Here is a 144,179-nt window from a genome sequence, read left to right as displayed (position 1 = left end):
ACAGGAAGCAACAGATGAAGCTAGGCAAAATCACATCAGATACCTGTACGATTAGCACAGATAGGAGGCATATTGATACTTTTGGACTTTGATATTGCAGAAAATCTTTGAGAATTCCTTGAAACAGCACCCCCCTGCAAAAAAAACCAAACTAAACCAGGAGATAATCAAACAAATCAGCCTAGAATTCTCGTGCAGGTTTCAAATGACCAGTTTCAAATTATTCTATGTTTGACACAATATTGAAAGATTTGGTTTCAGAGTGGCTTTAATGCTGGCAAAAGTAGAAGAAAAGATCAAAAGGTGATGACCAGAAGCAAGATGTATGGATAAGTTACAGCAGCAATTAGTGCACTGTTAGAAGAACAGAAGGATCATTATTTTTATGCAGAAAAATCTATATATAAATGTAGCAACAATGACTGCAACAGTATATACTGTATTTTTCGGTGTATAAGACGCACCTTTTTACTTCCAAAAGGTGCCTCAAAAAGTGGGTGCGTTTTATGCATTGAATGCTGCATGGGGGAGTTAGGCAGCAGTCTGCAGCAGCATGGCCTTACCATGCTTCGGTGACTGTCCCCAAGGCTGCCCGGCAGCCCTTGGCTGCTTTCCTCCATGCGGGAAACTGGCAGGCAATGCCGAGGAGCCCTACCAGCAGGCGGAAAAGTGGCTCAGGTGAGCGGCTGTGACAGGGGCTGGGCAGGGCTGCCGCTCTCTGGCTGAGGCAGCTTCATTTGCAGCCCCCTTCCCCAACCGCCGCTGCCATTCGAGGCCATCCCACTCTCCCATTTCATCCTGCGCTCCAAAAGTGCTTTTCTCTCCATTTAGGACCAGTGCTCTTCTCTTGGGGTGGATGTGCTTCCAGCATTCTTTCATGGCATGGGGGAAAGCCAAGCTTTTATCCTCCATCACATGGGCGCCTCTCTCCCTTGGTAGGTGTGTCTCACGTGTAGAGATCGAGAGCACCGAAAGTGCCCAGGCAACTATAGTGCTTGGGTGGAAAGGTGACAATAAATGGATGATAAAAAATTGGTGCAAATACATGGCGGATCACATTCACTATGAAATTATGGAAATTAGACTACATAATTATAATGAAGAGAAATTAGCAGCAACAATGAGGCGGTGGGAGAAGGTTAAAAATTATATATTAACAACATCAGCAAGTGATGCAAATGTAAGAAATAAAATTCAATCACTCTATAAAGAGTGAACAATGTAACCCAGAGACAAAGCAAATGAAGGATACAAAATTGAATCTTCCCTGGTGAAGGGACTTTTTTCTGTTTGGTGATGGTACACTTTATGCTTTTTGTTTTGTTTTTTGTAAAATTTTCAAAAAAATCAATAAAATTATATTATTTAAAAAAAAAGAGATCGAGAGCGCCCACCTTTCCTTCCCCCTCCCGGCGGCCGAAGAGAGCAGCATGGTGCTTGCAATGAGAGCCATCTCGGTTGCCCTCCCCATTGGGAGCTTCATGTGCTCAGAAAAGCCGCTGTCGCTGCCACTGACCCCCACCACTTGCACAGGAGGCAGGATCCAAGGAAGCGGTGGCTGTAAGATTGGGAGCCTCGCACGCCAAACATTACCATGGAAATGAGTTGCCCCCCTCCCAGCCGCCAAAGAGAGCAGCGTGGCACTTGCAATGAGAGCCATCTCGGTTGCCCTCTCAACACACTTGCAAGACACCACCACCAGCTTGCAAAATAGGAAAGCCGCTACCGCCACTGCTGACCGCTCAGAAAAGCTGCTGCTGGCCGCCGCTGGAAGAAGCCTTTATCTGAGGAGCCGCCACCACTTCCCCTGCCTGAAGCAAGCTGCCTGACAGGTTTGAAGACCAACTTCTAAGTTTAAAGACCCCCTTATTTAGGAGTGCAAGGGTCTTTAAACCTGGCAAGTTTAAGGCTTGTGACTGAAGGAGGAATTCTGGGAGTTGAAGTCCACAAGTCTTAAAGCTGTCAAGTTTGAAAACCCCTGAGTTAGGGGTGTAAGGGTCTTCAAACCTGGCAAGTTTAAGGCTTGCGGACTTCAACTCCCATTTCTGAGGATTGAAGGAGTAATTCTAGGAGTTGAAGTCCATAAGTCTTGAAGTTTATAAAAAGTGTACATGGTTTTAAACAGCATATATGGTTGTAAAAAGTATTCTGCTGCACTGGTATTTTATTAAATAATATAAAATTGCACCATTTGGTTCAGAATACTTTTTTCCTTGTTTTCTTCCTCTAAAATCTAGGTGCGCCTTATACACCAGTGCGCCTTATACACCGAAAAATACGGTAATCATTAATTACTTTGGTTTGCATTTCTCGAAAAGTATGCACTTTGTGATTGTAATGTACATTTTTTAGAATTGAAATACAGCAAATTTTAAAGTATATCCAGTTTCAAATGTGAGTTCTCTTTTTATCTTTTTATTTATCAAATAGCTTGAAGCTACAGTATGTTGATACATGGTTTTCTAAACTTTCCAATTTTTAATTTTGAAGCTTTAATATTTCTTTATGAAGTTTTAAAAATAAGTCATTTGATTGGTCAACAATCCTTTAAGAAAAGAGAGAATTTTATGATTTCGTGTTTTAATATTTCTTTTTTCATGGTCCAGATTGTACTTTATTCTGCTTTGAAGTACATAGAATGTAGTACTGCAGGCCACTTCTGCTGACTGCTGGCTGTCAGCAGTTTGATTCTGACCGGCTCAAGGTTGATTCAACCTTCCATCCTTCAGAAGTTGTTAAAATGAGGTCTCAGATGGTTGGGTACAATATGCCGTTTCTGAAAACCACTTAGAGAGAGCTGTAAAGTACTATAAATCTAAGTGCTAGATCACTATGCTTCTTACATATTTGGTGGGAGGCAGGGGAGAAGTCCAGAATCTCTTGTTATATTGTGGAAAACAATGTCAGTATTCTTTTTGTTATTTTGTCCACGTTTTAAAAAATGTGAATTCCTGTTGAAAACTAGCTACAAATCCAGGTTGGTTTATAGAATTGTGTCATTTATTGTTAAAACTCAGGTGTAAAACATAAAACTTTTATAGCTAGAAAGACAGTATTGTACATAACAAAAAGATTTGGCAAATTTTACTGTTGTAGATACAAACTTCAGAGGGAATAGGACATCAAAACAATCTAATGAAGACTGAGCGTGCTCAAGAGGTGCACAGTAAATTATTATTATTATTATTATTATTATTATTATTATTATTATTATTCAGATTTGTATGCCGCCCCTCTCCGTGAACTCGGGGCGGCTCACAACATGGCATAAACAATCATAACAAATCCAAATAGTTTAAATATTTAAAAAGAAAAAGTTTAAAAGAACCCCAATATACTAACAGACACACATACAAACAAACATACCATACATAAATTGTACATGCCCGGGGGGAAATGTTTCAGTTCCCCCATGCCTGACGGCAAAGGTGGCTTTTAAGAGCTTTACGGAAGGCAGGGAGGGTAGGGGCAGTTCTAATCTCCGGGGGGAGTTGATTCCAGAGAGTCGGGGCCGCCACAGAGAAGGCTCTTCCCCTGGGGCCCGCCAACCAATATTGTTTAGTTGACGGGACCCGGAGAAGGCCCACTCTGTGGGACCTAATCGGTCGCTGGGATTCATGCGGCAGGAGGCGGTCTCGGAGGAATACTGAGGAATCTGCATGGGGAAAAAATGGAAAGATGTATTGGATGGACAACTGAATGAGAGCCAAGCAAGCTGGCTGTTTCTTTTCTATAGCAAACCTTGCTTTTATTTATAAATTTCTTTTTACTCAAACATTTGTTTCTCTCTTATGATATATGATAGAATGATATAAATATTTTTTACCTTTTTGATATACAGCAGGGGAAAAAACAGGTTTTATAGTTGTCTTTGCATATCTTTCAATTCCCTTTGGATCTTTTATACTGGATGACAAGTGGTTGATCTGATACCTGTCCTTTGGATATCTTGATGCTAAGGGCAACGGCAGGAACTTGACCAATTTATAAATGATTGTAGCAGCATATGGAAAGCAACTTTACCTGAAATATTTTTACAAAAAATGTGTGTGTGTGTGTGTGTGTGCGCACATGTGTGTGTGCATGCACCTAAACACATATTGCCATCTATTTAAATTCATAAATCAAAATGTGGGGGAAGGCAGAACTAGTAGGTAGGAGAGAGCCTTACTTTCCAAGAGTTGAAATTCATATTGAGATGGGTTGTCCTGACATAGTCATGTTCCAGGTTATTTTAAGTTTTAAAGATCCAACATGTTAAATTATGCCCAGAAACCCACTGGCAATCAAATGTGGCATCAAATGAAGGAGAAATAGTATCTGATTTACTTTGATATTTTGCTTAATTCTGGCTTTTCCAAGCTGGCACCTTCAGATGTGTTACTTGAATATCCTGAGAATTAAGCAACACAGCTGGAAGATTAAAGGTTGGGAAAGATTGATTTAATCTTTTGAATTGAAATATATTTTCAGTGTTTCCAGTGGAAGTTTTTCCATAGATGAGCTGAGAATTAACATAACATTTCCCTTAAGCATTTACATTGTTACACATAAATTCTATAAATAACCCTTAGGGTAGTATTATTATTCATATGTCACATTTTGGGACTAGGGGTAGGAGACAGTGGCTCATTTTAGGCCACCCAATGAGTTCAGAGTTGATATTTAAACTAGGGATTTTTATTTCATAATTACCTTTAACTACATTTAACCTAACCAACAATTGTTCGTAATGGCTCCACTGCGGTAACATATCTAATAATCAGATATTAAGCTTAATATGTAATAAAAAGGTTATCAACATTTTAAAGAATTGGTAGCCGAATTGGTAGCAACCCACAACTGATTAAACAGAATCAAACTTTATTTTAAAAATAGATTATAAATTTTACATTGATAAATTACAACTTATAAAAAATAAATTTTTATAAGTTGAATTTTCAAATGAAACATTTTAATTAAAATTTATTTGTTTGTTTACTTGTTTGTTCGTCTTCACAACCCAAAGTTCTATTAATGCATATGTTTTCAGACTTCTACACTATAACTTCATAAAATAAAATGTATATAATGCCATACAAAACATTTTGAGATCAAACCCTAAATAGGTGTTGGATAACTTCTTGCTGTCAATTATAATATTTTCATTACTCAGATTCTTTCAGTGAAAAGAGACAAACCTTTCCACAGTTCAAACTGTTCAACAATCTAATTGGAAATGATCATATATCTCTAAGTTGCTCCAGGCCTTGTTTCATAAAAAAAAATCTTGGTATGAAGAATTATATGATTATATTTTAACAGAAGTCTTTTTACCATCTGAAAAATACAGTACTTATTACTGCAAATGAAAAACCTCATTTTAGAAGAGCTATTTCCAAAATGATATCAAAACTATAAAATTACTAGTATATATTATAGGAAATCTACTCCATGTATGTAACTTTATTCTGGAACAATTACTTTTATTTTATGAATGCACCCAAACCATGTAATTTTTACACTGAGAAATTAATCTTTATTTAGAAATAACTCTTAATATAACCAATAAGAGTGAACAGAATTGCCACTAAAGTTTCTTTCATTGGAAGTTTGCTTTAAAAAGAGAGTAATACCCTACCTTTAGGTGAATAATATAAAACAACCCATTTAGCTTATAAATCTTTATTTGAAAGAAGGTATGGTACTTCTTTGTAGCTCTGTAAACACTTAGCTGAAAATAATTGCCATGGAAATTTTTTGTTTCTGAGTTGATATACTAGGTAAAAAGCAGTCCATCAACTTGAGCATAATTCATGTGACTCTATGGACATGTCCAGGGGTGGGCTGCTGCCCGGATGAGGGGGAACGCAGTGGGGTAGCAAAAATTGAGCTCCACCTCAGAGCACTCAATTTGCACTGAAAGATGTTGAAAGAAAATTCAGGGCATCCTGCATAAGCCACGCCTACAGTGTGGTAGTAAAAGTTTTGGTAGCCCTTCACCGGACATGTCCATATGGTTTTCTAGTTAGCATTAAGGATGTTGTTTGCCAATGCCTTCTTCCTGGTTTTATTTTTATTTTTTTACTTCCCAATCTAGTCTAGAGTCCTGGGATTTTCAGATGATCCTCTATGCAAATGCTAACCATTCCTAATTTTGCTTAATTTCTAAAACCAACCAAGATCATATGCTGTTGCTTGTTGAGTCAGCCTGATGCACTCATGTAGTCTATAGGGCAACTTTTAATTAGGAACGCCATTCTAATTTTAGTAAGTTCTAAATTATTATTTAATCAGAATAAATATACTTCAAATTATATATTTGTAAGGTATAATTTTACTTGAACTTTTAGATAAAAATCTACCTTAGTTTTGAAAAATAAGTATAACCCAAAGTACATGTTTAATAAACCTAAAAATGATTCCAGTTTCTTTCATTGAGAAGTTATTTCAGCACAGACTGTTATGCTCTCATCTATCTGGAACACTATAGCAAAATCAGTTGTAAATAACAAGTCAGTTAGATTCAATGGGATTTATTTCTAAGTAAATAAGGTTGATTGTTAGCTTAATAGAACACCTGCATTCATAACCTCAAGATTTTGCACTAAAGTTTAATCCTTTAATATTCTGATTATTCCAGCACAAAAGATTATAAGAAAACTTGTGAACAATCAGTAAATGGGGAAGGCATGTATTAGCAGTCTATTATGTGGAATATAAAATTTATATATTGCTGTTCATCAGCAGCTGTCAGGATAGCTAATGAACTGTGAAATAATAGTAAAACCAAACTTTGTGCTTGGCTATTGTAACAAATAACTAAAAGCATTCTAGTTATTAAAAACACATTAATAGTCAATGAAAACAGCAAGAACAGAGACTTAAAACCAATCCAGTTTACTTGTTGAAAAGCTGAAGCAATTGTAAAACATAGGAGTCCTGCCAAGGAAAATTGTTTTCCACTCTCACTTCTTCCTATACAGACCTGCCAAAACAATAGTAGAACCTGAATATATCAGTATCATCTCATTCACTTGCCAGAACAAGGAGCATCCATATAAATTACTATGATCCTTCAGCAGATTTGATGATTACTTTTGTCCTTGGATGTGTGGGAAAGGAACAGTGCTGAAGCTGCACTGTGCTGCATTCCAACACTGATATTTAGATATCTAGATCCCAAACAGGTAACTAAACATACTGGTGATGAAAGAAAGGGAAGGAACTGGAACGATTCACCAAATTGTGCATGAATACAGCTTTGTTTCCGAAAGAAAAAAACAAACAATAGACAATTTTCAGTTGCACTCTGGAGACAAGACCAAAGAATTAAGAAATATACAACTAACAAATAACTAGAATTCTACTAGTTATTACACAGAGGACATTCAATTCCATGCACCATTGATGTTGACCATTACAGAAAATATTGAAGCTCATTTTCTCCCAAAGAAGCAGTGTATCTTCAGTGCAAGAAAGCTTTATTGTGTGATGTGCCATTTAAAGTCAAAATAGATTTCATCACATCTGGTGTGTGTGTGTGTGTGTGTGTGTGTGTAAAACTGGAAATGTTTTAAAACAGAACTGATAGTCTGGCTGTGGCTAGACGCAAGACAGCCAAATACTGATCAAGCCTTTCTACACAAAAGCAAGCTAATGCATCTCTGTTCCACCCTGTAACATTCTTGCTATTCCAGCAAAGGGTGTGGCCAGCTATAAGGCAGGCAGGTATGAGCTTCCTCTATTTATTGACTTACAAGATTTCTAGCTTTTGCTTTTTCCAATGCTCCTGTTATCCCTCTCTCTCTCAAACCCTCTTCATCCAGGCAACATTTTGCTCTTACTTGTATGTGATGTGATTGTCAGAAATACAAACACTATAGCAGTGATTTTCAACCTTTTTTGAGCCGCGGCACATTTTTTACATTTACAAAACCATGGGGCACATTGAGGGGGGGGGGGCGCTAAAAAAAGTTTGGACAAAAAAATTATCTCTTCCTGTCGCTCTATTTCTCTCTCCCTCTTTCTCTGCCTTCCTCTTTTCTCTCTCTCTCTCTCTCCATCCCTCTTTCTTTCTCTCTTCATTCTATCCTCTTTTTTGCTCTATTTCTCTCTCCCTCCCTACCTCCCTCTATGTCTTTCTCTCTCCCACCTTCCCTCCCTCCCTCCCTCTCTTTCTCTTTCTCTCTCTTGCTTTTTTCTTTCTCTCTTTCTCTCTTATTCTCTTTCTCTCTCTCTTGCTTTCTCTCTCTCTTGCTTTCTTTCTCTGTCTTTCTTTCTCTCGTTTTCTTTCTCTCTCTCTCTTGCTTGCTTTCTCTGTCTTGCTTTCTCTCGTTTTCTTTCTCTCTCTCTCTCTTGCTTGCTTTCTCTTTCTCTCTCTTTCTCTTTCTTTCTTTCTCTCTTGTTTTCTTTCTCTCTCTGAGCTTCGCGGCACACCTGACCATGTCTCGCGGCACACTAGTGTGCCACGGCACACTGGTTGAAAAACACTGCACTATAGGACAACTAAAATACTAATGGTGCATTGAAGGTAATTATAACATAAAGCACTTAAGGTGAAAGTAGGTCAATGAAATGCAGCTGGAGCCCTGCAGGTATGAGGCCAGCCTTTCTTAAATGTGCCCTCCAGATATGTAGGACTTCAATTCTCATAAACTCGCCAAATGAATGTTGCTAAGTCTGTGTGGATGTTTCCAACCTTGACTCTACTTGTGAAGGTAAGATACTGTAGTTCTTTCCCCCATTCTATGGTCTTAATTCAGACTAAGCTAACAATGTCTTAGAACATAAGAGCTCTGAAGGATTAAATCAAAGGTCTATTGTGTCTAATGTTCTATTTAGGAAAGCTCAAACTTTATCATCTAAGTTAACCACAATTTGGCTATATCTCCTCAATGTCCTCAGCAGGTAGTATTGACATTCCATATTGAAATTAATATACTGGTATAATGTCATACATACACCAACTGACAATATTTGTTTCCCTGCAATCCACTTGTTATTGGTACACAGAAAAATGAATTTCTCTGATGGTGTATAAACAAAATGTGGGAAAGGTGTTTAAAACTCAATTTAATATGCCAGAGTTCTAATCCACAATTGACCAACTATATCTCTTTTATAAGATACTGACATGTGACCATAATAAAAATTGATTGATTTATTAATCAATATATTTTTATATTTTTATATAATTGCTACCATTGTCTTGAATCCCATCAATCCAACTAGATATGTAAAAGTCAGGAAAAGAGTTCTTGTGGGAACTTTTTTGGAACTTTTAACATTCTGATAATACTGACAACATATTTATTTGAAATAATTCTTGAAATAATCTTTTAAAACTAATGTTATTGTCTTGAATTAAACTGGTCCTTCAAATGTGATTTATATTTTAAATTATATCCTTTCATGTGTGATTTGTGGCACTTTATCTATATTGCTTTCCCCATAAAAATAGTTGCAATTTCATATTTTAGAATAGAATTAGGAACCTCCTGTGCTTTAAATATTTATTCCCTCTGCATTGTTTTATTATCATATTGAAAATTTCATATATAACTGGAGTTTTTTGCATACAAACTGGGAACATGAATGCCACATTTTTGGAACCTTAAAGAGGCTATAGCACTGTTTTCCCAAGCTAAGGTAAAGAATTATTTCTAATCCTCTAGGGAAGACCATTTAATTAGACATAGTGATTGGAACAGAGATTCCTTTGTGCTCTACACTTAGCTATGGGATAAACAACCTAATGCCCTTCAGATCTTTTGAACTATGATTTTTATAAAATCAAGCCATCATGATTCAATAGTTAAGTCCAATATAAAAGAAGGAGAAGACAAAAGAAAGGAATCTGGTGAGGATTATCTTGTCTAGGTCTTAATATCATATGTTATAAACAGGTGGCTTGGTGGATAGAATGCAGTATTGCAGTTTGGATTTAACATAGATTCAACCTTCCCCACTTCTGAGGTTGGTAAAATGAGGACCCATGCTGCTGGGTTAATACACTAATGCTGTAAACTGTTCAGAAAAACACAATTGAATGGTATATAAGTCTAGGTGCTATTGCTATTTAACTTTAGTATCAGAATACTAAAGTATCACTATACAGAATGACTTTAGTATCAGGATACAGAATGACTTAGTAGCTATGAATTGTGATAATAACTTACAGCCTTTAAAAGAGAACTCATAATTTTGATGCAAATACAATAAAGCAGGCAAACCATTCCAGAGTGGGGAACAATTTGATAGCAAGGGCATTGACATTTTTGCTGTTCAAACTGAGTAAACAAGAAAAAATTAAAAAGCAAAGCAAAACAAAACACTGTTCCTTGAATACAATGGTGATGACTCCACTATTGGAAGACCTAAAGGACCAGATTGAGGACTGATCAGCATGAAGAAATATATCAAAAATCAGCTTTCTCCTTTGGCAGATTACCGACATTGAAGAAACTGCATATATGACATTTGCTGTGGGTATTATTTATTTATTTATTTATTTATTTATTGGATTTGTATGCCGCCCCTCTCCAGAGACTCGGGGCGGCTAACAGCGACAATAAAACAGTGTACAATAGTAATTTGGTATTGATGATTAAAAATCAATTAATATAAAAACCAAACATACATACATACATACATACCATGCATAGAATTGTAAAGGCCTAGGGGGAAAGAGGATCTCAATTCCCCCATGCCTGGCGGCAGAGGTGGGTTTTAAGTTGTTTACGAAAGGCAAAGAGGGTGGGGGCAGTTCTAATCTCTGGGGGGAGTTGGTTCCAGAGGGCTGGGGCCGCCACAGAGAAGGCTCTTCCCCTGGGTCCTGCCAGGCGACATTGCTTAGTTGACGGGACCCGGAGAAGATCCACTCTGTGGGACCTAACTGGTCGCTGGGATTCATGCAGCAGAAGGCGGTCCCTGAGGTAATCTGGTCCGGTGCCATGAAGGGCTTTATAGGTCATAACCAACACTTTGAATTGTGACCGGAAACTGATCGGCAACCAATGCAGACTGCGGAGTGTTGGTGTAACATGGGCATATTTGGGAAAGCCCATGATTGCTCTCGCAGCTGCATTCTGCACGATCTGAAGTTTCCGAACATTTTTCAAAGGTAGCCCCATGTAGAGAGGGTTACAGTAGTCAAGCCTCGAGGTGATGAGGGCATGAGTGACTGTGAGCAGTGACTCCCGGTCCAAGTAGGGTCGCAACTGGTGCACAAGGCGAACCTGGGCAAACGTCCCCCTCGCCACAGCTGAAAGATGTTTCTCTAATGTCAGCTGTGGATCGAGGAGGACGCCCAAGTTGCGAACCTTCTCTGAGGGGGCCAGTGATTCTCCCCCCAGGGTAATGGATGGACAGATGGAGTTGTCCTTGGGAGGTAAGATCCACAGCCACTCCGTCTTGTCTGGGTTGAGTTTGAGCTTGTTGACACTCATCCAGGCCCTAACATCCTCCAGGCACCGGCCCATCACTTCCACTGCTTCGTTGTGTAAGACAGCCTCTGCAAAACATGTTAAGAAGTTGTTGTCATGCAAGAACTTATTAGAAAGAGTTGGTACCCTATAATTGTCATCAACAAAATTGTCTAAAATTCTGTTGATGAATCTCATTAATGCGTGAAAGTTTTCTGTCCTTAATTCTCATTGTGCATTTGAAATGTACATTAAAATGTGCTGGTTCAAACATTAGTTCGGGTTGCCTTTCTGCAAAGAGTTATAGTTGCAAGTTGGGGCCCCACATTAGGGTATCTGCAAATCTGCACATTTGCTTTAAAGATATTCCATTTTGACATCTGAAATGACAACTGTAATAAAGACTTGCCTGCAAAGTACTGTGGGAAAGTTAGCCAAGAATCTTTCCTTAAGTCAATAATAAATATCATTACCAATATGTACTGGATCTTGTTTGGAAAAAATGAGGAAAAGAATTTGTGGAGCTATACAGTAGTCATAATATAGACATATTCTCTGTCAATATATGGAATGTTTAACAGGGGATGTGCCAGAAACTTCATTTCTGGAATTATACAAATACAAAATTACATTGCTATTGTGGTGAAATTCACTGATAGCCAAGAAAATGATTCTGATATTAATACTACAACTCCGCTAGCTAAAATAATTGTAATTCCACTAGCTAAAATAATTTATCTTCCTTTGTTAAACAGCTTATGACTTCTAACTCATTATTGAATGATATGTTGATATATTGAAATACTCTTCATATCTGCAAATGATTCACATTTTAGGGCAAGAAGTCAGTTAACAACTACCTTAAATATTACACTTTATTTCAGAGAAAGTTTCTTAGAGTGCCAAAGTTGCAGAATGGAGGCACACTCAGCAGGGGAAGCACACAGATATTCTGCATCTTAACAGATGATTCCCAACACAAATATTGATGACAGAATGATGTGCAGCATTATTAGCACCTTTCTCAAGACAGAGAAAGCAAGCTGTAAATTTCTCCAGTTCTCCCTATGTGCAGAGGAAAAAGCCCAGAAGAAATAAAAGGGGGGGGGGGATATGGAATTAGCAGTAAGAAATGAGGCTAAAAAGAAGACCTGGAGGAAGATATTTCCCTTTTGGGGGGGTAATAATTCTATAGTACAGCGCTGCCTAAATATTCCCACGTAACTTTCCATCCTCTTTGCCTGTAAATGTATTAACAAGAGATGGAGTAGAGCAGATCGATATCAGAGGAGTTCCAATCAGACAACGTATTGCCTCCTCGTTCCAAGGCAAAGCCGGGCAGGCATTGCTGATGCCCAGGGCAAAGAGAAGCCGTCGCCGCTTTTACTTCCAGCCAAGGTTTCCGCGGGAGGTCGCGGCTGGCTTGCTCGTTCCTCCTCCTCCTCTTCCACCCCCCCGGCTTCTATTGGTAAAGCGGACCCCACTGCCGTTCCAGGGGATCCCACCCTCAACACCGCCTGAGCGGTGCTGTCATCTGGAACTTCACATCTGAACGAGCGCCAAACCCCTGGGACTATATAAAGGCGTTCCGCAGGCACTAGGCAGCACTTGAAGTGGCCGCAGAAGCAGAGAAACACCCACATTCCAAGAGGTCTCCGCGATTGCTCTGGCCATGCTTGCTGCCTCTCTGCACCTCCCCAGTTTTCTGCTGGTCTGCGCGCTCCTGAAGAGTTGCGTGGCATTCAAAAACGATGCAACCGAGATCCTTTATACCCACGTTGTCAAAACTGTCCCGGCCGGCAGCCACAACAACACCATGAATCAAGCGAGGCACGGAGGCAGACATGCAGGATTCGATCGGAGCAGTAAGTATTATATGTGTGTATTCAGATGTAGTATCTTTCCTTTTTAAAAGCAGGGGTGTTACATACCAATATGCTCACTAAGATTCTGTAGTGAAGAATAAACACGACCTTTTCTGATCAGCTTAGCGACTAGTAAAAACGTTTAGCTTTGATTCACTCTTCCAGTGAGCTCCAAGTCCGAATTCGAATTGCGAATGCCACCCTGAGAAAAGAGTAGCTTTATTTAAGGCTAACTTTGTGTTCTCCAAAACCTAAGCATTAGGGACAACTTGAAGCTAGTGTACATCCCTGTCTTTAGTTTAGAAATACAAGTGCTGGGCGCTTTTTGAGGAAAGTATGTCTCGAGCTACTTCATAAAGCTAACATTTAACTTCAGGCCACAGAGCTTTGGTTTTGTTCCATTGTCCCCCTTTATTATTATTTTTAAATCCTGATTTAGCACTTGCATTAACGAGACCTCTATGTTAGTCCTTGTCAACCTAAGCGAGTTCAAGAAATTCAACTCCCAGAATCTCCAGCCCACTTAAACTTGCTAAAGTTGAGAACAGTTCTAGATGTGTAAACAAGCAGGTGTGCAAACATCTTGGCCCCAACCTTCCTTTAAAAATGTATATAGGATGTTTGTTTGTCTGTCTTTATTGATTGAAAGCTTTTATATACCCTTCCATTGACAACCAACTTTGGGAATCTGAAAGTACTTTCTCCTCATCCATCAAGGCCCAGCACCTTGCTTGGTTCTTGCTCAGAGAGAAGTATAAACAATCAGAAATTCTTGTCTGTCTTGAGTCTCATCCTAGTTCCTAAAAGGAACTTGCTATGAACACCCTGATCTTTAAAGGAAATAGTTTCATTTTTCAGTGAGAGAAAGGCTTAACTAGGAAAGGTGATTGGAAGATACAGGAACCATCATGTCAATACAAGATTACTGAAATAGCTCAGTAATTATTCACTGTCAGTGAACTGTCCCAGGCATGGGGTGAAAAAAATATTAGGAAAGGTTATCATGCAGGAAGATATTGAAAAGGACATAGTGGTGGAGCAGAATTCTTCAGGAAGGAGTCTGAAGTCCTCTGAAAATGTCAAGATACCTTCTTGAAAACTACTTACTGTATTTGATGCCTCATTTTGTCCAGTATGGTCCATGCTGCTCTGGCTCAAGAGAAAAATGTTAAATCCATTCAAGCCATGTTGGCATTTTATGTAAGATAATTGCAAAACACTGTTTCCATGATAACATTTACTTTAAGAATATGTAAGACTGAAAGATGTGTGATGAAATTCATGGTGTGAGTTCCTTTCAAAGGGATAATTATGAAAATAAGGACTGGGCTTGTTTCAATGAGGATATATACAAAGCAAAGCAGGCAGAAACATGTCTGCATTTGCTGCTATTTCAGCACCTTAGTAAAAATGTCAGTTGTCATTAAAAAACGAAATAACATTGCCTCAGGTTGTGCAGGGGTACTCAATTCTTAAGAGAAACACTTGCAAGCAGTGGTGTAATTCTATAACACTACTCTCTAAAAAAAGCACTATACTGTATATTAACTAAGAACATGTACAAAGAATATTGAAATATAAGAATTGTCCTCAAAAATAGAATCACATTTATAGATGACATGCAAGCTTTTAATTATTATGATTAAGTTCATTTAAACTAAATCAACATTCAGGATAAGCTCACAGAAAAATTAAAACTAATACGTTGGAAGAAAATCCAGCTTAAGCTAAAATCCAAGACTATTTTGACTATTTTCAATGAAAATCGAAAAGAACATGAAGTTATTTCTGACAGCATCAGTAGCTAAGGCAGTACTAACACTAACATCCTTACCTTGAGAGAAAACTACATATATTTATATATTGTTTCTATGGGATGGCTTTCTCCAGTCTCAGAAATTCAGATTAGGACTTGAGTGCAAGTAGTACTCCAATTTTTCAAAACTGAGTTTTACTGTGTTATTAAAATATATCCTACCCTAGTATGCTCCTTAATGATAAGATATGGTTCAGATTTCAAGTATTTGATAAATGCATACCCAGAAGACACCAAAATGTAATACAGGTTTAACACGTATAAGGAAAACATGATTATGCACATTCATCCATGACATTCAGAAATACCTATTGTTTGTACTAAGATTGGAATTAGCATCCTTACCCACTATGCATAGCTGTCCAATATGTGATATGTGATGTGAGAAATCATAGATTACACTCGGGAACAGCAATATCGTTGTCTTAAATCTGTGACTTGTTTTCAGATAACTTTTGGCCTCTGGATCCAAAAATAACCACAGTTTTTGTCTATCACATCAACCTTTTAAGCTACAGGATACCCTCAAAAGTCATAGAAATTGTGCATGTAACGGAAAGTAAAGTAAAAACTTACCAAATATATTGTTAACAAAGAATAATTTTATTCATACAAAGGCTATAGTAGTTACTGCTAGTTAAACTGTGTTCATACAGATGGTTGTTTTTTATTGAATGGTAATTATACATATTAAGGTAAAAAAAATTGCTTATAGCTTTTTCTGGAGCATTTAATCTGTGGACATTCTCACTTGATGCTGCAACAATAGTCAGCCATCATATGTACATCCCATCTACCTTGATACCTTGCCTCCATGATCTTCAAATCTTGGTAGAATCATTCACCCTGCCCATCATTGACTACACCAAGATTTTCTGGAAAGTTAGCAAGATGCAATTAGATGTTTTTGTTGCCTAATTAACTATATTATATGTATAAGGTGTAGACATGATAGAAAAAAACTAACGAAAGTTTTGAAACCAGCATGCCTAATTAACTAAAAAAAACCTAAAAAATCAAACTCAACAGTAATTGTATTACAAATTGTTCCCTAGTGTTATGCTCTAAGTTCTTTTGTAACTGAAGTATTTTGCAATAAGAATTATTAAGAAGAAAACAGCATAAAGACATTGAAAGTGGAATTAATATGAACCTTTTGAGATCTACACAGTAATCTAGGATGGAGATAACTGTGATACCGTATGAACGATATTCAATAAACATTGATGTTATGTCTGATGCTATCTCTGATATAAAACTTTAAATATGGCTTTATCTTGTATTTTACAGGTCGAGTTCAAGTTGGCTGTCGGGAACTGAGATCAACAAAATATATTTCAGATGGTCAATGTACGAGCATAAACCCTTTGAAAGAGTTAGTATGTGCTGGCGAATGCCTTCCTTTGCCAGTGCTACCTAACTGGATTGGGGGAGGTTATGGATCAAAATACTGGAGCAGAAGAAGTTCACAGGAATGGAGATGTGTCAATGACAAAACTCGCACCCAAAGGATTCAACTGCAGTGTCAAGATGGAAGCACAAGAACCTACAAAGTAACTGTGGTTACAGCTTGTAAGTGTAAACGATACACCAGACAACACAATGAATCAAGTCATAACTTTGAAGGACCAACTCAAGCCAAGCCAAACCAACATCATAAAGATAGAAAAAAGAACAGTAAAACCACGAAGCAGTCTCCAAGTTAAGAACTTAATGTGGAATGTGCATTTGTGTATGTGTATGTGTGCCATACGTATACACATATGCACAGACACATACACATAAATCCCCTTATTAACGACTCTGTTTTACAGATGTCACTGCCTAACAAAACCCATCTTATGTTGTGGTTGCTTCTTCAATAGGTATATATACATTTGTGGCTTTGACCAAACTCAGAAGGGCATTCTTTTCTGAAGGATTTTTTTAGAAGTGACCCTTCTTATTTTAAAACTGCCCTATAGCCTACAGTTTATTGGTTTATATATGCATATCTAAATAAAAAAAATGAATATTTTTCCATGGGAAGTCAAACATTTTATACTGCAGACAGCAACTACTCTGAATTTTTCAAAGATACTTTCCAGATCACATATTTTATTGGCAGCAAAGACATTTTATTTAAAATAAATGTTTTAGTTAGATTAATTAGAGTGAAATGAAAACATTTATTTTAAATGTCAGTTGGCTAGAATTATTTTTCCTCATAATATGGTATAACTATATGAAAAAATTGTTCAACAACAAAAAAATATAAAGGGGGGGGGAGATGAAATTTGAACAAAACCTATTTATTTGACTTTATAATTATTTAATGAATTTCAATGTGTTTTCTATTTTTTAAGATGGCTGTCTGATATCTTTTCCATTCTTTAAAGCATAAAAATATTTTCCTATGATTTGTTACCAAATTAGAATATAAATATTTGTAGATAATGTATATATTTTAACCTTTATACTTTTTCTTTAAAAAGACATACAGTTCAAGTAAGACAATTTAAAATGTTTTGTAAATATTTCATAAAATACATTTTTTGCAGTCCAGAGATTGATTTGTCAATTTCATCAATTTTAATTAAAAAAATCCAATAACAAAGCCTTTCATTTTCTCTGATGTAGTAAAATAAGTAGTATCATAGTATGGTATATAGCCGTGATGGCAAACCTATGGCACGCATGCCCCAAGTGGCACCTGGAACCATATCGGTGGGCATGACTGCTCAGTTCTGGCATGCATTTGAATGCCGGCCAGCTGATTTTCGGGCCTTCTGGGAGTCAGGAAACAGTCTGTAGGGGGTGGGAGGCCCTTTTTTTTCTCTTCCCAAGCTCCAGAGCCTTTCTATGAATCTGAGGAAGGAGAAAATGGCCTCCCCCTTAGAGGCCCTCCAGAGACCAGAAATAGCCATTTCCCAACTTGAAATGTAGGAATTCCGGAGGGAGTGGGAGAAGGCAACCATTTTAGTCCTCCCCATGCTTCCAGAAAGTTCTAAAGCAGTGGGGGTTGGGACCTCTTTGGGGGTCGAACGACCGTTTCACAGGGGGTCGCCTAAGACAAGGGAAAAAGACAAATTTCGCATGGTGTTAGGAACTAAAGCTTCTATTCTGGCACCTTGGAACATATTTTTACACTCCGACCAACCAGGCGTTTACAGTGGGGGTGTCCCTCTGACCTTCCTGCCAATCAGCTTCAAGCTCTGTTGGGAGAATTGGTGCTAGACGTATGGTTGGGGGTCACCACAACTTGAGAAACTATATTAAGGGGTCGCGGCATTAGAAAGGTTGAGAAACACTGTTCTAAAGCCTGGGGAGAGCAAAAAAAAAAAAAAAATCAAAACAAAAACCAGAAGCTCCGGAAGTCAGCAAACTGAGTGTTTCTGGTCTGCAGAGGACATCCGAGGAAGGGGAGAAGGTATCTGGAATTTGTGAATAGCAAAAAAAAAAAAAAGAGCCTTCTGGGTCAATTAGAAGTTTGCAAATGGGCCATTTTCTGCCTCCAGAGGTGGGTGGAGAAGGCTTTTCGCCCTCCCCAGGCTGCTAGAAACATTGTGAAGCCTGGGGAAAGAGAAAAAAATTGGTGTGCCATTGCATGCTGGGGGGGTGTCACACACATATGCTCGGGGGAGCAGCATGTAATTATGGATGTGGACATGCATGCATGCAACCTCCCAGTGCTCTCCCCCTTTTGGCACATGAACCAAAAAAGGATCAGCATCACTGGTATATACTGTTGCAACACAGCACATGCAAAATTCATTTTCTGGTCATGCAATGCCAAGGTACTGAGCTACGCAACTAAGAACTTAATCATACAATGATCTGGCAATAAATGTTCTTGCATCCATCCTACATCAGGAGACTTAGGTAGTATGAAAATTGTGCATTACCCAACAGAGAAAACTATCTTGAAACTTCATAGCTTTTTATTGAGATGATATCATTAGTAATAAGGAAATTACATTAAGAGAGCTACTTCACTGGCCTTCCAGTTCATATGCCTGAACATTTATAGAAGACAATTGTTCTGGCAAATGAACAGCAAATGAATTTAAATAATTCATGGAATGACTGCATAGCTGCCTTAAATCTGACATTCACTAATTGTAACTCATGGGAACTGAACTCAAGCACTCCTAATAAAACTATTTTGTGTTGCTATCAAATTTAAAGACAGAGAGTCAAGAGAAAGACTGATTTTGAATAATAATTCAGTAATCACTAATTGCTGGTTAATTAAGGATTGCTATACCATTTGGAATTTTCAACCTTTGACAATACAAACATGCCATTTTCTTGTACTCTTTGTTCAAATTCTTGGGAATGGCCAACATAGTTTATTTATTTATTTATTTTATTTATTGGATTTGTATGCCGCCCCTCTCCGCAGACTCGGGGCGGCTAACAACAATGGTAAAAGACAATATGTAACAATCCAATTTAATAAAACAACTAAAAACCCTAATTATAAAAAACCAAACATACACACAAGCATACCATGCATAACTTGTAATGGCCTAGGGGAAGAAATATCTTAACTCCCCCATGCCTGGCGACAAAGGTGGGTCTTGAGTAGTTTGCGAAAGACAAGGAGGGTGGGGGCCGTTCTAATCTCTGGGGGGAGTTGATTCCAGAGGGCCGGGGCCGCCACAGAGAAGGCTCTTCCCCTGGGCCTCGCCAAACGACATTGTTTGGTCGACGGGACCTGGAGAAGGCCAACTCTGTGTGACCTTATCGTCCGCTGGGATTTGTGCAGTAGAAGGCGGTTCCGGATGTATTCTGGCCCAATGCCATGTAGGGCTTTAAAGGTCATTACCTTTAAAGCCCTATATAGTTATTTTTATTCCCTTCAGCCTCATTACAAAAAACCAGTAATGTAGTCCTGTTTATCCCAATACATTTTGCACCATTCATGCATGCACTAATTTTTTAAAAAGGAGCACTGCCATTTCCACAGCTGCAAAACTGTTGTGCATCTTATATATGATTACAAAAATGACTTGTATCTTAAGCAATTATTCTCTGTAAGATAGTCCACACCTTACAACCATTTAGTGACAATTGAAGATAAAGATACAATTGAAAAAGAAATTCACACTATGACTGTTGAAGCATCTCCATGGTCACTTAATCAAAATTCAGATGCTTGGCAACTGGCATATACAGTACTTTGATATTTGCAGTGTCCCAAGGGCATGTGATCATCTTATGTGATCTTCCGACAAGCAAAATCAGTGAGGAAGCTAGATTCACTTAAAAGTCGTATTATTAAATTAAGAATTGCAGTTATTTAAGAACTGGGGCAAGAAAGGTTGTAAAATGGGGGCACTTAACAAATGGAAATTTTGGGCACAATTATGGCCATGGGTTGTGGACTACTTGTAATCCTATTTTTAATAGATTATAAAATAGGATATTTTTATTCAATTAACTGGACCATTCTTAAAATGTATACACAGTCTAGAAAGGCTGTTTTCAAAAAACCTGTAATTTAACAATGTTTGTGTTTTACCTTAATTTTCCAAATATTTTTTTTTCAAAAAAGGAATTGGCTAAAATATCTCTTTGAACTAGAAATTTGGCAATAATGTTTAGTATACAAATATCCAGACAATTGCTTTGACTTCAAAAAAGCCATGTAATTCTTAACAGGTAATTGTTTAATTATTAGTTCAAGCCATTCATTATTATTTCTTTTTGTTACTGAGCCTTTCCTTTAGTAAATAAAGTAATAACTACAATTTCTTGTAGAGAGAGAATATGGTGGATAATCTCTATTGCTCAGAGGCTGACCATAATCAGCTCTTTGTGGTAATCCATACAACAAATCAAATCCATGAATATTGTAAGGCTGCAATAATGGAACCCTGGAACTCTGAAAATATTTTTCTCCTCTATTGCCTCTATTTTCAGAGAACTGGGTAGGTTTCTAGACCCCCTTTTTTCTGAGGTCAGATATCTTTTGTCTAATTATAGTCTAATTTAAGGCTTATCCTAGTTCCCAAGATTATTCTCACAGTCCCTTGTAACTGTACTATTGGTAGTGGTGTTGTAATTTCCTTCTTCATAGTACTAGAAAAAAAGCAGCAAAAATGACAACCTTCAATCAACCTTTGAATAGATGGCAGGTAATCATATTACCTGCCATCAAGTCATGTGCTATTATGTATACCTACTGATATATAAACAGTATTTGGATAACAACACCTGGCCAATCACTGTTTGAACATAGACACTATGTCACATGAAAGAGCCCCATATTGTCTAATATGGTCCAATAGCAAATGATCCAATAGCAAAAAAGAAAAGTGAATAAGTTGTGATTAAACATCTGAAAGGGCATCACTTACTCAGTTGTAGTCTAGATGCAACATAGCATTTCTGTTCTTGATTTAATCTTGTGCTTGACAATTAAGTTTGGCATAGTACAGTAATTATTTATGTCAAGAATAAGTGACTTTACCTTCAGAATCTCACCTATGTTCTGATTGAAGTATAACGAGCATTTAAAAAGACATTTTGACATATTAACTATATTACCTACTGTAAAATAATAGCTTTCATCTGATACGCTTTTCATTTGCTGAATGGCTGGTTTCATGATGTTAACAGCAATTATCTATTAATAGCAATGATTAAGTTGCTGTGCAGTTTTATAATAGAAAGTGCATATTGAAAAGTATTAGTTGCATATAAGGACAGTAACTATTACTCTTAATAAAATCCAGTACTAAAATGAAATTAGAAACTAAAGCTGAAAGAATAATGTTATTCGTTATTAGTAAACTATTACCAAACTGTTGTTTGCTGATAAAAATGTCCTGTTAAATATTGAAAAAAAATATGTATTTGATATTGTTTGATAGCACCATGAAATAGAAATATACAGTGATTTGAACTCATACCTAAGAAGGCATGAACGTAGTCTTCATTTAAAACATGATCTTCATAGTATTTTGTGGCAATGAAAAATAGGAGGTTTTTTTTCTTCTGTTCTGCTTTGTCTCTTTAAAATAATAATTCTACTGACAAAAATCACAGTGTGATCTGGTAATCCTGAAATGTCAAACCAAGTTCAGTACAGGTAGTAGAATAATGCTGACTTTTTAAATAATGCCCTTGGAAATACCTAAAACGTTTCTGCTTCATAAATAAAGATCATCTCTCTAAACTTGATCTTTGAATCCTTCCTTAAAGAGTGCCATATCAATCATGTATGAGTTCAACACATTCCACTCTGAAATTTTTGTGGCTAATGTGCTAACTTTGAGGGTTTAGAGAACTCAGAAAAATTGGTGAATGCTGAGAAATATTTTCTTTTCATGATGCAGGCCAGGCAAGAAAGCTTTGATTTTAATTTTACTGACATACTTATAAATGTAGCTTCAGGTTAAAACTTAAATTTGTCTGCAGATTTATGAGCCAGGCAGACATTCTGTCACAGGGCTTCTTCCTTTTGCTTCAGCATTTATCCGTGCAACTAAACTTGCCTGAGTGTTTTCTTGAAAGACAGCCAACTTTTCAAATATTTTTATATTTCTACTTTGCTTTGTTGCTCAACCATCTTCATTACATCAGAAAGCAGCCACGATTCTATGAAGACGTACCAGGGAGTGAATCATTCATTCATTCATTCGTTCGTTCATTCATTCATTCAAATTTATTTGCCATCCAATTCTGTGTATAATAAACTCCATGAAACACAGGGGGTCTTAACTTTGAGAAAAAAGTACAATAGGAATGCATTTCCCATTTCTTCTTCCTTCCTAAATTCAAATGTATTTCCCATTTAACATATATAAATGCACTAAAAATATCTGTCAAAGGTCATAAGCTGAATCCTGTCTTATGTGTGGTGTATTCTGAGACACTAGCAGATGCTACTGCAAATGTTTACTTCAAAAAGCACTGTTTCAATATCACTAGTACTTGATATAATTAGGACCAATGTAAACATCAAATTTTAGAACAGGATTAAGCTTTAAGGAAAGATTTAGCCCAAGAATGCTTTAAGGTTTAAAATTTAGACCGAATTCATGTACAAATCATGTGTATCATTTGCAGTAAGTCATTGCATTAAAATGTTATCAGAAAGGTCCATTATTATTCAGTGTAATAATAATCTAACAATCCTTGCTTGTATTTATTTATTTTATTTATTTATTTATTACTTAGATTTGTATGCCGCCCCTCTCCGAAGACTCGGGGCGGCTCACAACATGTAAAAACAAATCATAAGCAATCAGACAAATTTAAAATATTTAAATATTTAAAAAACCCCATATGCTAACAGTCACACACACAGACATACCATGCATAAATTAAACGTGCCCAGGGGGAGATGTTTCAGTTCCCCCATGCCTGACGGCAAAGGTGGGTTTTAAGGAGTTTACGGAAGGCAGGAAGAGTAGGGGCAGTTCTAATCTCCGGGGGGAGTTGGTTCCAGAGGGCCGGGGCCGCCACAGAGAAGGCTCTTCCCCTGGGGCCCGCCAACCGACATTGTTTAGTTGACGGGACCCGGAGAAGGCCCACTCTGTGGGACCTAATCGGTCGCTGGGATTCGTGCGGCAGGAGGCGGTCTCGGAGATATTCTGGTCCGATGCCATGAAGGGCTTTAAAGGTCATAACCAACACTTTGAATTGTGACCGGAAATTGATCGGCAACCAATGCAGACTGCGGAGTGATGGTGAAACATGGGCATACCTAGGTAGGCCCATGACTGCTCTCGCAGCTGCATTTTGCACGATCTGAAGTTTCCGAACACTTTTCAAAGGTAGCCCCATGTAGAGAGCATTACAGTAGTCGAACCTCGAGGTGATGAGGGCATGAGTGACTGTGAGCAATGAGTCCCGGTCCAGATAGGGCCGCAACTGGTGCACCAGGCGAACCTGGGCAAACGCCCCCCTCGCCACAGCTGAAAGATGTTGTTCTAATGTGAGCTGTGGATCGAGGAGGACGCCCAAGTTGCGGACCCTCTCTGAGGGGGTCAATAATTCCCCCCCCCAGGGTGATGGACGGACAGATGGGATTGTCCTTGGGAGGCAGAACCCACAGCCACTCCGTCTTATCCGGGTTGAGCTTGAGTCTGTTGACACCCATCCAGGCCCCAACAGCCTCCAGGCACCGGCACATCACTTCCACCGCTTCGTTGACTGGGCATGGGGTGGAGATGTAAAGCTGGGTATCATCCGCATATTGATGATACCTCACCCCATGTCCTTGGATGATCTCGCCCAGCGGTTTCATGTAGATGTTGAATAGCAGGGGGGAGAGGACCGACCCCTGAGGCACCCCACAAGGGAGAAACCTAGGAGTCGACCTCTGGCCCCCCACTAACACCGACTGCGACCGGCCAGAGAGGTAGGAGGAGAACCACTGAAGGACAGTGCCTCCCACTCCCAACCCCTCCAGCCGGTGCAGAAGGATACCATGGTCGATGGTATCGAAAGCCGCTGAGAGGTCAAGGAGCACCAGGACAGAGGATAAACCCCTGTCCCGGGCCCGCCAGAGATCATCCATCAACGCGACCAAAGCGGTTTCCGTGCTGTAACCGGCCCTGAAACCCGACTGCTGGGGACCTAGATAATCGGCTTCTTCCAAGGACCGCTGGAGCTGGAGTGCCACCACCTTCTCGACAACCTTCCCCATAAAGGGAAGGTTGGAGACTGGACGATAGTTGTTAAGTACGGCTGGGTCCAGGGAAGGCTTCTTGAGGAGGGGGCGCACAAGCGCTTCTTTATAGAGTGATGAAAAAACTCCCCTCCCCAAGGAAGCGTTGGTAATCTCCTGGGCCCAGCTCCGTGTCACCTCCCTGCTGGCCGAAACCAACCAGGAGGGACACGGATCCAGTAAACAGGTGGCGGAACTCACAGCTCCAATGGCCTTGTCCACTTCATCAGGTGTCACCAGATCAAACTCTTCCCAGACAGGTGGACAAGTACGTGCCCCAGTCACCTCGACTGACTCGTTGTCAGTCGACTCTGTTTTACAATTGGAGTCGAGGTCGTCCCGAATCCGAGCGACTTTATCAGTGAAAAACGTGTTAAAGTCCTCGGCACTACTCTGCAAGGGCTCCCCAACTCCCCCCTGATTAAGAAGGGAGCGGGTCACCCTAAACAGAGCAGCCGGGCGGGATTCCGCTGATGCAATCAAGGCGGCATGGTACGCGCATCTTGCCGCCTTGAGCGCCACTTTGTAAGTCTTAATAAAAGCTCTTACAAGTGTTCGATCAGATTCAGACCTACTCTTCCTCCATCGCTTCTCTAGACGTCTCTTCTGGCGTTTCAACTCCCGGAGCTCCTCGTTGAACCATGGAGCTCTACGGGGTCTAGCGCCACGGAGAGGTCGCAAAGGCGCAATCCGGTCAAGAGCCTCTGCTGCAGCCTCGTTCCAGGCTTTCGCAAGAGACTCTGCCGAACTGTGGACAAGTGCCTCTGGAATAACCCCAAGCGCCGTCTGAAAGCCCTCTGGGTCCATCAGGCGTCTGGGGCGGAACATCTTAATTGGTTCCGCCTCCCTGCGGGGAAGGATTGGAGCCAGGAAGTCAAGCCATAGTAGAAAATGGTCTGACCATGACAAAGGCACTGCTTCTAAGCCCCTTAGTCTCAGACCATTACTCAATTGCTCGGAAAGGAATACCATGTCGGGTGCGTGCCCCCCTTCATGAGTCGGACCCTGTACTACTTGAGTCAGGTCCATGGCTGTCATGGTGGCCATGAACTCCTGTGCCAGCCCAGAGGTTTCGCCGAGTGACGGCAGGTTGAAGTCCCCCAAGACAATAAGTCTTGGGAACTCCACCGCCAACCCGGCTACCTCCTCGAGTAGCACAGGCAGGGCTTTTGACACGCAGCTGGGAGGCAGGTACGTGAGAAATAAGCCCACCTGAACCCCTAAGTCCAACTTCATCAAGAGTGACTCGCAACCCGCAATTTCCGGAGCAATGAGTCCACGTAGGCAAAGGCTCTCCCTGGCTATAATAGCCACTCCTCCCCCCCTTCCCTGGGGTCGAGGTTGATGCCATATCTGAAACCCAGCTGGGCAGATTTCAGAGAGAGGAACACCTCCCTCTGGGCCCAGCCAGGTTTCAGTAATACATGCCAGGTCGGCCTCCTCATCCAGGATCAGATCCCGGATGAGGAGAGCTTTATTTACCACCGACCTGGCATTAAGCAGCAGCAACCTGAGCCCAGGGCCAGAGTTACACTCATCACCAGTACCCAAGATTGGGCTCACGGAGCCAGAACAAGGGATCGTTATTAAGCAACGGTCCCTCGTTCCCCTGGAACGGCTAACTCCGCGGCCCCCGCCATATCTGCCTCTCCCCAGCAACACAGGAATATTCTGACCCTCTGTCTCCCCAGAGATTAGTGCCCCCTCCCCTCCCGCCTCTCCGGCGTCAGGTGGGCAAAGTCTATCATTCATACTGCTTCCATTTATCACATTCATACCATAATCCCACCCGCCCCAACCATTGCATTCATACCAATCATTCGTCCCATATTTACCCCAATCATCCATTAATTACAAAACCCCCTAGTGATATTAAAATGAATTAAATTAGTAATAATTAAAATACTAATAATATATATCACAATATAAAATAGGAATAAAAAGTTCATAGATTAATAGTTAATAATATAAAATCAGAGCTTAGCTATTAATTAAAGTTGGTAAAGTGCAAAGTTCTAAAGTGCTAAAAATATAGGAATAATTAAAAATCAACTATCCATCAAGCCAGCAATACTGACACCAGTTCTTAAAGGTGAGTTCTGGGGGGGAAAAGAATTGATCAGGGGAAAAATGTTGTTGAGGGAGAAATCTTGGCATATTGTTGTTAAGTTTTTGGTGCCAGCCACTGCCACTGGCTGGCACTCTCAGGTCTTTCTCTGGGTTCTCAGTCACTTCCTCTCCTCTGCTCTTACAATGCTTCCAGGTCTCCAGACCCTCTGCAGTCTTATGAGGTCTTAATAGAAACTCCATGTGGGCTCAGTGGGGCGAGCTTCAGGCACAGCCTCAGTCTCAGTTCCTCTTTCCTCCTTCCTCTTTCTTTCCTCTTTCTTTCCTCTCCTTCCTCCCACTAGTTCATTCCTCCATAGTCCCTCCGGCGCCGGGTGCTCCCACCATACAGCTCCTTGGCGTCTCGGGTCTATGCAGTGGGGGGAGGGCAATTTCAGACGTCGCCCCTCTTTCTCCCCTCTCTCCTTTCCTCTCGGTGCACGCTCTCTCCTCCCGTCAGCTGTCCTTCCTTGCACACTCGAGACCCCTCCAGGGGACCATCAGCTTCAGGAGACCTCCTCCAAAAAAGACTTCCCCCGGAGTCTGGGTCGTCCAAGCCAGTTGTTTCTTGGTTTGCTCCCTCTCCCTCTCCCTGGCCGTCACGGTCCTCCACTCTTCCCTTCTCCGACTCACCCGACTCACTCTCGGCAGCGCGGCTCAGTTGTAAATAGTTGTAAATAGTTGTAAATAGCGGCCGCCATTCCTCCGTGTCTCCGCCAACCCGACTCCAGGCGTGTTCGTGGCCAAACTGCTCGCCACCGCCACGAACACCGCCGAATCTAGGATTTCTGGAAACGGGGACACTTCGCCTCCCCAGAACTTCAAAGCAGTTGCTGACTCAACGGGGGGGGGGGGGGTTTCCTATATTTTCTTTGATGTTTAGCCGTAGTCCGGTGGAGCTATATTCCACCCTCCTCCTCCCACCGGAACCGGATATACCTCTTCTCTAAATATTACTATATTTTTGTAGATAATTGTTTATATTTGGGCAGCAACTATTTATGTTCTGATACTCCCATAAAACTAGAGATGTCTGCATTGGATAGGAATGAACAAAAATCAAGATGGCAACTATAATAGTACGCCAAAGGGAAAGGCATGATGGAATGTGAGTTTCATTACAGGGATAAAGCTTTGATTTCAGCAAATGTCTTGAAGTCCCAATGAAGTTACTATTTTTTCCTTTTAATAGAAATGTTATCTGATAATAAATATATTAAAGTGACAGAAACACAGAAAATTGACAAATTAAAGCATAGTCATTTGGATGTCCCAAAATTAAGAAAGCATAATTGAATGCTAAAAACTTATATCTAAAACCACTTCTTTTCTTTTAAATATGTTATATTCATTTTGGGTCTTTGAGTCTCTTATCAGTCATAACACTTCAACAGTATTTTCCTAGATAAAAGATCTCCTGAATACAATGCAGAGTGTGGGAAAACACATAGCAAACTCATTACTACAAATAAAAGGATTACCCTCCAACACAAACAAAGATGTCAGTGCAAATATTTCTGCAGTTTACAATCTCCCTTTTCCACACTCCTTTGCTCTGTCTGGAGAAAGGTTGCTATGGAAAAAAGGTACAATCTACTAATGATGGTAATGTACATGATATAAGGTACAATGAACACTTGTTTCAGATCATTAATTTTTTAAAAAACTTCACATACAGTTATGTGGTGATAAATGAGCTGAATCTATATAAATATCCATCCACTATGGTGGTTGCTTGATCACAAATCTAGCTATTACTCTGAATTAAAACATCTTATTTACTGTACTTATTAAATTTCTACACCACTCATCTTGCCTAAGTGATTCTTAGGAAATCAGAGACTGATTTGGTAAATTAGTATCGAACATACCTACATTTGTTAATATTACTTATAATAAACTGTATCATAGCAATAGCTAACGTTTGGACTCTCTCTGTGGAGAAAAATACTAGGAAGAAAAAAATTAAAAAGAAGAAATGAAATAAAAAGAGAATTAAAAAACTTCAGTAACAAAAATCATTAAAATGCTCCCTTAAAACAGTTTTTGTGGAAACTGGGTTCTGTACGTGTCTATTGAGCTCTGCAGTGATTTTAGGAGCTGTGGTTTTGTGATCTGCTCTAATAATTCTCTTTAGAGTCCGACGGTTTCTCTCAGACAACTTCGACTTTCGACCAGACCTGTGCTTGGCTGAGGACGTTTTCCCTTCTCTTTCAAAAGCAGTCATTACTTTTGAGACATTACCTCTTTGAAACGCCAAGCATTCGGGCACTTTCTGTTACACTAGCGCCTGCCATTTGAGCACCAACAATTTGGCCTCTTTGAAAGTCTAAGAGGTATGCCATTTCTAGAAGTTTGTAACCAATTTCCTTAAATTTCTGTAAAAAAAGAGGTAGTTTAAAAAAACGTATCAAATAACAGATTAAAAACAACAACATTAAAATATGTCAAGTTTTGATTGATTTGAACATGTTCAAACATTGGTGCCAAAAAGTCAAGTGTTTCCATTTGTTTGTCCACCCCTGTATATACCACTTCACAGTGCTCTACAGCTTTCTTTAGAGTGGACTTATTGCCCCCAACAATCTAAATCAGTGATGGAGAACTGTTTTTTCCTTGGGTGCCGAAAAAGCATGTGCGTACACTATCGTGCATGCATGTGCCCCCACCTATAATTCACTGCACGGGGAGGCTGAAAACAGCTTTCCCTGCCCCCATGGAGGCCATCTGAAGGCTGGAATTGACCTATTTCCCAATTTCTGCTGGGCCCAGTAGGCTCGTGTTTGGCCCTCCCTAGGCTCCAAAGCTCAGGAAGGGTAAAAACGCCCTCCCCATCCCCCTGGAAGCTCCCTGGAAGCCAAAACGCCCTCCCAGAGCCTCCATGTGAGACAAAAATCAGCTGGCTGGCACACACATGCACGTTGGAGCTAAGCTAGGCCAGCAGTTATGGCTCCATGTGCCACCCGTGCCATAGGTTTGCCATCATTGAAACTAGATCATCATTTTACTGACCTCGGAAGGATGGAAGGCTGAGTCAAACTTGAACTGGTGAGAATTGAACTGCAAACTGCTAGCAGCCCGCAGTCAGCAGAAGTAGCCAATAGTAAGTTTAAATATGAAGCTTGAGGAAAAAAGCTTTAATATTTATTTTGATATTTTATCTTTGGAAAGTTAATGGTATTTTGCTCATTGGATAAAAGCTACCACATTTTGTACCAGTTACTGGTAAGGAGATCTGATTCTACTTACAATCAGAAGAATCAGTAAAATTCATGCTTTTCTAACTGGATGCTATTTTAAATTTATGATAAATCAGAAATTCACAAACACAACCAACATTAATTACCTAATTTTGTGATGTTATAAGAATTGTAGCAATTTATTTTTTATTTTTCTTTAAACCTTTCACTTTTGTTGTCATACATTTTGACAGATTCTAATGCTGTTGAATTTTTGGTCAGTATATAAACAATATTTTTTTCATTTGCTAAAATAAATTATGTTTAATAAACAAAGTAAAAATATATTGCAACTGGCTTCTTCCATACATGTCTCTTTCAACATCTAAATATATTTAAATATGTATTTTAAACTATCACCAAGAAATTATGTAGTTACATTCACTAAGGCTTGTTCATGGTTGTCACTGAAAGTTTTTAAAAAATGCATCTTTTTTTCTTCTTCATTATCCTTTGCTCTATCTCTTTTAATTCATCCTTCATATTTAATTTTTCCCCCCTAGCTTTTTTTTTCTCTAGGTGCAAGGTCCAGATGTTGATCCATTAATTATGGAAAAAATTTACCAACATATTGATGCTAGTGACTGGACTAAAATCACCCAACCAGCTTTCATACCTAAGATGGGACTTGAACTCTCTCTTCTGGTTTCGAGCCTTGTGCCTTAACCCCAAAGTTGTTTTCTTCCCCCTCCCCCCCGCCTCTTTTTTTTTTTAAATTAAATCTGTTGCTGAACACATCACAAGTTACGGTTATTTTAGGATCTATTTACACAAATTTTGTAAACATTTCTTGTTTTTCAAAATAAAAGAAAGAAGTCTATTGTATCTATAGGATTCTGGCCACAACAGCAAAACTGTGCTAATATAACAAATGCAAACAGTGAATACAACATAAAATTTCTACCTTGTTTCTAAAATCTAAAGGTGTACATGTAAGTATGCCTTTTTATAAATAAATATTGTCTTTCCAGAGGAACAACTGCAAAGCTTGGAAGTGGGCATGTGGAGTGCTTTAGAGTATTAGAGTCTACGGAGAGGGGCAGCATTCAAATCTAATTAATAAATAAATAAATAAATAAATAAATAAATAAATAAATAAATAAATGAATAAATAAAATAAATAAATAAATTACCTGTGCTTTAAAAAATGTTCCCCAAGTTCTGAGGAAATACTAAGTTCAGTTACAAGCAATATGAAATCAGAGGCACCAATCTATCAGCAGACACCTTTCAAGATGCTCATCAGAATCGTCCTTTTTTAATTTCTCAAAACTTTTTAATTAAGAAAAATAAGAAAGCATAAAAATCACTATATTCTAAAGTCGGAGTCAGCTTTCAAGAGGATATCAAGTATTCTCAGAAGAATAAATACTAAACATATTCCCTGCAGTATACTTACATCTACGATAGTCTATATTTATAATAAACATATTTCATGGCAGATAATACAACACTTAATATTTAACATAATATTCTGTAACAAAAGGCGAGAATGGGAATTGCTCAGAACCTGTTCGGTTACTAACAGCCTTTTTCTAGTCAACACACCATGAACAAAAGCATTTGAAAGTTACATCAATCCAATCAGATAAAATGCGGACACTCTGAACCCAGCAGCCAGCTGAAAGCTTTTCCTTCTCCAATCAGTGGTCTGCCATCTGGCTAGGAAGCGTAACGCGTGCGCAGTAGGTAAAACAGCTGTTTTCACCCCTTCTCTTCCGCCCGTTCTTAGGCTTCCCTTCCACTTCCGAAAGGTCCTTTAAAGGGCCAGCAAAGCTTTAAATAAACGATTTAAAAAATGGAGACTAAAATCAATTGTCCCATGAAAATGTGGAGTGATTAAAACGGGGGACTCTTGCGACTCACAGAAAGGCCTGGTTTCAAATCGAAGGCAAAGTAATTGAGCGTAGCCTAGCGCAAGTCGTTCTTGAGAGACAAGCACGTAATGGAGCCGTCGGGGGCTGGAGTCGGAAAAGCCGGTGTCTTAGAAGAGGCAGGTGAGACTGGACCCTGCAGGCGATCACCGCCAGTGTCGGTAGCAGCGATTTTACCTGCCGGAGGAAGCGGGGAACGGCTGGGTGGCAGCACCCCGAAGCAGTTTTGTCCCCTGCTGGGGAGGCCGCTCATTAGCTATACCGTGCGGGCGATAGAAAGGTAAAACTGTACTGTTGCTGAATTCTTCCGTCCCAAACACACTTGTATCATTCTAAATCCTATTCCCATGTGCCTACGAAGGGAAAAGATGCGTGACGAGCCAGGCGCTTCCAAGGGCAGTTCCGTTCTACGCATGCGCGCAAAGAATTGCTGTGCTTAGCGACTTTTGCAAAGCTGATGGCAGCATTAAGAGCAGTTTGGGCCAGGCGTGGAGGGTTTGGGAGGCTGCTGCTTAGCACAGTGGGAAGCATGGCTAAGGAAAAGGTCAAGGATGGAATTCGTATGTGCAGCTCCGAACTTTTCATGATGTACCTAAAGCGATGGTGTGCTTTTTGTGTAACAAGATTCATTGGATATATTCTACATGCTCATTCTCTCCCTCCCCCATTTCAAAAAGTTCATTTATTCCATTAAACAACAATAGCAATAAGAAAACATTTGGCACTTTTCTATAAACAAGAAGGAATTTGTGTAGAATTAAGAACAATATATATGCTGAGCAGTATACATATAACTAATTTTCACAAAATTAATAAATAATGATCTGCCAAAGATACGTCATAGACTCTCTACACTAATAATCATTTCATATGGAGCAGGTAAGAATGGGTTTTGATTAGAAGTTAAGGGGACCATTCCAAGTTATTAGGATATTATTTATTTATTTTACATATTTTGCTTCCAGACTTGTTATTTGTGTATTTTGCTTTTAATTAATATTTCTCTATAAGAGCCTTTTAATATTAATCAATATTTAATGTTGATTAATTATGTTGTATTTAGCTTTACAATATATTCCTTGTATGTTTCTTGTATTTTCCCTCTGGTTTCTGAATATAGAGCTACAGTATTAAAATTTTTTATTTTATTATATACTACAGTATTAGGAGTTTCAAATTCCTTCAGTAAAAATGTGGCATTTTATCATCTGTTCCTTGCAGGTCTTTAATTGAGGCTTCAGGTTTGTTGTGTATTTTGACTTTGACAATTTGTCCTAGCTGTATGTTTAAGTTTTCTGTAAAACTATCTGGGTTAAATATAATCCAAACTAATAGATAATTTGAAAGTTGGGGGAGGATAAATTTGGAACTTCACATTTAATGACTCATGCCTGGTGAGGAAAAATGGAAGAAGTTCTAAATGAAATGTCTTGTGCACCTTGAACGAAAAAACAACCCTAAAATCTTTGATATATTTTATGTGATAGAATTGTGGGAAACAAAATGGATTTGTATTTGATCCAAGTATATAATTGAAAGAACAAGCATGAAATAATATTGGCTTGGGACAAATAATTTATTTTTCTGCAGTGCATCAGTGTGAATCATTATGTTAGTACTGCATCCAGCACTGCATTCATTGAACTAAATCTTGCTCAATTTCATTTAATTTAGATAAAAATCTACAGATTTTTAAGTTAATAAGTTATTACGGAACTATAAGAATATGTTTCCCCACATACTCAAAATGAGTTTTCTCATATTGCTTTTGATCTTTCCCCCAGCTAACTTCAGATTGTGTCCCCTTGTTCTTCTGTTCACTTTCCTATTAAAAACACTTCCCTCCTGAACCTTATTTAACGCTTTAACATATTTAAATGTTTCGATCATGTCCCCCCTTTTCCTTCTGTCCTCCAGACTATTCTGATTGAGTTCATTAAGTCTTTCCTGATACGTTTTATGCTTAAGACCTTCCACCACTCTTGTAGCCCGTCTTTGGACCCGTTCAATTTTGTCTATCTTTTTGTAGGTGAGGTCTCCAGAACTGAACATAGTATTCCAAATGTGGTCTCACCAGCGCTCTTTATAGCGGGATCACAATCTCCCTCTTCCTGCTTGTTATACCTCTAGCTATGCAGTCAAGCATCCTACTTGCTTTTCCTACCACCCAACCACACTGCTCATCCATTTTGAGACTGCAAGAAATCACTACCCCTAAATCCTCTTCTGAAGTTTTTGCTAACACAGAACTGCCAATATAATACTCAGATTGAGGATTTATTTTACATTTGGAAACATTAAACTGCAGTTTCCCTTACTTTGACCATTTATCTAGTAAAGCTAAATCATTTACCATATTACAGACGCCTCCAGGAATATCCAGCCTATTGCACACTTTAGAGTCATCGGCAAATAGGCAAACCTTCCCCTATGTCACTCACAAACATTAAAAAGAATAGGACCCATAGCAGACCCTTGTGGCACACTGCTTGTAACCGGTCTCTGCTCAGAATACTCGCCATTAACAATAACTCTCTGATGTCTACGCTTCAGCCAGCTGCAAATCCACTGAACTATCCAGGTATTAAGTCCAATCTTCACTAATTTATCTATCAGCTCTTTATGTGGAACCGTATCAAAGGCTTTGCTGAAGTCCAGATAGGTAATATCCACGGCACCACCTTCATCCAACACCTTTGTGACATAGTCGAAGAAATCAATGAAATTAGTCTGACATGATTTGCCCTCAGTAAAGCCATGCTGATTTGGGTCCAATAAGTTATTGTTTTTTAGGAGCTGATTTATCCTCTTTTTGAGTAGAGTCTCCATCATTTTAACTATAACTGATGTCAAGCTAACTGGCCTGTAGTTACCAGCTTCAAAATCAGTTTGCGTGATTTTGCTGCGCTCGCATATTAAGTTTTAAACAATTTCAACTTTCTCATTGCTGTTTGGATTGTCAGTGGATTTTTGTATCTTCACTTTCATGGCATTAGTTTGTAGCGCTTGTTCTTGAGCAGTGACTATTAAACTTTCCTCTTCTTTCTTGATGGTTCCCATCTTAAGCCATTACCATGTAAGGTTGTCATCACATTTTCCTTCAATGTTTTTCAAGTATTGTCCATGCAAAGCTTTGGTTTTCCATGTATTTAATCTGTCATCTAGCTGTTGTTTTTGCTGTTGTTGTTATATCATCATCCTTCTCACTTTTTCGACTACCCTCTTATTAGTACAATAGTATCATTATTATTAATCTGTTGCTTTGCATATACATTGAGAGCTTTTACACTGGAGTCAAATTCCTTGTGTCTAATCACATTTGGCCAAATAAAGTACTGTACTATTCTGTTTAGATAGCATCAATTTATGAAGTTGGATATAATGTTTGTCAGCTTTAGCCTTAGGTCAGTTTCAATATTATTAGTTCCACACAAAAAACAGAATGATGCTTTCAGCTCATCTATTGACCCTGTCAATAGAATTGACAAGAACAACCCAATTTATGCAGTGCAGTACTTGTATTAGTAGGGAAACATACATACCACATTACAGACACAGTGTTTGTGAAAGAATGGAGTAGACTGTCTTTGAATTTCCTTTTTGAATTCCAATTAACAAGTTTTAATAATTTTTAAAAAGCACAGTTCTTCCTTTGCTTCAGTTGTGATCTGAAAATATGTATAGTTGCATGATAAAATATTAGTTTTAACGTGTATTTTATGCTAGTAGAATATTTATCTTCATATTTAAAAAATCCTTTTGTATTTAAATATATAAATCCTGAACACTCTTTTAATATAAAAATATTGCTCTAGGTCTAAGATGTAAAACAGGAGATAAAAATATTTAAAAGTATTGCATTAGGAAATTTTGTCGTGGAATTATCAACTTAAGTTTTCTATCAATTATGTTATATAATCACAAATAAATTATAATTATATTTACTCATAAAATTCAGCAGGAACATTGTTATAATCCCTAATAAAATTCAACAACAAGTATATTTATTACGTATATTTCTTTATTGGATTTATATTCTGATTCTTATTTAGGAGCTCAGTTCAGGTTACTTAGGTAATAGGTATACGGTACTTGGAATTAGATTGTCCAGTTAACTAGACAAGTCACCTAGTTTACTAGTTAGATTCATAATCCAACACCTTAATCAACATAGGATTTATCTTTTCTTTGCAACTTCTTCAGCTAACAACCTCATAGAAAACTCTCAAGATGAATCCAAAGTCATAAACCTGTGATTGGAAAATGGAGGTTATATTTCCATCAAAATTAGCAAAACTTAAGTTAATCATGACTACAAGAGGTTTTCCTATTTTATTCATGGTCTTATTATTAAGACTGCAATTTCACACTCATTGAATATATATTATAAATTATACAGTAAACATTTGTGCTGTGAATTTATCACATATTATGGTGAAAAATAGTCTATGTACATTTTAAAGTATAGCCAACATTTTGGAAGCTATTTATACTCCATGTTTATTTCCAAATAGAATAAAATGTAAACATTAAGTTCCAGATAGTTTTAGACATTGTATTTTTTTCCAATGTCTTACAGAATCAACTGGATTACTGATGTTGTTGTTGTGGTCTCTCCAGAGAATATTGAAATTATGAAATCTATTATTAGAAAATATGGCCACGAGAGGACAACGGTAGTGGAAGGAGGACTAACCCGTCACAGATCTATTTTCAATGGTTTGAAAGTATTTGTAAAAGGCAATTCATTCTTTGCTCCACTCCAGAAACCAGAAATAATAGTAATTCATGATGCTGTCAGACCATTTGTTGAAGAGGATATTCTTTTTAAAGTGGTTATGGCTGCCAAAGAGCATGGGGTAAGTATTATAAAATATCTGTAATGTTGCACTTATGGCAATATGCAGTTTAGTCTTTAGTCTGGGTATGTTTAGACAGATTAGACAGATTCATGGATGCCAAGCATATAGATGGTTATTGAAACGGATGTCCAAGTGCTGCCTCTATGTTGGTTGAGGCAGGCAGGATTCCCTTGAGTACCACTTGTTGGGAAAGGGAGGGTCTTGCCTTCTCTTTCTGCTCAAGATCCCCATGGACAATTGGTGGGCCACTGTGTGACACAGAATGCGGGACTCAATGGGCTTTGGCCTGATTCAGCATGGCTCTTCTTATGTTCTGATGCTCTTATGTTCCTATGGCAGTAAATGAGGTTGAATGTGTATAATTTTAGAAGAGCTGTGTGTGCAGGTGTGTGTGTGTACATACACATACTGTTTATATGGTAGATAATGTATATATGTAATATGTAGGTACATATAGAATTAAATAGTATATTTTGAATGCTCAGTAATAGTAAATAGATAGGGAAATTGTATCTCTTGGAGGCAAGGAGAGGCCAGGCACCCTAACCCAAACCCTTGAGTTGGCCACTTTTAAGCCACCCCAGTCACATGATCGTCAAGCCACTCCCACCTGGTAACATGGCCGGCAAGCCACACCCATAAAATAAGCCATGTCTACAGTGTGGTAGTAAAAAAAATTGTAGCCCTTCATTGTGCATAACTAAAAATTATTGATAAAGATTTTTAAAAAAATACAAGGTCCAAGTCTTATGTAGCCATGGCAACTTTTAATTTATTTTTCTTGAATGAATAAGAGTTCCAAGTGCAAAATGGGCATACATAATTGAAACAGTTATTACAATTACTATATTATCCTGAGTGTAAGACACACCTTCATTTTGAGGGATAAAAATGGGGGGGATTTATCTACCAGCATTCATCTGGCTAGCATCCTTAGTCTGGTCAGTTTCAGCACATTATTTTATCGCATGGTTAGGACTGAAAAAATCATCTTCAGAGGGAGTAGCAATGAAAACAAGCCTGCAAAGATTTAGGGCTGGAAAAAAGCTTCAGAGTAACAATGAAAAAATCCTGCAAGCCGGGAAGTTCATTAGTATCTTGTTAGGGTTGGGGGTAAAAAGCTTTGAAAAAGCTACATTCATAGTATAAGAGCCACGGTGGCACAGTGGTTAGAGTGTAGTATTGCAGGCTATTTCTGCTGATCACCAGCTGCCAGCAGTTTGTCAGATCGAATCACACCAGGCTCAAGGTTGACTCAGCATTCCATCCTTCTGAGGTAGGTAAAATGAGGACCCTGATTGCTGGTTACTTTTGAGTTAAGTAAGTGGCTCGCACAGCGGCTCTGGGAGGGTGTTTCTGGCTCCAGAGGGCCTCGGGTGGTGGTGAGGGAGGCCTATTTTACCTTCCCTATACTCCAGGAAAGTCTCTGGAGGTTGGGGAGGGCAAAAATCTGGCTCTACCAGAAGTTTGAAAGTGAAACATTTCTGACTTTCAGAGGGCCTCCAGGGCCAGTGGGGGAAGCCATTTTCGCCCTCCCTAGGGTCCTAGAAAGCCTCTGGAGCCTGGAAGGAAAAAAACAAGCCTTCTGGTCCACCCGAAGCCAGGAAACAGGTGGTTTGGGGCTTCTGGGGAGGGGAGACTGTTTTCGCATATCCTAGTCTCTTAGAAAGCCTCTGGAGGCTGGGGTTGGCGAAAATCAGGGCCACAAGAAGTTCAGAAATAGAATGTTTCCGATTTCTGGAGGGCCTCCATGGGGAGGGGAGGGCCACTTTTGCCCTTTCTAGGCTCTAGAAACCCTTGAGCCTGGGCCCACCATGACAGGATAATGCGGGCTGGGTGGGTTGAGCACGCCTATATGGGCACGGTGCATTGAATTATGGATGTTGGCATGCCCACAGACAGTGGGTGGGCCGGATGCGGCCCATGGGCTGCCTCCTGCCCAGGTTTGTTCTAGAGTCTCAAAATCTGTTTTATATCATAATAACGAAATTTGACACAGTATTCCAAGAGTGGGTTTACTACTACAGCATAAAGTGGTACTAATATGTCACATAATGTTGATTCTATCCTGCTGATGCATCCTTAGACGGCATTAACCTTTGTGGCAGCTGCAGTGAACTGCTTGCTCAGACTAGGAGTCCTAGATCCGTCTCACAGTCACTCCTGTTGAGCTAGGTATCACGTATTCTATAACTGTGTTTAATTTTTTTTGCCTAAACGTAAAATCTTAGTTTTTTGCCACCAAATTGCATTTTGTTGGATAGGACCCAGTCTGTTATATTTTACAAATATGTCTCATATTCCTGTTTGCTTCTGTGCAGAATATATGCATAGCTAATGTCTGCATCCATAGAAAAACAATATAAATATCCTCTTTTTTGGCACAGTAAACTGGAGTGTCATCCTAAATCCTTCCTTATTGATGGCCACTTAGGAAAAATATATATACAAAGCCTACTCTAAAATATGAAGTGGGATGAATGAGAAATCTACATAAATATTGCTTTGTTAAACATTTTTTATGAAGAGTAATTATTTCCTTTTTAAATTATGTACTTAGACTTCCTAGTTTTTTTTTTTTTTAAAAATCTTGGCTGAAACTAGCATTAAATCATTCATGCAACAATGATACTGTAAATTCAGATTCTGCATACCATATGAATAGCATAATTGTATGAAGACTTAATGGTCTTGAAATGGCAATTGATCAAGTGGGATATTGCACTTTTTAATTCCACTTGTCAGTAGAATAAATTGCCTTATTACATTTACTAATCAGTTTGTTATTTGCCTGCAGGATCAAAATGTGCAGCTTATGAGAACTACTAAATTATGCCCTAGTAAATTAATTGTATGAAACAATCTCCTGATTATGTTAGAATATAGCTTTGTAACCAATTAAATTCCATTTATGTTTTGAAGCAATTCATAATTAAACCTATACATTTATAGAAACCCATTTTTTGTTGCCAATACAAGTTGTGAAAGGTAGTGAATACAGAAGAAGGCAGCATTCCAAAGCCCCTAGCAATTTTCTGTTGCCAACAGTTTTAACAGTACCACAAGGAAAAATGTTTTCAGCACTTTTTTTAAAAGAAACTTGTCAATCCTGAAAGATAGGAATAGGAGTCTTCTTAACTCTAATTTTCTTGTGAAATCTTACAACTTAAACTTCAGTTTATTCTGTTATAACTTCAGGAATAAGTTAATACCATGCTTGTGCCTTTTCTTTAAAACTTGGATTTTTATTTCATCAATGGCAAAAAAAGTTAAAATGGGAATGTTTTGACATTCAGATTAAGTGGTAGCGTATGATTAAATCAAATACATATAGATAGATTTTTATATGAATGTTGATTATAATAATATATGTTGGCAGATTCAAAAAAATACATTACCCCTGTCTCTTAATTTTAGCCATTGTTTATGCATCAATAATACTTGGTCTACTGTCAGTCTGATTCTTTGAGCATTTATTAATCTTCAGATTAAACTACAGCCTCTAAATTCAAATGTTTTATATGATTTAAATTACATATATTTTAAGATGGAATGTCACCCATCCACACACCCACTTGAATTCCCCACCCTAATTCTAGAAATTCTGAACCATTTGACTTTGAAGGGGTATATGCATGTGTTAAATAAATCTGCTTTCTTTTAAAATAAACTGGCATTAGTCAGCAAACCTGGAAAACAGAGAAATCAGGGAATTATCAGGGAAATCAGCAGTTCGGGAAATATCAGGGAATTATCGGAATTCATGAAAAAAATGGAATAAATCGGGAGGGGGGGGACCAAACTCTATTAAAATGTTTAAAAGTCAGGGGAAAATCATGTAATCACTCTGCCTGGCAGAATCGAGCAAAAATGAGCATAACTGTGACAACAACTTGCTTTCTCAGCTACCAATATTTCTCTATGGCTTAGCCATTTGGTATGATGTCATCTACAACCGTGTCTTAGCTAGATTGTAAGTTACAGGGAAATGTCAGGGAATTTCAAAATGTTTTCCCCCTGGACACCCTGTTAGTGTTAATCATAGTGTAAATTAGACATGTCACACTATCATCAATATGGGACATTAGCCCAGAGACCAAAATTGATGGAATTGAAGACTAGGTTAATGCTGTCTTCTTGCTCACCAATCTTTCCAAAGACTGTTGATTCACATTTACTCTTGGTGAATGGGCAAATGTTACCAACTTGCATCCTTTAAACTTGTAACATCCTGGCTGTGACCCACTAATGGATCTTGAGCCATTTGAAACTGGGCCACAGAAGTGGCGAGTGAGCATGTGACTTGCGTGAGCAGCAGGAAACTAAGTGTGCACATGCTCTATTTGCATGAGTAGCATACTTGCCCCTCACAATACTATCCCCACCCCACCCCCCCGACGATCTGCAAAGCTGCAAAGAATGGGAAATACAGTGGTACCTCATGATACGAACTTAATTGGTTCCAGAAGGAGGTTCGTAAGGTGAAAAGTTCGTAAGACGAAACAATGTTTCCCATATGAATCAATGGAAAAGCGATTAATGCGTGCAAGCCCAGAACTTAGAAACCCGGAAGCCGGGCCACCATCGCCAAAGGAGTCTTGAACCTCCCGTTCTCCCCCCCGCCCCTTCGCCGTCCCTGTCTTCCTGGCCGAAGCGCTGGGGAGGGAGGCAAGCCGGCCCTTCTGCTCCTCCCCAGCACTAAAAAGAAAAGTTGACAGCCAGCGCTGCCCCTGACGGAGTGCTGAGCCTCCTGTTCTCTCCCCCCTGTCCCTTCGTCGTCCCTGTGTTCCTAGGAGAAGCGCTGGGGAGGGAGGCAAGCCGGCCGTTCTGCTTCTCCCCAGCGCTAAAAAGAAAAGTTGACAGCCAGCGATGCCCTTGACGGAGTGCTGAGCCTCCCGTTCTCTCCCCCCGCCCCTTCGCCATCCCTGTGTTCCTGGGAGAAGCGCTGGGGAGGAGCAGAAGGGCCGGCTTGCCTCAATTCCCAGCACTTCTCCCAGGAACACAGGGACGGCGAAGGGGCGGCGGGGGGAGAGAACGGGAGGCTCAGGACTCCGTCAATCGCAGCGCTGGCTGTCAACTTTTCTTTTTAGCGCTTTTGAAACAGCCGGGGGGCTTCTCGGCGGCCTCCCGAACGCTGAACCCGGAAGTTCGGGTTTGGCATTTGGGTTCAGGAGAATGCTTGGAAGCCCCCCTGCTGTTTCAAAAAGCGACAGCCGGGCGGCGGGGCTTCTTGGCGGCGGCGGAGGGTTCGTTAGAAGAAAAAAATTCGTAAGAAGAGGCAAAAATTTTCTGAACCCCGGGTTTGTATCTCGGGTTGTTCGTAAGACAAGGGGTTCGTATCATGAGGTACCACTGTACTGCCTTAAAGGCATGCAGTCTAGTAATTGTATGTTGTGGTTATAGAAATAGCAATAATATTTAGACTTATATACTGCTTCACAGTGGTTTACAGCCCTCTCTAAGTGGTTTACAAATTCAGCATATTGCCCCCAACAATCTGGGTCCTCATTTTATCCACCTTGGAAGCAGAGGTGGGCTACTGCCCAGATGGGGGTGAACGCAGTGGGGTAGCAAAAATGGAGCTCCATCTCAGAGCACACAATCTGCACTGAAAGATGTTGAAACAAAATGCATAAGCCATGCCCATAGTGTGATAGTAAAAGTTTTGATAGCCCATTATTGCTTGGAAGGCTGAGTCAACCTTGAGTCTGATGAGATTCGAACTGCCAAATTGCAGGCAGCCAGCAGGCAGCAGAAGTAGCTTGTAGTAGTGCATTCTAACCACTTAGCCACCTGAAATATTTACCATGGTCTTTTTAGGTTTCAGATTGGAGATAGATACTGGTATATTTCATAGGGTTCCAGAACATTTTATTTTTCTTACTTCAGGTTGAAATTTTTTATTTATTTATTTATTTTATCCAATACACAATAATACACAATGAAGGTTATAGAGGATATAGTAGAGAAGAAATGCAAGATATAGGAGAGACTATAGGACAGGGGACGGAAGGTACTCTAGTGCGCTTATGTACGCCCCTTACTGACCTCTTAGGAATCTGGAGAGGTCAACTGTGGATCGTCTAAGGGTAAAATGTTGGGGGTTAAGGGATGATACTACGAGTCTGGTAATGAGTTCCATGCTTCAGCAACCCGATTACTAAAGTCATATTTCTTACAGTCTAGTTTGGAGCGGTTAATGTTAAGCTCTGTTGTGTCTGTTGTTGTGGTTGAAGCTGAAGTAGTCTTTGACAGGCAGGACATTGCAACATATGATCTTGTGGGCAATACTTAGATCATGTTTAAGGCGTCATAGTTCTAAGCTTTCAAGGCCCAGGATTGTAAGTCTACTTTCGTAGGGTATTCTGTTTCGAGTGGAGGAGTGAAGGGCTCTTCTGGTGAAGTATCTTTGAACATTTTCTAGGGTGTTAATGTCTGAGATGCAATATGGGTTCCAAACAGATGAGCGGTATTCGAGGATGGGTCTGGCGAAAGTTTTGTAAGCTCTAATTAGGAAAACATTTTTTTGTTGTTGCTTATAATTCCAAACCACGTGTCAGCCCTTTCTTTGCCACACTTAGTGCTATGGGAAAACAGGAAGGGGTTGCATGGAGGTATATAGCCATTACAACATTCCTTTCTCTGGAAGTCAAGGACGTTCAGCCTGCACTTAGAGAGGTGTGACTGGAGCAGGGCAGATTCCCATTCCCGCTGCTACCAGTGTACTGTGTATACAGCTTCACTTTGCCTGTGTGCACATGTCTGTCCCAACGTGTTTTTGCTTCTGCGCATGCGCAGAAGCAAAATCTCATGCAGGGATGCAGGGATGCAGGCATGCGTATAATTTTTTTTTTGCTTCTGCACATGCCCAGACTTTCACCGGATAAGGACAATGCACTGCTAGCAAAAGTGCGCTGCACACACAGAGGAGAAGTGAAGCTGCGTGTACAATGCAACTTTCACTACTGGTGCACCATCCTTATCCGTACCGAAGCAACCCACTACTGGACTGGGGGATCATCTCCAGTTGGGATGGTGGATTGATTGAACCATGTGATGGACATGTGGGTGCATGGGCTTTAGGTGGGGAAAACCTGGGAAGGTTTCAGATTTGGGTTTTCCCAGGTGTGCCAATATGACATCTCTAATAAAATGGAACTTTGAGGAACTGGTGGCCTTGGAGCCTACATTGGTTGTGGGTGCTACTTGGAACCCTGACATTTTTAATAGTTTTACTTGCTTTTATTGATGTCTAAATATAATTCAGTTTTTAATGCTAATAAGTTTAATATAGCCACATTTCCATCAAAAAAATATTTGAAGCCTAATAGTTAGCATTTTACATTATTACAAAAAGAATATTCAAGCTTTGAGAAAAAAAACTGAAATATCTTACCTATACAACCAGAGCTCTAGTTTATTTATAAGTTTAGAGTGATTTATGAACTGAATTAGTTGTTACTTGAATTAAATTTACAGATTTATTGAAATATTTTCATTTTCAGCTGTTTATCAAATATATCATTTAAAATATTGGGGTGGGGGTTGTTCAAAACTGTTGGATTCATTTTGGAATGAAAATTAAGATTCAAATACATAAAGTGTAATGTAAGTACTGTATATACTCAAGCCTGCTTTTCATGGATATCCTAACTTTCTCTCATCTGTACCAGACTTCAGGGATAAAGCATTTCCAACACAATTAGCGTATGTCATTTTATTGAAAAGTGCAAGACCATAAATGATCAACAGCCTTAAGCTAATCATCTTTTTTTCTGATTTCCAATTTGCCTCAGTGTAATTGCAAAACAAGCTACTGTTGTTACAGAAACCTGCACTAACTTGTACCTAACAATAACTCAGCAGCTTTTCGTATGCGGCTCTATAGTAGCAAAAATATTTTTTTTATATATTAGCTACAGGAAAATAAATCTTTTTCACATGTAATAATAACCAGATTTCTAATTCGGGCTGATTATGATCATACTGAAATTATAGTTGAAGCTGCTCCATTACTCCTGCTTTGTTTTCCTGACAGTGGGACTGTCTAAATCAGGGGTTTGCAACCATAAACATTCAAACAGCCATTTGGACATGTTTCCACAGAAAGAAAAACAACAATTGGGAGCCACAAAACCTGGGTGGGCATGGCCAATTCGATGCCACTCATTCCCACCCAGGCACATGGCCCCCTAGCCAAACTTACCCAGCCACAAAACCATTCTCTCTTTTTCTCTTTATGTCTCTCTCTCCCCGTCTCTGTATTTCTCTGCCCCTCTCTCTGTATTTATCTTTCTGTATATCTCTCCTCTTCCCACTCTTTCTGTATCTATGTATCCCTCTCTCCCCCATTCTTTCTTGTCCTCTCCCTATCTCCTCCTCTCCTTCCCTCTCCTTCCCTCTCCTTCTCTCTTTGTATCTCTCTTTCTCCCTCCTCTTTTTGTATCTCTCTCTCTCTCTCTGTCTGTCCCTCTTCCTTTCTTTCCTCTTCCCCTCTTTTCTCTTCTCTCCACTGTCTCTCTCTGTCTCTCCCTCTTCCTATCTCCCTACCTTCTCCCTTTCTCCCCTTTCTCTAGGTATCATTCTGTGTGTGTGTGTCTCTCTCTGTCTCTCTCCCGCCTCTTTCTGTATTTCTCTCTCTCTCTCTCTCTCTCTCTCTCTCTCTCTCTCTCTCTCTCTCTGTGTCACACCTCTCTTTTTCTGTGTATGTGTATCTGAAAGCCGCGGCTGGGCCAAACCAGCAAGCTCTCCCCGGCTAGAAAAAACAGGGAGGCTGCATTAATTTTACATTTAAATCGGTTTCTGAAAGAAAATCTGTAAATCTACTTATACTGCTCTTTCGTTGCACTCTGTCTTGAATTCATCTCAAAAGGTTCATTCATTGGATAAATCTCTGTTCTTGTTTAATGAGTGATGCGCCGTTGTTCAAATCCAAAGAAGAAAAACTGTCCTGGATCTGATAAGGACATGGTACACATCAATGGCATTTTAAATATAATGACATTTTAAGTATTATGACCTGAAACAGAGGCAAACTTATTTAAGGTAATTCATCCTTGGATTTACAACCTTTGACATGGCAGATGATGAGATTTGCTTTCAGACTTTCAATTATCTTTCATGTCATTTTCACTATTGTGCAGTGTGCAAGTTTACCTCTACTGCGTCCTGAACAATATGGATAGATTATCTGGACTCCATTGTATCCCATTCAACTATACTTTCCATTAACCAAAATATGCCTGCTAATTTGTCAAGGGGAAAGGTCCATATTGATAAATTAAAAATCCTTATTGGTCAAAAATATTGAAAATGCTAATCAACTGTTAACTAGAAGAGCTGCAGAATTATTTAACTTCTCGTAGTCAGCAGCTGTAAATTTATTTCTTTTTAAAACTTTTGGTAGGGGTGCATGTGGTTCAGATCTGACTGAAAGTTCTGTACTTACTTAGAAGCCAAGCTAAGGTTCCTTCCAACTTCCATGCAAAGAAGTTAATTGTTTTGTTGATTCCTATTTGGAGAAAAACTGGATCTTTAATAACAACAACACAACAGAGTTGGAAGGAACCTTAGTGGTCTTCTAGTCCAACCCCCTGCTTAGGCAGGAAAGCTTACACTACTTCAGACAGGTGGTTATACAACATTTTGTTTCAGATCATTTATAATCTGAAACTTGTTCTGCTAAATTGATATATACAAAAATAATATATATCAATATATATACCAAAACAGTATATATCAGTATATATATACAGTATATATCAATATTCTGTCTGTCTCACTGTATCATCTGTCTATCATCCATCCATCCATCCATCCATCCATCCATCCATCCATCCATCCAGCCAGCCAGCCAGCCAGCCAGCCAGCCAGCCAGCCAGCCAGCCAGCCAGCCAGCCAGCCAGCCAGCCAGCCAGCCAGCCAGCCAGCCAGCCAGCCAGCCAGCCAGCCAGCCAGCAACACACTATATATACAAAAAGCACATCTTACCAAGATAACTAAATCCATCCTACCTTGATGCCTGGAGAATAGCTAGGATTTCAAGGAGTTCTGGAATGTCATTAAGGTGGAAGCCTAATTCTGCCTATGTACTAAATCTTAGTCTGAAATTGGTTCAAATAATACCTTTTTTCAGGTGCTCTGTAATTGTAATATTAAAAATATTAAAGATAGGATGATAATTGTTCAAAATTGTTGAGTCCAGGAATGGTCTCTTGAGGAGAGAGACTTTACACTTCATATGCCAAAGTGACCAACAGAACAATTTGGATGCAACTGCAAGCCACCTGGAATGCCAGAGCGCATAACTTCCCTCATTCTCAGATAATAGTATCCTGGGTTGTATTTGCTCATACTATATTTGTGTTTTGACTCTTACAGAAATGAAAATCATAATTTTTTCATAGTTATCTATTTTTAATAAATACTATATTTAGTTGATATTATAACTCATCGTGTAATTCAGCCACACTATGTAGATGCTTTTTATCTGAAGAGCATCATTATTTTTGCAATGGAAACTTTTTAAAAAGTTCATGAATTGTAACTAGCAGTTTATAGCGCAATGTATTTCATTGTTTTTAAGAATTTCCTGTTTTTAAGAACTATACTAAGATCACTAAGGTGGATATTATTATGTGTGTTTGCAATTTTCATTATCTGAAGTATGAAACTGAATCTTTCAAGAAAATGATTTAGATGCAGATCTAGTTATGTCTAAAATAAATCCAACAGATCACCTAGAAAAATGTAAACAGGTTAAATAGATTTGCATAGCTCTAGCTAAAGTACAAGAATATCTGAATCTAAGCCAAATTCCAGTTTAATGTTTCCTGCTAATTTATTTCTGTCTCATCTTTCACCCATATTTCCTTATGAGAAAATATATATAGAAAATTGGGAGTCTTTAGGGAAAAGGCAATGGGAGATGTCAGTGGTGGGTTGCTAACAGTTCACCCCGGACCAGGTGAACTGGTATTGCTGACGGTGGGAGGTTCGGCCCACCCAGCCAGATGTCATCAAAAAATGCTTTGTGCATGCACAGAAGCATTGTGCGCACATGGTCCCATTCCCAAACTGGTAGCAAAGATAAGTGAAACCCACTATTGGGAGATGTTTATATATAAAATAATGTAAACATAATTTCCCTCTCTCAAATTACCACTATGTCTAATTATTAACAATTATTAACAATATAATATTCACATAATTGTTCATGGTTTTTTTTTAATTGCATTGAGAGACTTAGACAATGTTCACTGAAAATATGTCCACAGTAATACTAGAACTTAAAATAAGTGACTGTATAAAAAGTGTCCAGAATAAAGATGGGTGTTATATCAAAGAAATAACTGGATTTACTGATAAGTAATATGGCAACAAATAAATGTTGATTCTCTAATTACTACAAATTAATTTTCAGTTTTGTTAGTAATTAAAATAATTACACTATCAATTTAATGCCAAAGAAGTGATATAAATCCAGTGTCAATTTAATGTTCATTGTACAAAATATGCGCTTTCTCAAAAATAACTGAAATACTTAAGTCACATAATTGTGGTTGCTTTTTCTTTGAAGGTGGCATTTTTAAAAATGTAAAAGAGGTAATTCTTTAAGACAATTCTGTTAGCAGAAGTGGTAATTACAGTTATAGGTAAAGCATGTTGATTATTAGATATATAATTGGTGAGAGTATGGATGTCTGAACAGAAGTTCGTGTTCCCACTTGTTGCAAAAATAAATGCACAGTTAATTCTGCTTGAATGTAGAATTTATAACATGTGGTTAAAAGTTGTTTTAAGTGTGTAAATTAAAGTTGCATAAAGTTTAAATTAAATTAATGTTTAATTGCATAAATTCTAGTTCCAGTTGGCAGTATTCTATCAATAAGAGGGATAAATAGTGGGCAGAATTGGAGAAATAAATATTGGTAAATCTAAAATCTTTCCAACAAAGTCAGTGATTTCAGACACACCCATTTGCTTTTGATTTTTTTTTTGCTATGGTTGAAAACTATATTAATATGAATATTTAGAACTGTTAATGTATGCATAGCTATAATTTAAAAACAAGTATTGAAAGTGTATACCATATTTTCCTCTCTAAAATAGGTTGATAATTAGGGTGCATCTTATACACTGAATGTAGCTTGTTCCCAGCCCTAACTAGCTGCTAACGATCTTCCCAGCTCTTACCTTGCAGGCTCTTTCATTGTTTCTTTCTGTGAAGAATGTTTTCCAAGCCCTAAGTCTTTGCAAGGTTTATTTCATTACTCTAACTTGCTCTGAATAAGTTTCTTTCTAGCCCTAACCAGGTGCTAACAATGTTCCCACCTCTTACCACTTGCAAGCTCTTTCCTTGTTAATCTCTGCCAAGAATGTATTCCAAACCCTGCCTTTTATTTTTTTTCATTCTCTTTGCTCCAAATATTTCTTTCTAGCCCTAACCAGGTGCTAATGATGTTCCCAGTTTTTACAGCTTGCAAGCTCTTTCATTGTTAATCTCTGCCAAGAATCTATTCCAAAACCTGTCTTTGTAGGGGTTTTTTCATTGCTTTACTTGCTCCAGAAATTTCTTTCCAGTCCTAACCAGGTGCTATTAATGTACCCAAGCTCTTTCATTGTTACTCTCTGTGAAGAATGTTTTCAAGCCCAAAGTCTTTGCAGGGTTTGTTTCATTACTCCAACTTACTCTGAGTAAGCTTCTTTCAGCTCTTTCACTGTTACCCTCTGCAAAGAATTATGTTTTCCAAGCCCTAAGTCTTTGCAGGGGTTTTTCCATTGCTCTACTTGCAATGTAAGGAAAGTCTGAGGAAAGTTACGCACCTGGGATCAGCTGGAGTGTGCGTTCAGATGGAGGCAGCTAGCTTTCCACCAGGTTCTTTTCTTTTAGAGAGAGAGAGAGAGAAAAGGGGGTGGGCGAATAACAAGCTTCTCCAGAGAAAGAAATGTGTATCCCATCAATTGCAATGTAAAGACAGAAAGAAAGACAGAATTACACTGCAATTGATGGGAGATACACGCCCGCCCCCTTTTCTTTCTCTCCCTCTTTAAAAGAAAAGTACCTGGTGGAAAGTTAGCTGTCCCCAGCCGAACTCACACTCCAGATGATCCCAGGTGTGTAGTCTTCATCAGATTTTCCTCAGCTGGGCTTGGCTTCCCACTCCTGGAGTTGTCATGCAGTTGCAGAGGGATTCTGGGAGTTGAAGTGCACAGTCTTAAAGCTGCCAAGTTTAAAGACACCTGAGTTAGAGGTTAGGAGTGCAAAGGTCTTCAAACCTGGCAAGTTTAAGGCTTGTAGACTTCAACTCCCATTTCTGAGCTAGCATGACTGGTGGAGGAATTCTGGGAATTGAAGTCCACAAGTCTTGAAGCTGACAAGTTTAAAGTTTGTAAAGGTGTACATGGTTTCAAAAAGTATACCTGGTTTTAAAAAGTATACATGGTTGTAAAAAGTATTCTGCTACACTGGAATTTTATTAAACAATATAATACTACACCATTTGGTTCAGAATGCTTTTTTCCTTATTTTCCCCCTCTAAAATCTAGGTGCATCTTATAAACCGAAGGTGCGTCTTATACACCGAAAAATACGGTAAATGTGTCAAACACTATCCCTTGACTAAATTAAGCTAATTTAATGTTACAGTACTCCTTTACAAAACTATTAAATGAAATTTAATAGGCAAATAAATGTTTTATAGTTATTTTATCAATGAATCAGAAATGAAATCTGTTTCATAATGATCACTGTAATAAGTTATTTTTGATAATGGCTGATTCACATTTGATCATGCAATCATTTCCTTTGAAAGCATTGCCATCAATATTTTTCAGTATTGTTCAGAAAACCTTTGATACACAATTTCAAAGAAACTTTGCCATACATTCATAACAGCATTCAATTAATATTAAGAGCTATCTTAATAAAGTCTGTCAATTTGATGATCAGCTTTATTATCAAGTAATGATAATGAATTTTCCATTTAGAAAACAGAAAATATGAATATGAGTTTAGATTAATTAACATTAACATTGGCAACCTTCAGTCTTGAAAGACTACGATATCATGCTCTGGAAAGAGTTCAAAGAACAGTATCTAGTGTGGCTAAAAAGACTATATGAGAATGGCAGTCCCTTCCACACTGAGTGTAGATCCATTCTTTCCCCTGCCTGCCCCCGGATTTTGCTGGTTCCGGGATTGCCTCTTTGCCTCAGCCTGCTGAACAAGTGGCTCCTTGAAATGGAGAAGGCAACTTTAGCTTCCAAGCTGAACAGTCAGAGGTTAATGTTTCCCATCTGTTAATGTCCATTCCCTTTACCTTTAAATCCCTCTTACAGATATCTTTTAAATTTATTTGTGTATAATTGAATAATTTTGTTATCTCATTCAATTAGTTGATCATGCATGAACCTCATTTATCTATCTATCTATCTATCTATCTATCTATCTATCTATCTATCTATCTATCTATCTATCTATCTATCTATCTACCTACCTACCTACCTACCTACCTACCTACCTAATCTATCTATCTATCTATTGGATTTGTATGCCGCCCCTCTCCGTGGAATCGGGGTGGCTAACAACAGTGATAAAAACAGCATGTAGCAATCCAATACTAAAACAACTAAAAACCCTTACAGTAGAACCCCGACTTACGAGACTAATTGGTTCCGGAAGGAGGCTCGTAAGTCAGAACGCTCGTATGACGAAACATTGTTTCCCATAGGAAACAATGTAAAGTCAATTAATCCGTGCAACAACAAAAAACCCCGCTGCCGCCGAACGCGGAAGTTAGCGTTCAGAGACAGCTGCGAAGCGGTGCGCGTGTTTTAAAATGTCAGAGCCGGCCTGGGGGGCTCGGGGGGAAGCCCCCGAGTTCCCCAGGCCGGCTCTGACGTTTTAAAACACGCGCGCTGCTTCGCAGCTCTGCTGAATCCGGAACGCTAACTTCCGCGTTCGGATTCAGCAGACAGCTGCGAAGCGGTGCGCGTGTTTTAAAATGTCAGAGCCGGCCTGGGGGGCTCGGGGGGAAGCCCCCGAGTTCCCCAGGCCGGCTCTGACGTTTTAAAACACGCGCGCTGCTTCGCAGCTCTCTGCTGAATCCGGAACGCTAACTTCCGCGTTCGGATTCAGCAGACAGCTGCGAAGCGGTGCGCGTGTTTTAAAATGTCAGAGCCGGCCTGGGGGGCTCGGGGGGAAGCCCCCGAGTTCCCCAGGCCGGCTCTGACGTTTTAAAACACGCGCGCTGCTTCGCAGCTCTCTGCTGAATCCGGAACGCTAACTTCCGCGTTCGGATTCAGCAGACAGCTGCGAAGCGGTGCGCGTGTTTTAAAATGTCAGAGCCGGCCTGGGGGGCTCGGGGGGAAGCCCCCGAGTTCCCCAGGCCGGCTCTGACGTTTTAAAACACGCGCGCTGCTTTGCAGCTCTCTGCTGAATCCGGAACGCTAACTTCCGCGTTCGGATTCATCAGACAGCTGCGAAGCGGTGCGCGTGTTTTAAAACGTCAGAGCCGGCCTGGGGAACTCGGGGGCTTCCCCCCAGCCCCCCAGCCCGGCACTGACGTTTTAAAACACGCGCACCGCTTTGCAGCTGTCTGCTGAATCCGAACGCGGAAGTTAGCGTTCCGGATTCAGCAGAGAGCTGCGAAGCGGCGCGCGTGTTTTAAAAGGTTGCAGCCGGCCTGGGGGGCTTGCCAGCACCCCTCCGAGCCCCCCAGGCCGGCTGCAACCTTTTAAAACACGCGGGATACGAGCGCCAAGGAGCTGTCTCCTGAAGCCGAAAGCGGAAGTTAGTGTTCGGCTTCAGGAGACAGCTCCTTGGCGCTCGTATCCCGAATGTGAGCTCGGGAGGCGAACAAAAATGTCGCTCCCCTCCCAGCTCTTATCTCGAGTAGCTCGTAAGTAGAGCTGCTCGTATGTCGAGGTTCCACTGTATTATAAAACCAGACATACATACAGACATACTATGCATAAATTGTAGAGGCCTAGGGGGGAAGAATATCTCAGTTCCCCCATGCCTGATGGCAGAGGTGGGTTTTAAGGAGCTTACAAAAGGCGAGGGTGGGGGCAATTTTGATCTCCGGGGGGAGTTGGTTCCAGAGGGCCGGGGCCGCCACAGAGAAGGCGTGTAATTTATTGTGTAATTTATTCTGGTGTGCCGCTAATTCAGATGGAATTCATCTGTATCTATATTCAGTTAATGTATGTGAAAATTAAACTTTTTAATTTGATTTGACTTACTTTAAAGGTGACATTTTTTGTACCCTAGGCTGCAGGAGCAATCCGTCCTCTTGTCTCTACCGTTATTGCTTCCACTCCAGAGGGGTGTTTAGACCATTCACTAGATCGTGCCAAGTACAGAGCAAGTGAAATGCCTCAGGCTTTCTCATTTGATAAAATCCATCAAGCATATCTTCAGGTAAGTATTTTGGGTTTTGTCCTCAGTATAACAGTAAGAACAACTGAATTAGTTGTTTCGTATTAAATGCTGAAAGCTTCAAGTGAGTTATTCTTTTAAATAAGAAGTTGTAGTGTTTCTTTTCCTTGGCTAGGGATTTGGCTTGTGTTTGAATATAGGTAGATTTATTTATTTATCTATCTATCTATCTATCTATCTATCTATCTATCTATCTATCTATCTATCTATCTATCTATCTATCTATCTATTGGATTTGTATGCCGCCCCTCTCCGTGGAGTCGGGGCGGCTAACAACAATGATAAAAAACAACATGTAACACTTTTCAAAGGTAGCCCCATGTAGAGAGCGTTGCAGTAATCGAACCTCGAGGTGATGCCGGCATGAGTGACTGTGAGCAATGACTCCCTGTCCAAATAGGGCCGCAACTGGTGCACCAGGCGAACCTGGGCAAACGCCCTCCTCGCCACAGCTGAAAGATCATGTTCCAATGTCAGCTGTGGATCAAGGAGGACGCCCAAGTTGCGAACCCTCTCTGTTGGGGTCAGTAGTTCCCCCCCCAGGGTAATGGATGGACAGATGGAATTGTCCTTGGGAGGCAAGACCCACAGCTACTCCGTCTTGTCTGGGTTGAGTTTGAGTTTGTTGACACCATCCAGGCCCCAACAGGATAGGTAGTCTTCTCTACTATTTCCCAAGGATATGTCTACCTGTTACCACACAATTCTTCTTAACTCCTGATGGTATACTGTTCTGATGGTGTATTGTCCTCTAGTGAACAGCATTTCATACCCGTGACTATCTACCCTGGAAACATTCAACACATTATAATCTAATTCAGGTACATATAAGACATTGAATAATGTTTCTCCTATCTCAGGTACATAGACTTTATCTTCTTCTTTAACAATAGATCGTTACCATTAGCCAAACTAACAAATGTTTGCTTAGCTAGTCTCAAACCAGAAAATGTTTGTGGATTATTAGCAATATGCTGACTCGCCCTACTATCCAACATCCAAATGTTCCTGGTGTTTTCAAATGCTGTTGCTGCCAGGGGAAACAACAATGAAGAGCCACTCCTCATGTGTTGTGTAGCCCTATGCTCTTGTGTCTTGCTGTTCCCGTTTCTCCTCTCAAGGCTGTGTCTCTGGAGATGCTCTATAGAACCATACCTGTAGCACTGCTTCACTGTGTAAACATTCTCAGCTGCTCTGCAGGCATCCTGGGATGTTACAGATGTTGGCTTGTGCTGACCATTATCTTCTCCCTTTCCTAATTGCCTCTACAACTGTTTCTGTTCTTCCTACAATGCTCAGTCAAATACGCCATGGTTAAGTCCCTTTCTTGCAAATTAGTTGCAAGAATGTCTCGAAGTGTCAAATGAATTGAGCACCACATATACTTTGTGTACCTCAGTAAAAGTCATTCCTTTTTCCTCTAATGCCAGGAATATTTTTCTCATAGCTGCAGATATGTAGACATGCTCTTTCTGAGCATCAGCTGTGCTTTATAGTCTCCTTGTCAGCAACACTTTACTGCCTGCAGTCTCTCTAACATCCATCTTTACACTCCAGGAGAGGTAGTTTATCTCATTCATCCGAGACATCAAGAAACCTCCTCCCATTACATCAATGGAAACCATGTTGTTTTTTTCTATTAGAAGTACTAACCACTAACAATGCACAACTCCTTTGATTCCAGAACAAGTTCTTACAGGGTTTCTTTTCTTTCTGGTTTCTCTAGTTACTACGGCCTTCTCTCTGGACTGGGCCCATAACCTGTCAGATGTACTGTATACGGTGACTATTTTAAGACAACCCAGGAGCAAAATAGTTTGTCTTTCAAATTGTGATTTATCTACAAAGAATATACATACATCTACTAGACAAAGTCAGGCAATCAATCATCATCTATAGCACACAAGCACATACTGAGAAAGAGAGAGAGGGGGGGGGGAGAGACTCACAGTTTCTCTCTTATATAGACAGCTTCTTAAAGTGATAATCCTGCTGATTCATTCTCATTGCATCACATTTTAGTTTACAGCCGTACAGCAGCTGGTCAGCTATTAAATCATCATTACTCTGACAGTGTAAATTGCTCATGGTGAATAATTTGTTCCAGAACTTTAAAATTTTTTAGTGAAGATAATATTATTCTAACAATATGCCTCAAAAATCAAACATGTCTTACTCATTCCCTTCCAAACAAGAGCTCAATAGCAAAAACTGGAAAGAAAAACTGGGTGGACTTGTACACAGTGTGTTTATATGTCTTAGAGCAGCGGTTCTCAACCTGTAGGTCCTGACTCCTTTGGGGGTCGAACGACCCTTTCATAGGGTTGCCTAAGACCATTGGAAAACACATATTTCCGATGGTCTTAGGAACTAAGACACTTCTTCTCTATCTGTCTCCAGGGAGGTTCACCCACATGCAAAGAGACTAATGCAAAATAATAATAATAGTCTGTACCATGGGAACGTCTGAGCATGTACAGAAGCCAAATTTTGGGCACTGCACATGTGTTGCCATCTTGTTTTTGGCTTTTTTGCAATTTCTTTTAAAATTAATCACTGCGCATGTATGAGTATGCAAAGAGGATGCGCGCCTATGAGGTGTTGCCATGCAGTGCAGGAGGAAGCAAATTGGTAGTGAGGGTAAGCTGGAACTCAACCCGGAGTTTCCTAATAATTTTATTATTTTATGGTTGGAGAGGATCGCCACAACAGGAGGAACTGTATTAAAAGGTCTCAGCATTAGGAAGGTTGGGAACCACTGCTTTAGAAAGAAAAAGGAACTGATGGCTCCTTCTGTAATGTACTGAACAGAACTGTATTAATTCCAGATATATATTACTATCACAAATGGAAAAGATAACAGACTTTGAATTATTAGTGAAATTCCAACCCATTTCTACCCAAATTGATATTAAGTTTACAAGTTTGGTAATTGGCATATCGGAGATCCATAGAGATCTTAAATCATGGAAATGTTGAAGAGAATTATTGCTATTTGTCTAGAATTAAGACCTGAGACAAAATGATCAATTCCATGATAAAAAAGTAATTACAATCAAAACTACTTAAAGTAGTTAAATTCAGCAGAAATAATTAAAAAATAATTAACTTATCATTGGATGATATGTAGCGGAAACCTTTTTAAAAAAGGTTGCCTTCAGGAATGCTTCTCATTGCCAATTGATTTTAAAGTAAGATAATGTATACTCACAGATTAAGAGCAAGATGGAATTCCTCAGAGACTTTCCCCTATAATTTTTAATTTATAAAATCTAATATAAGAGATCATCTTTAAAGCTTTCACTTTTATTTAACTGAAACACAATGGATAAATTATAATTTATCCATATCTTTCTTTATAAGTACTCCAATTATGGAAATGCTTTCATTTAGTACATACACTTGCAAAAACTAAGTCATTAACATTATTTATTTTATTTTATTTTAACATTACATTTATGTATATATTTTAAGGGAGATTTTAATGGTTGTTAAGCAATTAGTCATTAAGTTGCATTTGTATCCTGATACGTTGAGACATTATATTATTAAATATTTGACTTAAGCAAAGTTATAGTTGTGAAGCAAAAAGAGGAGGTTGGATTTCAAAATGATAGCTCAGCAATTAAAATTGTTACCATTATAATAGGGAACATTTAAGTGTACATACACAGAGTTAAAAACTGCTGTATGATTCTAAAAAATATTTGAAAAACTACAGAATTTACCTTTTTTTCCAAGAAGGGTGAAGATATTGTGTTTGTAGCAACATTCTTAAAAGATTAACGAAACATTTACATACAATCTATTCTGTATATCCGTTGAAGATCCCATGCCATATTTTAAATGATATATTTTATTTTAAAAATATTCTATAATTTGGTTGGTTTTTTTTTCTCCAGTGCAGTGACTATGATCTGGATTATGGAACAGAATGTTTACATCTAGCTCTAAAATATAGTAAAATAAATGCTAAACTCATTGAAGGACCCCCTGATCTATGGAAAGTAAGGACATTGCTGTTGCTGCTTATTAATAGTGAAACATTTTCTCATGATACTGACTTTTTTTACAGGGTGTTAATGTCTAGGTGTTAATAGCATTAATTATAATAAAAACATTTTGCCATCTTACTAAATTTAATACATTGATTATGTTGTTTAATAAATAATGCTTATATTTAATAAAATATTTCAGTAGAAGACCATCAGTAGTAACATTTAAACATCTTGAAAGAGAAAGCATAGAGAAGAGTGGAAAATATTCTGGAAATATCAAACATGGCAGGTAGAAAAGATAATAGATCAAAAATATCACACAGCGGATGGGTTGGATCTTTATCCTTCTGGTTTGAGGGATAACAACAAGAAAAATTTCTTTATATTTTAATCTATGCAATATCAACTTTGCAATATCAACTTTGGAGTTCATATAAAAATGCACATTATAAGAAATTATAATTTTCTGGAGCAGTTATCAGACAATATTTCATAGATTATAAACTACACATAAATTCATGGCCTGCGAGGTTAGCTTTCATGTTTCTTTTAATTATATATCTGATTTGGAAGAAGAAAGGAAATGAATTACAGTTCCGTGACCAGGTTCTTAAGTAAAAAAGTTCTTAAGTAGAAGCAATTTTTCCCATAGGAATCAATGTAAAAGCAGATAATGCGTGCAAATCCATTAGGAAAGAAACAAAAGCTCGGAATTTGGGTGGGAGGAGGAGGAAGAAGAAGAGGAGAACAGGCGCTGATGAAGGAAGAAGGTGAGGTGAGGGGAATCAAAAAGGTCAAAAACATTAAGACTTTAAAAAAAGAAAGAGGGATGGAGAGGAGGAGTACGCGCCTCCAATACACCTGGCACGAGGCTGCCTACCATACACTGCGCCAGAGAGAGAAACCCAGGCCGGCGAGATGGAGGAACCTCCCGCTCCTTTGACCGAAAGGCTGCTGCTGCTGCTGCTACCTGCTGCCTCTTCCTTCCCATGTTGAAGGGCTCCCCTCTCGCTCACTCGCTTTGTAACCAGTGCCTTTCCTTCACTGTGGTGACTCCTTGGTTTGGCTGAAGCCGAGTTGATCTGGCCGGGGCGAAGCGCTCCCTTTTGCCTTTTCATGCTCAAACGCTCCATGAGGCAACCTTCCGCCAGGTGTGAGAGGCAGCGCGAGGGAGTCACCACAGCAAAGTGGTTTATTCCCTCTACAAGCGCCCAGAGACAAGGAAAATGCTTTGTTCGCTCTGGACTGCCAAAGCCTCCTTAAGGCTCTTCTGGCAGTCCAGAAAAGCCCAAGATGGTCGGGATTAAAGGGGGAATGGCAGGAAACTGGCCAGGCCTTTGTGCCACTCTCAAATTTCCTGGGAAATTTTTCTGGGCTCGGGTTCTTAAGTAGATAATCGTTCTTAAGTAGAGGCAAAAAAATCTTGAACATCCGGTTCTTATCTAGAAATGTTCTTAAGTAGAGGCATTATTAAGTAGAGGTTTCACTGTATAGTCTTTAGGAGTTCCATTAGAGAAAGGGGATAGTTTCCTAGTCTCACTACTCGAATATTGCTGCTATAGCTGCAAATAAGAAAAGTAATTACACTTTTTCCCCCCCCTCTGCTGATGATTGGACAGTTCAACTAAACATGTAGTATTGGCATTTGATTGGCAAAAATAGGAAAATAGGAAAATAATCGTTATCATGCATTGTGCATCCAGTTTGGCAGGAGAAAAAAAGCAAGATTGGTAGAATGGCCTTTTCATTCTTGTTAAGCTATTTGGTTAAATATTATAGTTGAAAGAATTACTAACATGAACTTTCAAATCCACTGGTCTACAGCGAGTACTACTGTATATTAATTGTCCCATTTTATAAATTTATATTGAATTGGTTTTATTGGCCTTTCTATTAAAGGAAAAAAATGTTGAAAACCTAAACACTTGTAGATGATATTACCGGCAAAGCAAATTATGCCACTTCAGCTCCCCAAAAGAACACACAATTAATAACTAAATTCCATAGGCAAATTACATTACAGACGCAATAGAACTGGGGTTATGTGGGGTACATCTTGGCTCATATATAAACCTTAAATTAAGGTTATGAAGCTTCAGTTGAATTTCCTAGAATTTTGTTCAGTAGCCCTGAATGCAGCACCCAATAAGGCAGTCTTCAGGCTTGAATTTAATGTGTCAAGTATTAAGACCTAAGTTTGCTCCTTAGTTCTAATCTGAGGACTTAAGAGTAATATTTAACAGTACTGGATGGCTGCCTCTGCTGTGGTCAGATAGCAATCAAATCTCATTGGCGCACATCTATATAGGGCATTCTTTCCACCTTTTAGATTGCATTTTTAACTCTGTTTTTATTATGTCCTTTTACTTTTTACTCTGTTTTAATTTTGCTTTTATTTATGTCTCTTTTATAGTGTCCTTTTTGTGATGTCCTAAGACATGTTATGATCCTCCCATTGTCATTAAATTTGAAATAATACTAATTAAGTATAAATTTCAGATATATATCTGTTACTGAATGAATTATAATTACTTTATTAATTGTAAATTATAACAAATAGTATTATTAAATGAAATACGTACTTCTTTACAAGGTATTAAAATTAATATTCAATAGATTTTAAATGCTGCAAAATCTTAAATCTTTTAGAAATATAAGATTAATAAATTCTTGGAGGTGTTTACTTATACTATAAACAGTTGCTTTTGGACACTTTTCTGTTGCAGTTATAAATTAATATATTGATTGCTACAGAAAATCTTATTTATCCTTTAGGTAACTTACAAGTGGGATCTTTTTGCAGCTGATTGTTTAATCAAAGGTATGTGCTTTTCCTTGTTTCTGCAATTTACATATTTTCTTCTAGGCATTGGACACAGTCACCAATTCTTTTTTGTAATCTTATCATTCTTTCTACCCAAGACTGCTTTATAAATAAGGAGAGACATTCCTGCCTATAAAAAGAACACTAGTTAGGAATAAAATATTTCTATAATTATATTTGGTAAGTCTAAAAATATACTAATCACTGAGGGTTGTTGTAGAATGTAAGTTTTGCTTAATATGTTACATCAGTGGGAAATGGTCAGTGAGCGTGAATAGCTGTTGAATGATAGTTATTCATTCATTCATTCATTCATTCATTCATTCATTCATTCATTCACAGAAATACCTGAAACATGAATTGTTCAATATCAGAATATTGAAAGCGCTTGGTAGTTTTAGGATGCTGAACTCTTGCAGGCAGAGCAGGTGGGATTTGTGTGTATGTGTATGTGTGTGAGTGAGTGAGGAATTGATGTATTAACTACAGTACTCCCTCCTGCCTTGGAGACTTCTTGTAGTCAGTTAATTTGTTTTTCAACATTTCCATTGTGTAGGCAAGCAGCCTTTCCAGTTCCAGAGTCATAATAGCTCATTCTTAAGCAGTCAAAAAGACAGCCCTAGGAACAATGTGGGCATTAATGTCCCTTGCTTGTGAACCCCATTGGTCTATCTTCAAGACTTGTCTTAAAGCTGTCTAGTTTGAAGACCCCTGAGTTAGAGGTTAGGAATGCAAGGGTCTTCAAATCTGGCAAGTTTAAGGTTTGTGGACTTCAATTTCCATTTCTGAGCTAGCATGACTGGTGGAGGAATTCTGGGAATTGAAGCTCACAAATCTTGAAGCTGTCAAGTTTGAAGTTTGTAAAAAGTGTACATGGTTTTAAAAAGTATACATGCTTGTAAAAAGTATTCTGCTACACTGATGATATTTTATTAAACAATATAATACTACACCATTTGGTTCAAAATACTTTTTTCCTTGTTTTCCTCCTCTAAAATCTAGGTGCATCTTATACATGGGTGTGTCTTATACAGCGAAAAATACGGTAATTCTACATTAACTTGAACTATATTATATATTATATGTAGTTCTATATTGTGTATATAGAACTATATATCAACTATATTATTGAAAAGCATATATTAATTATTCATATGAAAGATACATATGGTAATTAGTTTCCTTTAAGATTAGTCAATGTAGTAAATGCTATGTGTTTCTGGGATCAAATTATCTATCTAGTTTTGAATTTGCTAGATAATTACATGTGCTTTATGGTCATCATTCAACAATGAAATTTTTAGTCACTAAAGAAGTCTATTGATTGAATCATATTAAATCTGGATCCAAACTGAATATTCATTGATAACGATGGATCTCACATATTAATGATAATGTTTTATATTATAGACAAATTAAAATGAGAATATGTATCAAATCTTTTGCATAAGCAAAAATAATTGGCTGTTGTAATAAGTATGAAAAATAATAAGGTTGCAATCTACTGTATTTTTTGGAGTATGAGATGCACCGGAATATAAGATGCACCTTAATTTGAGGGAAGGAAAACAAGAAAAAAAAGAATTCTGCCTACCAGCATCAGGATTAGGGGGTCTTCTCTTCCACTCGGAGTTTGATAACGAGCAGACAGATCTTTTTATCTGTTCTAACAATAAAAATAAATTTTGCTTTCTAAAATTACAGAAATGTGAAGTGAATAAGAAATTACAAGTAGTCATATATGATTGTATAATCTTCTGTGTTTTTGTATTATTAATAAAACATATTAATAGCAGCTGTTTTCCAGAATCCACAATCTCAGGTTTCTGCTATGGAAGTGGTCAATTTTCTTGTATAAGGTGACTAACTGAATTTCCCAATAAAAGCTTCCTTTCCTTAAAGCGCATATTCTTCAAATCTTTAATCAGACTTTCTGTTTTATTATGAATCTGTTCACATTTTTCCCCCTGCAAAAATTGGGATGGAATTTAATTGGAGTGGGTGGGATGGGGTATGATTTTCATGGAGGAAGAATACAGACTTGGCTCCACTCCCTAAATGTCCCAATCTTCTTATCTATAGTCGTAGACATTGAAAGCTGAGCTTTCATTTTCCCATAAAAGAACCACAGTGGTGCAGTGGTTAGAGTGTAGAACTGCAGGCTACTTCTGCTGACTTCTGGCTGCCTGCAATTTGACAGCTCGAATCTCACCAGGCTCAAGGTTGATTCAGCCTTCTATCCTTCCTATCTAGCCGCCCCGAGTCTGCGGAGAGGGGCGGCATACAAATCTGATTAAACTTAAACTTAAACTTAAACTTCCGAGGTCAGTAAAATGAGGACCTGGATTGTTGGGGGTAACATGCTGACTCTGTAAACCGCTTAGAGAGGGCTCTAAAGCACCACGAAATGGTACATAAGTCTAAGTGCTATTGCCATTTCTTGCAGCAAGGCTCAATAGGCAGCATGTCAATCCTCCTGGACCTGCCATTTCATAAACATACTATCATCCTTTCCAGCAAGCCCCTGCGCCTTTGCTGCCTTGGTCGGAGCCTGCTCCCAGAGGCAGCCCAGGGAATTGCATTGAAAGCCTTTAAAACAAAAGAGTTTCAAGATGGCAGATCCCCCTCTCCAATTGCAGAAAGGGTGCCTAAAACATGAATATCATAGAGGAAAGAGATTCCAGCTAGTAGATTCCCCTCTGTTTTTGGAGAGGGGGAATCTTCCAGCTGGAAACGGTTTCCTCTGTGATCCTAGCATTTCAGGCACCTTTTTTGCAACCGGAGAGGGGGAATCTGGTGCCTGAAACATGAGACACATAGAGGAAAGAGTTTCCAGCTACCAGATTTTCCTCCATTTTTGGAGAGGGGGAATCTGTCAACTGGAAACACTTCTCTCTACAATCCTTACATTTCAGGCACCATTTTTGCAATTGGAGAGGGGGATCTGCCATCTGAAAATGCTTTCATTTAAAAGGCTTTCAATGCCATTCCCTGGGCTGCTTTAGGAATCAGACTCTAACCAAGGCAGCAAAGGTGCAGGGGCTTGCTGCAAAGTCCGGTAGCATGTTTACGAAATGGCAGGTCCAGGAGGACTGGTGTGCTGTCTCTCTATTGGGCCTTTTTGAGAGGAATCTCGGCTTTCAACGCACTGGGATGCTTCGAGAATCAGACTCCGTGTGGAAGTGAGGATTCCCGTCACCTGGAACCACCTGTAGATGCAACGCACGAAGTGTGTGAATGGGGCTACATTTGGAGTATAAGATGCATCCAGATTTTCACCCTTTTTTGGGGGGGGAAAGTGCATCCTAAACTATGATAGATATGGTATTTTGAAACTTCAGCTGGAACATAACAAGGAAAAGTGAAGAATATGTTGATATTTGCTTTAGCACTCACTTGTCTTAATTATAAATCGCTCGTAAATGGCATAATGGGGTGGATGGATGCATGCAAGTGCTTTTTGGGAATGGTTGTTTGCTTATTTCAAATGGTTTTTTGTGTGTGTTTTCAATTGTTCCTTAAGATTTCTACTGTTATATGGATGCCTATATATTTGTTAAATGAATATTACAACTAAATATTAAACAGAACGCTTGCATAGATATTTTTACAGGAATTTAAAATAATAGCTTATAATTTATCCTATTAATCTTTAAAGTAATTGATCAAGTCAACTGGAGATAGATGACCTAAAATAATTTAGAACAGATTAATGTATCACTTATTTTTAATTATTTGAGTTCTATTTAATACTTTTGATTACAAATGTAATCCTATCTATGCAAATATAAAATAAGTTTCAAATGCTTCAGGAAAAAAAAAAATCAAGTTTTTTTCCTGTAGGCAGAATAAACAGTTGATAATACATTCCATTCTATTAAACTGAACACTGATGTAGGTAAGAAAAACAAACAGTTTTATATATGACGATTTGGAGAGTTGGATAATGAAACATTTGCAAGCAAACAACCAAGTTCAGAGAACGCTAAGGACACCACACGCATACACAATAATAATCATGCATTTTTTAGATTTTGTATTTCTTTTAAAATGTTGATTGTAAAATAATAGAATACTTATTTAATAAAAATAAGTCTTAATGCACTTAAAATAAAGCAGGTAGCAACTTGCTGGATGTGTAGACAATGTGGCGCATGTCTCTCCTTTTCTTATATTATTAGTCTGCAAATAGGGAAACCTCATCCTGCAGTTAGAATGACTCATTTATAAAAGTAGTTAGAACCTGGATAGCATAAAAACATCCTGAAAGAATCTGTTTAAGGATTTCTTGCCTCAGGCTAACTATATCTTTGAAGCTCTAGTTGAAACATGTAAGCTTAAAGATTTCAGTCTGCCTTTAAGGTAGTCCCTAAAATGCATATTTAAAATTAGGCGAATAATTAATATTTTTGGAACTCTGATCAAATTCTTATGATGATATGACTTCCTGAATTCCAGTTTCAGCTTACCTTTTTTAAAATCAAGCACTAAGTCTTATGTTCACAAGGGAATTGCCAGCAGGCACTACATAACTTTGTATGTCCTGCTTGGACTTGTCACTTCGTCAGCATTTTTCTATGTAGCAAAATGATGATGCTTAAAATAAACATGCTCCTTTTACATTAATGTTATCTGTAGTTGTTCCTAGTCCCAATTACTGTGTTTTAACTTAATAATTTAGAAGATGATTATCCAGAGGTTCAGATAGCACCTTAATTAATAAATTACTTATCAAAGGAAGATTTATGCATTTATTTTGATTCTAAAACTTTTGGGTGGTAGGAAGACTTTATTAATAGTTATTATTCACACATAGCATAATTCAGGATAATCATTGGACAGCTAGTAGAATTTCTGTTTACAAAAACTTAAAAATGAGTGGTATTTGAATGATTGAATAAGTATAATATTGTGTGTTAAATAAAGCAACTGAATTCCTTATTTTTATCTGCAACTGGATGCACACAAAAGAAAAACCAACAACTTTATTGTACTCTTTTAACTCATTTATATCTTACTATATAAAAATAGGTTTTTTTTAAAAAAAATGTCCACTACAAAATAAGGTTATAGAATCTCTTTAATGTGGAAGTGAATAACCAATTGAACTTAGCGAAATACAAAGCTGTCTTGTGAATATCCAGGAGTAGCAGCCAGTTTTATGAATGAAAGACAAATAGTCATACCCAGAACAGATATTATTTTGACTCCTGGAACTGTTTTGTACAATTTATCATGAACAATCTGTAATATATTTCCATTATAAAAATTCAGAAGATTAGCCAAGATTTTAAGCCTGGAAATGTCATTAATATTAATGGTTGTCATAAACAACATTCTGTTTTCTATATATACTGTAATTTTATAGACTAAACGAAACTGGAAATGAGTAAAGAAAATTAATCTTCCCCATCTTTTTGTTCTTCTTTGTTTTTTAAAAATTGTCTTTGCCAGACACTATATCACAGGAAGTTTGCATTATTACTGACATAAAGGAAGATGCAGTACAAGTGGGATTTCTCCTTAATGAAAAAATGAAGAATCATGTGAAAGTGAGTATTCTCAGCAACATGTAAAGACATATAAAAGTTGCTGTTGGCCAATAACTTTCTGTGTTCAACATGTTTATCACCTCCTCTATTAGGTTTTATCATGGTTAAAATTTCACAGGTTTTCTGTAATATTTCTTACATTCCTTTTGGGTGGTTATATACATTTGTTTAATAAAGAATTAAATATTGGTCAGAAAACAGTCTGTAAAATGATGATATTATAGTGATAGTGATATTTTATTTTTCCTAACTAATACTCTGGATTCTTCATTAAACAATTTGCATGTCAGTTGAGGCATGCAGTTTTAGCAATTCATTACTAACAAGTTTTAATAGGGAATTTATTAAACAATTTCTATTTCTTTTTTCAGCATGTTAAAAATGTAGCAGTCACCCTTCATAAAAATGATAATCTACAAAATATTTTGCTAGGACAGTACTACAACTTTATTTGCATAAAAGTAAGTATTACAGAAAGTAAATAATAGTTTATGGAGAAGACCACTTACATAATTTTAAAAATAATATTTTAGCCACATAGTATTAGTTAAATGTTTCTTCTACTTTTATACCACCATATATGTGGTAAAAATCAGCTGTATTGATCATTTTGGAAATATTTTGAGCTGAATTTTTCTCAAACTAGAAACAAGGCAATTATGCACTTAAAACGCTTTTTAAATGATTGGAAAAACTGTTTTTGCACTAGTTACAGTCATTGTGCACTGGAAATATATATTCTGAATTAATTAAGAATGTTTGGCACAACAGTAGCAGCTAGATGTTAAGTTTTCAAAATACATGCTTTCAGAACTAATTCACCACATATGAGAAGATCACAAATTTATTAGCAATTTTAGCGCTTTAAAAAAACCCACAAGTTTGCACTTTGCTTACCTGGGAAAATTTATTATCCAAATTATTTGAAGCTTAAAAAAAACTTTTTGAACAAATTGCTCTTAAAAACAATGTTATATCCTATGTAAGTAGTATGTTAATGATGCTGAAGAGCCATGTTTTTAATATGAATGCTTAATTTTTTTGACTATACCAATGATATTAAGAAGATTGCATTTTATGTTTCTTTCCAGCTGTTCTGATCTGTGGCTCTGAATGGCACAGAGAATGGGAAAACAGGGGCATAATATTTTATAAACAGGATAATAATTTATAATATAGTGATATATGGAGGGCTAGAAAAGAGTACCAAACTTGCTTGGAAAAAAAGAAATTTAAATCTTAACAGTATCTTACATTTAATATACTGTAGGTATGTACTGTATGTACATGATCTGATTTAGCATATGGAAATTCCGATATTGCTAATAGAAAAAGAACATGATATATCTCAGATTTCTAAAATGAATCTTATTTCTTTTTTGTTAGAATAAACTGCCTAGCTTTGAGGAACTCTCATTGCTGGTAGACAAACTTGAAAACACAGGTGCTTCGGTTTTCTACCCTGTTGTTCTCATTTTGGTAGGTTAAAATGTTTCTTTCGTCAACTTATAAAATATTTGATCAGTCTGGTGCAATACATCAGTATTCTATTTTTCTGAATTATTGTGACTTTGATAACAAGTAAAAGATCTTGCAAAAGGAAACCAAAATTATTCAACTAATTACAGTGGTCCCTCGAGTTTCGCGATCTCGATCTTCGCTAAACGCTATATCGCGAGTTTTCAACCCGGAAGTAAACTCCACCATCTGCGCATGCGTGCCCTTCCATGCATGCGTAGATGGTGGAGTTTCCCCGCCGGGCAGAGGCTTCCCTGGGTCTTCCCCCTCTTGCCCCGGTAAGGCGCGAGCAACGGCGTGGGCGGGTGGGCGGCACACGCGCGGGGAAACCCCAGGGCCGCTTCTCAGCTGAGAAGCGGCCCCAGCAACAGCGCGGGGGGGCGGGCGGCGCGCGCGCGCGCGCGGGGGAAACCCCAGGGCCGCTTCTCAGCTGAGAAGCGGCCCCAGCAACAGCGCGGGGGGGGTGGGCGGCGCGCGCGTGCGCGGGGAAACCCCAGGGCCGCTTCTCAGCTGAGAAGCGGCCCCAGCAACAGCGCGGGGGGGGCGGGCGGCGCGCGCGCGCGCGCGGGGAAACCCCAGGGCCGCTTCTCAGCTGAGAAGCGGCCCCAGCAACAGCGCGGGGGGGGCGGGCGGCGCGCACGCGCGCGGGGAAACCCCAGGGCCGCTTCTCAGCTGAGAAGCGGCCCCAGCAACAGCGCGGGGGGGGCGGGCGGCGCGCCAGCGCGGGGGGGGCGGGCGGCGCGCGCGCGCGCGCGGGGGAAACCCCAGGGCCGCTTCTCAGCTGAGAAGCGGCCCCAGCAACAGCGCGGGGGGGGCGGGCGGCGCGCGCGCGCGCGGGGAAACCCCAGGGCCGCTTCTCAGCTGAGAAGCGGCCCCAGCAACAGCGCGGGGGGGGCGGGCGGCGCGCGCGGCGCGCGCGGGGAAACCCCAGGGCTGCTTCTCAGCTGAGAAGCGGCCCCAGCAACAGCGCGGGGGGGGCGGGCGGCGCGCGCTGCGCGCGCGGGAAACCCCAGGGCTGCTTCTCAGCTGAGAAGCAGCCCCAGCAACAGCGCGGGGGGGCGGGCGGCGCGCGTGCGCGCGGGGAAACCCCAGGGCCGCTTCTCAGCTGAGAAGCGGCCCCAGCAACAGCGCGGGGGGGGCGGGCGGCGCGCGCGCGCGCGCGGGGAAACCCCAGGGCCGCTTCTCAGCTGAGAAGCGGCCCCAGCAACAGCGCGGGGGGGGGCGGGCGGCGCGCGCGCGCGCGCGGGGGAAACCCCAGGGCCGCTTCTCAGCTGAGAAGCGGCCCCAGCAACAGCGCGGGGGGGGCGGGCGGCGCGCGCGCGCGCGCGGGGAAACCCCAGGGCTGCTTCTCAGCTGAGAAGCGGCCCCAGCAACAGCGCGGGGGGGGCGGGCGGCGCGCGCGCGGGGGAAACCCCAGGGCTGCTTCTCAGCTGAGAAGCGGCCCCAGCAACAGCGTGGGGGGGCGGGCGGCGCGCGCGCGGGGGGGAAACCCCAGGGCTGCTTCTCAGCTGAGAAGCGGCCCCAGCAACAGCGCGGGGGGGGCGGGCGGCGCGCGCGCGCGCGGGGGGAAACCCCAGGGCTGCTTCTCAGCTGAGAAGCGGCCCCAGCAACAGCGCGGGGGGGGGGCGGGCGGCACGCGCGCGGACAAGCAGCAGCAGCGAGGCGGCGGGGAAACCCAATCTTCGGCTCCTCGCTGCTGCGGTGGAAATAAAAATACCATCTGCGCATGCGCAGATGGTGTTTTTACTTCCGCACCGCTACTTCGCGACAAATCGATCATCGCGAGGGGTCCTGGAACGGAACCCTCGCGATGATCGAGGGACCACTGTACTTGGTTTTTAAATTTATAGATTTTCTAGTACAGGTTTTTTTCATTTTGTTGGATATTTTATTTTATTTCTTGTTCTATACAAAATTTATTTCTTATTCTATACAAAAAGCAATGGACAAAATATAAAAGAACTGATAAGATATGGGATTCAGTCATGCATGTTTGTTTAGAAATAGACTAATCTTTGTATTTATTCCCTGGTTAGCATGCTAACAATTGCAAACAAATTGCAATAAGAGTTCAGAGAAAAATATTTAATCAATTATTAAATAGCAATCATCATCTTTCCCTTTGTATCTATAAAAATGTAAACTTTTCCGATAATTAATAATTTGTGTTTCTTTTGCAGGTAAACATGGGTACTTTAGAAAATATACCTTTTAACAGTGAAATTGAAAGTTTAACTATACTTGCAAAAGAAGTCAAAAAGAAAAATATTTTACTTTATGGTCTTTTTATTCAGTATAAAAAGGTATGTGTTACAATGAGTGGGAGAAAAAAAAATCTATCAGTTTTTTGTAACATAAAAGTCATCCTCGGGTTATGACAGCAATTGCAACTGGGATTTCCATTGCTAAACAATGCAATTGTAAATCAAGTCATCACATGACCACATCATTTAGCAACAGCAATCCTGGCACTGTAACCATCACAAACTCCAGTCATTAAGTGGGCATCACATAAAGGAGTGGGAGAGAGAACAGAAAATTTTCAGCCATACTTCCTACAAGCTTAAGCTTTTCTGCCTGTGATTGAGATGGCAAGTAGCCATTAATATAAATAAAAAAGGGAAAAAAAGAATAAGAAATACTAAAGTCCTAGAGTTATTATAGGAGAGAAGCAGGCAATGGAGAAATAGAATAAGCAGGAGGTGAAAGTCTAATGTGTGATGGTGAAAAAAATTAATAAGTAGAGATCTTGGAAAGCCTAGTAGTAGAGGTCTCAGGAGACCAGGAAATTTGGCTTTACTAGCAATCATATTAGCCACCACAATATTTTCATTGATGCATCAGGAAACCAGTTAGTGTGACAGGAGAATTAGGTGGCTAGCAACTTATCATAACTCAGAGAGAGTAAGACATCTTTCAGTTCCAAAGCCCTGAATTCTGACATGTACCTTCATGTACCCACAGAAGATCCCAGGAACATGTCTTTCTTGACAAGTGACCCCTAGCAAAAAGTCAGTGACTTCAATTCACATCCAAATCTGGCCATACAAGTAACTTTTGTACAATGGGACATTAAGACATTAAACACAGAGTAAAAACAAAATGTAGCATGGGGGGGGGGGGGAGCTATAATATGTATAACTATAGACAGTGATTTCTATAGAGTTATAATGGTGAACCTATGTCTTTTCATACATTTGTTACTGATGCTATTGGTAGGCATGTGGGCAAGCTTGTGTGTGCCATTAGGGCTGATTTTTGGGCCTTCTGGGTTCACTGGGAGTCTGGAAACAGCCTGTTTCCAGCTTTTGGAGAGGGTGGGAAAGGCCCATTTTTTTGCTCTCCCAAGCTCCAGAGCCTTTCTAAGAACCTGGGGAGGGTGAAAATGGCCTTCCCTGGGAGGTTCTCCGGAGGCTGGAAACGTTCCATTTCCCAGCTTCTTGGGAAATGGGTCATGTTTGGCCTCCGAAGGGCCTCTGCAGGGGTGAGGAAGGCCATTTTTGCCTCCCTGGGCTCCTAGAAAGGCTCTGAAGCCTGGGATGAGCAAAAAAAGTAGAACTTCCAGTTGAACCAGAACGGAACGTTTCCGGCCTCCAGTAGCAAACCTTTTTTGGATTGCGTGCCAAATTGGGGGAGTGGTCACATGCAGGGCCCTCCACATGGAATTATGGGTGTGGTCATGCACCATCCATTTGGTACGCAAATCAAAAGAGGTTTGCCATTACTACTATAGAGTATAGACCTTTACAAAAGGACTTCCAAACTTCAGATACATGGATATAGATTTAAAAAGAAAAAAAATCTTGGATGATATAGTGTAATATATAGTACACAGATTAGAACACTATATGTACGTTTAATAAGTTAAATAAGCAAATTGAGATCCAACAATTTCAAAAGTATTAAGAAATGTTTTATAGTTTTCATAATAAAAAGTGAGTCTGGTACCATCTCACAGGCAAACCTGTGATATACAAATTTATCGCCCCATATTGCAGTTAGAAGATGGATTACTCTAACCATACAGCATAGAATAATTCAAAAATAAGAATCCTTGTGTTAATAAAATTTTACAAGTATAGTGTACATATAAAATAAATGTGATTGGTGTGGTATGTCAGGGACCATCAGTCTTTGGAAAAATAAACCTGTATAGTTTATAGGTCTGTCTGTGTTTTGTGGTTATTGAGAAATAAAATATCCAGCTTACTGTAATTAGTTTGATTTAACTTAAATGAAAAATTGTTAACCTGCATTGAACTATATAAAATGCATACTACTTCATACTATCTTTGATAAAATATAATTATGAGCAAGTAAGTCAGATGACAGTGCATTGCTGAGTCATGTATATTAAGTGGAATTTGGAGGGGGGGGAATTAAACTGTCTTTCTGGTAAAAATCTCATCCAAAATGCAATTGCTCAAAAATTTTGACCGTCAGTTTTCCTTTACATACCCTCAAGCATGTCTTCATCAGTCAACAGTGATTTTATTAATATAATTACAGTAACAGATAATAGATCTTCATTTTGTCCTAATTTATAATTATAAATTGATTGCCCAAGTTCTAAAACTTTATACTGACATAAGACATTCATTTACCTGCTCATGCATGCATCCTGACATTGCAGACGTTGAAAGCATTTTTCAGTGAACAAGAATAAAGTAAAATACTGTATATTTAAGTATATATACTACATATATAAATAGTAGCCACCTTCTTTTCCAGAAATGACAAATTTCAAATAGAAGTTTAAAGTTAATATAAATTCTAAGCAACCTTCTCAAAAAATAAAACCCAATGAATCTCTATTTTTGTGACTACTTATACCTGTGTACAAGAACGATCTTTATTTTATATTCTCCAAATAGAATATGTTATTCTATAGGAGAATATAACACTAATATAACACTAATAATACATAATCACAGAAGTGAGTACATGCCCTCACGTTTTGTAAATATTTAAGTATATCTTTTCATGTGACAACTTTAAAGAAATAACATTTAGGTACAATGTAAAGTATTGAATTTCCTGCTTGTACAAGAGTGTAAATTTGCTGTCTCCTCAAAATAATGCAACACACAGCCATTAATGTCTAAACTGCTGCCAACAAAAGTGAGTATACCCCTAAGTGATAATGTCAAATGGTGCCTGCCAAATATATCAAAAACAACTACCTGTAGAAAACACTGGTCAGTGATTTGTCTAAAATGGTATAGATATCCTGCTTGAACACTATAAAAGTCATCTTAAAATTCTGGTTACAGCATATACACAGTTGAAATGGGAAAAGTCAGTTTACAGTATTAACAAATTTAATATCTTCTTTCATGAAATTCTTCTGGTATAACTTATTAGCGGAACTTGTGTTTAGTGGGGAAAAAATATGGAGCTGTATATCAGTTTTTTGTTTTAATTTATAAGGCAAGTTATTGTTTTTAGCTAAATGATAAAGCTTGGTTAATTTTAATGATGAAATCTTAATATAAATCAACATTCCTTCACAAAGTAATTTTGAAAATTCTTCATTAATTTTTACCAAGCAAGCAACGTATAATAGCCTATGGCATAAAAAATGTTGCGCTTACATTGTTCCATATTTTTCAGTATCTGATGCAGCATTTACATGAATGGAAATAAATTGCATTTTAGTGCAGTTGTATATATTTCCTCTTACTTTCAGAGATATAAGCATAAATTTTCAACTTTAGAAATTTAGTTTATTACTTAGATTGCTTATAACTTTAAGATCATGAATATTTTTATTGGATTTTTACTAAGAAATTAAATTAGTTTAATTGTAATTAAAGTAAATCTTTTGAAATAAATAGAACTTAAATTAGTAGTATAATTTAATTTCCAGAGATGCCTGTGGTTCTATTTTAAGTATTGTTAAATTAAATCCAAATAAATTTTGCCTTTCTATTGAAATTAAAAATGCACTTTATCGGACACCATATTCAATTACTTTGGTTTAAAGTTATAAATTTAATAGATATTTATTTGGGCTTTGGTTTGCTCAAATCTACAAAGAGAAATAGCTGGGTTTCATAAATATAATAAAAACTTGATAATCTTATAATTATTATTTGTGATTTAATAAAATAAATCCCGATGTTCTCCTTTTGAAAATTAATTTGAATCGGCTAAAAGGTAGGTCTGTAATTTAGTTAAAAAGCCATGGTACATAGATTATGGATTAGTAGTTCTAGTAAAATGACTTCATTACTAAAACTAGTAGTTCTAGTAAGATGATTTCATTCAAGTAGAAATGTACACATTAATCAGTGTATGTTTCTACTTAGAATTTATATTGTTCCTAAAGACAGATGAATGAATGTTCTGTGATAACATAAGTTTATATTTAAACTATGAAATTTAAATATATTCAGCTTGAAGAATCATGGGCGTGTACATAAGAAATATTAGATATATTTAAATATATTTTGCTATATTTTAATTTAAAAACCACCAGTGTAGTTCCCAATGAAATCTAAATATAACAATGGATGGTGAAAATGATATGATTTTAATAAAATGTTTAGTTCCTATATATTGCTAAATAATCCAGGTCCCATTGAGTCATTATTTCAGAAATGTTTGCTTATCTAAACAGACATAGAATGACTATGGATGGGCAAAAAATAGCAGTGGGAGCTATCCACTGGTTTCCCCATTGAGATTCCTTGTTGGAGTACCAGAGAACATGAGAAAAATTCCTTCCTTCCTTCCTTCCTTCCTTCCTTCCTTCCTTCCTTCCTTCCTTCCTTCCTTCCTTCCTCACTCCTTTCTCAAATTCCTGCTGACTTTTCAATTTATTTTACTTATGAGAAGCCAGAGAGAAAACCAGAAAGCCAACAGTAGTGCAAATTCAAGGCCAGCAGGTAAGTAAGGGGCTGCTGCTGGCAGGGTGAGGAAGCAAAGGAGTGTTTGGGTCATGAATACTATGGGTATATGTGCCAGATAGCCTGTAGGCTGGATATGGATGGATGGATAGTAATTTCTGCAAATTCAAACTTTATGAATTTATACTAATGGTATTGGCAGGATTCCAATTCTTTTTTCAGATTTCACCTGCAGTTTATAATAGATGTTATAGTATTTGGCATATACAGTACATGTAATAAAACATTAATTTAAATAATAATTATTACCGGTGCTCACTATAGAAATATTTAATTAATTTCTGAACTGTATTAATAGTTTTATAAATATCAACAATTGATGAATAGTTCAATAATACCCAATTATTGAACATAGAAAGAGAGTTTGTAATTACTAGATCCTTCCTTCCTTGTTCAGGTTTTGGTAATGACTAACAATATTTCATATCATTTAGAAGCTGGAATATAAAATGCCAGCAATAACTGCAGAAAGAAACAGCTGGTGGTTAATTTTGTGAAATATTTAACATGTTAAGAACAAATTATTTATGGCGTTACTTCGTATTATGATATCTGATGATAAATTGTACATAGGTCTATTCACTGCAAATGAGAAAATCTAAACTAGAATAATTAGAAAAAAAGTAGTCATAGGTTGCAAACCTGTGGATTTTAGAAGCAGTTCTCTCTGAATCTAATACAGTGTTCCCTCGATTTCCGCAGGGGATGCGTTCCGAGACCGCCCGCGAAAGTCGAATTTCCGCGAAGTAGAGATGCGGAAGTAAATACACAATTTTTGGCTATGGACAGTATCACAAGCCTTCCCTTAACACTTTAAACCCCTAAATTACCATTTCCCATTCCCTTAACAACCATTTACTCACCATTATTACTGGTACTCACCATTGAATAAGACACTTAGTGATCCTGATATTTATAAACATAATTATTTATTAACAATAATTATTTTTTTTGTTATTTATTTGCAAAAATCATTAGTTTGGCGATGACATATGATGTCATCGGGCGGGAAAAACCGTGGTATAGAAAAAAACCCGCAAAGTTTTTTTTTATTAATATTTTTTGAAAAACCGTGGTATAGGCTATTCGCGAAGTTCGAACCCGCGAAAATCGGGGTTCGAACTTCGCGAATAGCCTATACCACGGTTTTTCAAAAAATATTAATAAAAAAATCTGTATTAAAAATGCAGATTAGGGACTTACTTTCAGAATTTGCTGTTATTAGAAATTTTATATTTAAACTCTAGAAATGTATCTCCTTCTTCAATAATTCTTTCTTTTCTTTCAGGAGAGTCTAAAGCTTCAAGAGACCATGGATTCAGCAGCTTCACTTATTATTGTATTAATAAGAGAACGAAATCCTGCATTTGTTGGTCAGCTTCTGATAGCATGAAAAGATAATATTTTTAGCTATTCATGTTTGAAAGTACATATGTTTTTAACAATTAAAATCTTGGATTTGTCAATAATATATTTAGCATGAAATGCAATTATTTTAAACAAAATATATTTATAATAAATACAGAAGATTCAGGTGCACATTGCCTCAAGTGCCTAGAGCAGAGAGGAGAATATGAAATAGGCTAAATAAAATACTAAAATAAAATAAGAAGATATAAGTGAAAAGAAAACGTTTCAAATTTATATGACAATGAGCTGGTAATCTGAAAAATGTTTTAAGTGTGGTTCTGTTGAACTCTAAATTAAGGAATCTATCAGAAGTTATTTATTGAAATGTGTATGGCTGTTATTTTAGAGAAATATTATATAATTGTATGCTCATAGTTTTGCTGTTTTATGTAGGTAGGAAAAACAGAAAAAGTCCATGTGAAAAAATATAAGTGTTGTTACAACCTTTTTGTTTGTTTGTTTTAGGTAGCCCCTACAGTTGATTTTATCTTAACATATAATGGGGATAGATCAGCTTTCCCAAAATGTTTTTCCTCAGATGTCCTCTATTTCAGTTTCCATAATATCTAAACACCGCTGTAAATTTTAGAAATTGGATAAGACTGAATTGAATTTGGTGAAACACAATAGTAAAACCAATTGTATGGGCAAAATAAAATAAACCAACAAAGTATTTCAAATTACACTTATGAAACAAGTTATTATTTCCTAATAACTACAGGATAGGATTAAATACAATTCCATCATCTCCAAAATGAAATTCTACTTCTTTTAGGAAAAATAGAAGTTTTATTACTACTTCTACGGGTTTCCTCATTTCATGAGGAGCTATAAATCTCCTGAGCTGAAAATAAAAGATTAATAAAATACTAATTCAATTCAAGTAAACAAACTTTACACATTCCACTACACTAAGTTTTTTGTTTGATTTTGACCTAACAAATTGCCTCAGCCCAGCTGTTAAGGTTTGTTGTTCATGGTTGTGGGCTTGACATTGCACATGGATGCATCATCTGTCAGTAATGCAACCAGCACTTTGCATTGTCAAATATTATGAACAGATACTTTATATCTGTACTGGTATGTGAGGAAGACCTCAGGAAATAGGATGAAAAAAATGCTCCCTAGGAAATAGTAAAATAAGTTCCACAGCCAACAGCTGCATAATGGGCAGAGAAAGAGATGAACCTTGGTCTTCACCTGGTACGCCTCTTCTGGTAGGTGGTGCCAACATCAAGTATGGGATGATGCCAATCTGCCAGCCAATAAGGACTGAGACTGTTATAGTTTTTATCTCTGTTTGTGCCTTCATTGATCCTTTTTGGCAAAGACCAAGAACAGACTCAACGTATGTGCCCCCCAATGCTGGTAAGGTAACCAAATGTGCAACAGAAGAAGAACATGGCGACAACGCCTCTGGTTAAGGATGACGACTTTAGGCAGGATTGGATTTTGGCTCTACCCTATGAGAAGAAGTGTATCAGGTGAAGACCAATGCCCCTTCTCCATTGTGGATGGAGCCAACATCCAAGCATGGGATATATCAAAGCCGTCTTCCATGGAGAGGACTAAATCTGGTCAGAGAACCCTGATGAACTGCCCCCCTGCAGTACAAATTGGCCAAAGGCCTCCTCCTCCAAGGCATAAATGTTAAATATCTATTGCCTGATGAAAGGCATAGGAGATGACTAAGTGGCGGTCCTGCAGACCACACTGCCATCATGGCCGTACAGCGGGTGGAATGTGCTGTGATCCTACAAGGCCCGGGAATCTGTTGGAGATCAAAGGCCTGAGTGATGATACTACTTATCCACATGTCAATCATAGACAGGGATATCTTGTGACTAAATGGATTGGGTTGAAATAATATGAATAATGTGTCCATCCTGTGCAGCGAAGCCATGCAGTCGAGATAGTCTTTCAGGGCTCGCCATACATCCAGAGTATGCCAGCATCTGAGGAACTATAAGCATTGCAGTGAAAGGTAGGGAGCACCAGCTCCTGCACTCTGTGAAATATGGAGTTCACCTTAGGTATGAAGGTGAGGTCTAGGTGGAGGATGACACAATCAGAGTGAATGATACATAGATACTGACTGACATGAAATCATCCTGGTGGAAATGATCGCCACCAGGAATGTGACCTTCAGGGATAGGTAATACAAGGAGGAAGTACAAGGGGCTCATAGGGAGCTCCCATTAAAGACTTGAGGACCAGGGACAGGTCCCAGGTGGATAACTATGCAAGACCAGTGGGGAAAGGTTTGCTGTTCCTCTAAGGAATATGTGGATAGTTTGGTGATGTGACATGGTCTGAGGAGCCTGCCTCAAGGACTGATCACAAGGCCATGACCTGCCATCTGAGCATATTGGGTGACAATCCCTTGCTGAGATCCAACTGTAGAAAACTGAGGACCTGAGCCATGAATAGCTTGACCGGGGAGAGACCCTCCCGGGAGCACCAGGTATAGAAAGCCTTCCAGGTGGCTGTGTAAATTTTCACTGTGGTGGGTCTCCTGGAGGTCATGAGTGTTGTGATGACCTCCTCTGAGATGGCATGACATCTTAACATGCCCCGCTCAACCACCAGGTAGTAAGTTGGTAGCAAGCTGGATTGGGGTATACTAACAACCTCTGGCTTAAGGAAGACTCAGTCACCAGGATCAGCCAGGGTCAGTGGACTGAGAGTGAGAGAAGGTCACAAACCAAGCCCCACGAATAGGGGCGGCATGGGAGAGAGCTCAGCCTCTGCTGTGGTCTCCTCAAAAAGAGGATTAATGGCACCCATGTCTTTCTCACTGGGAGCCAACACCCTAGATTAGGTGTGACCCTGGCCTTGAATAATAGGAAGTGAAAGAGACCCAGGTCAAAGAGAAGCAATGTGACCACAGAGTCCAGAGCAAGCCCCTCATCCTCTGAAAGATCAAGATCACCTTGGTCATTTCTTTGCGAGCCAGCACAAGTGAGATCCCACCAAGAGGATGGAGGAGTATCATTCCTTCTGCCACTCTTGGTTGTCTCATAGGCTCATGCGCACTCGGGATCCTGAGACAGGGAAAGGGTTGAGTGGTATGACCCCGTTTGCCTAAGATGGCATATGCCAGTGTCCATCGCCTGCTTGATGGCCTGGCTGATAATGACCTGCATGTTGGGGTCAAGAGAAGGGTCCAGGGAGATATCTCTGAAGCCAGCTGCAGTTGGTGTAAAAGTGGTGGAAGGCAACAACCTGCCAAGAAATCAGCTCATTTTGACCCCAGGGATCCAAATCCCTGATGTGGAGTCCTGAGCTGTCCAAGGATAGGGCAGACTCCCAAGCCTGAAAACCTGGAGTAGCGCAGTCTGACTCCATTAAACCAGTGGACCTGCTGGGGGTGATTTAGACTGGCGTCTGTTTACCTTGAAGACTCTTTGTCAACTGATTTATCCCTGTGTGAATCCTCATGGTCTGAAGGCCAGGCAGTCTTGGGGTGGGACTGCTCCTCATTGGAGGACCTGGAGTAGTCCCTATTCTTAGAGGACCTAGGGGCATCTAAGTCCAACTCAGTCCAGGGTCCCTGGACTTACTGGATATCTTGGAAGCCTTGGCCTTCGATGCCTTATCCTATGCTCTGTCTGCCATCTTCTCCTGGTGGCCTAGAGATTAGCTTTTATTAATACTTAGCAGATTGCACATCAAACAGAAACAGGCAAACAAAATGGCCTCCACTGCTAAGGCTCTAAAATGGATGTTGTTTGTGGGCAGAATACCCTGAGCCCAATATTAATGGCCCTGCCCCAGTTGATCAGTGTGCAAGGCTCTCCTGGCTTCCCCTTATGAGCAGCAAGCTCCTGTAGATCAGAAACACTGATAGAGCTGTCAGCAATCTTCTGCTGACAGGTAAAGCAAAGAAAGCCTCGCAGCCAGGTCAGACAACTCCCAAAGCCTTTTGGGAAGTGGGCAGGGGAAAGGGATGGATCCACAGCTAAGTGGGAGGAGTAAAGCCTTCCCCAGAAACAGCAGGTCATCTCAACTGGGGCTGGCACAAAACTAGGGGCATGCTGATGATCTTAAGGAATCTGAACTCTCAATCCTTGACCAATAATAGATGAAGCAACATCCAAAGTGTGGATAGGGGCCATAAACATCCTGTCCTGCCCAAGGACTGTGTCAAAGAAGGATAATGGAGACACAGACAGAGATAAAACTATAACAGACTCAGTCCTCATTGGCTGGCAGGACTGTGTCATCCCATACTCGGATGTTGATTCCACCCACTATAGAGAATCAGAAGGATCTCTTTCTTTCCTTAACAGGCTGTTAAAGAGACAGTGGGATATTTATACTTTCAAATTTGAAACTGTCCGTTAAAGTAACCTACAGTAAAATAGAATTGGCTCATATCAATATTTTTCCTGTCTGGTTTACTTGGGAAGGATGACAGTATCTTAGGTAATCTTTTTTTTATGCAGAGACAGTTTATTTACTATCATATTTTTATCCAGCCTTTATTGTGGAACGAGTTGAGGGAATATATAATATTCCTACCTACTATAATATCCACAACAATTCTGTAAAGTGGGTAGGACGGAGAGGATGATTGGCCCAAAGCTACCAGCATGACATTTATGTCTGAAGGAAAATCAGTAGTTCTCAACCTGGGGTTGGGGACCTCTTTGAGGTCACCTAAGACCATTGGAAAAGATAAAGTGGGAGGAGTAAAGGAACTAAATCTTCTATTGTGGCGCCTTGGAGCATATTTTTACAATCCAACCAATCAGGCATTTACAGTGGGGGGTGTCCTGTCCTTCCTGCCAATAAATTTAAAGCTTTGTTGGGAGAATTGGCACTAGACTTATAGTTGGGGGTTACCACAACATGAGGAACTGTATTAAGGAGTTGCGGCATTAGAAAGTTTGAGAACCACTCATTTTTAAGCTAATATCTTGACCACTATATCACTTGTGTTCATCAATAAATGCTAATGCATTCATATAATTCTATGGTCTTGGTAGTAAGGACTGAAAGAGCTTAAATGTCTTTTAAAATGTTAATACATTGTTTATTTTCTATATGTTATTTTTGTAAAATATAATTTTAATACTAATTTAAATTATGGTGCTATCTTAAGAAATCATGTAATGCTTACTTTAGTAGTTAGATGAGTGTTAAGCAATTTTATATTTTTCTGTGTATATTCATGCACAAAATCTTTCAGATTGAATAGATAACTAATAATATCTCCGAGACCGCCTCCTGCCGCACGAATCCCAGCGACCGATTAGGTCCCACAGAGGGGGCCTTCTCCGGGTCCCGTCAACTAAACAATGTCGGTTGGCGGGCCCCAGGGGAAGAGCCTTCTCTGTGGCGGCCCCGGCCCTCTGGAACCAACTCCCCCCGGAGATTAGAACTGCCCCTACTCTTCCTGCCTTCCGTAAACTCCTTAAAACCCACCTTTGCCGTCAGGCATGGGGGAACTGAAACATCTCCCCCTGGGCACGTTTAATTTATGCATGGTATGTCTGTGTGTGTGACTGTTAGCATATGGGTTTTTTTAAATATTTAAATATTTTAAATTTGTCTGATTGCTTATGATTTGTTTTTACATGTTGTGAGCCGCCCCGAGTCTTCGGAGAGGGGCGGCATACAAATCTAAGTAATAAATAAAATAAATAAATAAATTTCTTACATCATTTCATATATACCTGTGGTAAATAAAAAATGCTTATGAACTGACACCTTGACTATCCTTGACTATCTTCTGAAGTGCTGTTTGGTTCATGAATTTAAAGTTTACCATTTACAATAGAGCTAGTAGATCAGCTAGAGCAATTTTGTGCAGAACCCCTCCGCCTTGGGAGTCCTCTAGGCAGAGGGGTTTCCCGGGCATGCCACAGGATGCACCGTTCAGTCAGCGCACAGGTGGGGGGAGAGGAGCAGGGGGGGGAGAAGGGGAGGCCTCCGTTGACCGTCACCATAGAGCAGGAAGCACAATCATAGATCAGCTGCTGCCCTGGCTGGGGGTTTGGAAGCCACAGAGCTGGATTTTTTTTTGGGGGGGGGGGTAGAAAGAAAGAAAAGTTTCTGTTGGTTTCTTTGCGTGCAGCCAAAAGTCTTTCTGTCTTCCTTTCTCTATCTCTCCCCCACCACCCTAAACTCCAACCCTGCATTTTCCAAACCCCAGATGGATGGCAATTGAGCTGGACTCTTCCTGGGGAGGGGAGCATTGCAGGGACCCTTGCCTGGACTCCCTCCCTCCCAGGCTCCGCTTACTCTTCCCTGCAACGAGGCATCAGGCAACCATGCTGAGAGCAGCCCTGACAGACACAGCTCTGCCCGCAGCTGAGCTTGGTCTGCAGGGGGAACGGTAGAGGCTTCCATAGGCGCTGGCAGCAGCAAGGGCAGCAGCAATACCCACAGCGCCTCAGCCATCCCCGTCGAACAGAAATCTCTCGGGCGGAGGGACGGAAAGACACAGGACCAAGACAATGGACCTTTTGGCTGCACACTGCATTGTAAGAAATTTTTCTCCACTTTCACTCCGGGACGACTGAGCAGGCACGAAGACTCATTTCTGACGGAGTTTGGGAGAAAGATTTCTTGTCTGCAGCCGAAAGGTTTCCTTGTTCTGGGGCTATATCTCCCCCACCACCAGAGTACGAGAGAAAGAAGAAGGGAGAAAAGGCAGGTGCTTTACCTCAGGCAGCCTGGACGCAGCTTCCTGGAGGATTTCTTCCTGCTGGTGGTTCCCAGGTGGGATTGGCCGCCGCCGCCAGCTGCAGCAGCACAGGCGCCCTGTCAATCACGCCCGAAAGCCACCAGCAGGAAGAAATCCTCCAGGAAGGTGGGCCCAGAGAGCGCGCACTTTCTGGGCCCACCTAATGGGGGATGCTGTTGCTGGCTGGGCCAGCGAGATTTGGCTTCTGCACATGCGCAGAAACCAAATCTCACATGCACATGTGTGCACGGCCGGCGATGATGGAGATGCGTGCGCAGCTTCATTTTTGCTGGCGGAATGGCATTCCATGCTGTGGTACCTACTGCCCACCTCTGCCTCCCCCATATTTCTTTTAGCGCTCTCATTTCTGTCTTTAACTTCCTTTTTTAATTAAAATCTCTTATCTTACTCTTCTCTTGTTTTCCTTTTATGTTGTCTAATATTATTTCCCTCTTTTCTAGCCTTGTCTTTCTTTCCCCTTTTAGCTTTCTTTTCTTTCTCGTCTTTCTCTTATCAAAGATAGTCCCCTTCTGCTTTACTACTTTTTTCTCCTGTTTTTCAATAGTGCCTCTGTTGCATTTTCTTTCTTGTTTCTTGATTCCTCTGTTTCTTTTGGTCTTCCAAAGTTTTTCATATTTTCCTCCTTTGTCTGAATATTATTTGTTATTTTTTCCAGTTTTACAATCGATAATTTGAAGTATTCTTTTCATTCCCGTATGCTGTTTTCAAAGGTCTTAATATCCTGATGTGTCCTTTCCATTTCTTTGTTTCCAAATAATTTCATTTTATCAATAGTTCAATCCACATTATATGTCCAACAAAAGGAATATGTTAACAAGACGCTCTCTACATGGGGCTACCTTGGAAAAATGTTCGGAAACTTCAGATCGTGCAGAACGCAGCCGCGAGAGCCGTCATGGGGCTTCCAAAATTCGCCCACGTTTCTTCAACACTCCGTGGCTTGCATTGGCTGCCAATCAGTTTCAGGTCACAATTCAAAGTGTTGGTCATGACCTTTAAAACCCTACATGGCAGGGGACCAGATTACCTCCGGAACCGCCTGCTACCGCACGAATCCCAGCGACCGATAAGGTCCTACAGAGTTGGCCTTCTCCGGGTCCCATCGACTAAACAATGTCATTTGGCAGGCCCCAGGGGAAGAGCCTTCTCTGTGGCGGCCCCGTCCCTGTGGAACCAACTACTCAAGACTCATTTATGCCAACAGGCATGGGGGAGTTAAGATATTCCTTCCCCCTAGGCCATTACAAGTTATGCATGGTATGTTTGTGTGTATGTTTGGTTTTATTATAAGGGTTTTTGGTTGTTTTATTAATTGGATTTTTACATGCTGTTTTTATCATTGTTGTTAGCCGCCCCGAGTCTGCGGAGAGGGGCGGCATACAAATCCAATAAATAAATAAAGAGTTACACCCTCTCCTTTCCCCAAAGAGTACTTGGGCTTCAAAACAGAAATTTATCTTGGTTATTCTTGTTCAACTCATCCTTTTAAGCTTATCAATCCAATGAATTTAACATTGGATAAGACGGAGTGGCTGTGGGTTCTGCCTCCCAAGGACAATTCCATCTGTCCGTCCATCACCCTGGGGGGGAACTATTGACCCCCTCAGAGAGGGTCCGCAACTTGGGCGTCCTCCTCGATCCACAGCTCACATTAGAAAACCATCTCTCAGCTGTGGCGAGGGGGGCGTTTGCCCAGGTTCGCCTGGTGCACCAGTTGCGGCCCTATCTGGACCGGGACTCATTGCTCACAGTCACTCATGCCCTCATCACCTCGAGGTTCGACTACTGTAATGCTCTCTACATGGGGCTACCTTTGAAAAGTGTTCGGAAACTTCAGATCGTGCAGAATGCAGCTGCGAGAGCAGTCATGGGCTTACCTAGGTATGCCCATGTTTCACCATCACTCCGCAGTCTGCATTGGCTGCCGATCAATTTCCGGTCACAATTCAAAGTGTTGGTTATGACCTTTAAAGCCCTTCATGGCATCGGACCAGAATATCTCCGAGACCACCTCCTGCCGCACGAATCCCAGCGACCGATTAGGTCCCACAGAGTGGACCTTCTCCGGGTCCCGTCAACTAAACAATGCCGGTTGGCGGGTCCCAGGGGAAGAGCCTTCTCTGTGGCGGCACCGGCTCTCTGGAACCAACTCCCCCCGGAGATTAGAACTGCCCCTACTCTTCCTGCCTTCCGAAAACTCCTTAAGACCCACCTTTGCCGTCAGGCATGGGGAAACTAAACATCTCCCCTGGGCATGTTAATTTATATATGGTATGCTTGTGTGTGTGTTTGCTATTACATGGGGTTTTTCTTAAATCGTTAAATATTTTAATTAATTGGATTGTTGTGACTGTTTTGCTTGTTGTGAGCCGCCCCGAGTCTTCGGAGAGGGGCGGCATACAAGTCCAACTAATAAAATAAAAATAATAAAAATAACAGTCAATTAATAGTAAGGCAGAGGTGATTTCCAGTTCAAATATCAAGGTTTTTCCTTCTTTAAAATTATATGTCAGTGTTTCAATTAGCATCCAAGAAATAAATCAGAATCCAAACCTTGGCCTTCTTCCAAGTTTCAATTTATTAACATAGCTATGTTGGTTACCAACCTTAGTCAACCCAACTTTTCCTACAGTTCTTCACGCAGGTTAAGGTTCATCCCTCGTGCCCACATACACAAGTTCGTCACACGGACCACTCTAGTTCTCTCAACGTCCATGATCCTCCCCTGTACTTTCAGCTAGTGCTCAAAAAAGGATGACCTTTAATTTGTTGTGGGTATTATTTTCCCCCCTTATGCAACCACCCCTATCCAATTCCCAAAGGTCAAAGTCTCTAACTCAAAACGATGGCTTTGGCCTGACATAATATTGTTCCAAAGCCACTTTTCCTGGAAAAACTTTTATTTTCTCCTAATTAGGAATTTTCTTTTATTGTTTTAGTATGCTTAATCTGCTGCTATTCTTCAGCTTCCTTATCCTTCCTCTTGTATTTTTGGGGATATTCAAGAAAATAAAACAGAACAGATCTTTTTGCAAATACAGTGGTACCACTACCTAAGAATGCCTCTACAGTGGAACCCCGACATAAGAGCTGCTCTACTTAAGAGCAATTCGAGATAAGAGCTGGGAGGGGAGAGATATTTTTGTTCTACTTACAAGCCCAAATTCGAGATACAAGCGCCAAGGAGCTGTCTCCTGAAGCCAAACGCTAACTTCCGCGTTCGGCTTCAGGAGACAGCTGCGAAGCGGCGCGCGTGTTTTAAAAGGTTGCAGCCGGCCTGGGGGGCTCGGGGGGGGGGTGCTTGCAGCTTTCTTTCTTGCTCTTTTTCTTTCTCTCTTTTACCTTCCCTTCCTCTATTTCTTCTTTTCTTTCTCCTTCCCACCTTCTTCCCTCCCTCCCTCCCTTCACTCATTCCTCTCTTACTCTCCCCTTTCATAAGTTTCCTTGCTTCCTTCCTCTGTTCCTGTCCCTTCCCCCTTTCTTTCTTTCTTTCTTTCTTTCTTTCTTTCTTTCTTTCTTTCTTTCTTGCTCTTTTTCTTTCTCTCTTTTACCTTCCCTTCCTCTATTTCTTCTTTTCTTTCTCCTTCCCACCTTCTTCCCTCCCTCCCTCCCTTCACTCATTCCTCTCTTACTCTCCCCTTTCATAAGTTTCCTTGCTTCCTTCCTCTGTTCCTGTCCCTTCCCTCTTTCCTTCCTTCCTTCCCACCCTCCGTCCATTCATTCACCCATTCCTCTCTTGATCGCTTAAAGCCGGTCCCTGGTGCAAAAAGGGTTGGGGACCTCTGTCCTACAGGATTGGGTGGCAGAGAAGTTGAACATATGTAAATTTAAAAGTTTAAGAAAGTTTACAAGTTAAGTGAAAGAAACTTCATTATTCATTTATATGTACATGTACATTTCTTCATTAAAAACATGTCTTTCTGCATAATTTAGACTAACTTTGTGAGTTTTTTGAGGGCTGGAACCAATTAAAATTATTTACATTAATTCCTATGGGGAAAAGTCGTTCGAGATAAGAGCTGCTCGACTTAAGAGCCCAGGTCCGGAACGAATTAAACTCGTATCTCGAGGTACCACTGTACTTTAGAACTTTTCTAGAAAAGAACTGAGTGTTCAGGATTTTTTTGTCTCTTCTTAACAACCATTTTCTACTTAAGAACCCAAGTCCAGAAAAAATTCCCAGGAAATTTCAGAGTGGCACGAAGGCCTGGCCAGTTTCCTGCCATTCCCCCTTTAATCCCGGCCATCTCGGGCTTTTCTGGGCTGCCAGAGGAGCCTTTCGGTGGCGCTTAAGGAAGCTTTGGCAGTCCAGAGTGAACGAAGCATTTTCCTTATTGTGACTCTGGGCAGCTCACAATAATTATGACAACTAAAAAGCAGTATAAAATATAACAATAAAATAATAATATAGCAAATAATATAAACTACATAAATAACCCTAAATAAACCCTTGCATACCCTCAATCATTCCTAGTCCCAGGCCTGCTGGAAAAAAACAGATCTTAATGGCTTTCTGGAAAACCGGTAAGGTGGAGATAGTACAGAGCTCTGTAGGCCGTTAATTCCAAAGGGTTGGAGCCGCCACTGAACCATGTAGGGCTTTAAAGATGACAACCAACACCTTGAATTGCTTCCAGAGTCTGACTGGTAACCAATACAGCTCGCATAGGGTTGGAGTACCTTGGTACACCCGCTATCACTCGTGCAGCTGCATTTTGAACCTTATCTGAGGGGGTAATTTCTCTCCACCTCTAGTACCAAAGATGGACAGGTGGAAAAGTCCTTGGGAGGAAGGACCCACAGCCACTCAGTCTTGTTGGGGTTGAGCTTGAGCCTATTGACTCCCATCTAGACCCTCACAGCTTCAGACATCAGTACATCACTTCCACTGCTTCGCTGAACTGACATGGAATGGAAATGTACAGCTGAGTGTCATCATCATACTGCTGGTAACTCACCCCATGCCATCAGATGATCTCACCCAGTAGTTTCTTGTAGATGTTGAATAGGGAAGGAGAGAGGACTGAACCCTGGAGCACCACAAAGGTGCTCTGTCCTCCCAATCAGTTATTGGGAGGACAGAGGTCGACCCCCTAGGCCCCTGCCTAGGGGGTCGACCTCTGTCCTCCCAATAACTGATTGGTCCAAAAGTTAGGAAGCGAACCACCATAAAATAATGCCTCCCACTGCCAACTCTTCCTGCCAATTAATTTCTGAAATTAATCAAAATGCTTGGCCTTGAAAACAGTTATATAGTTAAAAATAATTAATACTGATTGTCATATAAAATAAATAATGATTGTGGGAATTTTATGGAGAATTTCAACTCTGGAATATTTGCAAAACAATAAAGAACAGTTTATTAAAAATGTGTCAGGCATGAAAGACATTGTTGCTTTTTGAGGGTGGTTGGGGTTTTTTTGCACTATAAAAACTAATTAGTACACTGTTGACCTAAGGCAATACAATGTTAAATAAGTTATTTGCTTCAGCTTTCTGTAAATATTAATTTACATGGCGTCAAGGAAGTCCAACGCTATGGCTTGTGGATTAATATTAAGCAGAATCTATTACGATTCTAAAATAATATTGAATTAAGTTTTTGTAAGACTTGATTTACATTAGAAAGCTTTCTACTTAAGGGATTTGAATTTTTTTGCCACAAAAAGTCAGACACTATGCTTTTCACATTAATCAACTACTTTTAATTCTTGTTCATTGTAATTTGTTCCCCCATCTGTTCCTTTGAAATAGAAAGAAAATCTATTCCTTTAGGCTCAGCGCTTCCTGTCTTAATACTCTGTTGACACTTTTGTTGCCGCAGGCAGAAATAAGCACTCTGGTGTCCTCCAGATTTTTTTTTAAACTCCCACAAATTTTTGCCATCTGTTGTGTTGCTTAAGTTCTTGGAAACTATTGTTCAAAATAATCTAAAGTACACTGGATTACCAAAGCTGTTAGCCATCAGTCTTAGTTTAAGTGGCTCTATTTCACTGAGATCAGAGGTCTTCAAACTTGGCAACTTTAAGACTTGTGGACTTCAATGTCCAGAATTCATAGGTGGCTGGAGAATTCTGGGAGTTGAAGTCCATAAGTCTTAAGGTTGCTATGTTTGGGGATCCTTGATTCAGATGCTTGAATGTAAAGAAGGAGACAACTATAACATATATAAACTGAATAAACAAAATCTCACAGCCAACCCACACTCAGTAAAAGACCTTGGAATACTAATATCAAATGACCTAAGTGCCAAAGCCCACTGCAACAATATCGCCAAAAAAAGGTTAACCTGATCCTACGTAACTTGTGCTCCGGGAATCTCTACACTACTCACCAGAGCCTACAAAACCTTTGCCATACCCATCCTTGAATATAGCTCATCTGTCTAGAACCCATACCACATCTCGGACATCAACACCCTCGAAAATGTCCAAAGATACTTCACCAGAAGAGCCCTTCACTCCTCCACTCGAAATAGAATACCATGCAAAAGTAGACTAGCAATCCTGGGTCTAGAAAGCTTAGAACGATGACGCCTAAAACACGATCTAAATATTGCCCACAAGATCATATGCTGCAGCGTCCTGCCTGTCAATGACTACTTCAGTCGCAACAACACAAGAGCACACAACAGATTCAAACTTAATATTAACCGCTCCAACTATAAAAAATATGACTTTAGCGATCGAGTTGTTGGAACTCATTACCGGACTCAGTAGTGTCAACCCCTAACCCCCAACATTTTTCTCTTAGACTATCCACGATTGACCTCTCCAGGTTCCTAAGAGGTCAGTAACGGGCGTACATAAGTGCACTAGAGTGCCTCCCGTTTCCCTGTCCAATTGTCTCTCCTTTATCTCATATACCTTTTCTTCCTTTCATATATCTTCTCACCTATTTTTATATCTTTTCTTCTATCCTTTTCTTTATATATATTACTACTTGCCTCTTCAATTTGTATTGGAATAAACAAACAAACAAACAAACATACATACATACATACATAGTTTCCTCCACTCACATTAAATTCTTTCCCACAGGACTTGCATTCTGATAGGTATTCATATTTTGATCAAGTTTGTCAATTATAAATGGTTCAGAAAGAAAAACAATAAACCTGGTTGTCTCAGCAGTTGGATCTATTTCTAATTTTTTGTTATTTACTTTTTTAAGGAAGTATTGAAAATTATCCAAAGCCATCTTTTTTGGGGGAAAGATAAAAATGTTCTAGGAAAAGCCCCCAAAAGCTCAACATTTCCAGAAATTAAAGTTGTGAATATATATCAGACTGCTTTCAAAAGTTAGCTTTCTGCAATGTGACTGAGGAAAAGAGGAAAGCAATTAAATAAATTAGAAGTGTCCTAATCCTATCCAATTGGAGTCAAGAGAGCAAGTTAACACAGAACAATCATGGATTTGTAAGATAATGAGTCAGAGTTGGGTGTGTTTATTTCCATTGTTGCTACAGGATGTGAAGTGAATCCAAGGATTGTTTAATCTGCATAACTGGAAAGGAATATTAATCCCACATGACACATGTTTATTATAATCAAAAAGAAAAATAAGTATAGCAGGTAGTCCTTGGTTTGTGAACTTTCCATCGGATAATAAGCAGAGTAGTTATTGATACCAAAATACTTGTGAAAATGTCCTTTGATTAATCTTTTCGACTTACGATTTTATTTCAAAGGTTAAAAATAATTATAATAAATTAATTACAAAGCCAAATGTTAATGAAGTATATATATATAATGTGTTCATTTTTATAAAGAATAAGCATTCTTTAAACATTGAAATGTTGTTTGAAAACTTGTTCAACTGCACTGAAAAAACAAAACTGAATTGGAACATAGGAATGTCATCCATTTGCCTTCTAATTAAATGGAAGAGGTTTTTTTTAATCCTTACCCACTATGGCAGCTAGTTTGTTAATAGACAACACATTTTGTGATAATTTTTATCAACTCAAAATATTGCTTATTTTTGAATCACATTTTTTCAGGCACTAATTCTTATACTTGCTATGATTGCACTTAGAAATATTATTTATCTAGATATTTAGCATGTTTATTTAGCTCTATTGATATACTAAGAAATCTGGACAGCTCACCCACTATTAGATATTTTTTCTTAGTGATTTTGCCATAGTAATATTTTTCTACCAGAGAAGCTTGTACCTATTTTCACAAAAGTTAAACCCTGATGGTGCAGATTTTTCTGTAGCAAATAAAATAGTATATGACATAAGAGTGATATTAATATGGTGGCTACAGTGGGGCTTTAGGAGAAAAGAGACAGAGCTTGCTTTCCTTTAACAATAAGGAAATACTGTCTAATAGTGGAAATGTCTTTTGATCTGAAACTTTGACTCAATCTCGCCTCCCAAATTAAAAGAGCTAGTTCAAATAACCTAAAGTCTAAATGAGGTAATTACAGCGGTACCTCTACCCAGTGAAGGGCTACCAAAATTTTTACTACCACACTGTAGGCGTGGCTTATGCAGGATGCCCTGTATTTTCTTTCAACATCTTTCATTGCAAATTGGGTGCTCTGGGATGCAGCTCCATTTTCGCTACCCCACTGTGTCCCCCCCCATCTGGGCAGCAGCCCATCCCTGCCTCTATCTAAGAACGCTGTTGGAACCATTGACTGGTGTGTGTGTGGAACCGCGCCAGTGGCTATAGTACGTACACGGAAGTTGGGCAACATTACCCCATGTGATGCAATCGGGGGCGCCCAGTCTTGCCTTATCATGCAACGCAAGCTAGGTGCGGCTAAGCACCTCCTTGCCTCCTCCCTTTTCCTTACGTATAATCTTAAGGACATGCTGTAACTTTGGATTCGTTGTTGTATGATCCCTGCCATATTGTAACTTTGTATTGGACTTGGTCAATCATGTGATATATAACGTCACCTAAACCTGCCTTCTATTGTCTATGCTCAATAAAAGAGGTCCCCTGAGCCTCAATCAGGGCCCTCATCCCAATGAAGAAATTGTCGGGCGTCTTCCTTCTCATTCGGCCAAGAGTCATGAGCAGCCCGACAGCATCACAGTGCCACTTAAGAACTTTTTTAGATAAGAATCGGGTGTTCAAGATTTTTTTGCCGCTTCTTAAATTTCCCAGGAAATTTTAGAGCAGCACGAAGGCCCAGCCAGTTTCCTGACATTCCCCCTTTAATCCTGGCCATCTCAGGCTTTTCTGGACCGTCGGAAGAGCCTTTTGGTGGAGCTTAAGGAGGCTTTGGCAACCCAGAGCGAACAAAGCATTTTCCTTTCTCTGGGTACTTAGAGAAGGAATAAACCTCTGCCAGTGCCCAGAGAAAAGAAACACTCCCTTCGCTCTGGGCAGCTCAGAGCAAACAAGAGCGTTTTCCTTTCTCTGGGCTCTTGTAGAGGGAATAAACCACTTCACTGTGGTGACTCCCTTGCACTGCCTTCCATACACCCAGTGCGGGGTTGGTTTATTTATTTATTTGTTTATTTATTTGTTTGTTTGTTTGTTTGTTTGATTTTTATGCCGCCCTTCTCCTTAGACTCAGGGCGGCTTACAATATGTTAGCAATAGCACTTTTTAACAGAGTTAGGCTATTGCCCCCACAATCCGGGTCCTCATTTTACCCACCTCGGAAGGATGGAAGGCTGAGTCAACCTTGAGCTGGTGATGAGATTTGAACCGCTGACCTTCAGAGCTACAGTCAACTTCAGTGGCCTGCAGTACAGCACTCTACCTGCTGCGCCACCCCGGTTGCCTCCTGGAGCATCTGAGTGTGGAAAGGCAAAAGGGGGCGTTTCGCCCCAGCTGGATCAACTCGACTTCAGCCAAATCGAGGAGTCACCACAGTGAAGGAAAGGCGCCGGCTATAAAGTGAGTGAGTGAGAGGAGAGGGTAGCCCTTCAGCATGGGAAGGAAGAGGAAGCATGTACCAGCAGCAGCAGCCTTTTGGTCAAAGGAGTGGGAGGTTCCCCCCTCTCGCCCGCCTGCGTTTCTCTCTCTGGCGCAGTGTATGGGAGGCAGCTTCGCACCAGGTGTATGGGAGGCGCGTTCTCCTCCTTGCCACCTCAGAGTCCCTCTTTTTTTTTAAGTCTTAAAAGTTTTGGATTTTTTGGATTCCCCTCACCTCATCTTCCTTCGGCAGCGACTGTCCTCCTCTTCTTCCTCCTCCTCCTCTTACCCAAATTGCGAGCTTTCATTTCTTTCCTAATGGGTTTGCATGCATTATTTGCTTTTACATTGATTCCTATGGGAAAAATTGCTTTCACTTACAAACTTTTCTACCTAAGAACCTGGTCACGGAACGAATTAAGTTATTAAGTAGAGGTACCACTGTATTTACAGTGATCCCCCGTTTATTGCGTCCCCAACCATTGCGAATAGGGTACTTCGCTATTTTTCAACCCGGAAGTCAAAAATACCATCTACGCATGCGTGCCGGGCACGCATGCGTAGATGGCAGCGGCTTCCCTGGGTCTTCCCCCTCTTGCTGGCGTCAGCGAGGAGTTTCCCCACCGCCCACGCAAACTCCTCGCTGCCGCCCGCCCTTCGCCCGCCCACGCCGTTCATTCTCGCCGCACGGGCCTGTCCACGCTGTCTCTCGGCGCTTTCCAGCTGAGTCCGGGAGCGAACTCGCTCCCCGACTCAGCTGGAAAGCGCCGAGAGACAGCGTGGACAGGCCCGTTCCTTGGCGCTGTCACTCGGGGCTTTCGTGCTGAGTCCGGGAGCGAACTCGCTCCCCGACTCAGCTGGGTGGTAGGAAGCTCCCATTGTTGGCGGAGACCTTTTAAAACACTCGCGCGGCTTCCAGGACTCGGTTTGGAAGCCGCGCGAGTGTTTTAAAAGGTCTCCGCCAACAATGGGAGCTTCGTAGCACCCCCCCCGAGCCCCCAACCCGGGTTTGGGGGGTGGTAGGAAGCTCCCATTGTTGGCGGAGACCTTTTAAAACACTCGCGCGGCTTCCAGGACTCGGTTTGGAAGCCGCGCGAGTGTTTTAAAAGGTCTCCGCCAACAATGGGAGCTTCGTAGCACCCCCCCCCGAGCCCCCAACCCGGGTTTGGGGGGTGGTAGGAAGCTCCCATTGTTGGCGGAGACCTTTTAAAACACTCGCGCGGCTTCCAGGACTCGGTTTGGAAGCCGCGCGAGTGTTTTAAAAGGTCTCCGCCAACAATGGGAGCTTCGTAGCACCCCCCCCGAGCCCCCAACCCGGGTTTGGGGGGTGGTAGGAAGCTCCCATTGTTGGCGGAGACCTTTTAAAACACTCGCGCGGCTTCCAGGACTCGGTTTGGAAGCCGCGCGAGTGTTTTAAAAGGTCTCCGCCAACAATGGGAGCTTCGTAGCACCCCCCCCGAGCCCCCAACCCGGGTTTGGGGGGTGGTAGGAAGCTCCCATTGTTGGCGGAGACCTTTTAAAACACTCGCGCGGCTTCCAGGACTCGGTTTGGAAGCCGTGCGAGTGTTTTAAAAGGTCTCCGCCAACAATGGGAGCTTCGTAGCACCCCCCCCGAGCCCCCAACCCGGGTTTGGGGGGTGGTAGGAAGCTCCCATTGTTGGCGGAGACCTTTTAAAACACTCGCGCGGCTTCCAGGACTCGGTTTGGAAGCCGCGCGAGTGTTTTAAAAGGTCTCCGCCAACAATGGGAGCTTCCTACCACCCCCCAAACCCGGGTTGGGGGCTCGGGGGTGTGCTAGCGAGCCTCCCATGTCGGCGGGGATGTTTTAAAACACCCGCGCGACTTTCCAATGAGTCCCGAAGACAACGCGTTTGTCTTCGGGACTCATTGGAAAGTCGCGCGGGTGTTTTAAAACATCCCCGCCGACATGGGAGGCTCGCTAGCACACCCCCGAACCCCCAACCCGGGTTTGGGGGTGTGCTAGCGAGCCCCTCATGTCGGCGGGGATGTTTTAAAACACCCGCGCGACTTTCCAATGAGTCCCGAAGACAACGCGTTTGTCTTCGGGACTCATTGGAAAGTCGCGCGGGTGTTTTAAAACATCCCCGCCGACATGGGAGGCTCGCTAGCACACCCCCGAACCCCCAACCCGGGTTTGGGGGTGTGCTAGCGAGCCCCTCATGTCGGCGGGGATGTTTTAAAACACCCGCGCGACTTTCCAATGAGTCCCGAAGACAACGCGTTTGTCTTCGGGACTCATTGGAAAGTCGCGCGGGTGTTTTAAAACATCCCCGCCGACATGGGAGGCTCGCTAGCACACCCCCGAACCCCCAACCCGGGTTTGGGGGTGTGCTAGCGAGCCCCTCATGTCGGCGGGGATGTTTTAAAACACCCGCGCCGCCCCCAATCTTAGGCTCCTCGCTAGCGCTGCGGAAGTAAAAACACCCTCTGCACATGCGCAGAGGGTGTTTTTACTTCCGCAGCGCTACTTCGCGAAAACCCGCTCTTTGCGGGGGGTCCTGGAACGGAACCCTCGCAAAGAGCGGGGGATCACTGTATTTCTATTTTCCCTGATGACAGAGGTTGAACTGACATTTGTTAAGACCAAGAATTGCATCTTTATACACATGACTTCAGGTTCTTGCCTGTGAACCTTCATTACTGCTATAGCAGAAGTTGGTTCAAACTGGTTCTTTAGAATTGGTAGTGGGAATTTTCCCAAGCTCACCGAGCCAGGAGTGATGGCTGGCTGGCCATGCCCACAAACTAGCTCATAGGTGCCACCATATTGTTTTTCACTTCTGCGCATGCCGTGGGTTTTTTTTGCTTCTGCACATATGCAGAAGCCAAACTTTTGACTCTGCGCAAGCACATGCACTCAGTACTCAACGTATGTGCAGCGATGCAGTGTGCGGGAAAGCTAACCGGGAGCGAGATCCATCCAATCCTGTGCTGTAGATATTTTCTAGCATGAATATACTTGTGATCATTTCACTGTCTATTCCTCCTGACTGTTTAGGCTATACTGGAAACAGAGGAGTATGCACAACATCATTCATTCTTGATAATTTTTTCCAGAATGTTTTTAGAATGTTTCAGAGCATTTTGTCCTCAAATGGTCTTTGACCAATCCAACTTTCATGGTTTTTGTGCTTCTCTTGGCCAACTTTCCTTGTTGTAAGCCCACCCTGCTTGATTTTAAATAGTCCTTCTCCATGGTCTGGCACAACAATTCTTCCTTTGCCTCTTTGGATCAGGAACTGAGGCTGTTAGTCTTTGGCATCTTTTTGGTGGGGCTCAGAGAGCAGATGGCATTTCTGTAGCCAACAAACTACAGATGAAGAGCAGCTGGTGGAAAAGAAAACCTACCACAACAACAGTTTGTTTGTTTGTTTGTTTGTTTGTTGTGCTTCATGCATACCAGTTCAAGTCAATCCATTCCTTGCTTGTATTGTTCAAAACCATTTCTATGAAAATAAATGAACAGACCAATTTCAATGCACTCCAGATTTCCACTAATTTTTTTTAAAATTTGCTATGAAAATAATATTTAAAAAGATTTCAAGGTTTAAATGTGGGTTTTGTTATTTTTTTTTCATATAGGAAAAGAAAAGAGAGGAAGGAAACTTAACTGTCTGCAAAGGAGCTGGGAGTGGCAGCTTAACACCCGCTCAAGGAAATCATACTAAGCTTGAAAAAACAAACTTTTCCTAATGCCTTGAATCAACAATGCAAAAGCTACCTTTTCCCTGTTGTTTGGAATCATAACAATCCCTCATTAATCCAGTGTGTATTTTGTATAGCTTTATGCAAGCTGCCACCCAGAGACTCTAGCAACATTTCTTTTCTACCCAGAAAGGGTAGAACAAAGAGAAGAAAAATAGCATCTACTGCTCTTAATAAATAAAAGCGATTGGCAGTCAGTAATTATCAGGCATATGAATTTCTTAGAATAATTTCTTAAAGAAAAAAATTACATCAGAATAGAATTAAAGCAATAAATTAAGTCAATTTTTTTTCTAAAAATATTGTGAATTATTTCATTTTATGAGGAGTTAGTGTCTTACATGGTTAACTTGAGTCAGATTCCTCAGGGGTATTGAAGAAAAGCAAGCCTGACACAGTAACAATTGCCTCTTCTAAGTTAACAAACTTCCAAATTAATGGTTTGAAATTCTTACTGGCCTAGGACCAGCCAATCAATTAGTAATGATTAGGTAAAAAAGTAGTAATAACTTGTAACATCACTGAAATTAGTTAGATCTGGAGAGTTATTAGACTTGGAAAGTGTAGACTAATTTATATTAAACATCAAATTTTCTCCCCAAGCTAGCCCAGATTCTACTTAACCATTCATTGTAATAACTTTTCCCTTCAAATTATGCCTAATGCATAGTGACTTCAGAAAAATGTCCCCTCTAGGTGCCTAAAAAAAACCCATAATAGGTTTGCTATTGCTTCTTCCTTGAACATTCTTTCTGCTTTACCATGTAGTCTATAGCCGTGATGGTGAACCTATTGCACGTGTGCCACAAGTGGCATCTCGAGCCATATCGGAGCGTACGCAAGACATTTCCTTATGTCAACTCCAGAGCACATATGTGCAATGGCCAGCTGATTTTCAGCCTTGGAGCAGGACATTTTGCCCTCCAGAGGTTTCAGGGAAGCTTCCCTGAAGCCCTGGAGTGCAAAAACCCAACCCAGTGGACAAACTATTCCTATCTAACAGACAACAAGTGGTCAAAATAGGAAGTGCCACTTCTCTTCCTGCTCCTGTTAACAGTGGTGTCCCTCAAGGGAGTGTTTTAGGACCCACACTATTCATACTATACATAAACAATCTTTGCGATTGCATCACTAGCAATTGTGTTCTCTTTGCCGATGATGTCAAACTATTTAATACCACCGACAATGCTGCTACCCTTCAAAAAGACCTCGACCACGTAGCAGAATGGTCTAAAATCTGGCAACTTCAAATCTCCACCACTAAATGCTCTGTTTTACATATTGGTAAAAAGAATCAGAATACTAAATATAAACTTGGAGGAATTGAACTTATTGATAACCTCAATCTGTCAAAGACCTTGGAGTACTCATATCCAATGACCTAAGTCCTAGAGCCCACTGCAACAACATTGCCAAAAAGGCTTTAAGAGTTGCTAATCTAATCTTTTGCAGCTTCTTCTCTGGTAATTTTGAACTGCTGACAAGAGCTGGTTTAGACAACTTACAACTCCATCGTCTCCGTTCCGACTTAATTATAGTTCATAAAATCATATACCAAAATGTCCTACCTGTTAACGACTATTTCACCTTCAACTGCAACAACACACGAGCACGAAATCGATTTAAACTAAATGTCAACCGCTCCAAACTTGACTGCAAAAAATACGACTTCAGCAATAGAGTAATCAACGCCTGGAATGCACTACCTGACTGTGGTTTCTACTCCTACTAACCCCAAAACCTTTAACCTTAGACTATCTACAATTGACCTCTCCCCCTTTCTAAGAGGTCTGTAAGGGGCGTGCATAAGCACACCACTGTGCCTACTGTCCCTGTCCTATTGTCTTTGTTTGTTACTTTTGATCATTACTTATCTAACGTTTAATTTGTACAAATTATTACCCTATAATTGTTTGACAAAATAAATAATAATAAAAAACAACAACTAGAAAATGCACTTCCAGTTTGCCTGTGTGTGCGGTTTTTCACACTGTAGTTCCAGTTTGCCTGTTGTGCACCCCAGCACAACAGGCACACCAGAAGTCCATTTTTCAAAACTTCAGGTTTGCCCATTTGATCATTTTTTCACTGTCACAGGATTAAGTGAACCCTGTGTGCATGCATAGGGATGGGAGGATTGTGCGCCTGCGCAACGGCAGGTGGAAAGTGCACATGCGTGGAGAGGGAATGAATATGGATGCATGCATGCATGCTAGCACACACACACACTTTTTTTGTCATGCCAACCAAAAAGGGTTCACCATCACTGGTATATAGTAAAGCCCTTGGATTTTTTGGAGATAATTCCACCCATGCTGACCGGACTCTCTTCGTAGATTTTTAGGATCAGACAGAGTGAGATATAGGCCATTATACGCTAAAACCAAGGTAAAAATTCCTTGATGTAAGTCATTTCTTTAAGTCCAAGGGTTGAAATGTCTTCCAGGATATTCTTAACTACCATTTTAAACTGCATCCCTGGCATTGTCTAATAATTCCCCATCAAATAGTAGCTTCATCTCACCAAATTTTTATAATCAGTGAAGTGCTGCCACCTACTGTAGACTATATTTTTGGTTTTAGTATATCTTAATTCAATAAAAAATAGTAATAACTTGTAACATGACTGAAATTATACACAGAGAGCTATCATACTTGGAGAGTTCTCTTATCTCTTTTATCATCATGTCGTGTATGGGACTTTCCCCCCCTTTGCTAAACTGGACCTGGGCGTGACCAGTGCATCTAGCCCAAAGTCTGGGAGCCCTGATCTAGGTACTGTTAGTGATTATCTATCTATCTATCTATCTATCTATCTATCTATCTATCTATCTATCTATCTATCTATCTATCTATCTATCTATCTATTTGACTGTAGTTTCTTTTAGGTTTCGTGACTATCCTGGAAAAAAATGCTATAGGTGCTTGCAACCAATTTGGCATTTTGTGGCTGAGCACCACTCCCTAGGGCAAACTTGATAACTTTAAGACTTGTGGACTTCAACTCCCAGAATTCTGCAGCCAATTATGCTGGCTGGAGAATTCTGGGAGTTGAAGTCCACAAGTCTTAAAGTTGCCAAGTTTGGGGACCCCTGCCCTAGGGGGATGCATTGCAGGCCATTTTGGGGGCATTCAAGCCAGTGGATCATAGCGCCTGCCATCTTCGCCTCATGACTGCCTCAAACTAAGCTGCCCAGAGTGTCAATATGTCTCCCTTGATATCCGATGAGCTCTCATGTATGGATTCTTGACATCCAACGAGATGAGTCCCATCGGGACAAAGTGCTTAATAAGATCTGTCCCAAGGCCTCTGGTGGCTTGCCTGACATCCATGAGGGAAAGGCTTTTCCCAGGGAATATAGCCATAGCATATTAATTGGCAGATGTGGCATTTCTAGATTCTCACAACCTTCCCCTGGCAGATTCTGATGTTTGGGAACACCCCTCCACCTCAGATTGCCAGGAAAATTTGGCCCAGGCCTGTCACTCTACTGAGTCCCCGGCCGTTCTGGCACCTGTCACAGGCTGTCAGGTTTCCACTTCTGAGACACCACAGGGTTCTTCCTTGGCCTCATGTCTCCAAGATCCAACTTGATTCCAGGCTATAATTTCAGCAGCAGTAAAGCAAAGTGTGACTGAATGCCGTTAAAGAGACCAGAGCCTAATTCCAGAGAGCAGCCCCTCTTCCTTGACCCTGATTTTACCATCTGGGGGAGGGGGTTACCAAGAGCAGGAATGGGACCTTCAGGCTCTGACTTACTATATAGGGAAGGCCAGGGACCTCATGTCTGAGGGAGAGGCTGCTCTAGATCTTGACCTGTCAAACAATGAGAGGATCTCTCCTGATCCCCCTCCCTCATCTGATCTATTCCATCCTGGTCTGTTCCGGTCATTACTTTTTAAAGTCCACAGTGCGGCCATCCTTGGGGCTCTCAAAGCCTCTTGCTTCTGAGTGCTCTACCTCCAATATTGACCTGCTGTTCACTCAACTTACCCCAGAGGCTCAAGTAGTGCCCTTTCTGCAGTTGTTTGTGGGTGCCATGCATAGCCAATGGCAGTCACCCGCCTGAGGGCCAATTCCTTCCTCTAATGATTGACGATTCTTCAACATCGATCCGTGGTCGGTCCTTTTCTCTTACCACCTGCTGTCAATGCTCCAGTGTCTGCCTTGTTGTCTCCCACTACTCTTCCAGGGGAACCTATTGAACTCTTATTGCCAGAAGGTCATCATTTCCATGTTGTTCTTCATGACTGCAACTCTGATATGGCTGAGAGCAGATTCTACAAGAATGCTTGTCTGCCTCCAAAACTAGGTTTCAGCAGAACATTAGCAAAATGCTGGCAGCGGCCTATTACATGGTGGATGCCACTCTCCAAGTGGCGAGGTTTGCCTCCCAGGCAATAGGCTCCTTGGTTGCTCGCTGGGTCCATTGGCTTCATCCCTGGTAGACTGATGTCTGCCATAAATGGCATCAGACTTTGGCACCCTTTGATGGTCAGCACCTGTTCAGGGCCTCTCTGGATCCCATCTTAGTGGAGACCAGGGACAAGCAGAAAATCCCTCTGCTTCTCACCAGGGCATCTTCTGTTCCAGCCCCTTTTATTTATTAGATTTGTATGCCGCCCCTCTCCGTAGACTCTTCCCCAAATGATCCTTCTGCCCTCTAGACCAGAGGTCCTTGTTTACTATGGTCCAAAGGATCAGTATGGGGGGAGGCAGCAGTTCTTACATGACAGGTCATTCTGGGATAGATCAGCCAAGTGGCCCTTTTGAAGAGGAGGAGATTGCTCCTTCTGTCACACAAAGTTAGTCCTTGGAAGTCCCTTCCATTGGTGGGTGTTTGTCACTCTTTGCTGACCATTGGGAGGATATTATACCCGATGCATGTGTCAGGGAGATACTAAAATTTGGCCTCTCCTTAGAATTCTTCTCCGCTCCTCCGAGTTTCTTTATCCACTGTCCAATGTCTAATAAGTTAGCTAAATGAGTCCTCATGAGAGATGCCATCAATCACCTTCTGGAAATTTTCTCTTACTAGTCCAGAAGGAATGCCTGTTTCATGAGCCTCCCAGACTGGTTCTCATGTCCTATGCCAGCTTGTTGGGTTGGGGTCCCACACCGATACAGCAATGGTCCAGGGCCTTTGGTCAGCATAGGAGGCCTGCCTTTCCATCAACCAGCTGGAACTGTGTGCCATCCTAAGAGCTCTCCAGGGATTGCACCTGCTAATGGTGGGAAGACACATTTTGGTCCTTACCGACAACACCATGACCAAGGTGCATATATACAGACAGGTGGGCACCAGATCTCATGCCCTCATGGATTAGACAAGGGCTCTGGGCAGTTAAATGGAAGGGCATCTGCTCTCCATTGCAGCAGATCACATATCAAGGGAGGCCAATGTCCAGGCAGACTAGCCGAACCATTCCACAATGCACCAGACAGAATGGTGGCTCCATTCAGACCTATTTCTACAACTGTCCAATAGGTGGTGAGAAACTGATGTGTCATCATTGCAATGCAAACTTGAATAAAACATTTGGTCCCATATTGTGCTATTAGATTGGGTGGACTTTCAACATTTCGGTTTATCTTCTTTTGAGAGCAGGCAAAAGAATATTTGACAATAAAGGTCATCTCATATCTCACCTCACCTCACCTCACTTAGAACACTGAATGTCACTTTTGATTTTATTATGTACATTTGGATTTTTCATAGGATTGTACCAAATCTATTAGTAATCTATTATTTAACTTTCGGATACTATGCTTAGATTTTTTTTGCCTTTCTACTTATATCGATATATGTGAATAATATTTGCTATCTAACAACAAATTTCAGCACATAATGATGATAGTAACATGATAAGCCATGTTACTATCTGTCGCCCCCCTCCCCATTTTTGGAGCAAATTTACTTCAGCTAACTGCTAGCTATAGTTCAGCAGTTTAAATCTCACCCCCGGCTCAAGGTTTATTCAGCTTTCCATCCTTCCGAGGTGGGTAAAGTGAGGAGCCAGATTGTTGGGGCAATACGCTGACTCTATAAATTGTAAACTGTTTAGAGCGGGCTATAAAAGTACCATGAATCGGTATATAAGTCTAAATGCTATTGCTAAATTCTTTGTTCCCTGGGTACAACCATTATCTCCTGTCTCATTCAAATTAGTTTCAGGAGCCAGAACAGTGAGGACTTTATACACAAGAATCCTGACATTCACATTACTTGTGGATGCAATTTTAAATGCTATATTTTGCTTGTTTACTTACTTTGTGACTTCATTTTACAAACTAATGCAAAGCAAAGCAAATACACAAGTAAAAAAGTTGGTTGCTCAATATCTTCATTTTGGGCAAAAGTCCTGATAAAAAATAATATTCTTAAACTCCAATCAGAATGGCAGTATGATTGAGCCATCTCTATTCCAGGGTAAAGCAGAATTGTTAATTGATACTTTTGGAAAATCAGAATTAACATAAAGAGATACCATTTATTGTCAGGCCGAAGCCTTCATGTGGAGTTAGAGAGTTCAGCCTGTCACAACACAAGGGGGGATGGGAAGGGCAGTGAGTAAGTCAGAGGGGAAAATTACTAGACACAACCAAAGATTCCTTTCTCTGAGCCAAGGTCACTGGTTGTTCTGCCTCAACTGAAGAGAAGAGGAAGTTGATAAGCCCCTGCACACGGACTGGCTCTCGTGATGAACTTGTGGGTGTGGGCAGTGTTCCCTCTAATTTTTTGGCGGGGTGGGCAGAAAAGTATAGTGTCTGAGCGGCAGTCCCTTCGGGACTGGGCGGCACAGAAATAATAAAGAAAGAAAGAAAGAAAGAAAGAAAGAAAGAAAGAAAGAAAGAAAGAAAGAAACAAACAAACAAACAAATAAAAAACCCACCCTGTTTTGCCTCAGAGAATTTCAAAATAAAATACTGTACTGTGTGTCTATAACAGTGAGCTCATAACAGGGCAACTCTATCAATATCAAAATGCCACTTAAATAGTTGAGATAGTTTCAAACTAGATTTTGATTTTCTTTCTCTCTTCCTTACTCCCATTCTTTCTCTTTCTCTTTTCCTTCCTCTCTTTTTTCTATCTGTTTCTCTCTCTTCCTCTCTCTCTCCCTCTCACTCTTTCCCTCTCGGCTTCTGGGCAGGTTTGGAAAACTGAGTTGATGATGATTTTTAAGTGAGCGATTGCTCACTGCTCAGCTTAGAGGGAACTATGGGTGTGGGGGATGTAAGATGAACCCTAACCTAGGTGGGATTCTGGGAACTTTTCAGAATTGGAATGACAATGACGTAGCCAACATGGTTCTGTTAATAAATCGAGCTCTGATTGAGACAATTGGACTGGGACTTGATTTATTTCTCAGGTGCTATTTGGAACACTGACATTTATTTTGATAAAAAATTGAAACTTAGAACTCTGGAAAACATTTCCATGAATAAAACAAATTTAATTCAGCAATAATAGTTTCATTCCAGGGGTGGCTTCTGATGTGGCCCATCCACATCCTGTGCAGCTGGTCACGGAAACCGAAGATCGAGAGATGGTTGTAACCTGGCACCCTAGGCCCTTATACCTGACACCCAAGTCTGATAGCTAGGCGGTTGGAGAGGCTGGTGTCAGAAGCTGAAAGCCAACCAGGGCCTTCTGCGCCTCCCATGAGTGATTCAGGAGAAGAGGAGGAGCCTCTTCTTGATGTTAGGGTACACAGAGTTGCTAGAAGGCATGAGTGGCTAAGCAAGAGGAGGTGTAAATAGATCTCTAGAACAATTGGCCATGCCCTTAGGCTATTTAAGATTGATCATGTGGTGCTTTAGTCAGGAGTCAATTTACATTATGTTCCAGATGTCTGCTCGGATTTCTCTCTTGAGATATTATTATTTCAATGATGAATTACTAACTGGGCTCATTACAAGTTGGGCTCGTTAAGTCTGGGCTTCCTGCCAACTCAAAGTAAGTTAGTTAATGAGAGTTCTGTGATCAAAGAAAATAGATGTGAGTTTTGGTTTCTGTTTTGGACTCTAATTAGCAGTTGGCACCAAACAGACTGATTCCTTGCTCTGTTGCTCCTAAAATATTAGAATTACATGCTTAAATCTTGTGAAATCAGTGTGTGTAGATCTATTTATTGGGGGGAGCTCATCACTGGGACAGAACTGGCTCTATCTTACCTCGCTGCTGGTTCATTTCTTCCCATGCTGCAGGAGTGGCAAAAAAAATATAAATTAAAAATTTATGCGCAGTGCCAAAAAATAAAAATAAAAACCTCCTCCAAAAGCCAAAAACAAGATGGCGATGCAGGCTCGGAAGAAGAAGGAAAAAAAAAACATTTTAAAACGATGATGGTGTCCACAGACTTGCACCAACCGAATTGGTTCTATAATGTCATTATGACATCACTACTGGGTTGCTACTGGTTCAGGTGAACTGATCCAAACAGGGAGGAATCCACCTCTGTTTCATTCCCCCTACCATTGAATTTTATTAGGAGTACATTTAAATGTCCAAATCAGTCACACGTCAAGGTAAGTAACTTATAGTTTTTGTCACCCTCATTGCAGGCAAGTAGTAAATTTAGCAAATTAAATTGTTAAAGGGGGTTGAGATTGAAGGAGAGATGTGTAGAGTTTAATTTCAGTACTTAATTGGGGAGTAGATTTTGTGTGTGTTGTGAGGTAGAAGCTGTTAATTACCCTGATTTAAGAGATGTGGGAGAATGCATGCAGAGTCATGTTTCTTCTGATAACGGGAATATGGAAGAGAGCCCTTGGTTAGATCCAAAGTTTGGAAGGTTGCAGAAAAGAAAGGATGAAATTGGGGGGGAAGAAGTTTTAATATGCTATCCAGAATGTGTTAATTAATTAATTAATTAATTAATTAATTAATTAATTAATTACATCACTTCCGGAATTCAATGGAGTGCTAGAAAACAAAGATGGTGGTTTATGTCATCTCTCCGAATAAGTGAGTGTTTATATTGCATGATAAACTGCTTTTTAACAGGGTGAACCTGACACAGAGATGTTTTGAAGTAGACAGCCTGTTATTTTAGAAAAAAATATAACTTCATAATTTAGTCTATAAGATTTGAATGCATTTTTCCATGCCAGAGCTATAATGACAAAATCCAATGTGAAAGAAAAAATAAAAGAAATGTTGTTTTGAAATTTAGCAGCCTGTAAAGCTCATATTATTGTAGCAGCCAGCCTGATCCCAGTCAGGTTCAGCACGGTAAGGAGGGAGAAAGTTCAAGAAGTTCATGCACTATTTTTTTTAATAAATGTGGATTTTGGGAGAGAGAAAGGATTTGGGAAAGTTTATCCTAAAGCTGTCATTTTTTAATGGAGATGGCTAGTTTCCACAAAACCTAGAAGATGTTTGCAGTTTACTGAAGGCCAGTTGATCAAAAGCTCCAAAAATAGTTGCCATTTCCACATTCCTGACCCAAAAACATATTTTTAGTTGTTGTGGTATATAATCTCTGATATATATTAGTTATCAACAAATACATGTATAGCAACTGTGGCATTATTTTATTTTATTTCTGAAGTCAATTAATGGCAATCATTTCATTTAGTGGCAATTAATTGTTTGTTTACCTTTATTTGTTTATTTCTTGTGCTGGCTATTATGTTAATGAAGTAGAGTTACTATAACCATAATCTATCTATTTTGTGGTTGAATTGCTTGAAATTGTGCCTGAAATTCAGTTTGTGTTTTTATTTAAAAACACATATATAGTGATACCTCATCTTACAAACACCTCGTCATACAAACTTTTCGAGATACAAACCCGGGGTTTAAGATTTTTTTGCCTCTTCTTACAAACCATTTTCACCTTACAAACCCACCACCGCCGCTGGGATGCCCCGCCTCTGGACTTCCGTTGCCAGCGAAGCACCCGTTTTTGCGCTGCTGTGAATCCCCTGAGGCTCCCCTCCATGGGAAACCCTACCTCTGGACTTCTGTGTTTTTGTGATGCTGCAGGGGAATCCCAGCAGGGGAATCCCAGCAGTGCAAAAATGGACGCTTTGCTGGCAACGGAAGTCCAGAGGTGGGGTTTCCCATGGAGGGGAGCCTCAGGGGAATCCCAGCAGCACAAAAACGGGTGCTTTGGATGGCAAAAGGGATGAATTTTGGGCTTGCACGCATTAATTGCTTTTCCATTGATTCCTATGAGAAACATTGTTTTGTCTTACAAACTTTTCACCTTAAGAACCTCATCCTGGAACCAATTAAGTTTGTAAGACAAGGTATCACTGTAATGTGTATTTTTTAACTAGAAAGTCCTAAATGGCTTGGTGTTTATTTCCTGGTCCAACACTAAGCTATACTTCCCCTCATTATCTGCTGGTAATTCCCAGGCCAGGAGATGAAATAGGCGATATTTTTCAGCTGCTCTACCAAACTTTGCAGTGGCCTTTTACTATCTCTAGATTAGGCTTCCTAACTGTTTACCTGACAGAAACTCCTGCGGTGGGCAACTAGCAAAATGAGGTTCTCACTACTCCTTTTAATTGCATCTATTGGCTTTTATATTAGATTAGTTATTTTCTTATATCTAGGTTGATATATTTTGATGTTTTGATTGCATGAAGGATTGGGATTTGTTAAGAATATATAATACAATAAGTCAGTTAAATATATTATGGGATAGAGATCATGCAACTAATTTGTATCAGGAGCCACAGTAAAATTAACTTTATTTTAGGCAATTTTTTTATTCCTGGTACCTTTGCTTTGTTACAAAGCAAGTATGTTTAACTGTAAACTTTATAGGTGACAGCTCAATATTGTAAGAACAGATCATATAATCAGAGGCATGTTGAATAATTTGCAAAATGAAAAGTAATTTAGAGAAGGAACTGTTGGACATGTTTGCATAAATTATTTGCCTTCATCCCCTGATTTTTCTTATTACTAAAAACATTGAAAAATTACATTGCTTAGATATTTTTGGACCAGAATTCGTATCATTCCTCACTATGGATTCACTTGCTTGGTTTAATGACAGTTAAGTACCAGAATACTTTTTACAAACATGTACACTTTTTACAAACATGTACATTTTTTCAAACATATACGCTTTTTACAAACATCAATCTTGACAGTTTTAAGACTTGTGGACTTCAACTCCCAGACTTCCTCTTCCAGTCATGCTAAATGGGATAATTAGAGGGCAAAACCAGCTCTCTTTTTGTGAAAAAATTGTTGATTTTTGCCCATTTGTTTACAAAAATTGGGTGGACAAAGGATCTGGGAAGCCTGCACAGAGCTCCTGGGTGCTGAGGGATGGCAAAAACAGCCCCATTTTTGCAAAATAAAACGGGCCATTTTTCACCCATTTCCCCCCAAAACTTGCACGGACAAGGGGTCTGTGGGCCCTGCAGGGAGCTCCTGGATCCTGGGTGATGGCAAAATGCCCCAATTTTTGTGAAAAATGGGCCATTTGGGGGACATATTTTTTTTGCAAAAATTGGGTGGGCAAAAGGTATGGGGAGCCTGCAGAGACCTCCTAGAGACTGGGAAAAGGCAAAAATGTCTATTTTTTGTGTGTGTGTAGGGGAAATGAGTGAAAAATGGCCCATTTTCCACAAAAACTGGATCATTTTTGCCATCCCCTAGCACCCAGGAGCGGTCTGCAGACTTCCCAGACTCTATTCAGACTCTAAAACACGATTTGAGTATTGCCCACAAGATCATATGCTGCAACGTCCTACCGGTCAATGACTACTTCAGCTTCAACCGCAACAACACAAGAGCATGCAACATATTCAAACTTAATATGAACCGCTCCAAACTTGACTGTAAAAAAATATGATTTCAACAATCGAGTTATTGAAATGTGGAATTCATTGCCGGACTCAATTGTGTCAACCCCTAACCCCCAACATTTCTCCCTTAGACTCTCCACGATTGACCTCTCCAGGTTCCTAAGAGGCCAGTAAGAGGTGTACATAAGTGCACTGGTGTGCCTTTCGTCCCCTGTCCAATTGTCTTTCCTTTCTCTCACTTATCATATATATTTTATTTCTTTCATATATCCTCTCCTCTAAGTTCACTTTACCCTTATATATATTACTACATGTCTATTTTTCTTCCTATGTATTTGTGTATTGGACAAATAAATAAATAAATAAAAATAAATAAAAATGGGGTGGAGTGGGAGGCCTTGGGACAGCAAAAATGGCTGTATTCATTGTATAAGATGCACCAACATTTCCACCCTCTTGGGGTGGGGGGAAGGTACATCTTATACTCTGAAAAATAGAAGTATGCTATCTTCAAATAATTTTTATTTATTTTTATTTGTTCATTTACTATTTTATATCAATTCAACAATGATTCATTTATTCGTTTCAAACTATAAATTAATAACTTTGTAAGATTACATGTATCCACTCACTTTCTTCCGGTCTGTATAAAAAGGTAAACAATTGTTGTTGATTGTATTTTGTTAGTTTATATTATGTAGTTGTTACAGCTTTTGGTATTTTTTTGGTTAAGCCAATTATACCACCTGTCCCAGATTTTATAGAATTCCGTTTCATCTTTGTCCTGTAGTTCCAATGACTTCTTAGTCAATTCTGCACATTTTAATACTTTGTTGATGAGGTTTAGCATAGATGGGATTGATTCCATTTCCCAGTTTTGCATGTAAATGATTCTGGCCGCTGCTAAGATGTGTAAAATTATATATCTGTCTTGTTTTGTGGTCTTTACTAGATGCCTAGTAAAAAAAAAGTTCCCCCTTTAAGGGATTATTTTAGATGTGATTTGTTCCAGACAGTTTTTTACACTTTTATTTTCTTCGTTAATTTATCCAATCTCAACATATTGCAATATTTTTCTAATTTCCACATATTTTGGTATACTCTTATTTTTCCAAAATTGTGCAAAAATTATTTAAATATTTTGCACTGAAGAGTAAACTATTGTTTTCTACAAATGTGTCTTCATCATTTATCTGGTTCCTTAATTGCCACATTATATTCTGGTATCTTATCTAGTCCTCCTGCATAGCTCTGCATATATCTGGACAGTTTTATCACTTTGCTAAAATATTTATTTTAATTGAAGATATTTTCTCTATCAGTGTTAAATGCAGATTTTTCCAATTTTCTATATCTTTTTTAATTTGCATTACTATTCTGTTATAATTTTCTTCTTTTATTGATAAGTACTTTGCCATTAGTCAAATTCCTAAGTATGTTTGTTTGTTTGTTTGTTTGTTTGTTTATTTATTTATTTATTCATTCATTCATTCATTCATTCATTCATTCATTCATTCATTCATTCATTAGATTTGTATGCCGCCCCTCTCCATAGACTCGGGGCGGTTCACAGCAACAATAAAACAATGTACAAGAAATCTAATAATTTAAAAAAACACTAAAAACTCCATTATTAAAAGCAGATATACACACAAACATACTGTGAAAAAACTGTATGTCTCAATTCCCCCATGCCTGATGGCAGAGGTGGGTTTTAAGGAGTTTGTGAAAGGCAAGGAGGGTGGGGGTAGTTCTAATCTCTGGGGGGAGCTGGTTCCAGAGGGCTGGGGCCATCACAGAGAAGGCTCTTCTCCTGGGTCCCGCCAAACGATATTGTTTAGTTGATGGGACCTGGAGAAGGCCAACTCTGTGGGACCTAACCGGTTGCTGGGATTCATGCGGCAGAAGGCGGTCCCGGAGATATTCTGGTCCAATGTCATGAAGGGCTCTATAGGTCATAACCAACACTTTGAATTGTGACCGGAAACTGATCAGCAACCAATGCAGACTGCGGAGTGTTGGTGTAACATGGGCATGGGGTGAAGGATCATCAGTATGCTGATGATACCCAGCTGTACATCTCCACCCCATGTCCAGTCAACGAAGCAGTGGATGTGATGTGCCAGTGCCTGGAGACTGTTAGGGTCTGGATGGGTGTCAACAGACTCAAACTCAACCTGGATAAAAAGAAAAGAAAGAAAAGAAAAAGCCTTCTGGTGATAAAGGAAAACCAGTGCTATCTTTTTTTTCATGATGTTTTTCATAATACTCAAGCGTATTGTTCACATATTGTTCTTAATCTGATGTTTAGGTAGGAAACAGTTTTGCTTTTGGTGTATACTTTCATTAATAATTTTATAAAACTTTTTTTGCCATTATTAATATGAATAATTTGTAATTCAAATTTAAAAGTGATATGGGTCTATAGTTTTGGATTAGTTGGTGATCCAGATGTTTTTTAGGTATTAATGTTATTAAAGCCTTTGACCAGCTTAGCAATGGTCTTCCTTTTTGAAGTACCTACCTCATTGAATAATTCTAGCAAAATAGATTTGTAGATTTTTATATAATTCGACCGGTATGCCATCTGGATCAGGTGTTTTGTTATTTTTCTGTTCTTTTTACAACTAATTCCATCTCAAATTCTATGGTTGTAATTGACCCTTCCTTTTTCATCCTGTAAATGTTCTATCATTTTTCCCTTTCTTCGTTTTTTCAATTTATATGCCAATCAATGGCAACCTTGATCAAGGAAAATCCATCGATGCAATTTATATTGACTTCTGCAAAGCCTTTGACTCAGTGGTTCACAACAAACTTCTCCTAAAACTCAAATCCTATGGCATCTCAGGACTCCTACACAACTGGATTACTGCATTCCTGTCAAACAGGCAACAAGTCATCAAAATTGGAAGCGCCATTTCCACCCCCGTCCCTGTCAAAAGTGGCGTTCCCCAAGGCAGCGTACTAGGTCCTACCCTTTTCATCCTATACATCAATGACCTCTGTGATAATATCACAAGCAACTCTGTGCTTTTTGCCGACGACGTGAAACTTTTCAACACCACTGACAACACACTCACTCTCCAAAAAGACCTTGACTTTGTTTCAGATTGGTCTAAAACCTGGCAACTTCAAATATCAACCAACAAATGCTCTACCCTCCACATCAGCAAAAAGAATCTAAACCTCATATATGAACTGAATAAACAAACCCTCACAGCCAACCCACATTCAGTAAAAGACCTTGGAATACTAATATCGAATGACCTAAGTGCTAAAGCCCACTGCAACAATATCGCCAAAAAGGCTTCCAGAATTGTTAACCTGATCCTACGTAGCTTCTGTTCTGGCAATCTCACACTACTGACTAGAGCCTACAAAACTTATGCCAGACCCATCCTCGAATACAGCTCATCTGTCTGGAACCCACACCACATTTCAGACATCAACACTATCGAAAACGTCCAAAGATATTTCTCCAGAAGAGCCCTTCATTCCTCCACTCGAAACAGAATACCTTACAAAAACAGACTAACTATCCTAGGTCTTGAAAGCTTAGAATTGTGGCGCCTAAAACACGATTTAAGTATTTCCCACAAGATCATATGCTGCAATGTCCTTCTGGTCAACGACTACTTCACCTTCAACCGCAACAACACAAGAGCATGCAACAGATTCAAACTTAATATTAACCGCTCCAAACTTGACTGTAAAAAATATGACTTTAACAATCAAGTCGTCGACGCATGGAACTCATTACCGGACTCTATAGTGTCTACTCCCAACCCCCAACATTTCTCCCTTAGACTCTCCACGATTGACCTCTCCAGGTTCCTAAGAGGCCAGTAAGGGGCGTACATAAGTGCACTGATGTGCGTAACGTCCCCTGTCCAATTACCTTTCCTTTTCTCATATATCCTATATATTCTCTCCCTCTCATCCACTCCTCTTCTTTTTTACTTACTATCCCTATATATACTACTTAATGTCTATTTCATTCCATATATATTGTATATTGGACAAAGAATAAATAAATAAATTTAAAAAATGCATTTTCAAAATAATTTCATTTAGCCATCCTAATTTTTTGTGCCAACTCTTTCTCAGTATTCAGTCTAATTTTATGCCTTATTATATCTCCTTGCCCTTTTACACTTTTATTTTGGGAATCTTTCTGCAATTCAGCTTCCATTTTTAAAAAATTCTTTCAGTAAGATTGTTGTAAACTTTTTCTTTTATTTTATCTTGCCAAGAAAGCTATTGTTAGCCCGTGCATGTAAGCTTTTATAGCGTCCCATAGATTTTGCACTGATGTATCTTCTTTTATATTTATTTAAAAATATATATTCCAAACTCCCTTTTCAACATTTTCCCATATTCCTTATCTTTCACTAGAGATTGGTCCATCTGATTTTCCTTTTCTATCCTTTCTAGATTATTCTTAAAGGGCTATGATCTGTCCACGTATTCTATTTTGATCTCTTGTACATCATTGCTAAATCCTATTGCTCAAACCATGTCAATCTTAGACTAGGATTGGTGCGGGTTTGAAAAAAAATGTATATTGCTCTTTTGTCCTATGCACTTCTCTCCGTACATCCTTAAAACCAAATTCTGTCGTCATTTCCCAAAATGATTTTGGTAGTATATTTTTTCTTTTTCTTTTGTTTTTTGCTCTTATAATACACTGTGCAATCTACTGTTTCATTAAAATCCCCAATTATGCAAATATTTTTTATATTCTAGCTCTATTATTTTTAATGCATTTTTGTAGAATTACAATTGGTTATTATTGGGAGCATATATTATTATTAATACTATTTATTTTTGTCCTGTTTCCAATTTAATTCTTACTCTGCTACTGTTGGAGATGGAAGGGAATTTTTTCATGTACTGGAATAATTTTATTGGTTCACCAATCATTGTGATACTATGCATTGACAGAACTGTAAGTCATACACTGAATTGCAAAGGAAATGTCAAGTGTCTGTTATTTTTACTTGGTCCAGTAGAGGGACTAGAGCATAATAAATGATAGATAAGAAAATATATCTTTCCCTTCCCTGTCTTTACAGAAATAGCAGTTCAACATTCTCCAATTATGTTGAGGGGTATCCTTCAGACTTCTTCTATTAAAATACAGATAATTATTGAGAAGGAGAAATTTATTTATTTATTTGTAAAATTTATATGCTGCCCGACTTCAATTGGACTCTGGTCCAAATAAGAATAAATCGAAGAATAAACGTGAATAAATAATTGTTTTGAAGTTGGAAATCTGTAAGAGATAAATTAGTTATAGTTGTATCTTAGACCCAGCTCTCAAAGAATTACCACTCCAATATACACTACATAATCATGACAAACAAACAAACAAACAAACAAACAAGTACAAAACTATGCATATACTCATATATATTATATGACACAGAGAAACAAACATTGAACTTATAAAGTCCAATGGACTATCCTAAATATTATTGGCTAATGTAAGCACCTGGAACAGTCTGCTATTGGTGACAGATCGTATAAAAATATTTTTACAAAGTAGTCATAATTGTGGAGATATGTAGCCAATCTGCATTGGTCATGTAAGTGAGCTGCATAGGAAACAGTACACTTCTGCAGCTTTGATAAAGATTCATAGAAAAACAACCAATTTTATTTTTATTCTATGGATTTTTTTAACCATGTTTGCTTAGCTGTATATGCATGCATGCACACATGCATGCAATTTGTCTTTAAAACTTTATTTTAATTTGCCAAAATCTATTGGGCTTACATAAATTTAAAATTACGGTATATTATTATAATGCCTGTCACAGTCCACTTTTTCTCCAAAATCTCAGGAAGGTACCTGATTCTTTACACAACCTTTTTTTGAAGTTCCAACAAAAAGGGAAATGACAAGACTCAGACTCAGCCAGGAAATTCACCTTATTGTGAATTTGCCAGAACTTAAAGCAACTTAACCACTATGCACATTAGTTAATGTCACTCAAGAATGATGGATGCCAGATTTATATATTTGGTGATGAGCAGATTTTAAGGTTCTGATTCTATTTAAAAACTAACATGCTTTTTAATAAAAATTATTATTGTATAGACAGAATTTCAAGAACCATTTTATTTATTTGATTTATTCAATTGATGTAGCTGTCAATTTTCTTTTAAATTTATCAAAATGGAAAAATAGGATCTCTCTTCGTTATGTCTTCAGCCTCTTAAGTTTTAATTTATTTATTTTTCTGAGCAGAACATTTCAAAACAAAATAATATGCTACAAGCACCTATCATTTTATTTTCTAAGAATGCCTCTATGGCAATGATGCAAAAAGTGCATGATACCCTGAAAATTTGTAGCTTTCAATGAGGTAAGACAATTCCTTTCCTTTTTTCAGATCAGGACTCTGCTTTATGAACAGAGTCCTGATCTTATCAGCAGCTATTGCCATAAGAAGGTTTAAGATTGAATGATATCCAGGGAAGTCCTTTTATGCTTTAGCTTAATTTTATTTTTATCTATTTTGTTCTGCTTTACTTTGTTATTATTTGTGTACTTCTTATAGATGTACATTTTAACTCTCCTATCCTCACTATTATAATTGTAATAAATCAGCAGCTCACCTGTTACAAGGGGAAACATGTGGAGTACAGTGGTACCTCGACATATGAGTTTAATTCGTGCCAGAGCCGACCTTGTATGTCGATCATCTTGTATCTCGAACAAGTGCATTTAGATTTGTCTTTTCGCGCAGAGATAACTGGGAAAAATGGAATTCTTGTGCCACCTAGTGGACGCTCGGCTTTTATCCCGAATTTGAGCTCGGGTGTCAAACAGAAATTTTGCTCGCATCGCAGCTCGTATCTAGAGGTACTACTGTATCTCTTATTTGTTATTTTTCATTTGCTAACAAGTCTATTGTGGATATAACGAAGAATCTCTATTTCAGAAGATATATTTTTTCTGTTATGTAATGTGACTCTGTAATGCAATGAGACATATTTTTGGTTTCTATAAATGTGGAGGCTGGCAATAGTATTGACTACCTTAATTTATATAATATTTATACTAAATATTAAATATTTAGTAATACAATTACCAAATATTTTTATTTAATATTAGTTGATTATGTACAGTAATCCCTCACTACTTCACGGTTCCTCTTTTGCGGATTCGCTACTTCACATGTTTTCAAAGGGGGCTTAAATCCATTAAATGCATTGAAAATTTTAAATCCATTAAAAATTCATAAAATTCTTCTACAGTACTACGGTACTCTATTAAAGAAACTGGTAGGATATCACATGTAGTTCCAGCTGAAAAATATTATAGAATGACCGTTTAATGCAAAGGGTGGGTTTTAAAAGTCCAAATACCCGTTAAATACATAAAAAAATATCTTTCCTCTACTTCACGGAAATTCGTTTTTCACGGGTGGTCTTGGAACGCATCCCCCGCGAAAAATGAGAGATCACTGTAGTTATTTTTTAATTTATTATAGTTGTTTTCTGCCCTGCCAATCGATTAAATCAGTCTTTAATTCATTGCTGTGATGACTAGTTCTAAACACAGTTTTAATATTATTTCAGAAAGAAGCCAGATTAGGAAAGCTGCCCTGTATATTTCCTGGGTTTAATGTAATTTAATTGGGTTGGAGATGAGTTCATATACTATTTTATGTAAGATTTAAATGAAAATATAAGTGAAGTAAAAGAGAGCATACTGAAATATTCATGTTATTTTTTTCAGTATAGGTAGGTTCAATTTGTATTTTAGTCACTGTTACTTTAATAGTATTGAAAAGAGGCTGACCATTGATTAAACAAAAGAGGATTGCAGTATGTTAAAAGATAGCTTGTCATTTGCCTTAGATCCTTCAAAGACAAGTCAAATGCTCTCTGTGGACCTACTAAATCAAAGTCTTGCTTTTGTTTTGGGAATTGGATATAGTTTGTGAACACATATGAAGATTGCATATTTATGCCGCAATATTTAAACTTCAGTTTTTAATTGTATGTTAATTAATGTGATTTAATTTGTGCTTCCTGAAAGCAAGAAGAGTGTGTGTGTGTGTGGGGAGACTTTCCCATCTTCTACCTACAATGGTTAATGATCCAGAAATTCAAACTCCATAAAGACACAGATGGTCATCAAATGGAATTGACCAAAGGTACATGTTATGATGACAAAGTAGATGTCATTTTTGGTAGGGACTCAATTCATTTCAGATCATTTTTCGTCTTTATTCTGCATTTTGCAATAATCTACCTTCTTTCCTCTCAAAGGAATCATTCTTTCCTCTCAAGGGAATTATCTGCCACTCTGTCCATTTAAACAGGCCATTCCACTTGAAAATCTAGCTACCAATTACACATGTTAAGCAGATGTATGAGTATGTAAAGCTTTTTTTTTTTAATCTGCCATCTATGGGGAAAAATATAGTGTTACTGCTGGGAAACTATCACAAAATAATGAATATTAAGGAAGATTTACCTTCTGTTGTTTTTTGAGGGGTTAAGATAATGGTAATATATTTTAGAGAAATTTTGCTTGTTGAGAAATAATGGGATTTTTCTGCCCAGTAATCTATATTCACTGTAATGAATAACAGTAATCTTGAAAAATAAAACTTTTGTCTCTCTTTGAATCCAGGCTTCTCCAGAAATTAGTGCTGGAAAACATGGTCTCTCTCACACACTCCTTTAAAAAAGGCTATTAGCCACACATATAGTCTTTATTTCTGTCCACATATTTTTGCATTAATAGAGAGAACCAGTTGTTTTTCTCATAGTGAATCAGAATTACTTGGGGAAAAACAGCTTCCTGTTTTTACATGGCTAGCTACAGCATATTCTTGCAATGTTAATTTGTTTCATTAGTGAAACTTTTATTTCCATTCAAAATATATGTTGTCAGCAATATAATTAAAACATAAGAGAAGCTGCATTTAAATAACCTATGAAACATTAATATATGCTTTTTAAAAGGCCATACAGACTCCTCGCTCTTTCTGAATTCATCCAGTATAGAATTATGGAAAACAGAATTCAGCATACAGTAATCTTAGATGTCAGTACAAAATCACCTTACTCTAACATTCCAATAACTTCCTTTGGAGCCCTATAAATTTATGTACTATAACATTATAAGTCACATAGGGTCATAAATTTGACACAGATTAAAAAAACCCATTATCAAATTTTAGTTTTAGATTCTTAGTATGGCTTCTAAATTAGTTATGGGCATGTGAATGTGCACACCCGTTTGGCACTCGAGCAAAAAAAAGTTAGCTATCACTGGCCTAGAAGTACCCAATAACATGAAACAAAAGCTGGCATTATTTTAACTTTACAAACCATGTTTCTTGGTTTACATAGCTTAATGGACTGTAATATGATTGGTTTTGACTTAATCTCTTGATACAGTTCAGACAAAATGTTATATAGTTTATATAGTTTAATGTAATATATAAAAGTAGTAATAATTGATTATTCAACAGATTGTGATTGTTGCAGTGATTTTAATACCAAATGACCCTAATTTCACATAAAGGAAACCCAAAGTAATAGATAGTATATTCAGGGATATACTGCTATGCCAAAAAAGTAATTAGTACATTTTAAAATGAGACCAAAAAACAAAGCAAGTTATAGTTTAGAAACTTTTTTTCAAGTCATTCAGAACTTCCATTTAATCAAGATGATTAATGATCAATGATAATAACAACTGCAAATTACATTTTAAAAAGGCGTCAAGATTTGCATAGAGTTATTTGTGTTAATATTATTCTGGGTGTTAAAAGATCATTGTGGATCTGCTCTCAGGGAAACAGTAAATGACAAGATCGGTGTAATGGACAACAAGATGTATGATGGACTTCTGTTTTCCGAACAAACATTTAATACATTATTTTTCTATTTCAAATGGAGAGATAGACAAAAGATTTCCAATGAAATTTTGCAGCATTTCAGTTCTTTTATATATGCATGATTGCTTTAGTATATCATTCTCCTTATTTTCTCTTTGCTACACTTAAAACCTTCCAAAATCCAAAGGTTTGTTTGTTTGTTTGTTTGTTTGTTTTAAGAGAGAGATTATCATGTTTTTTACATTAATGGAAGACAGATTAAAAATGGGATCTTCTAATGTTAAGAAATGTTCATCATTAGATCTGATACCTAGCAGAGATGAGACAGAGATGTTAAAGATGCTTCTATTTAGATTTTTACATAGAGTTGGATTTGATGGCCTATGTTGTTTGCTTGTCTGTTTGTTTGTTTGTTTGTTTGTTTGTTTGTTCGTTCGTTCGTTCATTCATTCATTCATTCATTCATTCATTCATTCATTCAGCTTTGGTGGCTTGCAGTACTGTACTCTAGCCACTACGCCATCTTGCCTCATTAAATTATATATGCGAGCATTACTGTTATTTTCATGTGACTGGTCTAACCCCACTTTAGAAATTATTTTTTTACATACATCTATCTACAAATAATAATTTTCCTAAATAATTTGACAGCATTGTTGTCTTGCAATGATTAAGGGGATAGTCCAATTTTCACCCAATTTTGTGTTTACAGTAGCATAATATATTACCTAACTTTGAAATATAAAATTCTATAGCTAATATTTGAAAAACCATTATAACTCTTTTTGGATGGAATGATCTGATAGTTAAAGCATTTTTTTTCTTGTATTCATATTCTTATTCTTAGTACACATTCCAAAGGGGGGGGGGGATAATTAGCAGCAATTTGTAACAATGAGGGGAAAAAATGCCAAACCACATTAACTAAAGGAAGCTTACGTGAAAATCCTGGTTGTATCTTCCTGGTTACAGACAACAAATAAAACTGTTGGATGTGCATGCCAATGAAAAGCTGCCAAATAAAATATTGCTTTATAAAGTCAGGAAAAAACTAATTTTAAAAGGTTATTGTGGGTTATTTGTGGTCATGTCTTGTCCATATTAAGCATGATGTCATATTGAAAAACCTTCATTACCTTTTTATTTCTATAGTATATATTTGAGATTCTTTCTACAAAAATATATGCACAAAATTCTCTTCTTATGAAACTTTAATCAAAGTCATCCTCTACAAAATAAATAGCAAAAACAACTAAAAAATATAACTAAATCGCTGAGTGCTTCAGAGCGAAATCACAAGTGCTATTTGAAATAGGAGAGGAAGGAAAAGAAGAAACAACTTTTCCTATTTATAATCATGAATTTAATTCCTGTGGATTAAATTACTAAGTGGTTACTAAGAGGATAAAGATATTAATTGTTATAAATTATTGTGAAGTTTAATAATACTAATAGTTATAATCATCAAAGGGCAGTAAATTTATTGCTTTCCCCTGGGAATTCCATTGTTTAGTATCAGAAAATTATGAGACAGAATTTTATGGCACAAAAAGAAATGAGTTCAACATTATATATTGTAGAGTTCATATGTATACATAATATTCAGAAGTAATGTTTGCTTAATTATATATTTTTTAATAAACTTCACGTCTTAATTCATGCATAATGCTGCCATGACATGTTTTACAAACCACGTTTCTTGGTTTACATAGCTTAATGGGCTGTAATATGATTGGTTTTGATTTAATCTCTTGATACAGTTCAGACAAAATGTTATGTAGTTTTATATAGTTTAATGTAATGTATAAAAGCAGTAATAATTGTTTATTCAACAGATTGTGATTGCTGCAGTGATGACTGAATGCATTGTTTGAATCCAACCATTGTGTCTAGCAGATATTATTACTTTTTCTCTTATTTAGATATCTCTAGAAACATGAAGTGCTCAGAAGAACATATTAAGACATTTTGCTGACTGAGAAAAAGCAGCAAATGTACACATATAGTATATTCTCTCTTTTTGGCTTGATTGAATGTTTACTTCTAATTGGGCCAAGGATGACTCAATTGGAACTGTTTGTGTTGGCAACTTACAGACCTCACACAAATATACCCAAGACTTTAATTTGCCCTTTTGGTAATTGCGCCTTGTCGGAGGGTCTTTGTCAGCATATAATCAAGCAATAAACCTGTATCTCTTCAGTTATTTTCAATTAATAAATCCTAGCCAGTAACAAAATACATTTTACTTGATCTCACATTCACGATCTTACTTTTCATACTATTAAATTGCATTTATATTGTTCCAGTTCATGAGGTCATCCCAATTCATTTTCTTATGTTAACAATACCTAGCTTGGTATTATCTGCAGATTTCATTAAACTATGCCTATTTTCCACATTCCAACCCTTTAAAATAAATAAATAAAATAGGACCTAAAGATTTTTCCCCCTCCCAATTCTTTTTTCTCAATTAAGCAAGTTAATCCTTTAACCAAACCTGATATATTATCCTTTAAAAAAAAACTGGTATGAAACCATGAGATATAAGGCATGGGGGAGTAGAACACACAATGGACTATGTGTTGCATGAAATCATGATACACATTTCATCATTTTTTCCTCAGCATAGTTCATACCAGATGATACCTCTGTTGTGAAAGACTGTAAGACAGATGAAAGCATATCCTTCAGGCAGCAAATTTTTGTAGACAAATAAATTCAGTTGTATTTTGAGATGATGAGATGCAAAAAAGAAAAGTAACCATACATATGATCAGCGTTCCCTCTAATTCTTTTGGGGGGTGGGCGGAAAAGTATAGTGTCTGAGCGGCAGTCCCTTCTGGACTGGGCGGCACAGAAATAATAAATAAATAAACAAATAAACAAATAAAAAGCCCACCCTGTTTTGCCTCAGAGAATTTCAAAATAAAATACTGTACTGTGTGTCTATAACAGTGAGCTCATAATAGGGCAACTCTATCAATATCAAAATGCCACTTAAATAGTTGAGCTAGTTTCAAACTAGATTTTGATTTTCTTTCTCTCTTCCTTACTCCCATTCTTTTTCTTTCTCTTTTTTTCCTTCCTCTCTTTTTTCTATCTGTTTCTCTCTCTTCCTCTCTCTCTCCTTCCCTCTCACTCTTTCCCTCTCGGCTTCTGGGCAGGTTTGGAAAACTCTGAGTTGATGATGATTTTTAAGTGAGCGATTGCTCACTGCTCAGCTTAGAGGGAACTATGCATATGATTACATGCCATGAATCTCTGTCGATTCCTAGTGGCCAAATGGATTTCTCCATGACAATATGCCCTAAACAGTGGGTCTCAACCTTCCCAATGCCGCAAAACTTTAATACACATCCCCATATTGTGGTGACCCAAATTATTAGGAAACTCAGGACTCTAACTTACCTCGCTGCCAGTTCACTTTCTCCTGTGCTGTGTGGACACACACACGCTTTGCACGCTCATGCATCCACAGTGCCCTCCCAAAATTTTTAATTGCAAAAAAAAAGAAGAAGCTGAAAACAAGATGGCGATGAATGCACATTGCTCAAAATCTGGCTTCTGTGCATGTTCAGGACTTCCCCCAGTACAGATTTAGGGGTAGTGATTTCTGATAGTCTCAAAATGGGTGAGCAGTGTGGTTGGGCGGTAGGAAAAGCAAGTAGGATGCTTGGCTGCATAGCTAGAGGTATAACAAGCAGGAAGAGGGAGATTGTGATCCCCTTATATAGAGCGCTGGTGAGACCACATTTGGAGTACTGTGTTCAGTTCTGGAGACCTCACCTACAAAAAGATATTGACAAAATTGAACGGGTCCAAAGACGGGCTACAAGAATGGTGGAAGGTGTTAAGCATAAAACATATCAGGAAAGACTTAATGAACTCAATCTGTATAGTCTGGAGGACAGAAGGAAAAGGGGGGACATGATCGAAACATTTAAATATGTTAAAGGGTTAAATAAGGTTCAGGAGGGAAGTGTTTTTAATAGGAAAGTGAACACAAGAACAAGGGGACACAATCTGAAGTTAGTTGGGGGAATGATCAAAGGCAACATGAGAAAATATTATTTTACTGAAAGAGTAGTAGATCCTTGGAACAAACTTCCAGCAGACGTGGTTGGTAAATCCACAGTAACTGAATTTAAACATGCCTGGGATAAACATATATCCATCCTAAGATAAAATACAGGAAATAGTATAAGGGCAGACTAGATGGACCATGAGGTCTTTTTCTGCCGTCAGTTTTCTATGTTTCTATGTTTCTATGTTTCTATAATGAAATTATTGGGAAACTCAGGGCTGGGTTCTAACATACCTCGCTGCCAGTTCACTTTCTCCTGTGCTGCGTGGGCACACACACGCTTTGCACGCTCATGCATCTGCAGTGCCCTCCCAAAACTTTTAATTGCAAAAAAAGAAGAAGCTAAAAACAAGATGGCGATGAATGCACGTTGCTCAAAATCTGGCTTCTGTGCATGTTCCGAACTCCCCACAGTACAGATTTTCTTTGTAATAGTCTATTTGCATGTGGGTGGACCTGCCTGCAGACAGATAGGGGAGTAGTGTTTCCATTCCTAAGACATTGGAAATGTGTGTGTGAAAGCTTCATTTGCCCCCCCCCAAAGGGATTGCAACCCATAGGTTGAGAACTGCCGCCCTAAAATGATACCCCTTATTTTTTTATATACAAAAGAATATGCTGCCCATTTCTATTGATAAAGATGCTATAACTAGTCTTGAACTATATTGAGCATTTGCTTAGCTGACAAAATAAACTTTTCTATGGTCTTTTAATTTCTGTAATTAAATTTTTTAATTATTCTGACTGGAGGTGTCAATATTTTTGTGTCTTGGTTTTTCGAAGATCAAGAAAGTCTAACTCTATGACACCACTTCTCCCTTATTTCTGCAATGTTGTTGTTTCCCCTGAAAAGATCAAAAACAAAATTATCATAATTTATCTATCAGATCATACAAGGTGGACAGGTTATAGAGCTTGTTTTCTGAAGTTTCTCACAATAAATAAATAAATGAATGAATGAATAAATAAATAAATAAATAAATAAATAAATAAATAAATAACCCTTCTTTGATTCAAGCTGATATAGGAGATGAGCCTGCCATACAAAACATAGCCCCAGGTTCAAATCCCAGTAAGGGTGTGGCTATCTGCTGAAGGCACATAAGCCTGAAATAGATCTATAGTAGTCTCCCTTCCTTTTCATTATCAGCAAAAAAATATGTTACACTTATAGATTATAGTTGCAAGCTATAAAAAGCTTATCTGCCTTGGAATATGGCCTCTGGTGGGACTCGACAAAAAATAATCACACATAACCCTTCCCTGGTACAAGCTGATATGGATGAGCCTGCAGCCTAGAGGCTAAGACCACGGCTTACAAGACAGAGCCCCAGGTTCAAATCCCAGTAAGTGTGTGGCTACTTTTTGAAGGCAAATAAGCCCAAAATACACACACACACACACACACACACACACACACACACAGAGAGAGAGAGAGAGAGAGAGAGAGAGAGAGAGAGAGAGAGAGAGAGAGACTGTATATGTATATGTATATAAATATATATACTGTATGTATGTTTGTATGTATACACTGCATATATATATATATATATATATATATATATATATATATATATATATATATATGATTTGACAGAAAAAAAATGTAACCCTTCCCTGGTGCAGAGCTGAAGGGATTGGATACTGTAGCCTAGAGGTTAATTCTCTGCCTTACAAGGTAAAGGTTGCAGGTTCAAGTCCCAGTGAGGGTATGGCTAGCTGATGAGGCCAAAATAAGGCTGAAATAGATCTATCCTAGTCTCCCTTAATTTTCAAATTCAGAAAAAAAACATGTGACTTACAAAGCAGTTTAATCTCATTTATTTTAACACATCACTTTAAAAATGCACGTGAATATCTCAGCTAAATTTTTAAATGACTAGATTTAAAATCTTGGTGTTCCTCCAAAGAATCACTTCTTATAAGCATATAATTACAGGTAGCAATTTAATTTATTGGTTGTAATTGTTTTGTTTAGTTACTTAACAGTGCAGTATTATATACATTTTCCCCCCATCAATATTTATATTAGTGTTGACTGAAAACAATTGCAAATTTAAGACAGGAAGAAATTTAGTTTGTTACCTTTCACTTGCAGGAAAACAATCAAGTACTAAAGGATATGTTATTCAGTTATAGAGCTCCAGTTCCCTTGTAAATTCAGAAGGAAAGAACTTAAAGAGACCTACAAAATCAATCTATATTATCAAATAAGAAAGTTTTTTAAAAAACCTTTCCCTTGCATTTGCTATTTACTGGATTTGATTGCTCATTTGGTTGCCTTAAAAATACCTTCATAATATGAATTTTGTAAATTATTTACTGATTGATTGAGTGCTATCAAATCATTGCTGACTCCTAGTGGCCAGATAAATAGATTTGTCCATAACAACATGATTCGAGCTTTAAGTTTCAGGTCTTCCGCTGGTGCACCCATGACCAATGCAACTAAATCCATCCACCTTGCTGCTTGCTATCCTTCCATCCACTTTATCCACCTTTAGAGTCCTTTCAGAGATCTTAACATAATGTGCCTCCATTTTAATTTTGATTCTGATGTCAGCCTAAATCAAACAACAGTTTCATGTAAAACTAGTAAAGGTGCAGTTTTTGCAGCAACAAAGAACAACTCTGGATTGGCAGAGTTTGCTATCTTTATTGTCATCCTTATTACTTCCTATCTCTACTTATTACCTATATTCTTCCTAGCCAGTTAATAGTGGTACCATCCAGTAAAGGGCAGACATTTGCTGCCCTAGTGGAGTGCTCCGGGGGGGTACATACACGTGCATGTGTGGGCACCCACCGTTCAGCTTCCTGCCAATACACAGAGTCGTGGCCCAAAGCAATCCCACCCGGGAGCCACCAGTGGGAAGAAATCCACCAGAAAGAAGAGCAGCTCATCAGGGAGACAATGCTTCTCCATCGCCCCCATCACCTGCTTGCCAGAGTCTCCCCAAGGAGCTGACTTCCTTCCTGGAGGATTTCTTCCACTGGTGGCTCTTGCCCGGAAGTGACCACTGCCACTGCCATGCCTCGCAGAACACAGTCCCATGGCACCTGCCAGCCACATCAGCAGCAGCAGATGCTGATGTCCATGGCCACTGGACAAGCACCACGCTCTCTGGGCCCACTGTTGGGTGGCTGTGGGGCTGGGTCCTGAGAGGCATGGCAGCGGCAGTGGTCAGTCCCAGCCAGAAACCACCAGCTGGAAGAAATCCTCCAGGAAGGAGAGCAGCTCATTGGGGAGATGACCCTTTCCCATTGCCCCCATTGCTTGTTTTCCAGAGACTCCCTGATGAGGTGCTCTTCTTGGAGGATTTGTTCCCACTGGTGGCTCCCAGCCAGGACTGACCTTCACCACCATGGCACCTTGCAGGATCCAGCTCCGCGGCTGCCAGCTGGCCCAATCAGCAGCAGCTGCAGAGGTGCCCCACACCTGCCTGATGAGCACCACGCTCTCTGGGCCCACCTAGTGGGGGCACTGTTGCTGCTGGCTGGGGTGATGAGATTTGGCTGCTGCACATGCATAGAAGCTGAATTTTGCGTGCACAGCACATGCACAGCTGGCGGAGATGGACCTGTGTGTGCATCTCCATTTCCACCGCTGTAACAGTGTTCCATGCCACCTTTCTTAGTGTAAAACGTGAGGGGAAAGCATTCAAATTATGTCACTTACATGTTGTGCTTTGAACAATTATTAATGCCCATATAAAAGAATGCTACTAGTAATGTTATATTTAATTTAAATACATGTTTAATTTGGGCATGATTTCAGCAAGAAAATTTGGATCCAAATTCTTTGGCAAATGAAATATTTTGAAATAATTTATTTCAAGGCAAATTGCAAAGAGGATTCTCCTAAATTTAAGATCTATAAAGTTTATGTTGTTGAACTAGACCAGGGGTCTGTAATCTTAAACACTCAGAGAGACTTTTGGACCCATTTTCCACAGAAAAGAAAACACTGGGAGCCACAAAACCTGGATGGGTGTGGCCAAGTTAACATCAGTCTGTCCCACCCAGTCACATAACTCCCCAGCCTTACATACCAAGATTTTGTGACTCACTGAATTCCTTTTCTATGGGAAACAGATCTCTCTCCCCCCTCTCCCTCCCCCGCTTTTTCTGTCTCTTTTACTCTCTCTCTTTCTCCCTCTCATCACTATCCATCTGTTTCTTTCATCTTTGTCTCTGTTTCTCTCATCTCTGTCTCTTTTTCTCATACCTTTCTCTCTCCCTCTCTCTCCTTGCTTTTTCTCTCATCTCTCTCTTTCTCTTTTTTCATTTCTCTTTCTTTCTTTCTTTCTTTCTCTTTCTCTCTCTCTCTTCCTCCCTGCTTCCTTCCTTCATTGTCTCTCTGTGTTTTTTGTCTTTTTGTCTCTGCGTCTCTGTCTTTTTCTTCCTCTTTCTTCCTGTTCCTTCCACCATCCATCTATCTATCTATCTATCTATCTATCTATCTATCTATCTATCTATCTATCTATCTATCTATCTATCTATCTTTTCTTCACTTCATGTGTCATGTGAATCCTATCACTTGGGCTTTGGAGGCTGGCAGGCAAGGCCAAGGATTTGAGATCCACTCAAAATAAGGCAACTCCAGCCCAGATGCTGTGGGAGAGACCCCTCTCTCACCATGCAGCAGGGGCCTGCACAGCCTGGGTACAATTCCCTCCTAAGATGTAGCCAGGTGGCAGTGGCACAGAACCCCAGAGCTGACCAATGAGAGTGGAGCAAGCAACATGCACATCTTCCCACCTGCCACTGCAATGGTCCTGGCTGACCTTTATATGCAGGTAGGAGGCAAAGGCACTGGAGTCAGGCATTGATCAGTCTATGGATATAGCATTGCTTCCAGCTAAAACCTAAATACCGCTAAATCCTTCTCTTCTGAATTTTTTGCTAACACTGAACAATGTCCCCTCAAATAAATAAATAAATAAATAAATAAACAAACAAACAAACAAACAAACAAACAAATCCCTTCTTTTTTATTAAAATAAATTAATAATAAAACAAAACCAAAATCTATTACTATTAAAACTAAAACAACCAGCAAAACTAAAAATGTAGCTATTAATAAAAACAGGTGAGGGCTGGGTTTTTTTCTCTCTGTTATTATTTAAGTGCTTTTACCATATGCTTTAAATCAAGATTCACTTCTCTCTCTGTTTCTCTCTTTCCTGTCATTCTCTGCCTCAATCATTTTCTCATTTCTCTTTTTTCTCCCCTTTTTTTCTATCATTTCTCTCTCTCTTCCTTCCTCTTTCTCTCTCTCTCTTGCTTTCTTTCTTTCTCTTTCTCTCTCTCTTTCCTGTTTGCTCTCTCTCTCTCTTTTTCTCACTTTCTCTCTCCCTCACTCCTTTCTATATCACTCTGTCTGTTGCTCTCTTGTTTTTTCTCTCTCTTGCTTTCTTTCTCTCTCTCTTATACTTTCTCTCTCTTGTTCTCTCTCTCTTTCTATCTCTCATTCCCTCTCTCTCTCCCCCTCTTTCTCTCTCTCTCTTTCTCACTTTCTCTCTATCTCGCTATGTCTGTTGCTCTCTCTCTCTCTCTCTCTTGTTCTCTCTTTCTCTTCCTTTCTTCTCTGCAGAGGCCGGCAAAGGTTTTTCTTATTTTGAATGGCAGGGAGATGGGGAGTGTGTGTGCACGCGTGCCCAACCTTCCAAGTCACCTTCGCCAGCCTCCACTGTGAGAAGAATGCCTGCCCCGTCTCTCCTGCAGCCCCTCTCTGACAGCCGGGATGAAAGCGCTCTCGGTGAATGGAGTGTGAGAGGGACGGGGCGGGCATTCCCAAAGTGCTCAGAATGGCTAGTGGCCGGATGAGGAGGACAAGAAGCCGCAGCCACCTGCGCCGCTGCCCCAAGGCAGGAAGCGGAGGAGGAAAAAGAGGGGCGGATCGGGCGGCCGGGGGGCAGTGTCAAGAAGCCAGGGGTGCGAGGGGGCTGGAGGCGCTGGGGCGGCCATTGCTCCTTGAGTGGCCTTGGAAAAGGGTGTGCGGGGAGTTGTTTTTGGGCACACAGCTGCGCGGCCACACACCTTAGAGAATATATTGACACTGAACTGCCAATACAATACTCAGATTGAGGATTCCTTTTCCCCAAGTGCATTATTTTACATTTGGAAACATTAAACTGCAGTTTCCATTGCTTTGACCATTTATCTAGTAAAGCTAAATCATTTACCATATTACAGATGCCTTTTTACTTATGTTATGCTTATAGAAACTAATACTATCCTATACATATTTGACAAATAAATAAGTTGTGATTTCACAAGTTTGAAAATGGGATAGCCTTTTCCTGTTTGCCCTTTTCTAATAGTCCTTTTGAGAACATTCAAAAGGACTATTAGAAAATAGTCCTTGAGGTATTAGACCTCAATAACATGAATTTCTAACCTGATATAGATGGCAACAAAACATTGAAGAAGTTAAAAAATCCATTTTTATCAGTTGTTGGTCAAAATACATTAAAATAATTTCTTGACTTGAAACGATCAAAGTAATTTCATTCATGCCTATACATATATGAGCAAATAGACAAAAGATAAAAGTTTTAAAAGATTTTTTAGTGACATGTTTAAAAACAAACCACAGATGCTAGGGCTGTAGATGCCAGGGATGACAGTGGTATACTGATGAGTAGACAGAGATTGTCCACACTCTTAAAATAAAAAGAGAAATATGTGCTTTAGCGAATACGTTTGTAGAGGTGGATCAGCTGAATGTATTATGAATTCCGGCTGCACATTACGAGAGTATCTTTGGTCTGTTTAACATTAGACAAGATTCAACAGACAGTTTAATGCATGATCCGTAGCAGTGCATAATTTTCTTTTGTATTTCCTTTCCCTTTCCCTTTTATTGGACTGCTGTATGGAATCACAGTCCAAGGGGTTGATTTAGTGGCCTAAGGTCAGGTTTTCTTTCCCACCCTCTACAAGTATTTTGCATTTTTATTGTCAATACAATCCTCCACCTGTCTGTCGGATGTGTTGACTTTGGAATACAATATCTTTCATTTTCTTTTATTCTCAGAGGAGGAGGCAGGGAATGCCTGAAATACCTGAGGCAATTCAGCCTCAGAGATGAAGGGAGTTGTTTTTGTCTGGCTTAAAATGAGAAGAAAAGCAGATCCAGAAATTTTCGGAAATTGAGAAATTAATGCCTTTCTCTGATTGGATAACATCCATCAAATTTTATACCAGGTTTCCATTTTCAATTCAAAAATATAGTCATAGTCTTCAGGCATGAAGAAAATAGTGATTTATATTTGAAATATTTCTATTTATTCAGAGGATTCAGAGGAATCATTGAGTCTGTCATCTGCATCTCTATAACTGTCTGGTTTGGTGCTACAACTCAACAGGACCGACACAGACTTTCAGAGGATAATTAGAACTGCAGAAAAAACTATTGCTGCCAACCTGCATTGAGGACGTGCATACTGCACGAGTCAAAAAGAGGGCGGGGAAAATATTTACTGACCCCTCGCATCGTGGACACAAACTGTTTCAACTCCTACCCTCAAAATGTTGCTACAGAGCACTGCACACCAAGACAACTAGACACAAGAACAGTTTTTCCCCGAATGCCATCACTCTACTAAACAAATAATTCCCTCAACACTGTCAGACTTTTTACTAAATCTGCACTTCTATTCTACTAGTTTTTCTCATCATTCCTATCATCCTTTTCCTCCTTCTTAGGACTATATGACTGTAATTTGCTGCTTGTATCCTAAATTTTTTATTAATATTGATTATTTCTTGATTGCTTATTTGACCCCTATTACAATCATTAAGTGTTGTACCACATGATTCTTGACAAATGTATCTTTTTCTTTTAGGTACGCTGAGAGCATATGCACCAAGACAAATTCCTTGTGTGTCCAATCACACTTGGCCAATAAAATTCTATTCTATTCTATTCTATTCTATATTTAAGTTTAGAAAATGGTGATTCCTTTCATTCTATTTTTTTTAATTGCAGCAACTGACCAAATTATTGAATGGCCAAATTGTAATGACTGCCCAAATTATTTTTAAAAACCATCTTTTTGTGTATAAAGCTATTATGTATATTATTAATTAATCAAGGGGTATACAAAATAGTGAGTAGTTAAACGTGGTTCATTGAATAAACTATAATTACAAATCTTGGCTTGGTATTATGTGTAAATTTAATCTGAACAAAAGTTCATTTGTGACTTGTACCACTCAGACTCTAGCAGCCCACATGTGGTTTTTTTTAGAAAAAAAGCCACGTACTGTTCTGTCTGGGTGCCCCCAGACTTCAACACCAACTGGAAAAAACAGCCAGACACGCTGGTACAAACAAAGGCACTTTATAGTTTGAAAAATAAACACAGAGAAAAACCTGTTCTTCCCAACAGGCAGGCTATGAGACTTCACAGCAGAGTCCTGACGGCCAGACAATACAGCAGACTTCTTGCTGGCACACCCACCACTGTAGAGAATAAGACCCACACCTTTCCCCCCCAAGGTTTCAGTATTCAAAGTCACAAACCAGAATTCCAAGACGCCAAAGATCACAGCCAGGTCCCAGGACTCCCAAAGATAATACTCCACAAGCCAGGAAGGGTGGGTCTGCCTTTTCAGCCTTTCTGGAGAGCACCACACCCAAACCCAGCTGTTGCCTCTTTAGTGATGAAAGTACCTGGCTAATTGTCCCCTTCGTTGTGTTGCTCTTCTCTGCCGGAGATCGATGATTGCTTGTGCATTTTCATCTAAGGAATCCAGGCTGCTTGCTGGGGAGAGCTCCCCCTCGGAGGACTCTGGTTGTCCTTCCTCTCCCTCAGCCTGAGATTCCTCCTCCCCGTCTGCCTGAACCTCGTGTTCCTCATCCTCCCCCTCTGAGCAGGAAGCGGGCAGAGGATCAGCCGTTCCCTGAGGGGCCTCAGACGGAATCACAACACGTACAAATGAAAGAAACTTGGTCATAGTCAGTTGCTGTACATTATAATATTATTGTTATTGGTTGCTTAATCATATTATTGTTATATTATCTTAAGCTTGTAGTGATTTTTTTTCAGACTTACTAAAGTTGTTTTTCTAGATTTTTCAGTTTAAACAAGCCACCGAAATAATTATTTCTGATTCAAATATCATTGCTTGACCCATAAAAAAAGACAAAATGGTCATGGCTAACTTGGATAAATATTTGAAAAGCATGGTAGTGTTGTATTTATATGTTTATAGATAGACTGGGCTGGATTGGTAATCTTGCACAGATTGCACTGAATAAAGACAGAAAAACGAAATCAGCAGTTGGGAGGCTTAATATGTTTAACAGTTCTACATCTACACATCAGTAGTTGGTTCTAAATCCTATCACTACTGGTTCACTGGCGTATGTGCACACACCATACTTCTGCAAAGAAGCATCCAGGGTGGGTTGGCGGAAACTCTTGTCACCACTGCTACCAGTTTGCAGAACTTGGCCAAACTAGGAGCAATCCACCACTGCTGCACATTATATACAGATATATATAGATGTTTTCGTAGATTTTCACGGGTACAGGTATGATGGTCTTGGCATATTCGGGTTTCTTCCCTTGTAGGATTTGGAAATTTCTGATGACATTTCGACGAGGTCCCACTCGTCATCTTCAGGCTGGGGTTTCTGTCCTTGTTCTAAGGCGAACACAGCGAGACCTGCCTTCATCTATTCATCTATGTTTGCCCTAGAACAAGGACAGAAGCACCAGCCTGAAGATGACGAGTGGGACCTCATCGAAAAGTCGTCAGAAATTTCCAAATCCTACACGGGAAGAAACCCGAATATGCCAAGACCGTCATATATATAGATATATATATATTTGCAGTAAATTAAAATAGATATTTTGTTGAATATTATGAGAAGTGGATATTCAAATTGATTGGCCCAGAAAGCCTTCACATTTGAATTTTGCAGAATTATAAAAATTATGGAGTATTTGGTTATAAAATTTATTCATTGCAGAATGTTTTATGTTTCTAAGACAGAAAGAAGAAGGGTCTGTTGTAGCATACATTTCTTTAAAAGTTATTGGAATGTTGTACATTTGATAAAGAACTAAAAAGAGACTGGCCATGCAATTCTGGGAAAGAAGCATTAAGAAAGCAGAGGCAAATATAATATTTAAAGAAGTATTTGAAATTGCCACCTCTATGGAAACATTAGAGTGAAGGATAACGTACAAACTTTAACTGTTAAAGTGAACTAAATTGAAGAATTTGTCAATGAAACAGACAGCTAATCTGGAATCTAAAGAATAAACAACTAAATAAGGTTAGTCACAAGGATTACACCAAAATCTAATCCAAAACCATATTAATACAGTTGGATATTGGTTCTCCTATACAAGTAGTCCTCAACTTATAATAGTTCATTTAGTGACTGTTTGAAGTTAAAATGATACTGAAAAAAGAGACTTAAGAACGCTTTTTACACTTACAATCATTATATCATTCCTATAAACATGTGATATGGTCAAAATTTAGATGCTTGGCAACTGACTCATATTTTTGACAGTTTCAGTATCTCAGGGTTACATGATCACCTTTTGCAATTTTTCTGACAGTCAATGGGGTTCACTTAACAACCGTGTTATTAATTTAAGAATTTTGGTGATTCACTTAACAACCTTGGCAAGAAAGTTTGTAAAATGGGGAAAAGTTCACTTAACACTGCTTATTTCTGTTGCTAAGCAAGACAGTTGTTAAGTGAATTTGAATAATAACTCTAAAATACAACAATCAACTAAGATTACTTGGATTTACATGCTATTAAAACAGATAAATCAGTAATCTGGAGTTATGACCAACAGAGAAAGCTATTGCTAAATTGTAATTCCATCAGCAGCCTATGTACAGTGAAAAAGCTACTGGATAATGCTTTGCCTGTGTCCAAAGTTGACAATAGCATATCAGAGGTAAAATAGGGTCACATGAAAATAACACATAGAATTTCCAGAAATGTGTACCACTTTCATGTACCATATGCAAAAAGACAAAAATTGACTTGGATTGGATAAAAGCACACTGTGACCTTTGAGTGGATGTGATTCCTTAATATTTAGTGTTATCCTAAACAATATCTGCTCCTCTGGTTCATTTTTTCAGAGATATTTTCATATTTAAATGTTTCATGTCAGTTTCCCCAATGAATTTCCATGTGAGGATTTGGCACAGAGTATTAGAAATCCTTGCTCCTTCCTTCCTTCCTTCCTTCCTTCCTTCCTTCCTTCCTTCCCTTTCTATGATTCCACCATTATTATTTATTTATTTATTCATTTTATTTATTATTTAGATTTGTATGCCTCCCCTCTCCGCGGACTCGGGGCGGCTCACAGCAAGATACAACAAATCATGACAAATCCAAATAAATTTAAAATATTTTAAAAAGTTTAAAAAGAACCCCATTTACTAACAAACACACACACAAACATACCATGCATAAATTGTACATGCCTGGGGGAGGTGTTTCAGTTCCCCCATGCCTGACGGCAAAGGTGGGTTTTAAGGAGTTTACGGAAGGCAGGGAGAGTAGGGGCAGTTCTAATCTCTGGGGGGAGTTGGTTCCAGAGAGTCGGGGCCACCACAGAGAAGGCTCTTCCCCTGGGGCCCGCCAACCGACATTGTTTAGTCGACGGGACCCGGAGAAGGCCCACTCTGTGGGACCTAATCTGTCGCTGGGATTCATGTGGCAGAAGGCGGTCTCGGAGATATTCTGGTCCAGTGCCATGAAGGGCTTCAAAGGTCATAACCAACACTTTGAATTGTGACCGGAAATTGATCGGCAGCCAATGCAGACTGCGGAGAGATGGCGAAACATGGGCATACCTAGGAAAGCCCATGACTGCTCTCGCAGCTGCATTCTGCACGATCTGAAGTTTCTGAACACTTTTCAAAGGTAGCCCCATGTAGAGAGCATTACAGTAGTCGAACCTCGAGGTGATGAGGGCATGAGTGACTGTGAGCAATGAGTCCCAGTCCAGATTATAAGATTCTTACCGAATTTATTTTCCTTGTTCCATCTTTGGTAGTAAATATTTTATTACATCTTACTAGTAAATATTTTACTATATGAAAGAAGAACACAATGGGATTCACCATATTTTAACTGGTGTAAAAATATATTTTGTGATTTCTCTATGCAAAATAATTTTCTAATTTTGTCTGTATCTTTAAATTAGTGCTGATTCCTGGCAAAGTTGGACAAGTCCTTCAGTTTTCTTGCAAGATTTACAGAAGTAGTTTGCCATTATCTTTTTCCTAGGGATGAGATAGAGTGAATGGTCCAAGTCCACTCAAATGAATCCTCACCATTTCTCAGTTTCTAATGCAATGACCAAACTGGTTTTCTCCAAGAGAATGGTAAGGTGCCAAGCTATAAGAGTCTACTTTATTTCAATCACATTTCAAGCAAACTTTTGTGAAGCAAGACAACCATTCTCTCCTAAAAAGAAGTATATGTGAGTACTGAAAAATCTATTGTGATTACTGGACATGTTAGGTTGGGTTGGAAGGTGAAACTACTCTGTCTTGAAGCTAACTTTTAGACAGTCTTGATGTTTACATTTTGCAAATTCTTCCAACTTTTAAATTAATCCAAAATTACATCACTGACTTTTCACATATAGTGCTGTTCTAACTGGTTGTTTAATAATTGTGACATTAGAAATCTGTTTGAAAGTTTTCGCAGATGATATGTTTTTATTGTTTATATTATTTTAAAGGTGCCTTTTTTGTGAGTCCCTTTTGTAAAACCATTCTTTGAGAATATTTTAGCACACACTTTTTAATGAATGGATTTAGAAGGGTTTTTTCTTCTTCTTTAAAGCGTTTATGGAGGCAAACAACTCTAATACAGAATTGCATTTTCTTTTCTTGCCCTCTTGGACTATTAGTAGAGGTTACACTTCTGTTAATGGAAATAGTATGCAGATTTCAAACACTTGAAATGCATTTTATGGGTCCTATGCTAGGATTCATACTTAACAAATTTTAAAATGTTTTTGCGTTTGGGAATTGTTGGAGGATGATCTCATTACCCAACTTTATTAATTCTCTCATTTCATTTTCCACTGCAACTTGTTCCACTGCTTTGTAGCCAAACATTGCTGACAAGGACAAATTAGCTTGTCTACCTTCATCTTTTTTACATCTACTGCAGTATTCTGCTCCCAGAGGCAATACGGGATTAAAGTTTTTGCACAGAAAAAGCCATTTTTTTCTGGATGTTTCAAGAATTTGTAATACTTTAGTAATGGAACTTAATGGTTTTTATTTTTTTGGAAACAACTTTCCTAACACCATGAGAAAAACAAGTGTTCCAAATGAGACTATTGTTCCAATTAAACTTTAGAAGTATTTTAGGAAAAATGTCTCTAGCCATTCAAGATTTAAAGGTTGAACTGTAAACTGTATATACATTTTCCTTACTGCATAGAATCACAGGAGATCAAAAGCATACATTCATATTTTAATATCAAAATGTCTGTTCATTAATAATGTTATGGAATAAGCAAAGCAAACACACAACAGAGTCCTCCAAAAAGTTGGATTCTCTAAGAAGTCTGATGCAACAGTGTATGTTATATCAATTATATTATGATCTATCTATCTATCTGTCTGTCTGTCTGTCTGTCTGTCTGTCTGTCTGTCTGTCTGTCTGTCTGTCTGTCTGTCTGTCTGTCTGTCTGTCTGTCTGTCTGTCTGTCTGCCTGTCCATCTATCCATCTATCCATCTATCAATCACCCTTTATAGTGGGCACAGACCCTAAACAATCCATCCAGCTTCCTAGAGGTGACTATAGACTTTTCCCATGGGCGTTATCCACTGATGCAAAAATGCCTTGAGCTATTAATTTGTCAAGCTGCTCATCCACTTTAGGTTGGAGCGCAAATGGGACTCTGTGAGGTTTGAGTCTAATGGGTGTGATGCTGGGGTCTAGGTTAAATGAATGGATTTTCCCATATATTTACCTAGACTCTCATCGAAGACACCCTGGAAGTCAGTCAGAAGTTCATTCAGTCTGTTCCCTTGGATGTGATGGATTCCAGTGAGGCTGATTCTAAGGGGCTTGAACAATTCCACACTTAGCAAGGTTGGCTAGTGTCCATCAATGACAGTAAGCAACAACTCCACTTGGAATTCTTTGAATTTGATCACCCCAGTACTCGAATAGGGTTCCCATGGAAATCATTAAGCCATTTGTTTTATAGCTTCAGTTGCTGACATGTAATTGTAGGCATATGTTGCTTGAGGGTCTCCCAGGCCATAATGGTGAATGCAGAGCCAATGTCTATCTCCATAACACACGGAAGCCCATCTTTAGGCACAGTTATGAAGAATGATTTTCCTTGCCCTACATCTGAATGGTCCACAGTATGGTAAGGACCCTTGGAATCTTGATACATAAAGTCCTCCCTTCGTCTGCCTCTCTGTCCCCCTCTATAGTTCTATCCTTGTCTCTGGTATCCATGGGTGGTCTGGGGGCTTGGTAATTTGCTGATTGCCAGGCTTTGCAAGCATCAGCTATAAGGCCTCTCTTTTGGCAATGGTGGCAAATAACTTCCCGGAATTTACATGCTGCCCTTGTATGGTCGCCTAAGCAGCCAGAACAACAGAGTTGCCTGGCCTCAAATTCTCCAGGGCTCACCCTTGTTTTCTGTTGGATCTGTACATGTGGTCATCTTTGTACTCATAGTCATACCCATATTCTGGAACCTCAGTCTATCTGCCTTTGGGTTTGATGGATTCTGGTTGTTCTAGGATAGTGGCTGCAGAGTTGTCCAATGATTTGCATAATCTACCGCATCTTTGAAAGTGCCTTCTCTCTGAATCAGGAGTTTCTTTTGAACGGTCAGATCCCTCATGCTCAGGATTATTCTGTCCTTCATCATTTTCTCTGGATTAAACTTGCATTTGGATCTAAGTTCTGGAAGGTTCGTGACAAAATCATTCATTGATTTTCTCTCTTGTTGTCTCTGATAGTAGAACTCATTTCTGCATACTGTTGGGGGATCATATGGTACATAGTGTTCTCTTTGTGCCATTTGCAATGTAGACCAAGAAATTGACTCTGTCTGCTGGTGTCATTAGGGTTTGAGCCATCTTGTATGTCTGTGGCCTGCAGTATGTTAGGACGAGAGCCCTCTTCTGATTGTCTGGTAGATCTTGGAAATTGTTCGCTTCCAAGAACATGCGAAACTGGGACATGTAGGTTTGCCATACTTCCATCTTTGGATTGAAGAAGGATGGAGCTAGTGATTGTTTATATGCCATCCTTTTGATTTGGCCAGAGCAGATTGGGCCATGCTTCAAAAATGACTGCAGATGCCACAAGGTGCCTTTCTTCTGTTGTTTTCTTTCACTACCTTTGTCACCAGTGTTGGATTTACATGGGAATGAACAACTAAGATGTAGAATAGTTCTGCATCTTTATTGTAGTAAACCAGTACTAAGCTAAAGAATGCCAGCGAGTGGCAGGGAAGGCGTTTTTAAGGGCTTCCTTGCAATCAGCTGGCCAGTGACAGTCATTCAAATCTGCCACCACTATATTGGCCAATCAACAGCAGCTATGCAAATTTACTCTGTACATCAGTATGTAACATCTGTAGTCTCTGTTTTTCTTGAAGGAAGTTTAAAACAAGACTTAAGATATTCATTTTGTCTCTTAAATTTTTCCCAAAGCCCTTCCTCAAAAATAAATAAGAAAATATGCTTTCCTAGAGACTAATGTAGGGATTATAGGCCTAAAGCCTGAAAAATGTTATCTCCTTTGCAAAGGGAAATGAAGCTAATGAGTTTCGATATGATGTGAAGCCTATTATCAAATAAATAAGTAATCATGTTATGCCTTGCATTTGGAATTTCTTCTAACAAAAAATCTTCTGGCAAAAATATGTATTTAAATCCAAATCATCTGTCATCCCAAAAGTATGAGATGACAGATGAAAAGAACTAAATTTTTTATAGGATGATGCAGTTTGATCAGTAATTCATGGGGCAGGTAATCCACACGGACTTGATAGCTCTTTATGCAAAGTTTACAGCTATTAGCAATTTTCCTTCCATACTCTTTCTTGACCTTTCCTTCATCATTTATGATCCAATTGCATAGTGAAAAAACTCCCAACAACTGTTGTCATTCAAACTTGCTTATACTGTCAAGGTATTTGACTTTTGTGATTCGGATAGGAGAGACATTAAGCATGTGTATGTATGGAACACTAACCAGGAGCCTTTGACAATGCTTTATGGGATTTGCAACTTGCCCTTAGGCTGTAAGGCTGTTTCAGTCTCAATTTCCAAAACAGGTTGAACCTCCTTTTCAGTATTCCATGCCAACCAAAGAGAAATGACAGTGGTGTGCAATTTGAATATAAAAAAATAGGTGATGTTTCCAGACTGAAAATATGATCTATTGTTACAAAGAATAAGTCAAATATTTGTCTCTGTTGTTGTCTCTTAAATTGTAAAGTGCTGAACAATTAAAAAAAAACTCTAAGTATCTGTAGGGTTCCTTCTAGTTGGAGTGTATCATAAATATGTTATTACATTATGGAATATATATATATATATATATATATATATATATATATATATATATATATATATATATATGTCACATGTTTAAGCTGAATTTGAAAATTAAGGGAGACTAGGATAGATCTATTTCGGCCTTATTTTGGCCTCATCAGCTAGCCATACCCACTGGGACTTGAACCTGCAACCTTTGCCTTGTAAGGCAGAGAATTATCCTCTAGGCTACAGTATCCAATCCCTTCAGCTCTATACCAGGGAAGGGTTACATTTTGTGTCGAATCACCCTGGTATATTGAAGGAACATCACAGCTCCTTTTTTGCCTCTCGGCCCAACCCAGGGCCATTTCCAAGGCAGTTAATTTTATTGATAGCCGACAATTCTATCTGTATGTGTCACATGTTTAAGCTGAATTTGAAAATTAAGGGAGACTAGGATAGATCTATTTCGGCCTTATTTTGGCCTCATCAGCTAGCCATACCCACTGGGACTTGAACCTGCAACCTTTGCCTTGTAAGGCAGAGAATTATCCTCTAGGCTACAGTATCCAATCCCTTCAGCTCTATACCAGGGAAGGGTTACATTTTGTGTCGAATCATCTGTATATATATATATATATATATATATATATATATATATATATATATATATTTATTTATTTATTTATTTATTTATTTATTTTATTTATTGGATTTGTATGCCGCCCCTCTCCGTAGACTCGGGGCGGCTAACAACAATGATAAAAACAGCATGTAACAATCCAATTATATAGCACATAATCATGAAATATTATGTTGGATTCTTCTCATAATCCTTCTCCCCCTTTTTCTTCTTACTAGAATTATCATAATAAACCTACTTACACACACATATAATAGGACAATTATTTTCACTATAAGAATACAAAGAGAGTTTAAAAATTTTAATTAATTAATCTGTTGGTATTTGAACTGCCTGGAGGCCTAGTCATTTGAAGGTGATAATTCAGTACTAGATGGTGACAGAAGTTTCTTTCCTAGGGTTCAAAGAAAAAAAATCCTTATGCGAACTTTGTGTGACATCAGTAAGGGCATCCAGCCAGCAAGTTCACCCAACTCCATTATGAATCAAGGATTGCAAGGTTATAAAAAAGGACTTTTCAACCTATGGGTATACTGTTTTCTCTGTTATGACATACAGTAGTACCTCTACCTAAGAACACCTCTACTTAAGAGCGTTTCTAGATAAGAACCGGGTGTTCAATTTTTTTTACCTCTTCTTAAGAACCATTTTCTATTTAAGAACCCGAGCCCAGAAAAATTTCCCAGGAAATTTGAGAGCGGCACAAAGGCCAGGCCAGTTTCCGGCCATCTTGGGCTTTTCTACGCTGCCAGAGGACCCTTTCAGTGGCACTTAAGGAGGCTTTGGCAGTCCAGAGCAAAGCATTTTCCTTTCTCTGGGCGCTTGGAGAGGTTGCCTTGCAGAGCATCTGGATAAGGAAAGGCAAAAGGGGGTGCTTCCTCCCAGACGGATCAATGTGACTTCAGTCAAACTGAGGAGTCACCACAGTGAGGTAAAGGTGCTATCTACAAAGTGAGCAAGCAAGAGGAGAGGGGAGCCCTTCAGCATGGGAAGGAAGAGAAAGCAGGTAGCAGCAGTAGCAGCAGCCGCCTTTCAGTCAAAGGAGTGGGAGGTTTCCCCCTCTCACCTGCCTCTCTCTGGCACAGTGTATGGGAGGCAGTCTTGTGCCGGATGTCTTTTTTTTTAAAAAGCCTTAAAGTTTTGGATTTTTTTGATTCCTGATAGTATGTCTTGGTATAAAAAGTTCAACACACATTAAGCAGAGTTGTTGTGGTGTAGGAAATGTTGGTTAGCCAGACAATGATTCACACTTAGTATCAATGTATATACAACAATATTATTATTTACAAATATACAGAATCAACAATATAATACTACTAATAGTTTACAAACCATGCTCACAGCAAAGAATACAGCTCACGGCAAATATACCAAAGTAACTCCCCCCAAAGGGAAAGGTGTTGGCGCCCTCTTATGGGCAACATGCAATAATTCCTTAAAGGTACAGTCTTCACATTATACAAAGTGACATTGCAACACCCAAGTAGGTTACATACAAGATACTAACAATTCCCCCACCTCACCTTCTTCCTTCGGCAGTGACTGTCCTCCTCTTCTTCCTCCTCCTCCCACCCAAATTCCAAGCTTTTATTTCTTTCCTAATGAGTTTGCATGCATTATTTGTTTTTACATTGATTCCTATTAAGAACCTGGTCATGGAACGAATTAAGTTCTTAAGTAGAGGTACCACTGAACTTGACATATTTCAGTGTGTCATCATTATGAAGATAATTTTGCTTTATCTATTCTTTTTTAAACTACACATATTTTATGAAAATATCAGTTAAAATGATAACAGTCCAATCCCTAAAATGGGGTTTTGTTATTCTTCAGTCAATGTAATTGGGAACTGTGGAATTCTGCCAAATTTGGAAAATACTGATCTAAATAAAAATATTTGTCCATAGTCCTTTTCCTCATCAACAATGCCCATCTAACTAACTAAAGCTTATGCTTGGTGCCTTCTCTATATTTTGAATTGCAATACAGTGATCCCCCGGTTATTGCGTCCCCGACCATTGCGAACAGGCTAATTTGCGATTTTTGAACCCGGAAGTCAGAACACCATCTGCGCATGCGTACCGTTTTTTTCTATGGGCACGCATGCGTAGATGGCGCCGGGCAGATCAGCTGCTGGGCGGCTTCCCTAGGTCTTCTCCCTCTTGGCGGGCATCAGCGAGGAGTTTCCCCACCGCCCACGCAAACTCCTCGCTGCTGCCGCTTCGCTCGGGCCGCTTCCCAGCTGAGTACTCAGCTGGGAAGCGGCCCGAGCGAACGGCTTGTCCACAGCCTGCCTGCCCGCATGCCCGCGGCTCGCGCGCCCTTCTCCCGCCCACGCCGTTCGCTCGGGCCGCTTCCCAGCTGAGTACTCAGCTGGGAAGCGGCCCGAGCGAACGGCTTGTCCGCAGCCTGCCCACGCCATTCGCTTCCCCTCTTGCTGGTGGGAGAGCGAGAAGCCCTCCCCAGCACCCGCTCGCCCGCCCTTCGCAGCTCGCCCGCCCTTCGCCCGGCCACCCGCCCTTCGCTCGCTGCTCACCCGGGTTCGGGGGGGGGGTGCTGGCAAGCCGCCCATGCCGGCGGCGCCATTTTAAAACAGCGGCGCGGCTTTCTAATGAGTCCCGAAGACAAACGCGGAAGTTTGACGTTTGTCTTCGGGACTCATTGGAAAGCCGCGCCGCTGTTTTAAAACATCGCCGCCGGCATGGGGGGCTTGCCAGCACCCCCCGGACCCCCAACCCGGGTTTGGGGGGCTGCTAGGAAGCCACCCATGCCGGCGCCGACGTTTTAAAACAGCCGCCCCGCCCCCAATCTTCGGCTCCTCGCTAGCGCTGCGGGAGTAAAAACACCATCTGCGCATGCGGAGATGGTGTTTTTACTTCTGCAGCGCTACTTCGCGAAAACCCGCTTGTTGCGGGGGGTCCTGGAACGGAACCCTCGCAACGAGCGGGGGATCATTGTACATCAAAACATGTTATTGGCTGTGGTGCCTAAGACTGATGAGAACTGAATTCCATAATGTCCAAAGGCCATCAGTCTGCCTATTTTAGTTTTTTTTTCTAGATGATAATGGCTATTTCTTAAAACAGAATTATGGTAATGGGGGGAAAACATTATTAAATCCCAGAGCAATAACTATGTTGATATTCTACTATATAGTGCAATACTAATGCAATATCAGGGGTACTGAATATGAAGGATGTGTGTTTTCACATGTATAATGTACACTGAAGGTGGCATTTAATTTCATTGTATGAGGTGTAAGGAAACTAAATTAAATTAAACTAAACTAAAACTAAATTTTCAATATTTGTATGCCATTCATATTTTACGGTCCATCAACAACATTTCTTTGTTTTAAATAGTGCTGAATAAAACAGGTTAAACTGTTACAAAAAGCTGTTTCTTCTTCTTCTTCTTCTTCTTCTTCTTCTTTTTCTTTTTCTTCTTCTTCTTCTTCCTCCTCCTCCTCCTCCTCCCCCCTCCCCCTCCTCCTCCTCCTCTTCTTCTTCTTCACATACCACTTTGGTGTCAAGAGAGACACAAAGTTTTGGTTCTTGCCTGAACTATTATTATTTGATGCTGCTGCAGCATGTCTTTGATGTTGTATTTCCACCTTCTTCTGGGTCTGCCTTATGCTCTTTGACCTTCCATTCTTTTTATGTATGCCTTATATGGTATGAAATCCCCAGACATTTTCTCCAGATGGGCAAACTAATTTATTTTCTGTCTTTGTATGTAGTTTAATATTGGTTCTATTCCAATTCTTTCTTTGATAATATCATTCCTGTTTTTATCCCTTTCTTAAAACATCTAATTTCAGTAATAAATATTTTTAATTTATACTTTATTGTAGGCATGTTTGGCATTGATAACTTAAGAGCAGGGGTCGGAGAAAGAGAGGCAGATCAGGCGGGTGGGTGGGGGGCAGCGGCGAGAAGCCAGGGGCGTGAGGGGGCCAGAAGTACAGGGGGCGAGGATGGCCGTGGCTCCTTGCACGCCCTTGGAAAAGGGTGTGCGGGAGGATGTTTTGGGGTGTGCGCGTGCAGAAGCACGCAGCTTAGAGGGAACAGAGCCAACGACCCTCTGGGTGAAGAAATATTTCCCTTGATTTGTCCTCACTTTCTTACCTATGAGCTTTAGAGAGTACCCCCTTGTCCTAGTATTGTGTGATAGAGAAAATATTTTTTCTCTATCCACCTTTTCTATCCCATGCATGATTTTATACACTTTGATCAAGTCACCCTTTAAACGCAGTCTTTCAAGGCCGAAGAGACCAAGGTATTGTAATCTGGTATCATAAGGGAGGTGCTCAATTTCCTTTATCATTCTTGTTGTCCTTTTTTGCACCTTTTCTGGTTTCATTATATCCTTCTTGAGGTGCGGTGTCCAGAACTGTACACAGTACTCCAAGTGTGGTCTCACCATCGATTTGTGTAGAGGCAATACAACACTTGCTGACCTATTTTCGATTCCCTTCTCAATCATGCCAAGCATGGAATTTGCTTTTTTTACTGCTGCTGCACATTGGGTTGACATCTTCATTGAGCTGTCCACCAAAACCCCAATGGGTTGTCTCGGAAAGTTTTGTCCCCATCAGTTGGTAGGTATAATTGGGGTTCTTTGCCCCAATGTGCATAACTTAGCACTTGTTTAGATTAAAATGCATTTGCCACTTTGTTGCCCACTCACTCAATTTTGAGAGATCCCTCTGGAGCTCCCAACAAACAGTTTCACTTTTCACTACCCAGAACAATTTAGTGTGGTCAGCAAACTTTGCTACCGCACTATTTACTTCTACATCTAGATCATTAATGAATAAATTAAAAAGTAAAGGTCCCAAAACTGAACCTTGGGGTATGCCACTTCTTACTTCTTTCCATCTAGAGAATTGTCCATTTATTGCCACCCTTTGCTTCCTACAATTTAGCCAGTTACCAATCCAGGACAAGACCTGTCTTCTAATTCCATGGCTGAAGAGCTTTTTTAGGAGCCTTTGGTGAGAGACCTTGTCAAAAGCCTTTGGAAAATCAAGTTTTACAATATCAACTGGGTCCCCTTTATCTATGCAATTGACTAGGAACCAATAGCTCTTCTAGGCATCGTTGGCAACTCTATAGAGTGTTGACCTAGCAATTCCTGGTTTTTCCTGGTATGCAGTGATCACACTAATCAATATGACAAATGATGTCTTTCCAAACCTTCATCTTTGCTGGGATTCCTACTTCCAGAATCGGTCAGGCATTGGGTTGAGAAAGGCCGATATACAATTGTCCTAATTGTGGAAGGCATGAAGTTGGACAAGACTCACAATTCCCTCCCCACTGATCCTGATTCAATTTTGGATAAAGGAAATACATGAATTTCCTTCTTTATTGTTTCCTATTATTTGTTAAATATAAAATTAACAAATATAAAACAAACAAACATTTTTAATTATTTATCCATTTA

The 144,179-nt window shown here is 39.5% G+C and overlaps 2 protein-coding genes across 2 annotated transcripts; both read left to right on the top strand.

Annotated features, from left to right (window-relative positions):
* The first annotated feature begins 13,032 nt into the window (after positions 1-13,032).
* SOSTDC1 (sclerostin domain containing 1) lies at positions 13,033-17,682 on the top strand. The gene is made up of 2 exons (XM_070726405.1): positions 13,033-13,270; positions 16,377-17,682. The coding sequence occupies exons 1-2, from the start codon at positions 13,078-13,080 to the stop codon at positions 16,790-16,792; spliced, it is 609 nt and encodes a 202-aa protein (XP_070582506.1). The 5' UTR covers positions 13,033-13,077; the 3' UTR covers positions 16,793-17,682.
* Positions 17,683-31,754: 14,072 nt separating this feature from the next.
* CRPPA (CDP-L-ribitol pyrophosphorylase A) lies at positions 31,755-81,199 on the top strand. Its single transcript, XM_070767320.1, has 10 exons — positions 31,755-32,249; positions 36,549-36,828; positions 53,105-53,254; positions 57,175-57,279; positions 60,046-60,091; positions 65,549-65,646; positions 66,018-66,107; positions 67,033-67,125; positions 69,345-69,467; positions 75,364-81,199. The coding sequence occupies exons 1-10, from the start codon at positions 32,041-32,043 to the stop codon at positions 75,466-75,468; spliced, it is 1,299 nt and encodes a 432-aa protein (XP_070623421.1). The 5' UTR covers positions 31,755-32,040; the 3' UTR covers positions 75,469-81,199.
* Positions 81,200-144,179: the final 62,980 nt, after the last annotated feature.

The sequence above is a fragment of the Erythrolamprus reginae genome, chromosome Z (assembly GCF_031021105.1).
Source record: "Erythrolamprus reginae isolate rEryReg1 chromosome Z, rEryReg1.hap1, whole genome shotgun sequence".
Classification (NCBI taxonomy): Eukaryota; Metazoa; Chordata; class Lepidosauria; order Squamata; family Dipsadidae; genus Erythrolamprus; species Erythrolamprus reginae.
Note: the sequence above shows the minus strand (reverse complement) of the source record. Positions and strands in the feature narration are given on the sequence as shown.

What these genes read in the sequence shown, in the direction of transcription:
- SOSTDC1 (XM_070726405.1), top strand. Translation starts at nt 13,078, where the DNA reads ATGCTTGCTGCCTCTCTGCACCTCCCCAGTTTTCTGCTGGTCTGCGCG. An exon ending in TGCAGGATTCGATCGGAGCA is followed by an intron (nt 13,271 to 16,376) that starts GTAAGTATTATA and finishes TGTATTTTACAG; the next exon opens with GTCGAGTTCAAGTTGGCTGT.
- CRPPA (XM_070767320.1), top strand. Translation starts at nt 32,041, where the DNA reads ATGGAGCCGTCGGGGGCTGGAGTCGGAAAAGCCGGTGTCTTAGAAGAG. An exon ending in TCCATCAAGCATATCTTCAG is followed by an intron (nt 53,255 to 57,174) that starts GTAAGTATTTTG and finishes TTTTTTCTCCAG; the next exon opens with TGCAGTGACTATGATCTGGA. An exon ending in AAATGAAGAATCATGTGAAA is followed by an intron (nt 65,647 to 66,017) that starts GTGAGTATTCTC and finishes TTCTTTTTTCAG; the next exon opens with CATGTTAAAAATGTAGCAGT.